At 42.8% G+C, this 144,179-nt stretch overlaps 7 protein-coding genes across 10 annotated transcripts; 2 read left to right on the top strand and 5 right to left on the bottom strand.

Annotated features, from left to right (window-relative positions):
* Positions 1-8,900: 8,900 nt before the first annotated feature.
* gata2b (GATA binding protein 2b) lies at positions 8,901-21,892 on the top strand. Of its 4 annotated transcripts, none has more exons than XM_071916524.2 (6): positions 8,901-8,918; positions 12,035-12,488; positions 13,356-13,943; positions 16,597-16,742; positions 19,398-19,523; positions 20,099-21,892. In XM_071916524.2, exons 2-6 carry the CDS (start codon positions 12,263-12,265, stop codon positions 20,381-20,383), a joined length of 1,371 nt encoding a protein of 456 aa, XP_071772625.1. In that variant the 5' UTR covers positions 8,901-8,918; positions 12,035-12,262; the 3' UTR covers positions 20,384-21,892. The 4 variants fall into 4 exon arrangements, with proteins under 4 accessions (XP_071772625.1, XP_078139579.1, XP_071772626.1 ...); XM_078283453.1 differs by lacking the exon at positions 8,901-8,918 and adding an exon at positions 11,489-11,672; XM_071916525.2 differs by lacking the exon at positions 8,901-8,918 and adding an exon at positions 11,816-11,835.
* A 49,142-nt stretch (positions 21,893-71,034) lies between these two features.
* Positions 71,035-80,855, bottom strand: eefsec (eukaryotic elongation factor, selenocysteine-tRNA-specific). The gene is made up of 7 exons (XM_071916551.2): positions 80,378-80,855; positions 78,894-79,101; positions 78,536-78,632; positions 77,584-77,748; positions 75,862-76,503; positions 74,014-74,170; positions 71,035-71,952 (listed from the first exon to the last, which is right to left on the bottom strand). The coding sequence occupies exons 1-7, from the start codon at positions 80,676-80,678 to the stop codon at positions 71,771-71,773; spliced, it is 1,752 nt and encodes a 583-aa protein (XP_071772652.2). The 5' UTR covers positions 80,679-80,855; the 3' UTR covers positions 71,035-71,770.
* Positions 80,856-81,329: 474 nt separating this feature from the next.
* Positions 81,330-87,014, top strand: ruvbl1 (RuvB-like AAA ATPase 1). The gene is made up of 11 exons (XM_071916552.2): positions 81,330-81,606; positions 82,507-82,593; positions 82,722-82,854; positions 83,644-83,795; positions 84,641-84,730; positions 85,463-85,612; positions 85,736-85,799; positions 85,900-86,098; positions 86,219-86,321; positions 86,411-86,502; positions 86,595-87,014. The coding sequence occupies exons 1-11, from the start codon at positions 81,466-81,468 to the stop codon at positions 86,752-86,754; spliced, it is 1,371 nt and encodes a 456-aa protein (XP_071772653.1). The 5' UTR covers positions 81,330-81,465; the 3' UTR covers positions 86,755-87,014.
* Positions 87,015-87,156: 142 nt separating this feature from the next.
* mustn1a (musculoskeletal, embryonic nuclear protein 1a) lies at positions 87,157-88,904 on the bottom strand. The gene is made up of 3 exons (XM_071916539.2): positions 88,462-88,904; positions 88,209-88,338; positions 87,157-87,842 (listed from the first exon to the last, which is right to left on the bottom strand). The coding sequence occupies exons 1-3, from the start codon at positions 88,468-88,470 to the stop codon at positions 87,745-87,747; spliced, it is 237 nt and encodes a 78-aa protein (XP_071772640.1). The 5' UTR covers positions 88,471-88,904; the 3' UTR covers positions 87,157-87,744.
* Positions 88,905-90,012: 1,108 nt separating this feature from the next.
* Positions 90,013-94,038, bottom strand: rft1 (RFT1 homolog). The gene is made up of 10 exons (XM_071916498.2): positions 93,883-94,038; positions 93,684-93,769; positions 93,410-93,532; positions 92,965-93,256; positions 92,743-92,877; positions 92,068-92,328; positions 91,792-91,936; positions 91,562-91,667; positions 91,191-91,440; positions 90,013-90,979 (listed from the first exon to the last, which is right to left on the bottom strand). Exons 1-10 carry the CDS (start codon positions 93,943-93,945, stop codon positions 90,815-90,817), a joined length of 1,626 nt encoding a protein of 541 aa, XP_071772599.1. The 5' UTR covers positions 93,946-94,038; the 3' UTR covers positions 90,013-90,814.
* Positions 94,039-94,499: 461 nt separating this feature from the next.
* prkcda (protein kinase C, delta a) lies at positions 94,500-108,988 on the bottom strand. Its single transcript, XM_071916497.2, has 18 exons — positions 108,863-108,988; positions 105,365-105,494; positions 104,997-105,196; positions 104,835-104,901; positions 104,132-104,288; positions 103,527-103,558; positions 103,199-103,284; positions 102,364-102,493; positions 102,177-102,277; positions 100,535-100,631; positions 100,246-100,376; positions 99,661-99,834; positions 99,445-99,536; positions 97,050-97,112; positions 96,292-96,430; positions 95,963-96,151; positions 95,706-95,834; positions 94,500-95,552 (listed from the first exon to the last, which is right to left on the bottom strand). The coding sequence occupies exons 2-18, from the start codon at positions 105,471-105,473 to the stop codon at positions 95,394-95,396; spliced, it is 2,055 nt and encodes a 684-aa protein (XP_071772598.1). The 5' UTR covers positions 105,474-105,494; positions 108,863-108,988; the 3' UTR covers positions 94,500-95,393.
* A 4,469-nt stretch (positions 108,989-113,457) lies between these two features.
* On the bottom strand, positions 113,458-135,147 carry fgd5b (FYVE, RhoGEF and PH domain containing 5b). The gene is made up of 22 exons (XM_078283450.1): positions 135,011-135,147; positions 133,057-133,694; positions 130,958-132,999; positions 127,381-127,534; positions 126,768-126,826; positions 126,608-126,638; positions 124,997-125,148; positions 124,595-124,751; positions 121,084-121,174; positions 120,900-120,950; positions 120,312-120,370; positions 120,107-120,178; positions 119,820-119,888; positions 117,785-117,868; positions 117,287-117,366; positions 116,659-116,755; positions 116,295-116,432; positions 116,045-116,147; positions 115,810-115,943; positions 115,543-115,668; positions 114,906-115,060; positions 113,458-114,505 (listed from the first exon to the last, which is right to left on the bottom strand). The coding sequence occupies exons 1-22, from the start codon at positions 135,018-135,020 to the stop codon at positions 114,469-114,471; spliced, it is 4,539 nt and encodes a 1,512-aa protein (XP_078139576.1). The 5' UTR covers positions 135,021-135,147; the 3' UTR covers positions 113,458-114,468.
* Between the last annotated feature and the right edge of the window lie 9,032 nt (positions 135,148-144,179).

Here is a 144,179-nt window from a genome sequence, read left to right as displayed (position 1 = left end):
TAGTAATCGACCAGAAAGACTGCAGTTCAATTGCAGAGGCACACAAAGAGGCACCAAGCACTCAATGTGCAGACGGACAAGAAATAGATATTGTGCTTTATAAGAAAATAAACAATAAAAGACAATAACAGGTTATAAACAAAGACTCACAATGTGAAGGCTGATTTAGGAAGATAACAGTGATGTTAGATATAAGTATACAGCTACTGAAATTATTCTTGTAAAATGTGACTCTGTTTTCTGAGATGGGTGAGTGCACTTCTCTTCAAGCTGCATCACAGAACCATGAGTGATTTTGCAAATATGAGAGAGCTTTGGTCTTCATAAAGTGAAAATATTGAACCTGATCACAAAACTTTGCAGATTGCAGTGCCCCTTCTCAACACTAGGGGCATCATATTTGGGGTTGGAGGTCAAAGGACAGATCCAGTGAGAGGAGAGTGAAAAAGATATTCACTTTGCTTATAACTGCACCATGCTGCTTTACTCTGAGACATCAAGAATAATAACCTGCTCAACGGCAGAGTGGTTTCAGTAGAGCAGATTTGATGATGGGACAGCATGAAAGAAGTGGGAGGACATAATGAACTTAATGATGTACGGTAGAAGGAGCACTAAATTCTTTCATCTGCTTTCTTGGTGATAAGGAGTGAGGCTTTCAGGGGTGAGGAGGGGAGGTGGCTGGGGGGAGGAAGCAGGACCGGGCGAGGTTTCAAAGGTGTGTGAGTAACAGGCCGTTAGAGGCTCTCCTCCCAGACCACAGGGCCACCGAAAGACAGTATGTGCTTGCTAATAATACTGGTCCTGCAGAAAACCAGAGCAAGGCAGCGTTCCGTTTGAAACCGGAATTCACCAGAACAAGTGTATCCTGATGTGGTGAGGAGATGGGGTGAGGAGGGGAGGGGAGAGGAGGGAGGGAGGGAGGGGTGGAGAACACAGGGGGCGCCATGTGGCAGGCCTCACTCCATCTCTCGTCATTTCTCTGTCTGCACAAGAACTGGAGGTGAAGGGCTTTGCAGGGAGAGGGAGTGAAGGGAGCGAGGTGGTGGAGGCACTGGAGGTTGTGTTGTGTAATTATTTTGTGTTTTTTTATGTTTTATAAAAAAACAAAACAAAACACGTCTGCGTGATGAACCCCCAGCATACAGCATCTGCTTGGTGCTTGCTTGATGCTGATAGATACTCAGGGTGTGTGACAGCTAGTGTTTGCAACCATAGAGACAAAGAGTGATTTGAGTGTTTTGTCAGGTCTATTCTATTTCCCTTGTGTGAATCTACTTGAATGATCAGTGCTCTGATACTGGGCTGATGAGAATTCGATAAACATGAAATGATCAGATCACAGCAGTACATTGTGAGTCCTCAGCCAGGAGCAGGTGAGGTTATGAACCAGACAATCTCAAAGGGCAGAGGGCACAAGAGGCCGTGTTGGAGGGATCATATCTGTTCTCTAGCTGGCCAGTCCCATGACTTTCCCTTTAGCCGCATGCCGTGAAGCTTTAAGATGTTATCAAGCTTTGAAAGAGTCAAGCCAAGACAACAAGATTTTAAACCATGAAACAACAAATCCTACAAAAACAGAGACACTCTGAATGGGTGGTGAGGCTCTCGATACTTTACTTAGCTTCTCGGTAAAACAGCTTTTCATTTTTTCCCCCCACTGTTTTGCAGTTTGCATTAGAAAGGGGGTCAGCGTTTCTTTGCAAATTTTCATCTATCACCATTGCAAACATGGATATTTTCCAGATTTTAATATACATATATTTCTTTTTTTAATTTTATTTTCAACAAGATACATTTTGATGTACTTTTGTCTGTCAGTGGGTTCTGGTTCACCATGATCACAAAACTCTGTTTGATTATTGGCTCAAAAATTATTTGAATGCACAAAGTCAATCTTCCATTCACTGTCAATGAAGCAGATTAAAGATCTCCATCTTGATGACATGGCATGTCACAGTTCACTAGCTTGTAGCCTTGAAACAGTATTGTGTGTGTTCAGAAATATTGATTAAACCTTCATGGCCATAGGAATGCCATATGATAATGCTTAAAAGCGGTATTCCCCTTGAATGCACTTCTGTGAAGTCTCTGGTGTTGCTAGTTTCCCCTATAATCCAGTGAACCGTCACTTGTCAGCATGACACGAGGGAAGAGGGAGAAAATAGGGGCAGGGCGGGGTGAAGAGATTGAGAATGTCGATCAGGCAGAATCTATTCCTCAAACCAAAGGGGTTTCTAATCTGATCTTTCTTAGTGTCGCCAAACCTTGTGACACAAACACACAAGGAAAAGGCTGTCTGTGAACCACTAGAGGTCAGGAGTAGCACATTGGAAGTTATAAATCCCTATAAAATACCAGGGAAGCATTTGACAATAAAACAGGCCATCCAACATACAATAGATTACACACTGCTTTTCGTATTCAGTGACACGCCCAGTAGACAAACAGAAATATGAAGAGGGGTGTATGTGTCTGTGTCTGTGAGTGTGTGCACATGTTTCTGTGGGTGCTGGGGAAGAATTGAGGTACAGTATGAAGGATGTGGTAAAGCGGCCCAATGGTCAGCTGTGTTTCTCTTCTTCTCTGCATCGCTTTGTCTCGCACCTGCAGGGAAGGATGGGTTGTGGCCAAAAAAAAAAAAAAAAAGCAGACAGACAGGCAGTGTCAGAGAGACACACACACTTTTACATTTACAGCATCTTACCATGACTTCACTGTCCTCACTTTGAACAGAAACCAGTGAGGGGCACGTACTGAAAGCCATTAAATGCCAAGAGATTATGTTGTTGTGTCTGTGTGTGTGTGTGTGTGTGTGTGTGTGTGTGTGTGTGTGTGTGTGTGTGTGTGTGTGTGTGTGTGTGTGAATGGGGGCAGGTGCTGGGGGTGCAAAGAATGATTGAGGTTGCGCTGAGATGTTTAAATTTATTTTCATTCCAGCACTAGAACCGACAGGCACCTTTTTATACAGAGGAGGAGAGCGAGAGAGAGAGGGAAAGAGAGAGAGAGAGAGAGAGAGAAAGAGCGAGAGATGGGAGAGGGAAAGAGATGGATCTGATCTTGTTTATTCCCTGTCTCTGTGTGTGTATGAAGTGTATGTGACAGGCAGGACGGGTTAGCTCTGCAGAATCAGCTTAGGCAAAGAAGCAGACATTTCTTCACAGGAGGAGGAAAGTCAAGGGATTTATACTCTCACCATCGCTGAGGATCAGAGACAGAATGAGCAGATAGATGCACACAAAAACATGAGCCGACACATGCATGAGTGTACGCATACACACACACACACACACACAAACACATGCAAATAAACACACACTCATGCGTGTGCACAGAAAATCAACCTTTATCACTCAGAAGATTATATAAAACACATTGGTGCCCTAAACTCTTTGTCCATCAGCTGGAGGCTCTTGTTGGGGCGGACAGTGCTCTTCCCATCAGCTGCAGGCTGTGGTCTGGGTCTTCCACGTCAGGCAGTTCCCTCCACTGAAATATGGATCGGGAAATAGAATTGTCTGACTGACTGATAGAAAACACGGAGAGAAAGAGAGAGAAGCAAGTGACAGCAGGGTTGAGGGAGAGAGAGAGAGAGAGAGAGACAGAGAGAGAGAGAGAGAAAGAGAGAAGAATCAAACAAGAAAACAGTCCACGTGAATCAATTTTCATTTTTCATTTTTCATCCCTAACCCTGCCTGATTATACTCCTTTACATTCCTTTTCTCTCTCTGTGAACACACATGCATGCACAGTCTCACACACACAGACACACACACACGTAGATATTCCCACTGCAACTGGATTTAAGAAAAGACATAATAAAGGCATGGTGTCCGAAGTTGATGAACAGACGCACTGAAAAAAAAATGGTGTTTGGAATTCTACAACTCCCCGGACAGTGCCAGTGAAAGACACTTTGACTGACAGGTTGAAAGTGACACGGTGTTGTAAACGTTAACTTCCTGCTGTACTCCAGGCAGGAAGTGAAGTAGTGAACTTCTGACCTCTAATGAATTAGAACGGGTCGTTCTCCAGACCATCGAGAGTGTGGTGAGCGGTTCATTAGGGATATGCAATATTCTAAATATTCTATTTTTGTCTTTTTAACTTTCAACAAGATTTCAACAACAACCCAGCTGTAGCAGTACAGTAGTCCAGTCGGGCTTTCTAATAATCTAAACATTCATAATGAGGAGCTGTGTTTGGAAAGTGGGCCATAATGACAGTGTAGGTCTTTATATAAAGATTAAGCGTAAAAAAGATCCTGGTCAGGCCTGTTCAAACCTTCTACAATAGCAAACAAGGCCCATTTTAACACTGACTGCGGACCAGTCTCCTCTCTCTGTCTCATCTGACTGGACTCAAAATGACTCCTGCTTATTTTCCTTACTCTTACAGGCTCTACACTGCCTTCGCTGTAGCTAGGGAACCCAGAGAAAAAAAAACAGGCGATATAGAGCATACTTTCTAGCCTCAAAGGCTCACTCTTGTAAGAGGATCATCTACATCAGTCAAATGAAAGGACTGTTCATGTGAAACTGCATGCTCGTTAAACAAAGCAGGCACCGCACTGGGAAGGCAGAAGATAGCACATTTTACATAAAGACTCCAGGATCCGTAAACTGAGAAGGTAGCCAACTGCCACATCAGTGTGGGAGGAGGAAGGGGGCCAACTCCTCTCCCCTAGGTGTCACTGTCCGCCTGATTATTTCAGCCTGGCATCAAGCTGTTCCCTATAACATGAAGGCACTCAGAGCTGCGGACCAAGAGCATGACCAGGGGTTAGGGAATAACACATCCTGCCTGCCACCGCTGAGTTATTGTAACGCTTGACCTTTGTTTTTGTCTTTAAGGGAAACAAATGCTTGGTTCACGGTATACCTTCACAGAAAAGAGCTAAAACTTTAGATGGATACTATTCAAGTATCACAGAAAAACTCTAATTTATATTTATAATATAGGAATATCATACACATTATAAGCTCCTGTGGGAATATTATAGGAAAATCTGTCCAAAGACCTGCAGGTCAGGTGAACTGAAGACTAAATTACGCATAGGCGTGAGTGTGCTTGTGTGTAGTAGCCTACGGTATATGATGTGTCTGATCTAGTATATGATGTATGTATATGATGTATAGTATGTAGTAAATGATGTATATGAAGTATGTATATGACGTAGTATAGAATGTACAGTATATGATGTGTATATGTATATGATGTAGTATGGCATATGATGGTATGTAAAGCCCTTTGAGAATTGCTTGTCATAAAGGGCTATAGATAAATAAGAGACTGAACAAGACTAAAATCTGTGTTTTTTTTCGCTGGGGGAGGCCTGCAGGCCCAGGTTTGCATCTATCAAAGGATGTCAGCAAAGGTCATCATACTGGTACAACAGGAGAGTATGGAGAAATGGGAAAAGCTCTGTCACTATAGGGGAAAGGAGGAGAAACACTCCTGGTTGCCTGACTTTGTATTTGACCTTTTCGGGAAGGAGAACTAATCCTTGAATATAATAGACTGTAAGATATGGAAAATGACTGCGCTGTTATCGCTGTTACCCTGGAGACCATCAGCAGCACCCAGGGCTGCTGGAGCTGCCAGGTTATTAAGCATCCAGTTTGTATATATATTGGAAAAATACCTTTTCTGCCGTGGATGGTCACTCACAGACACTCACAGCCTACATAATGGTTCAGCGCCGCAGTAAATAGGTTCCTCTTCATTCCCTGGACCCTCACAGGCCTCTCCTTTCGTTCGCATTTTCTTTTCTTTTTTTCAAATATTTGCCTGAAGAATGTAACTACAGTTCTTATGTCGGGATTAGTGGGTGAATTTTGAATTTTATTTTGGACTATTCTTGAAAAACAGAACTTGCGGGCCTTGTTGAACAATATAAGTGATCCTGCTGTGGGCCACATAGTAGGCTACCTGGTGTCATTCATATCGTGTTTTTAATTTCAATCCTTTAGGTCATATAATAGTTTGACATGACTTAATTCTAGTCAAGATAAACCAGAAATTACAAATAAATGTTTTTTTATTACTAGATAATGTCTATATATTTGCATGGACTTGTCACGTTTTATTTTTAATAAGGTTAGGTATCTATTTTTTTCTTAAAGGTGTTGCGAGGCCAATCAGTAAAGAGCGCAGACCCTGCTTCACAACAAATCACAACAAAAGAAATTGATCAAGGATATACACCATTATAAACAAAAAATTCAAACATAGAACACTATCAGTCTTCATCAAATAAAACTAACCACCATGGGCTTATTGTATCTGTGTGAGGCCAAACCGTTTTATAGTCGCTTATACATTATCCAGGACATTTGCTATTTCCAAATATCTTCATTGAAACGTTATTCAAAATAATTTTCTCCCTGGGTAGAACGGGCTGTGTCTGCTTAACCCTTATCCAGTAAAATCCAACATGAAAGAAATAAGCTGCGTGATACCACAACAAAGACCCGGAACCTCAGATGGCCCCACAGATAACCTCAAAATAATGGAATAGCGAGCTGTATTTATGCTGCCCAAATACACAGAATAAAGACTTTGCACATGCAGAACATTAAACTTGTAAATAATATTGCCATCCAGCCCCCCACCCCCCACCCCCGCCCTCCCCCCTCTCTATCTATCTATCATTCAGAGAGATCTCGTCCAGTAAATGATGCATTCCCTGCATTGGATGTATTTGTTGTGCGAGTTTGAAAAGGCGGCGATAATCTGGGAGAGTGAGATAAGAAATGCCATTTATTCCGCGGCACTTTGGAGCCTATTTCCCGGGCCGATCAGCCCCATTCTCCCCGACACCTCCAGCAGCTCGCTGATAACGATTAGGCTATTTATTATCTTCACAAAGAACAAAGATTAGCCAGCACCGATGAAAAATTACCCCGGGATGGGTTATAATCAGAGGGACCCAAGGATCCTACGAGCATTGGATTTCTCTCTCCCCCCCCCCTCCCTCCCTCCCTCCCTCCCTCCTCCTCTCTCTCTCTCTCTCTCAAACACACACGCACACACATACACCACGAACATAAACGCACAGGCTTCATGAGTGCTCAAAGAGTGCAACAAAATGAGTTAATTATTTTGATACGCATTGGCCACTGATAATGTGAGTGTATAATAATAATAACGATAATAATAATAAAAGAAAACAAGACTAGCAAACAATAACAACAATACAAATATCAGCAGCAGCAACAACAACAATAATAATAATAATAGCCCAATAATAGGCCTAATAATAATGACAATAACACAATAATAATCATGATAATAATCATAATAAAGGCAACCATTTTGCTTTTAATATATATCAATAACAAATACACGTCTATAGCCTAATATTTGGCTATTGTCATTTTTAGCAGCCTATATTATATATTATACTGAGTTTTATTATTTGTTATTATTATTAGCTAAAGCCACTTCCTTTTCAACATTAGGCCTATTGTGATTCTCTGAGCTAAATCAGGCTGCGACCTCTCTCTTTCTCCTGAGCCTGTGTGAGGAGCAGCAGCGGAGAAAAGCAGCAGTAAGGGCGGATTGAATTAATGTCAAATCCTAAAATGGAAGTGGATGTTTGCCGCTGATAAGGTTTTATCGCCACACCAGATCAAAAGGGCTCACACTCAAAGCATGTGTATTTCCACATTATCATGCTGATGAGCTCTAATATTGGCACACTTGTCCCCCCGCTATGTTCTGGTTTCTTTAGTCTACAGAGTGTATTTCGTTTCATATAATCCTGCTTGAAAAGGATTGTTTATCTCGGGAAAAATAAAGACAGCTAGTTGATAATGTTGTCCCCCCCGAAATGTCTGCCTACAAAATAAGTGTATAAATAAGTCTTATAACAAATAAAAAAAATAAAAATGATAGTAAAAATCCTGTTTTCGTCTTGGCCTTTCACATTGGCAGGTAAGGCAGTTAATAGTCAAATAGCCAAGATATCGTAGTTGCTGCTGCAAGTGATGAAAAAACAAAACAATGGACGTTACTGGCTAACATGAGATAGATAGATAGATAGATAGATAGATAGATAGATAGATAGATAGATAGATAGATAGATAGATCATTGGGGGGAAATCGTTGAACGCTCTAGTCAGTGAGGAAAATTAATATTTAGATAGATATTTAGAAAAGATAAAATAAAAGTCATGAAGTTGCTTTCCCTCTGAAGTCTTTTAAACTTTCCCACAGGCGAGTTGCACGGGGCTTTCGTCTAATCTGACGGGCAGCACCTGCGCGTGCAATCTCAGTCTGCGATAACCAATGCAGAGGCCAAGGTGCACGAAGAAGCAGTAACCTGAACTACAGCTGCTGTTTTTGTTTGTTCTCATTTTATTTGTCATCGTTTGACGAATAGCAGACTCTCTTTTTCACTTCACTCCTGCTTCTGTAGCTGCGGTTCCAGTGCGACGCGCGTCCTCGCAGTGGGAATGATGGATCTGATTGCGTTTTATTTTCATTTTTCTTCCTTGAAGTTGGCTATACTTTACATCTGCACCCAAAAGACAAAAGAGAGAGTGGGGTGATGTTTTAATCCGACGCATTGCCAGTAATTTGAAAGTAGCCTATATGGCACCTGCATGCGTGTGTGTGTGTGTGTGTGTGTGTGTGTGTGCTGCAGGAACCTCCCCCCTGCTGCCGGACCCGCTGCTGCACCGCAGACCTGCAGGCTGCACACCAGAAGCACTTTGCTGCTGCTGAAGAGGTGGCTGTGAACGACACTTCCACCACCCTCACATCTAAACACAGAATAGCCCACTATGCATTGCTTCTGAAAAATAAGATAATAATTGCATTTCGCATATAGCTGCCCGGTTCTTGCAGGAAGGAGCTGAGTTTTCTCGTGATCCAAGTCGTAGGGGAATGCAGGAGGATTTCAGATCAGATAGGTATGTGAGTCTCACGGCTGTTCAGTTGGCCTCATGGATCTTTTGTGTGTTTTTACATTGTTTTAATTCCGTTATTTTCGGACTATGTAGCTGAGCATACAGATAGTCAGAACTAGTCATTGTTAAGCATCATCACCATTATTATTATTATTACTATTGTTATTATTTTCGGCATATTATTAGAGTAGTAGTAATAATAGCAGTAGTAGTCTAGGCCTAGTTGTAGTGGAATTAGTAGTAGGCCTATCATTATTATCATTATTATTATTATTATGGGGGTGGTAAGAGAGTAAACGCAGTGGATTAATATCATGCTATATCATTTTGCAAACACATCAGCAATAAGACGACCAACAGAACCAAACCAACACAATCTATAACGAGCATTTTACAGTGTTGAAACGTCACAACCCAGTCAGGAAGGTCTGACTGGGTTGTGATGGTCTGTGGCTGAACAAACACTGGAAAAACTCAAATGACCAAGCAGCAAACTCACTGGTTTACCACACACGCACACACACACACACACACACACACACACACACACACACACACACACACACACACACTTACTTTGTTACTTTGTAACACACACTCAATTTTCTTTAGATTTTCCATGCGTCATAATTTAGCCTAAGGTCAATCCTTAAGAAGGATCCTTACTCAGAATAGGTTTCAAGTGAGGCAGTCCATTCCAATGATGTGACTGGAGACTTTTGATGCTCAGGTTTTAGACTGCGATGTGATTGAGTGATATTTTTTGCTGGTGTTTGTATTGTGCAGAATGAGCTGCCTCATTGAAGACATTAAAGTTTTCTGATCTAATTAATCTACTCTAATCTAATCCGTGTATTTGCGTTTAAATAAAAGTTCAGTCTGGATGGGCAAATCTCAGTGTTTCTCGCCGCTGTCAGTATTCTTCGAAATCACAGCAAGGGTCACCAGAATGTACTTTATATATTATTAATGCTGCCAGTGTAAATATCAGTTGCAGTCGTCTCCCAGTGTCCTTCCTCGAGTTCATCCACTGGGAGTGGAGCAGATCCCGGGCAACCCCGTCTCCCTCTCTCGGTCCCTCGGTGTTATAAAAAGTTCATTTCCTGATTAGATATTTTCTCCTCTAAGATGCACTGACGTCAGGAAACGGCGTCAAGCAGGCGGCAGTGTTGGCCGGTCAGGGCTGCGCGTTCCCTCTCCAATTATTGCCTGCCAATCATACAGAGAGAGAGAGAGAGAGAAAGAGAGAGAGAGAGAGAATATTTATATCTTTAGTTGATACACTGGGATGTGCTTGGAGTGAACTACCCTAATTTTTTAGATTCTTGAAACATTTTACACACAGGTAATGTGGACGCTCATCACTCACTGCAACTATGTCTTGAAGCCCAAGACAGTTACAGTTTTCCATTATTATGTACATAAACCTTTAGCCAATAAACAGCCAACCGTGCACGTGGAAGGGATTACTGCAAAAATGCCATATCACTCCTACACAAATACACAAACACATGGCTGCTCAGCCAAATGTTTTAGTCCGAGCCACTGATCGTTGATCTTCATTTACATGTAGCTACACTAGATGCGTGGCAAATTAATCCCCTCTTATCTGTCAAAACAAATCAAATCATAAATAAATAGGCTATAATCATGAATCAGTTGAATCAGACAATAGTGCATTTATTATTATACAAATTGATTCAAACTCAGTTTATTTGCTTTGTTTGCTTAAGTTTATCAAAGCACTTTCACAGACTCAGAGCAACCTAAGTAGGAAATAAGGCTATAGTACTGCATTTAATCAGTCTGAGATACTTTAGGGAACATTTAGTTACTTTTGCTACACATCAAAGCAAATGTTCCACTCTTGTTAGTCCACTACATTTAGCAAACAAACATTCCCTGGACAAAGTTTCCTTGCATACAGTATGTGATCCATCAGAGTCAGACTTTCGGAACAAGAGCAAGAATTATTAATGAACCATCATCCCCATTAGCCAGACCTACAGAGATTGATGCAATGACGATGGAGCACAGACTAAAGGATGAGGGCATAATATCCAACATGGCTTACTTTTACTGCTGGTGAGTTTATATAATGGCGAAACACTTTTAATCAAGTAAATTTTGCTTAAACGACGACTTTCACTTTACCAAATCTAATTTATCATCAGGCCTATCCATCATTTGTCCAGGGATGCCAAGGACCATTAGCTGCCGACTGGCCCTTACGAAAAACAACATTGGCCTAAAAATACATTTAATAAGGATACTATTCAAATATCACAGCAAAACTTTAAGTTCCTTTATGAATATTATCATATTATAGTGATAGTATACCACAGGGCATGAAAAACAAATACTACCATAAAATACACCAAATTCACTAAATAACCCCTCTACTGAATGGCACAGCCTATATGAATGTTATAGGAATATCATAGTGATTTTTTTGGTTGGGGGGTGTTGGCCTGGAGCCTGGAGGTTGGCAGGGGCGGTGTCCAATTGGCTGTGGCAGAGTCAGAGCTTTATTTAAGACTCCGCCCTACAAGCATGACAAGCCTGGCCCCGGCGCTGCAGCCACATTACAGTTACGTGTTGCTTTAGTCCCCGTGGACGGAGTTTACACAGACAACCACAAACCCAGCAACGAAAATTGGTGAGAACCTGCAGAATTTGGACTCTGAAAACTAGGAAGCAATCTTCCAAAGAGGCGTAAACCGAATCGGATGTTGTGGATAAAATAGCATTTGCAAGGTAGGGTATATTTCCCTTATTCTCACAGTGCGTAAAGCATCTTAAATTATTACTTGATGTTCGCGTTGAGGGGGGGGGGGGGGGGGGGGGGGGGGATGCGTGCGGGTTAATGCTTGCGTTCGTTGAGGAGGAGTAGTATGGATGGAGTGATTTCATTTAGGAGGTAAATATGGTGGGTGGGGATGATTAGTTCATTATCTTAAGTTGCATCACTTCATGCATCAGTTGCGCTTTGACACACCTAGAAAGGAGCAGCCTGCACTCAGCTCTGCGTTTAGAGGACTGAGTGGTTACAAAGAGATACCGAGCTGCGCAACACCTCTGCCTCTAAAATATTAACATCTGATGTTTGCTTGTTACAGGTTTCCAGTGTCAAACACGACTCAATGTCCAGGAGGAGACAGAGGAGATTAAGTCAGAGGAAAGAAAACAGTATTCCTCTTCAGTAGGCTAAGTGGGCTTTCCATTTGACAGTGCGGGAACCTCGTAAAAAAGGACACAGGGGTCAGGCTAATATTTTAGGCTATCCTGTATCGTTTCCCTGGATAGTTCCTGAATCTAATAAATCGTGCCAGGAGAGACGCGCAGAGATGGATGTGGCGGCTGATCAGCCCCGGTGGATGCATCACCACGCCGTGCTGAACGGACAACACCCGGACTCTCACCATCCCGGCCTGGGGCACAACTACATGGAGCCCACGGCCCAGCTGCTGCCTCCGGATGAAGTGGATGTTTTCTTTAATCACCTGGACTCGCAGGGAAACCCGTACTACCATAACTCCGCCAGGGCCAGAGTCTCCTACAGCCAAGCCCACGGTAAGACCATCTACTGTAGAGGAGAGCAAAGCCAGCTCCTCAGTCCGCAATCTTTTCATCTGCGGAATAGAGTTTGCACCTTTTTAGCCTGGCATAAATCTTTATGACAGAAATTAATAGTAGTAGGTTATACATCATTGGGTTAGTATCAAAATGATGTGAGTTACAGATGTGTTTTTATGTAAGAGCATGAATTAGGCTATTGCTTCCTAGCTAATTATGGTTTATATTAGCTTAGTGGTCGTTTGCCTTATGGTGATCTGCGACAGGTCATAGTTGATTTTTTATTTAGCCACCACTTCATCACTGTAGCCCTTATCAGCTGTGGATCTGACAGGTCTCTGCTGTTTGAAGCGTTGAAATGTGATTCTTTTCTCACAGCCTTGTGATAAATTATTTTGTTTATTATTAGTTAGTCGTCACATTTTTGCATTAGGATCTTATGATTTTATATTTGATTGTTGCGCAACGTTAAAAGACATTCAGCCAAGACAAACATGATATTGAACTCAAAACGGCTCCAGAAACCGCACCTTTGTTGTGCAAACAAGGACTGAGATGATTAAAAAATAAAGAAATGCATATTTTAGAGTAGAAAATAATTTCATTTAATAGACTATTTTCATTCATTTAGTTTATAGCCTACACACAAACTCATTTAAATCAGGCCCACTCTCCTTGCTTTGCATTTGACAGATTATTGTAGCTACTGGAATCAACAAGTCGCGTCTATTTTTACATCCAAACTTTTCCGTGTAAATACAGGCCACACAGAACACACAAAACAAAAACATGATATATTTAAGTAGAGTAAATGCTGAAGTGTACCCTCCATAATAAATAGGCTGCTATTGGATTATTTCACAGCTCGTCTGACGGGGACTCAGGTTTGCCGGCCTCATCTCATCCACAGCCCGGGAATTTCATGGTTAGACAGTGGGAAAGCGGCCCTGTCGGCCCACCATCACAACGCCTGGGCCGTCAGCCCCTTCAGCAAGCCCAGCCTGCACCCCGCCGGCTCCGGCTCCCCGGGCGGCCTCTCTGCCGTCTACCCGTGCAGCAGCAACTCCAACGCGGCCTCTGCCTCTTCGCTAACGCCGCCGTCCCACTCCAGTCCCCACCTGTACACTTTCCCGCCCACCCCACCCAAGGACGTATCACCAGACCCGGGGGCCGCGTCTCCCTCGTCCACCAGAATGGACGACAAGGAATCTATCAAATACCATGTGTCGTTATCAGAGGGGATGAAGATGGAGGGCTCCAGTCCGCTGAGAAGCAGCCTGGCCTCCATGAGCGCTCAAACCCCGTCCACCCACCATCCCATACCGACCTACCCCACCTACTCGCTTCCAGCGGCCCATGAGTACGGCGGCAGTCTCTTCCACCCAGGCAGCCTCCTAGGAGCGTCATCCAGCTTCACATCCAAGTGCAAAAGCAAAACACGATCCTGCTCCGGTGAGTCTCGTGGAAATACACACAGATTAGACTAACTAACAAAAAATATTGCTGCAATATTCCTACAGGGATTTACAGTCTGTCAGCGGTACTCAATAGTGAACTTATAGTGACCTTATTCTGCTTTGTGGTATTTTTAGTCTCCTAGTGACACTTTAATATTAATATTGCTATGTGGGGATGTCTGAGGTGAAATTATTTAATGGCTTTTATTTCCTATGGTGTCACTATAATATCCCTATATTCCTATAATCTTCCTGTGGTACCCTAAAGTGTGTGTGTGTGTGTGTGTGTGTGTGTGTGTGTGTGGGTGGGGGTGGGGGGGTGGGTGGGGGGTCTTATTGTAGCGTGCTTTCTTATCTGCAATGGCATCACCATATTGCTATGATTCCTATAGGGACTGTTACTGTGTCTGTGGTACTCAATATGAGTTCATAGTGACCTTATCGCATTTTGTATTTATTTATTTTTTTATCCTCTATGGCATCTCTATCATTCATCATAATATTCCAATAATATTTCTGTAGGGACTTATAGTTTTGTTGTGAAATTGGGATCCTTCTAAAAAAAAAATTTGAGGCTATAATAAATTATAGAAAAATATATATAGGCTAAGTTTTACCAGCCCAGTTCATCTCATTAAATATGAAAAACAAACAAACAAACAAACAAACAAACAAAAAATAACGGCCAATAACAAAGGTTATTTGTTGATGGGGATTTAGCAGAAATATCAGAATTCATTGTGATGCTGTTACTGAGCTAATAAAATAATGAAAGAAACGCGTTTCTGTAAATCTGAATTTCAAAAGAATAATAGGCCTACCGCTAAAAATAGCACAGTAATGAGAAATTGTTTTTGTTAAATGTAGCCGAGGTTAGGATGGTTAGTCTTAAATGTATTCCGTTAGCCTATTAACCCAATTACCTGCTCAAAATTATAACAGCCTCGTGTAATTGAAGTTACTCCAACTGAGTAACTCCAACTGACTACTTGTTAATTACTGTTGGATTACTTTGCCTCGAAAATCTACAGAATATGACGTTAAACGCACAAATCAGCCTGTTCCAGTTTGCAGGCTGTGATTTGTGTCATCAGCAGCCATTATTAACCATTATTTCAAATGGTGTAAATGCATTAATAAATGATGCGAGAATAAAAGAAAAAAAAACATTTAGCCTAATCAAAATGTTGTTTTTTCCATTAAATGGTTTCAGAGGCCTAAGCGTGCACTCGACTATTCTCCAACAGAGAGCGACTTTATAATCCTCTTTTGTTAACCGTGACTCAATTACGCCTGAGCTGGCTCGCGCAGAATAGTGAACTGGATCCAGCCCAAAGGTGTGAAAAGAAGATCCGCGGGCGCATACAGTCAAAACCTCAGTATTTAGGCTAGGAGTCGCTTCTCTGTTACATAATACATTAATACATTGTCCCGCCTGTTATTTGACGACTGTTGCAGACCAGGAGCCTCCTAACTTCAGCTGGCAGGCTCTGCAGAAAACAAGCCTCAGTGTGTTTAACCAGTTTATTAACTTATTTTCAGGGATGCAGTGAAGGGTGAACCCACCTAAACTCACTTGAAACAGCTTTTTAAAAAAAAAATTATTTGTAGAATAGAATTCACCCCTTTTTAGACTGTGACATAAATTTATGACTCTAATGGTCATTGTAAGTTGTGTCAAATTAATGCATGTTATCAAGTGTTAAAAACATTTATTAAGGATTTTCTGAAAATATAATTGATTTTTGTTTATAAGTGTTTGCCTTATGATAACTGGAGGCATATTTTGCTAATCTTTTTCATCACTACATTACTGCTTGTTGGGGGTTGGGGTAGAAGGCACTCAACTAAAATCTATTCATTTAATCAACAACATTTATTCAACAAAGTCGGAAATGTCTATGTTGATATAAAAAAAATCCATATTCTTCATCATCAGGCTAGTTCACGCAGGTGCAACACTGTCCAGGATAAAGGTCACATATTGTCCATCCATCCTCAGTGATGGATTGATGGTGTAGAAATTGGGGCTGACAGGCCGGAGCGGGCTACATTTTTACTGCTGGCCACTGGCACTGCTAACTCCACTCATGGTGGCTTGTAGTTCCTTCCAACTTTAGCCGTGCTTTTGTGGTTCTGCTCATCATCATGACTTTGAATCTCTCTGTGTTACACTAGTCCTTATATAGACATTGTTCCTTTCTCTCTGCTGTCACAAACAACCAAGAGTCAGTGAGCAAGAAAGTGAGAGAAGTGACTTGCTTTGCTTTATAAGTTAAAGTTTTGTTTGTGGAAATGCATTGTACAGGTTGCTGAACTTAAATTGGCAAAGAAGCTCAAACAGAAAAATCTTGGATATTCTGATGTTGCAGTCTACACACACGCACACACACACACACACACACACACACACACACACACGCACACATACAGAGTAAAAAATAATTCCTGTTTGAATGACAGATAAAACTACACCTTCTTTACACACAACACCAGGCAATACACAGTCACCTAAGTATAGTTAACAATAACTAAAATGCTTGGACATTAGATTACAAAAGTGTGAGCAATTTCTTATCCTGGCTAGACATCAAAGTTAATTTTACAAATGTGCTCATAACAAATGTGTCCTCCTCCATTCTGCTCAGAGGGCAGAGAGTGTGTGAACTGTGGAGCCACATCTACGCCCCTGTGGAGACGCGATGGCACCGGACACTACCTGTGCAACGCCTGCGGTCTGTACCACAAGATGAACGGCCAGAACAGACCGCTCATCAAACCCAAACGCAGGCTGGTGAGTCCCATATTACAGAGAGAGGGGGCGAGGGGACGGGGTGGTGAACGAGGGGGTGGGAGTGCGGGTGGGGGGTAAATAAAAAGAGTGCAAGGTGGAGGGAGAGGGGGAGGAGGCACAATTCCAGGAAAGTTATATTTTCCCAATCAGTTTCCTGGAATTGTGTTTCTGGCTCACCCCGTGCTCCTTCAGCACAGGCTGTTAGCAGAGTGGGGCTATCTCTGTTGTTTCTGTTATCATTATTACTGCTACTTCTGATACTGTCATTGATAGCGGGAACCAGCACACCATCCACACCATCCCTCAAAACAACACAGTGGCTCACTGACAGTTTGTAGGTCACAGGCTGCTGTGCACGGCACCACATCTTTCTAACTTGTAAAGCAGGCGGTGTAACTATGCTTGTTTTTATTCTGACATTTTCTGTGCAGTGGAGAGTGGAGTCTCTGTCTCACTGAGTGGAGAGAAGGGCAGAGTGTCTTTGGAGGTAGCTAATGTCAGAAAGTGTATTTCCCATCATGAACTCCTTTTAAACATCAGTGTTATGTCTTCCTGTGCTGGGCAGTAGGTCAGATGTAGATAGTCCAGTCAGACCCAGCTTGCCACAGATACAGTATATTGTGTTTGGCACTTTCAGCTTAAACATAGATGTTAAGTCATCATTCAGGAATTCAATAGCAGCGGCTTCAAAAAGGGGTTAAAATAGAGTCACAGTATGTCAAAGTTTTAGAGGGTTAAATCTGATTTTAGTTAAATACTTTGAGCCACTCAACTTAAATCTCATCAGTATAGAGTCTTTAAAACATTTAGAATTTAATCTTTAATTTCATTTACATTATCATTTCAACATTGTCATTTCAGCAACAACTTTGACTGCTCTAAATTAATAATTGAAGATATAAAATAATTACTTCTAATTGATAATTCATATAATAATAAGTAGGCCTATAGAAATGTTTACATAACACTAACATGAATACAACACAAAATGTTGTATTCCCGTAAGCCACCGCAGCAGTGGTGTTTGGTGCCTTTTATGTTGTAGCAGGAGGCAGCTGTGAAATTAAGACAGTATTTGAGTCAACAGAGGCTAAATCGGTAGTAGCCTAATTGGCGGGTGTTTGCCACTATAGGCTATTTGTGAAATGTTTTAATCGTATGACATCGTATGACAAAATGTCATGAGCAACTTTGAAGCTCATTGCCTTGACTGGATAAGCAGACCTGGTGAGAAGAGGCGACTCCAGCCATAGTAAGCCTATGGTGAGCAAATAAAAATTAATAGACGAAAGAAAAAAATAGACATTAACCGAACATTGCCGCTATAATACGCAACAGTTTCAACCATGGAGAGTAGGCTAATTTCACTAAAAGCGAAATTATCTTATGCAATCACCTGGCTTGAAGAATGATAGCCTTTACGTCAATTTGTCATGCACGTGCGGGCCTATCGATACCTATACTACTAGGCCTATACGTCTAGTCTACATCAGTAGATATGCCTTCATCCATTCGACATACGGACATAGAAATGTCATAGCCTACATGTCAATATACGTTACATAACTGGTTGTTTTATATCGTATATGTCTGCTTATACCCAAAGACATGAATATGTAGGCTAACGTATATTTCAGCCTCTTTCAGCTACAATAACATATATGACCATATATTAGGCTGGATTTCCGTATGGCTCGGCCGGGGCTCCGAGGCTCTTAGTGCGTCTTGTATTCAGTGGCAGCAGCCTTCCAGTTGTTTCCTATCCGGATATCTGACCAGTCCAGATAAAGGAGCGGGGCCAGCGCCTGTTTCCTCCCGTGGCCCGCTAACTATAGGCTCAGACCTCATTTTTCAGTGGTCAAGCCGTCCATCCCTGACATAGAAAGTACAGCATAGTGAAAATAAAAAACAAACAAAAAAAAAAAACGCGGGAGTGTGAGAAGGATGGGAATTGGGAGAGATAAGAAAGCTGATTTATGTCCTAACTGTGTAGGGTGAATGTCAGAAGCTTCTTGACTTCAAACTTAAAATGATTATGTAAAGTAATTTTCCACGTAGGCCTTCATGTTTCTTCAGATAATTCATAGTTCATATATTGAACCATTTTGACTGAGGGTGCAGATTAACATATTATTTTCCTGTAGTGGGAATACCTAACTTGCAAGCATGTGATATCAAGTGTGAAGAATCCATCAGTAATGACATGAGACTGTGGCTGTCCGGGCTCCTGAGGGTCTTGTCCTTTATGTAACTTTTATACTCATTAAAACAAACTAGCGAGGGACGACCTTTGTATGACCTATGTGGTCAGAGTGTCTGAAACAACAAATGGGTGTACTTTTATCCATGAGATGTTTTGTTTATTCATGTTTCATTTAAATCATCTTCTTTAATTATTGGTGAAGTAGAATGTATCTTTAGTGAAGAAAAACTCACAAATACAATATTTACTGTTTAAATCAACGAGACAGACATTTCAGCTAATAAATTGATACTTTGCACATAATCTACTGAAATAGAAATAGAAATAAAATTCTGTCTGTATCAAAGCTATACTATTTTTTACCCCAGCCTGGTCATCATCCACACTGTATTTTTCTGTGCCTGCTTGTGCTGCTGAATTCTCATAAAGGCCTGATTGATGTTTCTTTGCAGTCTGCCGCCAGACGAGCAGGCACCTGTTGTGCTAACTGTCAGACGACCACCACCACACTCTGGCGGCGCAATGCAAATGGAGACCCTGTGTGCAATGCCTGCGGCCTCTACTATAAACTGCATAATGTAAGTCTTTGACGGATGATCGCACGTTGGGCCCGTACAAAGCCGGCAGGGTCAAGTAGACGGGAAGTAGGCAGGCAGGTTACATCGATTGTTGGGGGATAAGCAAGGCAGAAAGGAGAGAGAGAGAGAGAGAGAGAGAGAGAGAGAGGGTTGGGTGGGGTGGGGGGGTGGGTGGGGGTGCATGCGCTTTGCTCTCAGACACTGTTGGACTCGTTGGTGTTTTCTTTCTTTGTGCTTTATTGTTTCCATGGTAGGCGTAATCCCCTTGAGAATCACAATGGTGGGACTGTTGTTGAGTGGAACTGCCTCTGTTTAAATGAGCTGCAGGGTCAGCCTCTGCATGAATAGCATTAGGATTGGAGGCATCAAAATAGAGTATAGGTACAAGGAATGCAGATTTTTAAGGATTTACTGCAACAAAAAGAACTCAGATGTGGAGTTTTCCGGTGTTTAGCAAATGTATTTGACTACATACTGATTAATTTTTAGCACTTATTATAGAGGCAATGAATAGAACTTTTCTCTCCAAACCCTAACCAGCTCACTCACCTCCTCACTTCTCCCTCTCTGAACAGGTGAACCGGCCTCTGACCATGAAAAAGGAAGGAATACAGACGCGCAACCGCAAAATGTCCAACAAGTCCAAAAAGAGCAAGCGGTGCAGCGATAGCTACGAGGAGTTTTCCAAGTGCATGCACGACAAGAGCTCTCCCTTCAGCGCCGCCTCTCTGGCTGGACACATGTCCATGGGCCACTTGCCCCCCTTCAGCCACGCGGGACACATGCTTCCTACCCCCACCCCGATACACCCCTCCTTCGGCCACCCACACCACTCTAACATGGTGACGGCCATGGGCTGAGAGAGGGAAGAGAGAGGTTAGGAGAGAAGCGTAGAGCTAGTAATGTTGGGGAACCTAAGATGGTTACGTAACCTACAGGGGGTTGAGGGTCTCACGTCTCACTAGAGGACAATGTGTACAATGTAAAGACATGCAGTTTGTGTGTCTATCTTGACTGTCTCACATTATACAGAGAATGCCAATGGTGTGTTGGAGAACAGAATGCATTGTGAGAGGAAAGGAGGACCTTTTTTTGCTCCTTTTCTTTAGGTACCTACTTTGATCGGTGAGGATAGAGAGATATTCTGCTTTCTTTCCCCAGGCACACACATTTAAACACAGAAATGTCATTGCACCTCGTAGTTTTGCTCCAACAATCCCCCTGGCAGTCTGACTCCCCCGTCTAGCTGCAGTGGTCTGTGCCGAACCGGTCTGTAGTAACTGTGAATATTGTAAATGTGTGAGACAAAAGGGGGGGGGGGGGGGGGGGGTCTCAGACAGAGCGATGCCCTTCACAACATTCAATGAAAAATATGCTGGATTTTTGCTCATGGACATTTTTAAAGGAATTTACAAAAAAGGAAACAAGCAAACAAAAAAGTTTATGAATCTTAATTTGAGACTGTTTATTATAATTATTGTTATTATAATTATTGTTATTATTGTTATTCAGATAATTTATTTTCACTGCCTTTTTCTTTTACTATATCACCTGAAACATAATATGGATACTGTTATCCCAATTATGAATATATTTTTAGCTGAAGCGCTTTCTCTGAGCTGTTCAACATTTATACTCATAAGAAATAAAGAGATCAAGTTCATTATCCCATCTGCTCCCTCTACTCAATATTCTCTCTGTGTATTAAAGTCTTCATCATGATAACAGAGACAGAGAGTGGCATTAAACATCACTTTCCTCCATGCCACACTGAGACAAGGTGACATGTAGAGTTTGGGAAACACAACAGGCAAAACACCCTCTTCTCTATACTACATACTGACATAAAGGCATCATGCCAAGTTCAATGAATACAACTCAAAGCTACAGTGTCAATAAAGCCACTGATTTGTTTCTTAGTTCCATTCTAATTATATATCTCAGGCCATTCTTCTCCCATCAGTTTTATCATGGTGACACACTGTGGCCTGTTCTGCACCCACGCCTCACTGTTCTCTCAAGAGCCATTGATTAACAGTTTGGTTATTGCAGTTTTAGGTGTCAGCCATTTTAGCTCCACTATCCTGCTTCATGGGCATTGCCAGTGTCACCGTAGCAATCTTATGGAGGATATTGTTACATATTTGCAGTCAACACAGCAAATGTCATCCACAGTACAACTTGGCCAACTCTTTTACCACTGCTGTCTCTCTCTGCCTCTGTGTCGTAGCTTTTCATGAACTCTTCTACTCTTCTACCGGAGACAGAGGACACAAGCCTGCTCTTTGCTACCTGTCCAAAACAATTCAAAGCTGACAATCTGGTGCCCATTGCATACTGTTGATAATAAAGAAACCATATAAACCTAACAGCGGTGGCTCTGAGAATTTATTCTCCTTCAGGGAGGACAGTACTGAACTAAACTTTGATAAGACATAAACATAACAACATTTGAAGGGGGTTATCTTCCCTGTCAAGCAAAAGTACCAACGCCATAAAACTACCAATGTAATAATATTCATTGTCAGCCCAGGGGCAGGAGGAAGAGATGGAGGACCTTGCGGTGCTTTCGTAACACATGCACTCAACGACCTCCTCTGCTGGATTATGAGTAAGGATACAAAAGACGTTCCTCTCCGCTCTCTTTAGGACAGCCTTTGCAGTAGATCACAACAGTACAGCATCACTGTATTCGAGTTACCCCTGCGTAGAAATACCCCAACCCCTGTTGACAAGAACTGCCACTTTCCAATAAACAAGTTACTACACCAAGCACTGGAGATTAGTTATGTTGACAGAATTTGAGCAGTTTGAGCCATATGTCATATTAATTCCCACAGTTACTTAACCAGCTGCATCTGCTCATTGGATAACACTCTTATGACAGAGGCCTTCTCCCTGACAGTCACTGTGATAGTAGGAATGCCAGCAGCAATAGTGGTGCCACGATTTTAATTGTGATTTTTTTGATAGAATAATTTTTGTGTAGATAGTTCTGGTTCAGGGGTGATTACTCGCAGGTCACTTACAGCGCCTTCCAGTGTGTTTCTCCTTCCAGTAAGCTCAGATATTTATTATCTTTCAGCTGGCAGTTTCTCAGTCTTGTCTATAATGCTGGTTCAAGGAATATTATGTCTGTATTTGTGAGAATAAGAGTTCCACTGAAAGCCAAAGGGCCGATGGATGGCTCTGCCTCAAGGCTGCAGCAGTGAGCTCTCAGATGGCACACAGCACGGGTCAACCCAAGTGCATCATCCACCCTCCTCTATCAACCTCCTTGACCTCTCACCCTGGAAGCACTTACTCTGTCCTTCTTCCAGGCCCTCCCGCACTGCACACAGACATATTTACAGACCCTTTTAAAATGTCACGTCCTCCTGGAAAATATGACACAGCAAAAGAAAGAGACGTTCCCCATAAAGAGGAGATGAAAGCAGCACCGAGTGGTGGAGGTGGACTGAGAGTCGATTTGGAAGGTGAACCTCTCTGAGGACCTGCAAAGAGGAGGGGTTTGGGGATTGGGTGGGCATCTTAAATCAGCCCACAAGGGAGGTTTATAGCCCCCCACCTTTGTCCATGGCCCTTCCTCAGACCATTTGTTTTTCCACCAAACTCAATTAATGGAATCAAAAACAAGGCCAGATTGGACTTCAGAGGAGCGAGTTCGAAGAGAGATGATGGTAAAGGAGATGAAAGGGGAAAGGAGCAGGGTTTCATCCAGTTCACAGTCCCTTATAATAATGATGAAGGGATGGGGTGTTTACCAAAAGAGGGAGAAAACAACCCCATCCACCATCTCCCTGGATCCTGGGATGCCAAATTTAGAAGGGTCATATAAATCAAAGAGCATCCACAGGACTCAAAGACAGGAAAACGTGGGCATGTTTTAAATGATTATTAATTATTATTATCAAATACACACTCAAATTAAGAAATTATGGTTTAGTACCAGGATGAATTCTGAACAAGAAAGTAGAAATAAAACATGCAATTATGTAAGACATAAATGATCCTTTACGTTGTTCACCATGCAATGACCCCTTGTTTCTTTTGACCCTGTGTTTTCATGAGCGCATCAAAGCAATGATGTTGGTGGAGAATTGCGTTAGAAACGTGTTTTGCTATCTCTGTGTTTTGTTTAACTAATCATTTCCGGTTGGAAGATATCTGATAATGGCTTCCATGACTGAAATGTCACATTCTTAAATTGAATCCAACAAATCAGTTATAATGGAGAGAGTGTTGTGCCAACCATCTCTAGTAGCTCTTTAAATTTTGATCTCACTTATAGCCTGCTGTTTGAGTACAACAATTCTTTTAAGTTGATGAAACAACCAATCTGCGTATTTTCCTGCATGGCTTTCTGATAATTACTGTAACACCAGCAATCTAAATACTTGTATCAGTGCTTGGCATCGGCAAGTACTCAAAATAAATTACCCTACTAGCTACTGCAGATGGGTCTTTTACGGCAGAGAACAACCTAGACCAGTGATTCTCAACCCTTTTCATAGCAAGGACCGCTAATTTAGTACACACTTGGGTTTTTGTCTCTCAAACTCAAATTTGAGAATATTTTTATTGTTAGATATAATTTTGTCCAGAAGGAAGAGAGATAACTATGATCAAAATAGTCTCTAACTGTGTTAACGTCTTTTAAATGAAAAAATGGTGAAGTTTAACAATTCATCAGTTTGCTGGGGTCCCCCTGGAACCCCCTCAAGGACCCCTGGTGGTCCCCGAACCCCACGTTGAGAACCACTGGCCTAGATGACTGCATGACTCTGATTACTAAAACGGAGTGCAGAGACCCTACACACTCCTACTCATCCCCTGGGTAACCAAGAGGCAGATGTACACAGAATTTAGTCATTGTACTTTCAACCACATAGCCTCGCGATACCCTTAGAGGACCAAGGGATGTGTGACGTGTCAGATCCCTTCCAGTGGGACTACTGCCTGTTGCAATCTGGGACATCAGCCCAGGCTTCAATGAGATCTGGGTTTGATACAAAAAGGTGTTGTCTCTGCTGGGATCTCAAGAGGACTGAAACATACAAAAAACAGTAAGAGGAAGAGAAAGAGAGAGGGCTCCTATCAGTGATCCTCAGAATATGTGATAGAATCTATTGTGTCCCAGAGGGGGTGTGAAAGCCACTGTCAGTGAAAACCCTGCACATCCATAGACACCCACTGACATACACTCTCTACATCCAAACATAGGTGTGGGTATTGAAATATGTTGCAGAGTTCTAGGTCCCCAAGGTCCCCAGACTCTTATGAAACACGGAAAAGAATAAGTTATCATAACATAGACACAACACTGCCAACTGCCATAATCCAAATGCATAAGGAGGTAAAGCTTCCACTGTGCCATTCAGGTAGCTTGTGTCCTCTGCACACAGAATTACAATCCCCAAACAGGAACAAAACAGGAAGAGAAAGACTTACAGGAAACACTTATGAGGATTTATTATGACAAAAGGGAGTAAATCTGGCAGATGTGTGCCCATGTAGGCATGCCAGACACACACATACACACACACACGCAAACACATTATTAACTGTGACGGTAGACTGGGCTCTGCAGAAGAGGTAGAACATGCTGACACACAGTGCATTCTCTCTGAAAAGTGGGACACCCTCCAACCACCCTATCCACAACCACAGACAAGTCCCTTTCAAACCTCTTTTCTTCTCCTGTCTGAGGCAGACAAATTCATCCCTCTTGTCTCCAAACAATCACCTCTTTTCTTCTGCCTGTTGCACCAATGAAAGAGGGAGGGAGGGTACGAGAGATAGAAAGGACAGAGAGAGAGAGGGAGAGAGAGAGAGAGAGAGAGAGAGAGAGAGGGATGGAGGGAGAGAGAGAGAGAGAGAGAGAGATACATCTGCCTCACAGAGCCAGGCACTAGGCTAATGTGCTGTGTGTTAAGGCCCTTGGGACTGGGCGTCTGGGCCCCACTATCTTATGACACAGCGGACAAAAGGCCCAGGGCTCAGCCCTCAGGAAATCTGAGAGGCGGGGTATCTAGGCCGGGAGCGCAGGAGAGAGGGAAGGAGGGACAAAACATACAGGTGGGTTGCACCTACACTGGCCTATATATGACGCAGATTTTGAGGAAGTGAGTGTGTTGGCTGGTGGAGAGTCAAAGGAAGGAGAGAGAGCAGGAAACCTTGAATCCTCGAGGCAATAATAATAATGTGACACTCTAGTGATCGCTGTAGGGCAATTCTCTGTTGGGTCGCCCCGTCCCCTCCACAGGGAGGTCAGAGGTCAGGGTCAGCTGCAGATCAGCGCCTCAGGTGCTGCTAGGCATTCAGTGTCTTGCTCAAGGACACTTCAGCAGAGAAGGTGTTTGCCAACAAAGGGCTTAAAGTGATATTGAACTTTGGTAGTACCTTGGGTTGTGTAGATTCCTGCCCATGATATAACCCCAAAATTGGCGATTCTCTGTTATCTATTGCTCTGGTGCTCCGGTAGAGGCGAGAATTTAATTTTAGCAAAACAGATCTCAAAATCACACTTCCATAAACAAACGTGAACATAGCAGATTCTGACAATATATAAAAAAAACGAGTCTTCGCTTTCTTTATGTTTATTAAATATTTCAGTTTGAACAAGTGTAACACAGAAATCCAGTCGGAAGAAAATTATGCCAATGGAATGAAGAAAATAATATGCTTACCAATAATTGTAAATAGGCAAATAAAAGTGAGACTTTTTATATATTGACAGAATCTCCTTTGTCCTGTCTCCCATCCTTTTTCTCCTATTTACAATTATTGACAAACATACTATTTTCTTTGTTCCATCAGCATAACTTTCCTCCGACTGGATTTCAGAACAGATACCAGAGCATTGCCAATTCTGGGGTTATATCAAGGCCAGGAAGCTACACAACCCAAGGTACTACCAAAGTTCAACATCACTTTAAAACCAGGCCCTCCAGTTAAAGGACAGTCTCCCTACTCACTGCACCACCCATGTGCCCAAAAATGTGGTAACTACTGCCCTCCACTGCGCATGCTCCTCATGCTGAGGACCTAAAATAACCTGGTTCAGACCCAGGCACCACTTCTCTGCCCACACACACACACACACACACACACACACACACACACACACTCTTACACCAACATAGCACTCACTGCACACTTTGGTAGTCTCCCTCATTGTGCTTTATGTTTGAGGAGATTTGACAGATAGCAACAATCTGACACTGGTCCTGAAGGCCTCTGTCTGCCGTTGCTTCTCGTCGGGGGAATTAACTGTTTTATTCAAATAAAACAAGTTATCACACCATCTGTCAGTGGAGAGTTCTCTCTTGTCTACACCCTTTCACTATTACTCCCATACAGAACAATGCCACATATCCAGTAGGCAGCAGATACACTGTACCCTCCGGCAGAAATGTTTTCCTGTGTGTTGTTTTCCTTTATTTGCTATTAACATTGGCTTCAGGTAAACTTTTTGGTACTTTCACCAAATCACAATGTTCTGTGATGGCAGTGGGCATGAGTCTTTGGAGCGAGCGGCGATATTCATTTCTAGGGATTTATTCTGGAGGCAGAGGGGATCTGCTCTAGTATCACCGCTCAACTGACCTCCCAATGACCTGGAGAGCATACAACAGCTCAGAGCAGAGGCCCCTTTGGCTGGAGACCAAACACTGGAGAGAAACAAACGCAGAATGAGAGAACAAGATGAAAAGAGAAACATCTACTATCAAGAGAGTTGCTGTGGTGGAAAATAACAGAAAAACAGACAGAGAAAGGAAGACATGGTGAAAGACGAATGAGGGAAGCTGTGATTGGAGAATAACAGAGAAGAGTGTTTTGGGTACCGCTTCTGTTGTTTTAAGTGATCGGGTTGTCTTGTGCAGTTTAGGCATTGCTGTGCTGTGCTGAATGTGTAGTCCTGTTGGCGACAGCTCAGTGTTGGACACTGCTACAGCATACAGCTCATATGTTGCAACTCCAGCGATTTTTGCAGCGCTCATCTCCCCGAAGCAGATCACAGGTCTGATATCTCACTCACTGCACTGGAAATGGCTGCCATCAAAACTTCATAATGAGCAAAATATTCAAACAGGCACATGCACACATGCACACATGCACACACACACAAATCCATAAAGCATTGCCTCTTCCTCATAGATCCTCAAGGTGTTGATTGCAACCATATCTTTTTTTTTGACATGACATGCCCTGAATATGTGCCTCTATCGCTTTCTTGTTTCTCACATCTCTCTTTTTTGTCACTCCTCCTCTTCCCTTTTTTAATTTGAGCTGATTGCCTTTTTGACGAGTGCACCTCTTATCACCCTCCACCATCAAGCTGCTTTTCATTTCCTCTCCTTTTTATTGCTTTTCTTTTTTCTAATTTGTGCGGTGTGTCTCTTTAACCCTTCCGCCACCCTCCTGAGCCCCGGCGGTGTCTCTGACATCACCCTGCTGCAGACTCCTGCTGACACGGATCAACACTATTATCCTGATTATCCTCCAATATCTTTAATACAGAATCATCACAGTCATAACACAAAACTAGCACTCACAGCACAAAACTCATCTATCTCACATGAGTCATTATCGGCAGCATATCCCATATTGCTATGCAAAAACGGTGGAAGTTCTGAAAGCAGAGGAGATGCACACACACACACAGACACACACACACAAATACAGCATAGAGAGATACACACCACACATGCACAAACTGAGGCATAATTTTCACACACATAGGTGGGGCGAGGGATGGAAATCGGGCCAAGAGAAACTGGAGACATGGATGTGAGTGCTGAGAGAAAAAGAGGGAGTGAAAGAAGAAAAGAGAGCGATAGACATGGATCCACCTAAACCTGTAGCTGCTGCCGCTGCTGGTGCACCGTACATGACACAGCAGACCCCCCCCTCACTATCCCACCCCAGCCCTCTGTGACTGTTTCCACTGGGCCTCCACCACCGTCCTCACATCTTTAATTTCACTGCTATTGTTGTGGTGGCCACAACACCCTGTTGTATTGTCCTTTATAAAAAGCCCATATAATGAGCCTGTTTTGCCACCCGCAGAAAAGCCATTTTGTGTGGACAAAAATCACTGCAGGCATTTGCAGCTGCTACAACTCAATGAGCCTTTAGACAATGTTTGTTTCCCAAACAGTTTAACCCCGTTAACCACCCTCTCTCTCTCAGTCTCTCACTCATATGCAAGTGCACACCCACACACACACACACACACACACACACACACACACACACACACACACACACACACACATACACCCACATACACACACATTTAAGACGCTGTAAGAGTAAAAGTTCACAAGCTCAGAGAGATAAGGATGGATCATCATACCAGAATTCCACTCAGATCTAATAAAATCTTTTCTGTTTAGACTTCATCTCTATAGATGAGAGAAGAAAGCCTCTCATGTCTTTCTTCCAATCCTTTAACACCGTGATGACACCATGCATCGCAGGGTGAACAGAGGATGTGCAGAGGTAGGAAAGTTGGACAGTTAGGGAAATGCAGGGCAAAGGCAGTAAAAGAGAGGATGGAAAGGAAACTGTGAAAGAGAAGAGAAGTCTTTTTTGATTAGATGTTTTGGTAGAAACACTGGAATATTGGTGAGAAGGTGAGAGAGGGAAGGACAGCTATATTTGGAGGATAGCAGCAACTGAAACATAAAAATCTCAGTAATTTTTCCCTCTCTTTCTCATTCTATCATACTCTCCCTACAACTGAAGCCTTTTCAGATTCCTCTCCATTCAGCTCCTTTTTCGGGTTTGTTCTCCTGACCTGCTGATGAGTGAGTAAGATAGCGTCCGAGCGGCCTCCGACTGCGCCGCGCCGCTACACCATGAGCAGAGAGGGGCAAGAGGGGCGGGGGTTAGGAAGCGGGTTTGAGCACAATGTTTTTACTGTGTAGCTGTCAGACCTCGGCCACTGCGAGGGTCCCGGAGTCAATGCGAGCCCAAGCTTAGCCAATTACATCAGCCTGAACTGGGACAGTCTGACCTTTACAATTACACGACAGCACACACACACACACACACACACACACACACACACACACACACACACAAATGCAACGTCAAATAGTGATTGGACAAGAGCTACCAGTAAGAACAGAGCATTTTTCAAAATTCCTCCATCTCTATGTATGAACTTACCATCAAAAACACACAAATACAAACAGAGGCACACGTGTATATGCATTACAACTACACATTTCTCACAGTCAAATCTGAACACAGAGATTCATTGTGACATTTTCACACAGTCTCTTGCATGCACTCAAGTGCACAGAGTGTAAGGAAATCCATCCGTCTCCCCTAAACTGGATCTTTTGTGGAACAAACATGATCAAACTGCTCGTTTACACCCTCTTATTGTGCTTTTTATTGTCATTTAAGAAAATGCTTCCTTCAGGATCCTCTGCCTCGGGGCACATATGGATAGAATAGCGTTCAGATTGCCGTGACAACGCGGCCCAGAGCTCAGGCACAATCGCTGTGGATTGAGTGACGCCGTGGGGTTATTAGTCCATGTTCTGAAACCTCACCCTCCTCACCTTCTCCTCCACTCCACCTCTAAATAACACCTTGTAATATACTCTAGTTACACCTTGATGACGATAAACTTAGTTTGTCACCACAACATCCCTTCTGTTTTCCATTAAAACCCGCTCCTCGGTCAAAAGCATCAAACTTTTCTAGGATTTATTGATTCTTCTTTTAATCCACTTGCATTTAGTACCTGGCAAATACGTGATGCACAACAAGCGTGTTGTAAACTCGTCCTAAACCGCCGTTATGGTGATATGGATCAAATGCCGATCATACTTTAATTCACATTGTCACAGAGCTTTAGACTGATTGTTCTCTACAGGATATTTGACATTTATATAGAATTGTTGAGCTTCACAGCTTTGTTTATAAAGCTGTAGGAGAGTTGCCAGAGAATTTTTTAGTATTTGCGGTGTGGTAGATTACAATACTCTTTCCGTTATGGCAATATCTGGGACGTGATATGGTTGGGAACCTTGAGGACTCTGTGTGTGTGTGTGTGTGCGTGTGTGTCTTGAAATTACAGCACCCATTCACCTTTCGTGCTCCATTTTGGCTGGTCATATTCTTTTTTGCGTGTGGACTCCATTGTGTGAGCAAGCAACACACATACTCACATGCACAGAGACACACACACTCACCTACAGATGGCTCTAGGGCTGGTGTGGGGCGTGTGGGGGGGGGGACATGGTTCCGCCAATTTCTATAACAGGAAGCTGGGCTGGAGTCAGCCCACACACCAAGGATGCTGGGACGCTGGAGGCCCGGGGCCCCAACCGTGGGAGAGACGGGAGAGGTAAGAAGAAGTCAGTTTCATTCTCAGCCTGCTGAACTGACTGTATATTAACTTATACAGCTAGTCAGGGAAATGACTATTTCAGGTCTGGAGTTGACATGAAAAACTCTGCAGAGGGCTTTAACTCTTGAGGGGTGAAAAGAAGGAGTGACATGACTGACAGAAGGCACACGTCCTCTATTTACACAAAACTCAACTCCACCTCAGGCCGCCCCATCCTTCTCTCACTCCACTAATCCCTTAATGACCAACCAGTGAGAGGGAGAGTCAACAGAGACACAGAGAGAGGGAGAAGAGAGTGGAGATGAAAAGATCTAAGTGATAAAAATGCCCCAGTCCGATGGGGCCAGTAGTACAACGAAGCTCCCCAGAGAGTAGAGATGAGGACAAGGTGGTGCTGGCAGCAGCAGCGCATCAGGACACTTGCCTCAACCTGGATTAGGAGCAGATCAGGCTGATGACAAGACAGAGGAACAGCAGAATGAAGCAGATACAGAGGATAATGGTGACTGTAGACGCTGCCCAGTGATTGCGTGTCAAATCAAAATGTTGATTATGCTCTATGTTGTTACAGCTGACCAGTGTTCACAAAGTGTTGCACTTGGAGACAAAGAAAGTGTTTATTTTTGTGTGTTTTGTGTGTTTTTGTGCAACGTGCATGCAAGTGTGTGACCGTTTTTGTGTTGTGTGTGTGTGTGTGTGTGTGTTGTTCAGATTAATACTCCATTGTGAATGGAGAGGGAGTGCGGCGGGGGATCATGTGACAAGAGTCAGACTGAATCCGGCGCCTACACGCTTCTCAGGGGTCATCCAGGGGTCGTCATGTGGCTACTGTGCCCACTGCCAAATATACAAACATACACACACACACACACACACACACACACAAGCGCAAGCGTGCACACAGACACAAACTCATGCACATACGTTCACAGATGAATAGACATACATGGACATGGATGCACACACTAAGAACACACATGCAAGGAAACCCAGGGCTAATTTTCACATGACCACAAGCTCATAATTCATATGACACATGTCCTTTTATTAGAATAACCCGCATGACCCCTATTCACCTCACTAGTCTCTATTCAATACATTAATGTTCATTTACTTATTTCCTTTAACCCCCACCCCCACTCCTCTCTTGTCCCTCTCCATTCCTTCTACTACTCCTTCCCTTCTCCCTTCTTTCCTCTTTCTCCCAGGTCATGAAACCTGAGATTCCCATGTTCTGTTCTTTCTGCATAATATGCCCGGCCATTAGTGACATCAAATCAGTCCAGAGGCAGGGAGTAGGAGATCAGGGGAAGGGGACATTGGGGGAAGGGTTGGGGAAATGATGGAGAAAGAGTGAGACGGAGACAAATATTTTCTAAAGGGAGGGTAGAGGGACATTATTAAGACGGAGAGCGAGAGAGAGAGAGAGAGAGAGAGAGAGAGAGAGAGAGAGAGAGAGAGAGAGAGAGAGGTAGTAGATCAGGTTTCACTGTGTTTTCATGTTCCATTACTATAATGTGCCAGGGCCACTTAACTAATGCATAAAAGCACTATGATACCTGCAATAAACAGCATTACACAATGAATTAGGGTAAGAGAGTCAGAGAGGGCCACTGAAATATGTAAACTGTGCATACTCTCTCTCTCTCTCTCTTCTCTCTCTCTCTCTCTCTCTCTCTCTCTCTCACACACACACACACACACACACACCGTAAGATGACTAACTTCATTACCCTCCCCATTCCTCTTAGTGAGCGGAGCGAATTGAAACCTAATTACCACACCAGAGCCAAATTAAAAGCTTTTCCTCTCAATGGCTGCAATCCGTCTCCTGACAAATGAACAGTGCTGCTTCCTCTGTGTTAATGCTAGCTTTCTCCCTCCCCGCATTCAAACATCTTCATTCATGCCAGCACGTTCCCTTTCAAACAACATTTAAGCAACAGCTTTGATACCAGCAGCACATTATCTCCACTTGCATTAATATCAATCAAAATGTTAAGACATAAGATTATGAATAAAACTCAAATCTGCCAAATTCCATTTGTTATTCAATAGACTTGATGTAATCATTTGTAAAAAAACTTCTTCTTTCCAACACCTTAATGAGTAATTCCAGTCACCCATTCTAAAGACAACCTTTATAAGGAGGGCTGCTCTTTCCCTTTCCTTTTCGATCATCCTCTGTCCTCTCTTTGTGCTCGCTCCTGCCCTTCTCCGGCCCTACATACTAATCTGGCTCTAATACAGCTAACTCAAGTTTTTATTCATGATTAACAGCCACAGTATAAAAGCTAATGGGTTCTGTGCTGGCCTGTGCTAGTGAGGCTCCTGAGAGGTCGGAGTTGGGCAAGAGCTTGGCATAGTGGGCCAGCAAAGATACGTTAAAACAGCCATGGGGCTGTGAAATGACTCTAACATGAATTGAATATAGAAAGGCAAAAGTTTCACACACAGACACACACACACACACACACACACACACACACACACACACACTCCCCTGTCCCCCAAGTGTTGGTGTGTCCATAGCATTATGATAACACCACGTAAACATAAAAACTAGGAGAAGGGTACAGTAACAGCAGAGGTTACTGTAAGCCTGCAAGACATGTCTGTAATTGAGTCTAATCACCATGTTACCATCTGTCAAACTGTAATTGCACTTAGTAATTAATAATGCGGTGTATCAGTTGGAGATCAGATGTTTTGGGTTGTGGGAGGGTATGGTTAATCTAATGATGTCGTCCTTTAACTGATAGCGCAGGCTCTCAGACAGCAAGGTTATCAGACTGGCTCTCTGCTCACTGCCACTTAATGGAGATCGCAGGCGATTGCAGCGCACAAATTCACTATTACCGTTACATTCCCCTATCTTTTCTTGTCTCCTGTATTTCTACCTTTTACAGGGGATTTCTGACTGACTTATTGGAAGCAGCCACCATGAGCCATAATGATCAGTGATTATTCTGGGAACAAAGATACAAAGCACACTCCCAAACTCAGTCAACTTGCTCAAGACATTCCAGTCAGTCAGTCACTTCTCATTGCACTACTACTAAAACAGAGACGGTCAATGACAAGTTGGTTTACCATGAGATTCCATCTGCTTTGGCTGATTGATTTACAATGACCGAAACCATTAAAAACAACCAATGCTAATACATGTAAAGTGTACTCCCTCCCTATAGATTGTGAATGGTCCATCCTAAAATGTACGGTTATCACATGGAGGCCATAGGGCAAAGTGCACATCATTTGAAAGTCTTTATCACCAGTCAATCATGGCTGAGTGGGTTTAGATTGACAATGGATCACTAGTGCTCAGACTGCAGGTACTAATGCCATTATTCTCCATGGGGCCCATCTCTATCTGTCCATCCTAATCCAGTTACACACAATGAAACAGACCCAGAGGGGCAGAGAAAGGGGACCCATCCAAAACACATTATTACAGCTGCCCTATTCTGTATCACCATCACAGTAGTTGTCTTCCTCATTCTCTATGGTATGTGCTAAGCGGCCATTTTAATGTTCAAATGAAAAAACTGATATGGCTTCACTGACAACCAACAAGTGATATTTTCTGCATGGCTTGTGATTGATTGACATGGAAATTGTATCTTCTGCGCATCCCATTACTCCCTCCTGAGTCTCACTCCCTCCTCTGTTCGCTCCCCTGGGATCTGTCTTGTAACGGCACTCTGTGGCATCTGTCACATAGTGAATGAGTGATGGTGGGTGCATTGAAATTACCCCCAAGATCTCAGCTAGTCCCCAAAATGTGTTTACATGTAATACCAGCAAATCCGAAGGACTTCCGTCACATAACTCCAGCGAATAACAAATGACTTTGTATACTGAATAACAACTGAAGACAATCTTGGGTAATGCGATATCGTGCAAGGAATACAGTCCAGCAACCTACTAATGCACAGAGCCAAGATTTATACCACACAGAGCCAAGTACACCCGGATGACATCTGAGTCTTCTGCCTAACCTACAACAGCAAGAGGATGCAGGATGAAGAGGACGATGATGAACAGAGTTGGTGGATCGGGGGTGGGGGGGCGTATGAAGACGAAAACAATGGAGTAGAGCAAAACAGCACGCCCAGAACAAAAAGAAAGATACAGTGGGTGCGTTACATGACTGCCTGTCTTTGTGCTTGCATATAGGGGAGGTGGTTGTTTTATGCAACTCCATGGTGTGTCATTTGAGTGCTCGCTCCTGTCTTTGTCATGCCAACAAAGCTGTTGGGTTTTAGTGGGTAATCTTAGACCGGGCTGCTTGTTAGAGAGAGTAGAGGTGGGGAGTAATGCGGGGGGACAGGTTGGTACAGAGTGATTGAACCCATTTCATCGCAAAGAGGACTGTTTTCAGTGTTACACCATATGTTCTGTTTCTGTGTGAATGCAATAAGGGTAAAGGAAATAGGTGATAGGACACAGCTTTAACGATCATAAAAAAACTCAACTCAGTACTTCTGAACCCCCAAAAATGTGTTCATAAAGGTGCTTTTGTTCTACTATATGACATTAAACCAGGAATTATCACAGTGATAATGGAATATAATAGATACAGGATGAATGCAGGGTGGGTGATCTCTACAACAGCCACTGTATAAGGACACACATGTGCACACACAGTTGTATCAGCCATATGAAGGGGTGAGGGCTGTGTACTCTACTGTAACTTACAGCCACCTCTCCAGGAGGGCTGAATGGATGGAGGAGGAGAGGAGAATTGATGGTGCCTGGACAGAGAGGAGGGGAGAGATGAAAGGCAGTTATATTTCATCTCCATGTAGAGTCACTGCACAGGGAGATCAGAGACCAGCAGAGGTCCAGGTCTTATATGGAGCTGCAGCCATCTCCGCTGCCTTGACACCCCTCTCTCTCTCCCCCCCACCCCCCACCCCCCCCCTCCACCCACCATTCTCCTTCTCTTTCTCGTCACCCTTACCTTCCTCCGCTTTGAGATAAGCACTTTGAGTAATCTCCTGCTTTCTTCCCCCGTATTCCACTCTCTCACTCGGCTCTCTCCATCTCTCAATTTCTACTTTTATCTCTGTCATTCTCTTATTCCATCCATCCTCGTCCCCCACTGAGACCTGCACCTCCGCCAACTCCACCACCTTTTACCCTCCATCTTTCCCTGCAACAGAAAACAATCCAAGATGCCTGTGTGCATGTCAAATGCTGAAAGTCAGACCATAAATAATAAGTCTTTTTTCCTAGACTGGTCACAACTGTAGCGGCGTTTCCTACAGCGTCTTCCACCATCCAGCTTGGTGCCAACCTATCTGAGACCACCCTGACTCCGACTGTAGCCGTGGCTGTGCCGCTGGTAAACAGTAGCCACTCAAAGAGGAGGAAGTGTGTATAGAGGGTGTGTGAGTCAGGTCTTTGTCCTCGGCTATAGACAGAGGTGTAAACGGAGGAGAGATCTGCATGGCTTTGTCCTGGCAACATGATACAGCCAGTCGAGAAAATAGAAAGAGGCCTCACTTCAGAATTTTATCCTGTGTAGGCTATGCCGAGGCCATGATGGAGGATTCTGTGGCTAAAATCGTTTAATTTGAAACTATCGGCTATTGTATTTTAAGCTGTGTAGATGTTAGCCAATATGCAATGCCAAGGCTGAAACTGTAGACCTGGGTTTGTGTTTATCCACAGAGCGTCTCTGATCAGCTGATGTTAAAAGCCCAGGTGGAGGTCTGAAGTTTCCCCTGAAATCCCACCAGAGATGCCTGATAGAGGAGCTTTCACACTGTAAAAAAATTTTCTCCAAAACCTATCCAATTTGGTTCGTTCAATTAACTGGTTATTTGAATTCACAAATTCTCTAGTTTCCCCTCAGAGTATCATTGACACAAATAAAAACATTGAAACAGTTTACTCAATTCCTTACATCCCAGATTAAGCAAATACACTAGCAATATGTGTAGATGTGTAGTTTTTTTCTGATTAACTCAAAAGATGTTAAAGAATATATTTGTTAAATGATTTTTTTTTGCAATAGTATATTTTTTTATTACAAAAACTGATGCCACCAGATTAAATTGACATTCATTTCAACCTGGCCTACTCTCTCCTGTAATAGTTGGGCCAGTTAGCTTGATTAGCTTGATGCTACTCAAACAGTGAAACTTCTTTTTACACATGATATAATTAATCATAATTTTCTGAACCATGTATTTGCTAGAGAACTCATCGAAATATACCTTTTGACTTTACTTAAACTGTCGAATGCAGCTGGATTACCTGTGATTACGAGTTAAGATATTTTTTTTACAGTGTAGCTCACCTCGTCTCGGTTAACCACACACGATCTGGAACAAATCCTCACCACCCATGCAACACTTAACACTTGACCTCTAACTCAGCGAGGAGTACCACACACTAGGAGTCATAGGCTATGAGAGAGGGATATAAATAGTGAGAGGCAAAAAGAGAGACAGAGGAAAAGAAAGAGGGGAAGGACAAGAGACATGGGAATAGCATAGATATCCCCCCTCTTAATTCCTCTGACATTCAATCAGAATTCTGTCTCCATTATCGCACTATGGTAATTATGACGACGATTATCTGCCAAGGATCATACCTTTCTTTGTGTTCTCCATTCACACGTACCAACCTCCCGCATATTACCTATTAGAGACGTTCTGAATCAAATCATAAATTGGCCTTAGTGTTGGAGAAGCCGCACTAGGGGAGAGATGAAAGCTCCTTCCACTCTCACTCGTCCTCTCTCTTGTTCTCCGTCTTTGTCAAGTGTCGGCCCAACCCTATTCATCGAGCTGCGACCTCTCCGCGCTCTCGGCTGCGTGACAGAGGAGTAACAAGTTGTCAATACAAATGAACTGAGAGAGGGGAAAAGCAATTACAATCTCCTTTAATCCCTTGCAGTTCCAAAAGTCAAAGATTTAGCCTCTCTTTGCTCACCTTACCTTTTCAGTGCATGTGTGTGTGTGTGTGTGTGTGTGCGTGTGTGTGTGTGTGTGCGTGCGTCCTAGTCCTAATCAGGATATAGTGAACAGGGAATCAAGTCTCTCTTTCAGTGATCAGGATAACATGTCTAATTAATCCAATCTCTCTCTCCTAAATCTCCATTCAAACTGAAGGAGAGAAAGATGAAGCTATGAAAGGCCCCAATGCATTTAAGGAAAAGTATAAAGAGGACAAAATGGAGAGAGTGACTGAGCTAGAGAGAGAGAGAGAAAGAGAGAGAGAGAGAGAGACAGAGATGAGTGGATGTGGGGAGTGACAGGATGGGAAAGTGGAGGTGGTGGGGAAGGGTATGGTCTGGATTAGTTTCTACCTATTCCCCGCCTTCATCCAGAGGAATTAGACAGGGGGAAGGGGAAGGAGGCTGATAGTTTTAACTGTCTGAAAGGAGCCCAGATAAGGAGCGCAGAGAGGCTGGGCGTGGAGGGGATCGAGATGGGAGGGAGAAGTTAATTACCTGAGCAGAGGGCATGGAGAGAGAGGTGATTGGAATGAGGGAGAGAGAGATATCTCACACGGCTACCCTCCAGAGTCCCTGATGCATACTGAAGCAGATTTGGGGGAGTGGGGGGGGGGGGGGGGGGGGGGTGCTCTGGTAATGTTTAAGTGGCCTCATGGTTCTTGCAAGACCACAGACAACACTGGAATATTAAACAGGAATCAAACAGGAGACACTCATCTTCAGGCTATCTCCCACCGCAGAGCTACAGACCTGCAGCCCACAGCAACAAAAAGAGTGAAGCAATGTTTGGAGTAAAGGTTGTTAAGGCTTGCTATGATGTGTTAATGTAAAGTAGATGCACTTTATGCACTTACATAGAATATATTGTTCCTATATATTATATACAATACATATTATGTGTACATAATATATTTATAATACATTAATTATGATTAATGTATACCTGAATATAAACAGTGTGATCCCTTGAAGACTGTGCCTGGAAGAACAAAGGAGTCTCACCAGACACAAAGAGCAATGGAGGAATGGAAGGATGGAGAGAATTAAAGGATATGAGAGGAAAAAGGAAAAGCACAGTCCCATTAATAGGGCAAACTTCAGAGCCAAATTACTGAGGCGCCGCTGAGATAGTGATCAGAGCGCGGCCGTGCACCCCGGGTCTGTTAACACAGCACTCAGTGCATTTACATCAACATCATTACTGTCCTTATCATTATCATCATTCAAAGCTGCACATGAAGTCCATATAAACCCTATAATGGGCTGCATTAGTTCACATTGTGAGAGGTGAGCTCTCGGCCTGGTCCAAAGCCTTCTCACAAAAAGCATATTTAAACTATCACTACCACTCTCCTCCTTCTTAAGGAGGAAGTGGTAGAGCCCTGGCCCTCTGTGATTGGTCCCTGCAGACCAGCCCCGCGGCTCATTCGCTGACTGGACCCTAATTTTGTTAAGGGCGCGGGTTGCTTCCTGTGCTGGCTAAACATATCTGTGTAAATGAGGTTTGGGATGCCTGAGGGAAGCGGGTTGGGGGGTTTGGAAAGCGGTCGGGGAGGGGGGGGGGGTCCTTGTAATGGAGCCGGTCGAACAGAGCACCACAGGGAGACAGACGGGGGGTGGAGGAAGTTGAGGAGGGAGGACAGGGACATGGAATGGGAAAGCAAGGCCAAAGTAATGGAGGTTAAATGAAGGGGAGATAGAGGGAGAAATACAGCGGCATCAAACACGCATTAGCTTTGATTAACAGGCCTGGTTTGAGTTACTGCTCTTACATTTCCAGACGTCAAACAAAGTTGACCCAGTGAGCTGAGAGCCGTGTTCTTACTGACCTCTTGGGTCACTACCAGCCTAATGTCTCTCACAAAGCAGAACAAAAACAAACACGCCACAGACCTCACCCGCTAACACCGCTCTGACTCAAAGGGGTGTTACAGCAGATCATGTCCTCATACTTACAAGTGATCAATTAAACCTTCAATCATCTTAAGCTCTTCATTTAAAAAACAATACCTTTTTTGCTCTTTTAATATCGCGATACTGAGAACAATGCTGGAGAAGCGCTCTTGGGTAGTTAACAGGTTAAGAGAGACAAAGGAAGACAAATTGAGAGACGGAGAGGAAATGAGAGACAGTGTTCAGCCCTGACCTGTTTTGTGTTTGCTAATAAAGAGTGATCAGATCACATCCACTGCTTGAGTCTGGATGGCAAGGGCAACTCTACCCCATGGTCCACTCCAAATCCAATTACAGCCAAACAGTGACAGTTAGCGGCCGGAGAGCCAGGTACCCACCACTCCACTGCCCCCTGCCCCTCTCCCCCACCGTCCGTCCCTCCCCAGGCTCCACCAGCCCCTTGCAGGCCTGTAATTGGATTGGTCAGCAGCTAATGCCATTATAGCTGAGCAGTCAGGCACTTGATATTTCCAAGTTGTTGGCAGTAATTTGCTCCTATTAGCAGCTTTTACTGAGAATAAGGGTCACTGTGTAAACAATCAACTAAGTAGGGTTTCACTGCCCAGTTTGTGTATGTGTGTGTGTTTGTGTGTGTGTGCGTGTGCATAAAAGGGTGTTTGTTTCAGAGGGAGATTCAATTTGAGGAGTCAAATCTAATCAGAGCACACTGGAGTCTTACAGGACTGCGTGTGTTTAAGTGGGTGTCAGGGGGGCTGGATGGCTCTGGTTACCCCAGGAGTGTTCCAGTAATGGGACTGGGAGGCTGATGGCCAGTGCGCTGCAGTGTAGTCAGGCTGAGGAAGGAGAGGAGGATGTGGGCACAGAGGGGAGGTTACAGCATACTGACACGGGGGGGTTGGATGGTGTGTGACTGTGCGTATACCACCATTTTCAGAATAAGGTGATAATGAAAATCACAACGCAGGCAATCCCAAAGGAAACTTTACTGCAATATTTATTACTCCCTGCTAGTGTTTCTGTTACCACAATAAAAAGTTAAATGACTTATATGATTTAGGTTGGAACCAAACAAATTGTGACATATGTATTAGTATGAAATCTAGGGAATGCCAGAGCGATTTCGTTCATAATTTCTAAAAAAAAAAATGGTTATTGTATTCTGCAAGCAATAAGGAGATATTTAACTTTCACTATTGCAATCTGCTATGGAGTAGTCAAATCTCAAAAAGTAATCATTACTACTTGTGTTCACTAGACTGGGCGGACCTGTTTTCAGTGTTTGGCTCTGTGAAAATAAATCTTAGTGCTTCTTTAAGATCTATCTGTTTAAGTGTAAGGACCAGATAATTGCTTGAATTGGGACTTTGTGAAGTTTATTGCATGTGGATAGTAATACTTTGGCCTTGACTTTTTTCAGGAACATGAAGAACATAAAACTGAGAGCAGAGACAGCTCCAGGTCTCTACAGGAAGCAATAATCTAACTGACGATAACAATCTGAGTGAGGGGAGGAGGGTGGTGGGTGAGTGGAGGACGAGGAGGAGAGACTGACGGTAGAGTTTTTTTAATCCTGCTGCACTGGAGGCAGGTGATTTCCCCAGTTCAACTCAACTTAATACCAGTACAACTTCTTGCTGTGGTGGATTGGAGTTAGACATCACAGGGAATGAGAGGCTAGGAGTGCCGGCGATGCCCCGACAGTCCATCTGCAGCAGAATGGGAATATCTCTGCAAATATAACAGTGGTGACAATGGAGTCCAAACCCAGTCAATCAGACAGAGGAAGGAAATTGCCAAGAGGAAAAAAATAAAAGGGAATGCCTGAGCTCTTGTTCTCATGTTAAATCAACCTTTTCTCTCCAGTTCGTACCCCCCATCTCTCCCTTGCTCACCATGTGCAGTGAGAAAAGAGGAGAACGGTTTCCTGACATTCATTCTCAAGACAGAGAGTGAGGGGAAACTTGAAAGAGAGGAGCAGGACAGGGTGCAGGGTGGGGGCAGACAGACAAGTTGAGGAAGAAAGAGAGAGAGCGAGTGATAGAAAATAGAGGGGGAAGGGGTTTGGGGTTCTGTCTGGGTGTCTGTCTTTGAGGAGGACCTCTCCACCTGTCTTAGGCCACATTCCGGCACATTCCAGTGGTCCCACAGACAAAGCCTGGTGAGAGGGCCAGGAACTGGCCTCGGTCCACCTGTCAACAGCAGATCTCTCTGATAGAAATTGCAAGGAACCCATACGCACATGTGCATGCACAGAAGGCACACACAAACACACTCTTTTCCTAGTGTACACACACACACACACACACACACACACACGCACACCACATAAACACAAACACACATGTGCACCCAGACTATGCTCCACATTTTGTATCAGTGTGATTTGTGGAATCTAATCACAGATGTAATACTAGGAGACTGTGCTGAGTTGTGGACACCTTTGTCCAATATGTGTCCTGTAGCTATATACTTAAATCTAATTTCAATTTTCCTATATGCACATTGTGGCAGGATTGCGTCCGGACGATGGACAATTCCAATCGCAATGTAAGCCTGACCACTGCCAAATTAGGCCTGGAAGATCCTTAAATGATGTGAGCAAAACTTGACTTTTGGTTGTTTACACTATTTACTTTATAACATCCTGGGATGATCGGCTGACAGATGCCCACATCTATACGTGTATTCCAACAACAAGAGGACGAGACTGAGGCCACAACTGACTGCAGCTCCCTATACATGGAGTATATCCTAGGGCTATCTATCATATTGCTGTCTGTCTGCCTCAGTCCCATACCACTATGAGCAGTGTAGCATTTCAGTTGTTAACAGAGTGGAGGGATCAGTAGTGAGAGGTGGGGCTGGGAGTGTGGAGGGTGCAGGGGCTTATGAATGGAGCTCATTCTCCCTGGGAAGACTTCAAACAGGCCTGCATCAATCAGCCAGGTGGAGCACCGGTGGCTACCCATGCCCGCCGGGCGTCAGCCCAAAGGTTTCAGATGCACTGAGCATGCCCTCTCACACGACAGACTGACTGACACGCTGACCAGGAATGAGCCAACTGAACTGCAACACACACAAACACATGAGAGCTCCCCCTCCCCCGGGTCCTCTGGGACCCTGGCACCCACCACCAGCTTGGAATGCCAGGGCCAAGGTTGGATCACAGTCAACTCCACTGCAGGGCACACACACAGATACACATACACACACATATACTACATTAACACACACACACACACACACACACACACACACCCACACACACACACACACACACACACACACACACACACACAGTATATGAATGGAGAAGCTTTGTTTCATCTCATCTCCCTCTCTTGTCTCTTACTTTGTCTTTTCTGCAGACTATTATTATCACTACCACTATCAGTGAATTTATATTCGGGAGACTGCTCTGTTGAAACCAGGCCAAAATATGATAAGGTCAATTTAAACACACACACACACACACACACACACACACACATACACACTGTGCTTAACGTTCTAGCCTCCATTCCTCATATAAAACTCATCATGTCCTCCCATGCTCTTGCCTCCTCCAGGCGCCTGCATGAACCACAATGATCCATCAACTCTGTGTCTCTGGGTGCCTTTAAGCCATGCGGGCATCATAATCCAGCCATCAAACACACATGGAAAGAGAAACCAACAATTTGCTTTTACTTGTTAGAAATATGTCCCCCGTCTTTCTCATTCAAACTACATAACGTGACAAGCTCTCCTACAAAAACCCTGAAAGCTCTCCCCTTGTAGGCTAAGTTAAGCTCTGTATTTGTGTAAGACTAATTTTGCATGAATAAACATCACTGGATAAGAGGGACATGACCATCAGTAGTCCAGTAGTATGAACAATGAATGACTGGACTTTTCTTCTGCCCCCCCCCACCAGAAAGAGTTGGCAACCTGTTGTTTCAGAAGCAGTTGTTGTTGTTTTTTTGTTTTTTTTACAGTTAGCCAATTCAGTTCTATTTTACATTAGTTAGATTATTTGCATTTGATAGAGAGTAAGCTGCAGCTGCTACAACACAATGCAAGATGGATGCATTACAGGAAACATATACTGTATATTATAACAACCTCTGTTCAATGTCGACGCACATACAAGATGAATCTATCTATCTATCTATCTATCTATCTATCTATCTATCTATCTATCTATCTATCTATCTATCTATCTACCTACCTACATATCTACAGGTATCTCTGCATCCCTCTTCCTCTATGGAAAACAAGGCTACAACTTCCTTTACCTGCTGGGCTAAAGCAATCGTCATTAGATAAGAGATTAAGGAAATGTCCAACTGGAACCATTCCCATGACAGAGTGGGCAGACATCATAAGGATACTATATTCAAAGCTCTGGAAGTGTATGCAATAGTCTGCTCAGCACTGGCTGGCAGGCTGGCGAGGTTGCGCTGGCACAATGGCAGGGCCTCTCAGTGGGCCCGGCTTTGTGTTTGTGCTGCAATTATGCACTCTCTCATCCACCCTGCTCCCCTTGTGAACTCTGGGTGAGGGTCAAAACCCAAGACGTCCCCTCCGACACACACAATGGCGCCCCATTCACAGGCCTGGAGAGGAGAGGAGGAGAGAGGGAGAGGAGAAGAAGAACGTTCTCTCAGAAACAGGAGCAGAGGCCTCGGGACAGCGGCTCCCTATCGCTTCATCTCTCCATCACTTCCCCCGCCTGTCTGAGCAGCGCAGGCCGCCCAGCGCCTGCCCACATCCGTCTAGCTCTAGACCCCCTGTCTGCCGCCCTGCTCTCAAACAAACCCACTCAGCCCACATCCCCCTGCTTTACATGACCAGGTTGTATATTGTGTGAACCCTTGCCAAAGCACACTGGGAAAGGCCTGCCGAACATGCTGCAGCACGTGCTCTTGCATCACAAAACATTCACTCCATCCCCGAATTGCGACTGATTCCAAAGCAGCCGTGTGTCACCTGCCATCCTGTGTGAATTCTGCCTGATGCCACTGTCACAGTCAGACTGGAGGTTGTGGAGGGGGGGGCGGGGAGGAGGAGAGAGCTAACCCTCAGGGCGGGGGCGGAGAGGGGAGTGGAGGACGGCACTGGAGGGCGGTGGGTGTACAGGGCTGGTGTTGATGGGTGGGCGGGGAGGCAGAGAGGATTTAAATGGAGATTGACCCCCCAGGGGTAACCTGGCAACAGGCAGGAGCTGCTGTCAGATTAGGATCTGAAAGAGAGAGATAACCACTTTACTGCCCCCTGGACTGAGGAGAGCTGGAGGGCTGCAGTATTTGTGTGTGTGTGTGTGTGTGTGTGTGTGTGTTTTGTGTCTGTGTGCTTAACCCGCAATGCCATGTAGCAGGAGGCAGCTGCAGAGTTGTTTCTAAAGGAGCAGCAGGACTGTTAAAACAACCTGGTTAAAATGCCGCACATCAAACCGTATCCATCCATCCATCCATCACTGACTGGACCACTTAATACTCGAAGATATAATGTATAAAATAGACACAGACACACCGGCACAATATAGAGACATGGAAATACTGTATGTACAACTGACACAAAACACAAATTGTCATGTGGATGAGGGTGTTTATATACTTATAAACATATGCATGCATGCATGTGGAGATATACACAGATACATCTTTGTCTGTCTAGGCTTCGGACGTCGTTATAGACAATAGGCCACCAGTGGTCTGCATTTGCATGACAATAGGTTGCAGCATCCTAACAACAGCAAAGACAAACAGCAACCGCTTCCGTCATCTCTTTATCTAGCCTGAAAGGGGAAAGGTCACACATAAAAAGACCTCTACAAAGGCTAATTTACTAATATGGGAAGGGTCTCCGAGCAAGATGACATCTAATTGTATTTTGACAATGACATCATAACAATTGTGCAGGGATGTGATGTCATTTGTGTTTCCAGTTAACTGTTTGGCCCTGTTACAGTATATTGAATTTTACACGGGAGTTTCAAAGGGATTGTTGAGGAGTATTTTAGCCTAATTTACTAAGGGAGCCCAATAGTCTGCCGAGAAACATTTTAAACAAGTATTGAAGTCAGCCCAGATAGATTTATAGAGGGATTGATCTACCTGATAGACACATCGATTGATGAAGAGTGACAGACTGACCAGACAGAGGATTGATGGATGCAACAAGCAACAAGTTTAAAACAAACTTGTATCTGATGTCCAATACACTGACTGGCTCTCATGATCAATTGAATCTACAGTGACTCTGCTTTGCTGGGTTGCTTTTTGAAAGAAGTTATCGATAGATGCTCTTGTCGATCCAGAGGACAAACAGCACTGAAATAATCACAAATAAGCACTCGAAAACCTACAAAGAAAGACAAAATTAGATGCAACATACAGGTAGCGAGACAGACGGACCCACATGCACACACTCACAAACTATAGACAGTTTCAAAGACACACACAAGCCCACTCAGGGCCTGCTGGCTAGCGGATTGAGAGGGATTTGTTGGGTGGCACGCGACTGTGTCACGGCAGCGCCTCCACCCCCTGTCAGCTGTGTTTGTGCAGTGACAGGACGGGGGGATACTGAGACGGAAGGGGAGGGGGTCTACAGAGGAGGAGAGGCTCTGCATAAAAGAGCCACAAAAAAAAGGGCAAGTAAATCTTCTCAACAGGGAAGAGGGCTGGAAAGAGAAAGAGGGGGCACGGGTGAAAGTTGAAACAATGACTTTTTCTTTTGTGCAGGTGTTTTTGTGTGCGCACGTGTGTAAAAGAGACAGCAATGGAGCAGGGGAGTGTGTGCAGGGGGGGTGAACGACACAGACAGACTTAATGGCATTAACCAAATAAGCCGAGTTCAGATCTGCTTTCTTCCCTTGTTTAACTTTCTGATCATTTGCATGTGCCCTTTAGCGGCTGCAGACCCTGCATGTGTGCGTGTGTGTGGGAGGGATAGAAAGAGAGACAGACAGACAGAGAGAGAGAGAGAGAGAGAGAGAGAGAGAGAGATGCATCATTCACATCAGCATTGTCTCTTCTTCAATAAAAAGCCTTAATTCTCACAGCATTAAATTATATTATTGTACTGACCACAGCTTAGACCTAGCTTGATGATAGCATTTGGATTCCATTTAATACATAGCATGGCGGGTGTTTTGTACTGTATGTCAAACATGATCAAATAAGGCTGTAATTCATGTCTCTGATCTCCATAAACCTGTAGACACACAAGTGGGAGCAGAGAAGAAACTGAACCAAAATTAAAACTAAAACAAGACAAATAAACCAGCAGAGAGGATCCTCAGAACATCTAAATGAAGATTAGTGTTTTATTGTAGAGCTATAAAACCTAATTTATGTACAGGCTATAAACTTAATCCACCATGAGTGTGGTCTGAGGATCTTCAAAGCAAATTCACCAGTAGTTAATGACTGTTTTATTTTAGTGTGTGTGTGTGTGTGTGTGTGTGTGTGTGTGTGTGTTTGAGTGTGTAACTTGTGTGCACTTTCGTTAGGGCGTGTGTGTGTATGTAATCAAGCATACAGTCATTCACAGGGGTATATTTGTGTATAAATCTGTATTATACAACAGGTAGTTCCAGCCACACAATGTTACGGGTCCGAGATGCGTTCCAGTCATGCTGATTATTCTCCAAACGCACGGATAGCTGTACGTAATTGGTTGCTATGCCAGCTCTTGTGGTATGCATGCTAGAGCAAGTTAGCATCTTAGTTGTTTTGCCATGTTTTGTATTCTTGTGTATGTATGTCTCTTTGATGAAAACGTACGTATGCCTCTTTGATGATTATGGATGCATTGTACCCATAATCACAGTAAAGAGCAAACTCCCTCTGTGGTGTTATGGCTGTAATCAAACATTGTTAGAACTTACTGTAAAAACGAACACGTAAAGAAGACTAGCTCTGCCCATTCACCGGCCTCATACTGAGCCACTGAGGCTGATTTGCCTCTAACAGATGTGGTCTTATCCAAGGACAGATTTGCATTGACAAATTATCTGGAAATAACGCTTCGTCATATGAGACCTCTTTGTTTCAAGAGGCTGGGTGCAGAATCAACACAAAAAAACACTTAACTCCTAAATGAAAGCAACTACAAAAACAACCACTACAGTAAAGGTGATATAATCGCTATAGAAATGTAAAAATATATGTGGATACACGTGACATCACCTATTTAAAACAAGATCCCACTTTCTGTCTTTTTTCTCTTTTCTTATAATTATTTTGGTGGTATTTCTGCCTTTTGAGACAATATAGTAAAAAGAAATAAAATAAAGAAGGGAGAAATATGACATTCAACTCCTTTGCATCATCGCCTGCATAGTCCACAAAGTGTCCTCAAAATTCAACCTTCAAATGAATTAAAACCCAGGGAGTGTAAAAACAAATTGGTGACAAATACGGTATGTAATGGGAGCAACATGCGATGATTTGACGATCAATGCTCAGCACAAAGCAGGGATGGAGGAAGAGGGCAGTGAAGATGAGGGGATAAAAGAATAGGAGACGGATCTCTGGTTCTCATTTCCAGTCCACAGACATTAACGCTTCATTAGCAGGCAGCATGTGCTAAATATTATTCTGACTCTGATGGCTATCACACTCCTATGTAATGAGATACAGACGCTCTGAACACACACTTCTTAGACGTTTGCTCTTCCCCACTGACACCTCCTGACCCTCCATTTACCCCTGAGCAAGCGTGTGTGTGCGTGTGTGTTTATGTGTTTGTGTGTGTGTGTGTGTGCACGCAGGCATACACAGTACATGTGTCATACAAACATGAGAGAAGTAGAAGTAGAGATAGAGAGGGAGAGAGAAGAAAAAAGAGGGAAAGAGGGGGAGAGAAAGATACCAATCCCTAAACTCTAATCCATATCATAGGCTACTACCTCTCCCTCCCTCCCATACCCAGATCTCATTTCAGTTCCAGGACTTTAGGACCTCACTCTTCACTCCCATATCTCCCTCTGGCCGATTTAGAGAATTATTCAAATTAAGGAGAAACTTTCTCCGATAAAGACCCTCAGATGTTCTTTTAAGGACCTTTGAAGGTTGCAGATGGAAAAGGGATTCCTCTAGAGTCGTTCCCTCATTAAGAATGATAATTGAGATCTGGATGTGTTTGATATACTCCATTAAACTAAAGGTCTGAAATGGTTACGGAGGGAGAGAATAGTCAAGTTCAGGGCAAAGGAAATTTTCCACTGTGCAACACTGGAAAACCTCATGAGTATTTTAAATGATTTGCCATAGAGTTTAGTTCAACTCTGCAACATTAGCCAATATGCTAAACAAGAATACAAGATAGGCTCGCAATATTTAAATAAAAGTAGGCTTTCTGTAAAGATGTAGTGCATGTGCGCAAAAAGCCAGAAGTGATTGGTCTGGTGTGTAGGTCCTGAATTACTCTATTACTTATAATGTAACTAACAGCTAGCTGTCCTATGGACAGTGAGAAAATTGGTACTTACATTTGAAGTTTAATTTTGAATTCTGTACAAATGCCCTAATATTTTGGAACACTTGAAAGTTTATGATTTTTAATTAGAGCTCGACTGATAGAGATGTGAATATGCAAATCAACTCACTTTTTAGTGGTGAAGATTTTTCAAACAATATTTAGTATACATAGGTCTAGTGGACCAAGGAAGAATAATTTTGAGCTACAGTTACTTGAACAACTTGCATCCACTTTGTCCCCAGTAAACTACTATCACGTTACATATTGATGATTTGTGATTTTGACTGTATTGCCCCACAGGCAAAAACTTCATTGAAAAAACATTTGAAAATAATCTAACCTGACCAATTTGAGGAAAAAACTATACACCTATATTATTTTTTTTAAGATTAACAACTTTTATGTACCCATTCCCCTATGCTCAGCTAGACAGCTATTATTACAGGCAATTGTATAGTGATCATACCATAAATTTGCACTGTAATATACCATCACCAAACATGTCATCAAAAAGCCTGCTGGAATCCAAATAATAAATGTAATGTTGCATATTCTTTAGGCCAGTTCAGTTATTTTGAATATGCTGTAAATTGGCCACACAATTAGAAATAACTTTCAATTCAATATTAGTTTACAGTTGCAGAACATTGAGGTCAGGCCACACATACATGTGGTGTAACTTTCAGGGTATGGAGACTCGTAAAGAAAGAAACCACAAAACCCAAGATGAGATCGGGGAAGAAAGAGAAAGACTGACTGGAGACAACCAGAGAATCACTGATAATTGATTAAACACACTGCAGTGCTGAATGTAAGACTTTTTGACAGCGGCAGCAGCAAAATAGAGAATTTGCAGGAGTGAGAGAGAAATAACTCTATGAGATCCTCTGAAACAATTCATCTTGTCTCTTTTCCTCATTTCCCTCTCTTCTGTCTCCTTTTTCTCTGTTCAGAGAAGGGAAGGCGTAAAATAGCTGATGCACTGTTAAAAATCTATTACAAGCCTCTGTGTCTGTGTCTTTACTGCAACACACACACACACACACACACACACACACACACACACACACACACACACACACACACACACACTAATCATTCGCTAGGCTAACCATTCTAGATTACTACTACCCCCTAGAGGTTTACAGTTTACTACAGGCAAGGATACCATGAACCCAAAAGGGAAGAACTGCTGAATTTAACTTTCACTAGGCTGTGACAAACAAGAGCAATCTTTCATTAAAAAAAAAAAAGAAATTGTTGTGATTTCAAGTTATAAATCTGTGTTTCATTTGGCTCTGCTATTATAAGGTTAAGTAATTCATGCAAGACTCATGCAGTTATGATGAAAGCAAATTAATTCAGCCAGTATAACTCTGGTCGATTGGAAACCAGGATGTATATCATTACATCCTACTTAACCCCACCCAAAATCCAGTGACTGATTTTGGTTACTGTTAGGATTAATGTAGTTCAAACGTCAAATGTAACACTTTCAGAATGTATAATGGACCCAGTAGAGAACAAAATTATTTATTAAAAGTCATATTCAGTTTCCAGTGCCTTTAAAAAGAGGGCTAATGCAGTCCCACACCATAACTCACCGACTGACCATCACACTACATTACATTCAAATAGACTGAATGAAATCCTATAAGTGGGCAGGAATATGGATGGAGAGGACAGCAGAGAGGCTGGAAAAACCGTGAGGGTCAGGATACAACGTTGAGTATTATCAGTGGTTTGGGGGTGAACCCTGGTATCAGAGTGTTATCAGGCTATTATGGTCTATTACAGTACCGCGTTGTGACCTCCCAATCAGAGCTGGGCTCGGAGATAAAGGCCAATCAGAGCTCAGAGGGCTGATAAAAGCCAATCAGAGAGGTACAAAGTGATAAGGAGCAGACCTGGCCCTGCAGGTGATGAGGTCTGGCCCTGGACCCACGCAAACCACATGCAAATACACACACACACACGCACACACACACACACACACACACACACACACACACACGCACACCAAGAGATTACCGTAGCATACAAATGTACAGACAGTTTTGTTGCTGTGTACAGTAGCTGAAGTTTGGAATTACTATCTTAAAATCTATCCAGGTGTTTTTTTTAATTAAAAGTAATAGGGTTGGGGGGGGGGTATAATTGATGAAAAAAGCTGACTAAATTATTCTTAAAATGGAAAAAATGTCTTTCATTATGTTTACACCAGTAGAACTGGTGAAAATAAAATGTATAGAATACAAATTTTAAAATTCTTTACCAAAGATTATTCAAATGATCAAACATACAAGCATGCATTTTGAAATGTTCTTTACAGTCTAATTTCAGTTACATTTATCAACAAGGAAATTGCAACAATTCCCACTAATGTTACTTTTTTGCTCTATTCTATTTATTATTTTTAAGCGTGAAATGATTGCACTTACTACTGTCAGTCTAGTCCATCCTATTTATTATCACCTATTACCTTTTTCAAATCTTGCACCAGTCATAATTAGACTTAGTACACTCCGCCACCTCTGTGCTCCACAATGCACGATTTCTGAAGTTGTTTTTTTATTCAGTGTGTTTATAGCATTGTCCATCAACTCTTCAACAAACCCTGCACCCCCTCACCCCTACACTCACACACATGCACACGAATACACACTCACCCAGCGCTAAATGAGTTGTGCTGTGTTATCCCAGCCTTATCAAGCTCTGATCAATATAAAATAACACTTCAGGCCACATTCTCCAAACTACTGCCTTCTGCCAGAGGGAGTGAGCAGGACTTTTGTGCTCTGGCAGAGTAGATGCTAAGTGTGTTTTGAACGCATTTTATTCTTTTTCATTTTATGATTAGAGGTCATACGATCTGATAGCTTCTAAACTCTTGATGCAATTGACTTCAAACAGATGTGTAATTGGTAGCAGAGAATGTTGAATACGAAATTCTAATAATGGAACGCATCAGGTTTTCTGTTTCAAATGAGATTCAACAGAGGTTGGTGAAGGTTGTTTTATCCTTTTGGGCAGAGTGGGGACAAAACATATAGCTACCACTTTATAACATGATTTTGCTGCATTTATCGTATCTCATACATATTGCATGCCACTGCCTCATGCCAGTACAAACTTATGGTGAAGCGTGTTTTCCTTGGAAAGCTGCTAGACTAACTTTTCAGAGTATCTCATACCACCACCCCCCAAAATCCACATCATTCCAAACTTAGACCAGCGTCACTCATTCACGGAATTAACCTTAAATAGGTAGCTAAAAGTAAGTGAAGACATCAAACCATTATCATGTTTGATCTGCTGCCAGGTCGGTTATTAATATCATGGCCCAGAGAGATGTGCGCGTTATACAATAATTCACGCAGCCGTTAATAGACTAACCACAGACCTACAGTAAAAATGCACAGTAAGCCCTCCTTCACCAAAGAACCTGATTGTCTTTTTGAATATTAGAAGAAGAGGAGGGAGAGGTTGAAGGGTAACAACAGGGTGGGGGTGGATGGAGGACTGAGTTTGGAAGAACTTCAAAATGTCCTTTGAGGAAAATGAGCGCTTGGCCAGAGAGAGATCACAGGCTGCAATTACAGCAGTGTGCTGCAGCGATGGAGGCGATAGCACTTGCACTGAGGCTAACAGAACGCTGGCACTCTGAACCTCAGCTCACCCCGTCTTCCTCCTCCTCGAGCCCAAACCGGCACAGCAGAAGTCCTTCACTTCTTTCAAAGGGGTCTTCCACAGGTCAACCAAAGGTCATGTGCAGGAAGGAGCTGGGAAGTGCACGACACAATCAGAGCTTCTCATCGAGTAGTACGCCTTTTACAGTTTTTGGACTTTTTTTTTCTTTTCCATTTTAGTTGATATTTCTGTATTTTTTGTGGCAGAGACTAGTTGGAAGAGGTTTTTCATGCAGGCATGTACTGTAAGTCACCCCTGGTAAAAGAAAACTGCAGAACGTGGTCTACATCTGGGTTGCTTTAAAACACAGTCAAAGTGGAGATCAGTAAAGTCAGTTACTGCAGACAGCAAATTTTCTTCAACCCTGCAAAACTTTGCTCTTGAAAAAGTGTGTAGCCTACATTAAAGGGGCTCTAATGTTGTGTGTGTGTGTGTAAATCAAAAACTAACAGCTCTCAATCACTGTTCATGACAGGATGAGAGGAGCGGACACTCTGTCAACTCCACTCTGCTGCCATAGCAACATCTACCTTCTTTGATTGGAGTATGGATCTGTATTCTGGCAACAAAATGCAAACCCCCATCACTGAACGTGCAGAAAATACTGTATGTTGCAGTACTGGTAACTGAACGCATACTGTGTACGCCTGCATGTGCATACACACATAGACACATGCAAACACACACATACATGCACACACACTCACAATTCACCTCCCACTCACCCCTCTTCCCTGGGTGGGAGTCCATTTCCGTCTCCTGATACATAAATAAATAAAGGGGTATAGTGCCCCAGGACTGGGATGGAAGAGAGAGAGAAGAGAGAGTGTTAAAGCAAGAGAAAGAATAGAACGGTGGTGGACAGAGGGAGGAGAGGAGGGGAGGGGGGGCAGTAATTGTTTCCCAGCCCAGGGAAGTTCAGTCCCGATGCGGCCGAGCCGTCTCTCCCTGCGGAGCCCACCGCCCCTCTCCCAGACATGAGAGGGAGGCCTCAATCAAACACACGAACCACAGAACATGACCTGGCAAGTTCAGCAGGAAAAGAGGGGAGGAGGAGAGAGTTAGTGTGAATTGATTGAATTATACTTGGCTAAAAACACCATGTGTGGGACTGCAACTGCAGAGCGACAGGGCTGACAGGCTGTGGTTAATAGTCATTCTATTCACTGATTAAGATTCTAGTAACTACGTTGTACATTGTCCATTTACCACCCATTCCATACCATTACCATTACAGTACCTCTATCAAGTCATGTGCGTATGTGCGTGTGTTTATGTGTGAGGGCTGCGTGTCTGTGTTTGTGTTTGTGTTGGTAATAGAGAATTTAGGAGGAGAAATAAGGTTAATTGAGTTTGTTTTGTTTGGAGCCAATCTATGACGGGTGAGAGAAATAAACTTATGCCTACCAGGGAGGTGAAGGAGAGAGAAGAGAGAGAGAAGAAATGAAAGAAAGAGGGAAGGATGATGAGATTTTGAGTAAATATGTGTGCATTTGTCTTCTAGGGATCATATATCCCTTCTCTCGCTCTCATCTCCTCCCCTCCCTTTTCCATAGAGGAGAATAATAGCTCAAAGCACCCAAAATAATTAAGCTTCCAAATTTATTCATCTAATTTAAAATAGCCATCCGCAGAGAAGCATTGTAAATGGGAGAAAGGGGTTTCATTACGCTAATTCTTGCTGTAAGTGTTGTTTACTGTAGTATCTCTGGCACAGTCATATCAGCCTGGGCAACAGAAACAAACTTCACCTGCCAATCATAAATAATCCATCAGCGACACTAATATCTCAGAGGACACAGGGGAAACAGAGAACTACTGTAGAAAAACATTGGCATCCATGTCAACACAAAGAATATAGATGTGCTACATGTACAGTTTGTCACAATGTAGGAAAAACATATGAACTTCTTCCAAAATGTAGAATAGATAGAATAGAATGTTCATTGTTCATTGTTCATTGTTCACCATCTAAAATGTCACATTGAAAACTGTAATTGTAAGTTAGTATTGGTTGTTTTCTGGGTGCGGCCTAAAAAAGCGACATGGGTTGGTTCGTTTGGGGTCATGATGTGAGTCCACCAGTCAGACCGGTTCTGATCCCACAAGAACACAAGAGGCCTATAGATAACACAGTGACTTGCACATGGTACATTTGCTTACATTTGCATGGGCTGTTTTTAGACTGGGACATCCAGACTGCCCGAGGCCTCCATTGTCCTTCATAACTGCTGCATTTCTAGACAGAAACACCCCTTACAGTGTCCTCTACAGGACACAGGTAACATCACAATATAAGAGATATTTTAGGAACAGGTGCAGAATCCAAGCTCCTATAGTCTGTTGACTGACCAATCAAAGAAATAACGTAACCACAGAGTGTGAGATCTACAGTGCAGAGCAGCATTAATGACAGAGTGCATTAGCCTTGTCAGAAAGTGGGCCATACATAGAATTCGTGTCCTGTGAGCTTCTACAAAATCCAGTGCGGCAGTCATCTCCAAATCTTTAGCATCTGTGGGGTATTGGGGTTTGAATGTAATTACTCTGTGACCACTTAGTTCAGGCTGTCACAGCTAAGGTCACATGAATAAGACTCCATATTTGTCTCTAATCGAGCCACTAATCTGAAAGATCTAAGAGCCTGAATCAATCCTCCATTCTGCTGCTATTGATCTCATCTCCTCCGTCTACCAGTTTCACTCCCTCTTTTCGTCTCTGTCTCCTCCCCAACATGCTCTTTGCAGTAATGGATACTGAAGATGTCAGGCAGATTTAACATTTATTGCTTATTTAAAATGGCCTCTGACCCACACACAATACCCTCCAGCACATCCCTCCAGACACGCAGAAGAAAGAAGGCAAGGAAGGGGCTATGCCTCTCCGTAAATTCAAAGGGTGCGGGTAACGTCGAGGAGCTGTCGTTCTTATTGTTGCAGTAGCCATGAAATGATCAAGCTTGGCTAATGGCTGCCTTATCTCTCCGGCAGGCTTAATCACGGCTGTTCAAAGCCTGCTTCTCCAGGTGGGAGTTATCTCATTACGCCTAGACATTGCAGTTAGACTACCGACAATAATGATATGGTCTGGGCTAAGAGTGAGATACTAAGGCAGACTAAGGGCTTTCAGGGCCTGGAGGACTGGACAAATGGATCAAAGTACGAAAACGTGATTGTAAATGTCTACATGTGTCCGTTCCTCCTGTGTTAGCAATTATGTGTATGTGTATTTATGTGTGTACAGTCAGTGTCGCACACACTGCGCTCCATACCTCGCCCGCGGTGTTTTCATAGGCAGATGAATTGAGTGAAATGAGCTTTCTTTATTCAACATGTTCTAATTAATGAAATTGCACTCGGCTGAACTGTGGCGCTTCATTCATATTTATACAAAGGGAACAGGAAAGTAGAACCCTAGGGGGGAGAACCAGTCACGCTACACAGCAACAGAACACAGCAGTGGGACTCCGAAGCAAGACTCCAGCCACAGCATCACTAACAGCTCAAAAGACCAGGAGAAAACGATAGAGCAAGGGATGCAGAGAAGATAAAAGGGTAAGAAACTTTGTGACAGGCGGTTTGAGCAGGAGAGTGGAATGGACAGAGAGTGACAGAGTGAGAGAGTAAAGTGGGACAGTAGATGGATAAAGATGGAGGATAAAGGAGAGATCTGTTTCATATTCAGAGCTTTATCTGCTGACTTGAGTCAACAGCACGCATCTTTCTTTCATCCCTGCATCCTGATTGGAGTAGCAAGGCAGGAGGAGAATCCAGACGGAACTTGTGTTGTGTGTGTGTGTGTGTGTGTGTGTGTGGGGGGGGGGGGGGTGTAATCTATACTCATTCAGCATTAGAATACTAAAACATGTTCATGCAGAGGGCAGACTAAGTCTCAGCAGTGCTTTAATCATGCAGCACACATGCACATACACACACACACACTCACACACATGTATGCACACACACACACACACAGTCACTGACAGTATGGTCCACAAATCTCCCTGGACACCAATGCAAACAAACAAACATGCACAGAGAGTAGTGCTGCAAAGGAACAGCTGATGGAGCTCAGGAGGAGAGGAGGTGACTAAAAAGTAGAAAACGGGTATAAACAGACACCAGAGTTGGTTTATTAATAATATGAGGCAGTAGGTGGAAAAAAATGTGAAGAAAAAGAGGAGAATGGGAGGAGGGAAGGTAGAGGAATGGCACCAAATAGCCACTGGCAGCGCGAGGACTGCAGATGAGAGGCACAGTGCAGCCGTGTTCGTGTTTGAAAACAGTTTTGCTTCATTAGGATGAAGAGGAAAGAAAAGATTAGCAAGGGAAGAAAATGAATGAGTGAACCAAAATGTGTATTCCATAAGTCAAAACTACATCCAGATGAGCGGGCCGGTCAGCTAACCCTTTCCATATGAAATGATCCTGATGTCTATTCCGCCCTCTGAGTTCACCGAGGCCTTAAATCAACCACACATTCTATTAAATAAACACTGGGATTATGGAGATTAATACACAGAGAGCCGGAGATGGAGACTGTTCAGACCTGAGTCAGACAACGGCCGTCTTGGTCACAGTGGGTATGGTATTAACATGAACTCTGGGGTATCTAAATCATACAGAACAGCCACACTAAATAGAAATGTATCAAGTTCCGATGAGTAACATACTTTACTGTTACATTGCTGGTGTTTACAGAAAACAGGCAGTCCCAAAACCCTCCTCAGTGGGTGTTTTGAGATATATAAATGCCACATTGAGTCACTCATTATAAATAAATAAATAAAAAAGAAAGATTTGATTTTGTGTTTTGGAGCATTAACAAATGGAATGCTTTGAAACACCAAACTGAGCATCTTGAGAAACCTGTCAGAGATTTAGATTGATCAGATGTTACTCTGTTTCCAGTTAGAGAGATAGGATGGGATTCTGGTCTGTTGGAGGGTTTTTTCCCCTTCATTATGTTGAATCGCATACTCAATATTTGTTTTATTTAGATGGACCGGTGACTGAAAAGCTTTTTCTTTTTCTGGGTATCTATGTACAAAATTGTATGCAGTATAACTTTAAGGTACCTGACCCCTTGCTTGTTGCTTTGATTTATTTCTCAGCAGAGAGGCTGTTTAATGGGCTTTACTGAAACATAGCCAGGAGAGCCAAAAGAATGAGGTTGCAGCAGGTGACAAAAATGGGAAAAACTCTGTGGAACCACAGAAGAAGGTGATTTTTTGTCACCTGCTGCAACCTCATTCCACAACAAGCAAATCCACCACACAACACAGGTATAAAAATGGGAAAAACTCTGTGGAACCACAGAAGAAGGTAATTTTTTATACCTGTGTTGTGTGGTGGATTTGCTTGTTGTGGATAGTTTATGTTTTGGTGTTTCTGTGCTGCCAGTCTGTATTTAAACAAGGCCTTTCTCTTCATCACCCCTCATCATTGCTGTGTGATTGCTCACCTTGTTGCTGTCTGGATCACAACTTACATCAACGGTCTGCTCAGCCCACCAATCTTGGCCCAGTTCTGCTTGATAAAGCAACACCTCATCCATGACTTCAACCGTGTCCCTCCACTCTCTGTGCTATCTTCCTATCTGCCTGAAACCAGACTGTACTTGTGTTTCTGGGACTGGTGCTCAGCATCACCAAACAAAGCTGTCAAAAAGTGCTAGAAGGTGGAAAAGTACAGCAGAGGAGGGAAGGTAAAGCGTGTGTGAGAGAGTCTAGAGTGTGCACACTTCACTTTAATGCAATGCCTTGACAAGGAGAGATCCAGTTACACCCTTGAACTACTGTCTGGGCAAATCGGAAATGTTCAAGACACCCAACCCCCTCCCAGATATTGCTGATTGAATAATAAAGCCACGGTAATCGAAACAGCATTTCCATTTATAAAATCCCACTGACAGGCCGGGCTACCATGGGGGCTGCCCTGTCTCCCAAATCATTCCCAAACTTCAGTCTGCCTGCCTTTTGCATCCCATGCCAAATGCAGAGAAGGAAAAGGGGAAGAAGAAAAATAAATAAATCCTCAATTTTAATGGCTCATTTCCGTGGGACACTACCCTTAAGCCTTGGGCCTGACATCAGTAAAGAGACAGCTCCGCAGCCCCCATCCTGCATTAAATCCTCCCATCTACACACACACTGTGCCTCACTGAACAGGAATAAGAGTCAGGAGTATGTCTAATCTGATTTTTTCAGCTTGGTCTTTCTTGCCAGAGAGCAGACAAGCAGTCAGACTTGGCAAGTGAAACTATGAGCCCAAACAACCCCAATCCATGATTAGTTATTCGGGTAGTTATGTATGTTTGTTGTTTGTTTGGGCAAATTAACAATTGTTAAATACAAACAGAAATTCTTGAAATATATAAGACTTGCAGATAGTGAGTAATTCATAGTAATATTAACAGTAGTATTAGTAATGGTAGTATTCATTTTTTTTTACTTTTAAATCTTACTGTAACTCAAAATGCACATTCTTTACTCTTTACTGAACTCCATCAATTAATTATATGATGAAAATGTTTTCTAATCCTATGTTTTGACCATTTGTGCTCGGCCTTCTCTGTTGTTCAACTTAATTACAAAGTGAAACTCAGCAGCTAAGAGCAAAAACTGGGACCCTGAAAATGATATACTGCAATAGATGAGCCAGTACGCAAAATAAAATTGTAGTACACATTCCTGATTGGCTACAAAGTCAAATGGATTTTAAACTTGCATGTCTGTCAGCTGAATCACCCATCCACTCAACGGCTGAAACTTACAAGGCCTTAAGCTGAAATAAAATGGCACTCAAAGTTTTAAGCTGCCTCAGGATTCGGCGTAGAAATCCATCTAAAATGTCCAGCAACATGTTAGTTTGTCAGTCTACTGCAGTTGGTGTTATACATTTTAATTCAGCCCCAACTGAAGAATCAGCTCGTTGTTTGAAAAGATGAATCTGTAGGGAAGAAAAGGAAAGCAGACATGGGATGTAAAGTGGAAGAGACTGATGGACAAGGGAAGGAAGAGAGAAAAAGAACAGAGAGGCTTTTGAGAGAAAACAAGTGAGTCTATGCTTTGTTTCCATATTTAATGTGAGCAGATTGCACTTGGAATAGCTTTTAACACATATTTATGTTATTTAGATTTATCTCTTTGCATGCAACACTGTGTCAGTCATCTCATTTGTGACTCAAGTGAGAGTGTAAACACAGTTGCGTGAGAAATTAATGATACAGATTTCTCCAAACTAATCATCACTATGGCAACTACAGCTGGAATGCAAAACAAATACACATGGTAATAAGATGAGAATTTCTGAAAATTTACTAGTAACCATGATTCATTTCTAGATACAATTTTATCATAAAAAAAATAAAGGATCTTGATTTGCAAAAACCTTTAAATATTGGTAATAAAAGTAATTTTTCACAGAAAAGTGATCAGGTAAACATGACTGAAATTGCACTCAATGTAATCTCTCCCAATTTGTTATATTAACAATATTGTTGCATCCCCTGAAGCCAGCACTCTCTGTAATGGGTTAATTGGTCCTATAGAGATAGTTAGTGGTACAATAAATGTGCCATTTGATGACTCAAATGAGGAAGCAGGTGGAGATCTTAGCCTATGAAAAGAAAAGAATGGGATATTTTGTCCTGCACTATCAGTCACTGTATCTGCTGTTCAATGTCACCCTCGAATGGTCTCTCCTCCGCTGTTGTCTCCATACTTCTATGTGCCTCCATGCAATGATGCTATGTACACACACCTGATGATTAATATGCAGTGATGGAGCAGAGGGAAAAAAAGAAAAGGGGCGAAAAGAGGAGAGAAAGGCCTGATGGGAATCTTTTCAGGACAGTAAACACTGCATGAATTAACCTATCAGAGCATTGACAAGACGAGACGTGCTCAGGAAACAAATGAGGAAAGGATAAGAGCAGAAAGAGTGAAAAAAGACAGACAGAGAACCTATAGAGCTGCTCAGGGTTGTAGATTTCCAGTTTTACTGAGCTCTCTGAAAAATGTCTTATGTGTAACTTTAACTTCAGGTGACACATTACCAGCATTACTAACATTATGCAAATCAGAGTTCGTTTATATTGTTTTATAGAATGTGTATGCATATATGCGCGTGGCATGTGTGTACGTGTGTGTGTGTGTGTGTACATATGTGTAGAGCAAGCTCAATGTCAATCAAGCAGGTTTCTAATTAAGAGTTGCTGTGCGAGGTGAGTGATTGTTGCTAGGGAAGGAAATCACTATCAGTCTCCCATTTTCATATGAATGAGCTCTTTTAATTAAACCGAACAGCTAATGAGAGCCTATATCAAAAATGATAGAATGTTTTACCACACAAAGCGCTATGTAAGAAATAAAAAAAAAACAAGATGATGACATATAGAACGAAAAAGAACTGAAGAGAGCGACAAACGGCGAGAGAGACAGAGGGAGTGAAAGGCAGGGAGATTAACTGGTTCTGAGCAGAAAACAGATATCTGTTGTCTTTGAACCTGTAATGGTGTTTTTGCACCAACAGAAGTTCAAAGATTGAGTTAGACTTTTGTGCACAAAAGCAATGAGGAGGAGAAAGAGGATAAATGTAGACTTGCATGTTGTAAATCTGGTATGTGTGTATGTATGTATGTGTGTGTATGTGTGTGTGTGTGTGTGTGTGAGAGAGAGAGAGAGAGAGACAGAGAGAGAGAGAGAGAGAGAGAGAAGAGTAGGTTTGGAATGAACTAAGTTCAGAGAAAAAATATATATACAGCAGAGAGGGATATCGCAGATGAAAAACACTTCCATTGTTGGAATATGTGTGTGTGTGTGTGTGTGTGTGTGTGTAGCAGGCATACTTGTATGCCTGCTATAATTTCTCCAATTGAAGGTTAATTAACGCTTGGAGTAAAAGCCACAGGATTGCAAATCAAAGACAGTAAACAGTCTTTCAGTGACAGAGTCGCCTCAGGGGATTATTAGAGAAATAAACGAAAGCTGCATAAAACAATTAAAATATTTGAAATGTGAACTTTGAGAAACAGACTTTTTTTTCCTCCAGTTCCCTTTGATAACATTAAAAATGATCACGGACAAGCGAAATAAACTGAGAGTAAAGTGTTGCGCTTCCAGCAAGTTTGTGAGAACACCGTTGCACAAAACCACACATCATGTGGAGGCTGTCACTGCACTACATGGAACAAATAGCAACAACAGCAACAATATCATGTACAGTGTTAGGACAAAGTGTTTTCAGTAAGTCAGTAAAATGGAGAACCCACCCATATAATACAGACTGAAAAATGAATGTAAACTACATAAACATAACAAACAACAGTCACTTTAAATGAGAATATAATGCTCATAAACTGTCTGTGTGGTGAGAAGGACAGAGAGGGCGACAGGCAGAGGTTCTTCATTATGAATCTGACACTTAAAAGAGAAAACAACACAGAACTACAGCAGCCAGTGGGCAAGAGCAATACAATTTGGGCTCCTGGAGAGGCTGAGACTCTTGGAAAGTGTGTGTGTGTGTGTGTGTGTGTGTGTGTATGTGTGTGTGTGTGTGTGTGATGGCAGTGGTTGGAAGGGCTATTGAGAAGATATATATATTTGATTTGGGGCTGTGCCGTGTGCATGTCAACACCCTCAATCTGGCGAAGCAGATGGATATGAGCTAATTAAGGAGGAAGACAACCGAAGGGGCAAAACAGAGGGAAGAAATCAAATTAAAGGCAGGGGAGGATTAGTGAGAGAGAGAGGCAAAGTACTTTTCTACTGTTGTGAGAGTTTAGCTCACAAAAAGGAGAAAAGGGGAAAAAAAAAAAAGAGGATGAGACAAACTGTACAGAGAAGGTAGGCAAAGAATAACAGATGGATAGAGAAGAAACATTGATTGGTGACGTATTTCCGACCACATTTACATCAAATGAACATTGTATGTTCCCCTTTGTTGTTTAGTCTCCCCCTTTTTGTCATCTTCACTTTCTGTTCGTCTCACTGTCCTTTATTCTGTACTTTTCTCTCTGTCTTTGCCTGTCTTCCCCTCTCCTTTTATTTCTCTCAGAAGAGCTGTCCTCATCCCAGCTCCAGCGCCCGTATCTGATGGGCAGCGGGCCACTGTTTTCATAAACACAGTTTTTGGAGGGCTAGCATACATACATAAACAGCAGCACTACAGGCTGCAGTGTCAGATCTCCTCTAAACCTCCGTCACTCACTCTGCTCTTCTAAAAGCCCCATCAGGCTGTGTTTGGGCCTGCCTGACAGTGCTGGCCTTTCAGACGGGTCCCAGACAGAACCAGAGCCATGTTTGGGTCCCCCTGCAGACACACAGCCCCCCGGCCCGTCACAACCCCACTGTCCCCGCCTGTCAGTCCAGGATTAACTCTGTATACAGACCGGCCCATTACAGTACACACATGCATGGGCCTCGGGGCACAATAAATATCTTTTAATCTGATAACCTTATGTTTCCTTAAAAAAAAAAAAAGTTATTCAGAGGTTTCTGTGGGTTTAAAATGGAACGTTACAGCACTATTACTCTGTGAAAAACCTCTGGATCTGTAAACACTTTTTCACTGCTAGTTAAAGAACCATTTGTGGTTTCCTAAAGCTGAGATTCTGAGGTTCATGAGTGTTTTTTTTTTGGTTTTCTGTTGCATCAAAATCTTCTGCATGGTACTGTAATAGTCCTGTAGAAAACCATTACTGGCTCTGTGATATTAGGTTGGTTGATCAGTCCAGCAGTAGAAGGCCTACAGACACAGCTGCTGTCAGAGTGCTCAGTGGGCGCCAACAGTGTTTGACATAAGATTATAAACATCCTCATTTAGATTGTTTGAGTAACTATTTTATTATGGTGTGGGAAGTTTTCTAATTGTCTTGAAGTTAGTTAGCTAGTTTTATGCTGCTTAGTATTGGTATTTTTTGGAAACCAAGTTACTACCCAGGCTAACTTTCTACCTGCAGGTTTTCACGAAAATAAAGTAATTCTTAGTAAATGAGGCAGCTCTGTTTTGGTGTGCGGTCCAGTTTCCAGGCACGCTCAATTCCTGATACATTCAACCTTTTAGAGGCAGAGTAAATGTTGATAAATACTTTGACAAAATTCCCCTGCATCCTGTGGTGAAGCATTTCTATTCCGACGGGAGTTAAGTGTCTGTTTTTGCATCATTTTCCCTCAGGTTTTTACACTGTATAAGTCAATGACAAAAAAGACTTTTTGCCTTTTGCACCCAAAAGCCCCAAAAAACAAAACACATTCTGGTACTGTTAATTACCCTTTTTACTATTTACAGAAACTTTTCCTTCAGATAAACTGACATTAACATGATACAACTCAATAAATAAAAAAGCTACTGCTCTAAATATGTTAGGCCTAATGAATTCAGAAACCTACATGTGATGATTAGTTATGAATGCTGGCTAATGGAGAGACAGACAATGTGTACACAGGCCATGTGACACATAAGGAGTGAGTTAGGACTAGTTTCTTTGTTTAGGACTATCATGTTTGGCGAGTAATCTAAACACAAGATCTACTTCTAGGCTGCAGCAGGCCAAATGGATTCCTCTAGGCTCCCTAATGACATTTCTTCAGATTGTAAAACAAGCATGAAAATCCAAGAATAGTTGACATCTCTTTGACGTCTTTTACAAGGTTATCCAGAGTGGAAGTGACTTTTCACATGACCCTACACATCACATGACCCCACCAGCAGCTATTTTACCAAAACTGAACCCCCAAACTTAAACCCTCCTCCCTGCAGCCATCGGTCCCCTCTCCAGTAACACAACGCTCGAAAGGGAATGGCTTTAGGCCTTTCCTTCCAACTCACTATACAATGTTGTTTTGAGATAATTAGTAGAAGGTTTTTTGTTCCTACACAGGACCTCTAACCAAAATCCTGCAGTTTAAAAATAGTTAAATCTCCACAAGGCATGCACAGTGAGCTCATGACGATAGTGGCCAGCATGATATTCAATGAAAGCCAGCTTGGCAACAACCCAGATTAAGAGAAAAAATGGAATAAAATGACCCTGGATGATCATTTCTCTCATTCTGAGTAGATCTGTTCAGGAATCCTGGATACAACCAGTACCAATATAAGTGACATTACATTTATTTCTGTGTTACATTGCAAAGAATACCAAGTCCACTTGATTTAAAATAAAATATGTTTTCACTCTTTTCGTAAAAGTTGAAAAATAGAATTATGCTTTGTAGAATTATGCAGAATTATGTTTTGTCTGCATGAACACTTCTGACTTCTCAACCTTTGTCATCATTAATACTCATTAATACTTCCAGTCCAATCAACTTTTATCGTCTAAATTAGATGTCCTCAACTCTCTCACTAACCTACTGTTCCTCCTCTGTACTTGTGCTTTCGTGCATTTAGCTGAGGCATAATCAACCAAGAAAATGTAATGGTACAAGTAACTTATCTGTCATCTAAAGATACAGCATCTGAAGACGCACATATATAGCAATTATAATGGTATTTTTGTACGACATGAATGCTTGTATGCTCTAGTGGAGCAGTAGTACTGCGTCATGCAATCAACAGCTATTTGTTCTGTTGTGTGGGATGAAATATACTTGGAGTGAGCAAGAGACAAAGAGGAGGATGGCAGTATAATAATGAGGGGTATGAGGAGGATAAAAAATGAAGGGAGGCTATCAGAGGAAAGAGTCTGACAAAGTAACAGCCGTGTCCTCCATCCTTTTCGCTCACAGCTGCATCACTCCGGACCATCCTGGCAGCCACACTGCGCCTCCTTGTCACAGAAACCTCAATCTCTGTCACAGCTGCAGGTCCGGAGATACTGTATTATGTCAATATGTATCTGTGCCCCCCTGTGTATGTGAAGGTGAGCGAGAGAGGCATATAGAAAACTGGTTGGCATTTCTCAAGGTGACGCTGCACATGACCTCTGCCCTCGGCGGCTGGGCTCTGCTGAGCTCGGCTGTAATGATTGGCCGTTATTCTTCGGCCATCAGCCTCTGCCTTTCACTGGCCGTCCTCATCGTGAGGTGATGAGGGGGAGATGAGAGGGTGACAGGGCCAGTAAACACAAAGACAGCAGTCATACAATACTGGACCTTTGGGTGAGAGAGGTTGTGTGTGTGTGCGTGTGTGTGTGTGTGTGTGTGTGTGTGTGTGTGTGGGTGTCAGGGATATGGAAACCGCATATCAATACATTGCTTTATTGAGGTGCCAGCACTAATTTGCATGAATGTTTTTTCTGTCTGAGTAATGAGACAGGAATAGATATGCAAACAACTCAGTGGTGATGGGAGAACAATGCTGGTCTTAAAGGGTCAATTGCTTTTCTTTCATCAGGGTGTACTGCTTATGCCTTGCAACAATTTTGTGGAGGGATCAGCTAATGAGCCTCTTTAATATGCAAAGTAAACAAAGAACTTGGCTTTGGTAGCTGATCTTAGGATTTCCCATCTTTTCTAAAACTGATTGGCACACTTAAAGACTCAATATCACTAGCAATCTTGCAAAATATGATGCAAGATGCAATTTTTTCTGCTAACTAGTGAGCAAGACTACAGGCTATTTAATGGTTGTAGGACATCACAGCACATTGATTGATCTAACAAGAGTTTCACTGAGTGTGAAGAGATGACTATCATCTTTAATTATTTACTAAAGTAGTATCTGGTTTACCTGAGTCCAAAGGAATAGAGGTTATCCAGGACAACAAAATAAAATGTTAAAAACTGCAATCTGTACAATCTAATTTGCAGTTAACATTTTTTAAGGTACCTCTTGCACCAACAAGAACATTCCAACAAGATTGATCAATGCATATTTGCATAGCCATGTGTTTTGTTCATTATGGCAAGTTGGTTCAGAAATCAATGGGTAAGATAAATAAGATTGTGTCAAAACTTTCTTTTCTCATGCCTTCTTAAAAGTTCTGTCTGATTCTGTTTCTGATTCTGATTCTGAATGGACCAGGATCATAAAGATGGCAACTGGTCGCCTTGTTTGTTATTATTCATTTTGTCAAACACATCCCATCATGTAAAGCAGTCAAATGTCAAAATCCATCTGTCCAGTTTAGACTGTTAGGAAAGGGTTAACGCCGGGTGCACAATGCACTGTGGGATGGACCAGGAGGAAATGATGTGAAGCAAGGAGGATGTCACCTTGATGCACCTTTGCTGTCAGCGTAAATGATGCCCGATGTTGAAGGCTGCAGACTGCGGATGTTTGCCTCCTTTTTGGCCATATTCATGCTACACATGCTCCTAACAGTGACAAAAAAAACACTTTTGTTTGCATGCATGTTGTGGGAAAGTGAATTCATTATCATATGTATCCAACTGTCATGTGTCGGTCAGCCTAAGCATAGGCCATATAAAAACGTTGAAGTAAGACAAAGAGCACAAGTCTAGCCGAATGATGCACACTGCAACACTAAAGCACAGAAAAAACACCATGAACATTTAATTACTGATTTTCTGCCTGAATGTATTCTGAATATATTTTCTGATCGACTGACTGTATTCTCTGGTCCATTTGTTATTTCATAGCAGGTTACAATAATTAGGCTATAGGTCATAGTCAAAATGATTTGAGCGAGATCCTATCCAAGCTTTTCATTTGCACTTTCCAATAATGAAGGAAATTGTCACCATATAGCATGTAGCTTAATCATGTAAGCAGGCCAGTGTTTACACTCACGTTTCACACAGGCATAAGTTAGTCAAAGGCAAAACAAGTGAAAGACTTCCACGGCTGATGGGGGGATGGGAGATAAGGAGCACCGGAAATGGAGAAGTCGACTGAAAGAGGCTGTGGTGGTATTAATTAAAGAATGCCCATTTTAATCACAGCTAATTACATTTGTAGGCGAGGGACAAGGGGAGCGAGGGGGCTGAAGACGATTCTATCTGTGCCCACGCTCATCGGCACAATGGAGCTGTTTGATAGGAACAGACAGCATTTCTGTCATCAAATAATCAGCGATAAACATTGTCTCTGTCACTGGGAGGTGACAGGTCATTTATCATGCAGCTGGCATAGCAATGAGCAGCACCAACACCTGCACCGAGCTGTTCAGGGATCATCCCAAGACCCAAGAGAAATGTGAAATATAGTATTTCTGGAGCTGCTATTGAGCAAAGTAAATACGCCATCAGACAATGGAGAGAATTTAATAGTGTGGAGAATAGCGTAAGCCAGGAATATATTATTTGAGCAAAGGATAGTACATTGGTAGCCTAACCACATCCCCACCGGTTAAATTGTTAATTAGTGATGTGCCCGTTTATCAGTCAAATGGCTGCTAATTAGTCTTTTTAATCTCTTCTGCCTTGCACCACTTTTTAAACTCCTTTTTGCCCTCCTCCTTCGCCTTGTCAATTATCCATCCACCGCCCCCTTCCCTTCTTTTCTTTCTTTTACGTGGCTGTTCATTATCTCTGCACATCTATGACCATTTCCCATCTATAAACATTCGGGAGCTCAGAAGTTGACCCTGGACTCTGGGCTGACCTGGAGGTTAAAGGCAAAAGGGGCAGCTAGGGTTATTGAAGGGAAAACATCAATGGCCTTCTCTTATCTCTGTGAAGGAAGAGGAGAAATTGGGAAGAGAAAATTATAGGGAAATGATATCGGAAATTATAGTTACTAGTTATTGATACGTCAAAGAATATGAGCCCTGGCCGCAATTACAGGCCAAAATATATTAATCAAAGCATTCTCAGGAAATAGGTGTGATCCCTCTCCCTTGTCTGGTATCTGTCTCTTCTTCTCCTGGTTCGGTGACAGTGTGTGTGTGTGTGTGTGTGTGTGTGTGTGAGGGGTCGGGGGGTGGGGTGGGGGGGTTTTGAGCTGAGGTGAGAACGCACTCCCAGCTGCAGTCCCATAGCCTCCCTGTCTGTCTCCTCCTGCCACAATCAGCTAGGGCTCTGAAAGCGGATTATACAGTCCACCCAAACCTCCTCACCTAAGCTCAGAAGGGACTCTAGTGCCACACACACACACACACATACACACACACACATACACACACACACTCACACACACACAAGCCAACAGGATTAGCATGCATGTTAAAACATACTGGGGGAAAAGCAGTGTACCCACACTCCCGTGTCCGCATTAATGAAACGCAGGAGGATCTTTATCAAGACAAGGAGGGAGTTGAAACATAATCATCTTCTCTCCACCTCGGCTTGTTCATCTTCTTATAAGATGCACTTGCAAACTGATTTAGTGTTTACTCGTATATTGAGGCATAAGGTCTATTCTATTTTCAATTAACTTATGATGCAAAAAGGCAATGGCTTATATATTAGTGTGTATAAAGACAGACAAGATCCAAATGAAAATACACAATATCTATAGAGCTAAATAAATCCATACATACTTATTTTCAGAAGGTATTTATGTACGGATGTACGTTGTTTTTTATTATTATTTAAAACATAACCCTCTCATATACTCTAAGCTGTCCTTAAACCTTACAGTTCTTCACCATTACTGAAAATAATTAAATCAAGGATAGTTTCATACAAAGATGTGCACAGTCATGGTCTGCCTGTGTAATTCAGAGAGAAAATCTGAGAGTGAGGGAAATAGGAGTCTAAAACATGATGTCCATTACTGCCTCATGATAAGGCATGAGACAGTAATGGACAGAGAAAAAAGGTTTACAATTAAAAAAAAAAAAAATAGAATGAAGAACGAAAGAGGGGGTGGAGCGAGAAGAGAAATTGGAGAGAGACAGAAGGAAAAAGAGAGACAGAGATTTTTTTTTTTTTTTTTTTGCCTGTCTGGTTTTCTATAAGAGGAACGAGAGGAGATAAGACTAAAAGGACTGTCACTCAGAGGAACAATCCTACCAGTGTCCCCTCTTGCTCCTGCTCCTCCCTCTCCCTCTCTCTCCAATTTCCACAGATTCCTGCTGAGATACAGTCGCTGTCCACAGGGACGGTTTGCTGACATCACCCACTACATACTGAGTGTCCTGCACTCTCGCTGCCCTGCCCCGCAACACTTCAGCACCGTGTGTACGGATGGACACACACACACAAGCACACATGCTCACCCACACACAGATTTTAACAGTATTTACCATGTGCTTCAGTATACTACCCAAATACAGTTTGCGTAACATGATAATTTCAATACCAATCAAAAATTAGAATGCTGTTCTCAGTAACTGGCTAATTAATAGCACCATCAATCACTGCTGTACAGCATTATGGGTAACAACAGTACGTTTTATCCTGTATAACATTTTCCTACTTTCTACTCAAAATGTATCGAGTAAAATCCTGACCTGCTGATCAGTGGATGATAAATAACGTTGTAGGAAAATATGGATCTAATTGAATATATAGCAGATATATGGAGGTAGTATACAGAATGTTGAATGGCTACACAGTAGATGGCATCTATGTCCAAATACTCCACTATATGATCCATGTATCTCCTGATTGTTTCTTCAATATACCAATGATGATATACCAGTGATACCAGTGATAAGTCAAGAGATGCCATGTCTGAACCGTACATCATGTACCGATCGTGCTCTTCCAGTTCACTGTAATACAGTATGAAAATGGTTTAGTGGGCAATTTCAAACGGTATGCTACCGTAACAGGTACAGTTAGCATGAATAGTATTTAATGCTATGATACGTATATGTTTCGAATGGATTCTGGACACAGCGAGACATCAGGAAAACTGTCAAGTAAAAAACTACCCATAATGCTATTGCATTATTCTGCAATTTGAATGACAGCAGCATAAACCAACACAGAAATCCTAAACATGCATCAGCGTTTGAGCTTCAGTATGGTTTCCATTTTAGCGTGTTGAAATTGTAATGTAATATGTTGATATCTCTCACATATTGCATGCACCTAACACCAGGTACTAAACATATACAGTATATCGTGGCTACCGTGGATAGTGATTCCTATTGGGGTTGTGTAAACACGGACGTTTTCGGACTTTTGAATCGGGCTTATTCTACGAGTAGTTTTTGGACACAACTATTTTGTCCATTGCTATTATATTTTCATTTGTTCCACAAAGATCATACAGAAAATAACAGTCAGAGCTGGAATTTCAGCTTGGGTTTGCTTTATTTGCCTTTCTGAGAAGATCAGTATTCATTTAAACTCAGAGCAACTAAAATGCGTCTACAATATTACCAGAAAATATTTTTTTTGTTTAAAAGAGAAATCATGAAATAATGAGAAATGATTTTGGAATCACTGGCAGGAACCAGTAAATCCACACCTGAAAAGCATGACCTTTAAACCCTGCGAAGGAGCAAGAGGCAGGGAGCGGGTAAGGAGAGCCGAGCTAAATTTGTGGAACCTATGGGCATTTTGGCAACACCAGCCAATGTGATCAAGCCAATTAAGGCACAGCTGAATTAAAGACACAGATAGAGAGGAAGAATAATAATTTCAATAGAGGTTCACTATTTTTTACAGTTTGCTACAACTCAAAAGAACTGGTATTCAGAGTTCATCAACAAAGAAGAACCAAAACGTTGATTCTGTAGATAACTGAAATGTATGAGGGAAAAAAGAGCAGCCTCCACCCTTGTGATGGGGCAAACTGGATTAACCCTACATAAAAGCAGACCCCCATATGCAGATCCACAACCATCGCATTTCACTACGTTTGATGTCTCCATCACCAGCAAAAAAGAAGGCAATGAAAGTTAATGTACCCCTGATGCAGAGGCGAGCCTTCCTATCACCTCCACAAGACATCTGAACCCGCCCTCTCCCCCTCTCTGGCGCTGCGGCACAGTCTCGCTCTGAAGCGTGCACAGCAAAGGTCAGGACTGAACCATCTTCTTATGGGGATCAAAGACATATCGCTTGAAATGCAAGTGAATGCCGACTGGCTGAGAATCGGCTTTGGGCTCGTCTTCGTTTGCTGGTTCACCTTTGGCTCCGCCTTTTCCTTTCTTCTTAGAGGTAGAGGATAACAACTGCTTGGTTTCCGGGCGGAGGCCCTCTGCAGAAAGGAGAGCAAGGGGAATATTTAGGTCAAGAAAAAAGATTGGCATCTATAATAAAACTAAAACAATAATGAAACATCATATAAACACAATACCATATCGACATAGTAGATCACAAGTTTCATTTTACAACTGCCCTCATATAATAAACCTATATCACACTGTATATAGTCCTACACCACGTACAGTACAGTTAGGTCGACGCAATAATCTCAGAGTGAGTGGATATGAGACATGATAGTGATCTCTTTTCTGCCCAGTTATGTGTGCAGCAGGTATCAGCGCTGGAGCCAGTATGGTGTGCCGACCCCGAGATGAACTGATGCCCTCATCGTCCTGACGCTGCTGATGATAGTTGATGACATTTACACTCCGGTCTCCCTGTGTCCTCCATCTGCTTAGTCCCAACACTCATCACAAGTTTCTTCTAAGTTTCTGTTAGACGCTCCTCATCTCATGCATGCACTGCAGATTCCTCTCTGGCACTGGCAGCATATCTCCTCCTTGTCTTTCTGTATGTGTGTGTGTGTGTGTGTGTGTATGTGTGTGCATGTGTAAAACAGAGAGAGTGTTTGTTTGTTTGCTTGCTGTTTTGCACACGTGGAGGTAAGAAATGTTCTGGGTTCACTGCTTTACACTCTGGCTGTCTGACCCAGCTCACAACGGCGCCAGCATTCTAGTTGTTATGGTTATGCCAATGTGAGGGTTGTTATGGTTGCAGGGCAGCCAGAAATCTCTTTATCTATGATCTGCTGAGCACGGCCGTAACCCCCTCCAACACACACACACGCACACAAGCCCACTGATATACTATACTATACTATACTATAATACTGATTTGTCTTCAAATACAAGTGATACACAAATGCACAGACATTTATAAAATAGCAGACTTTCAGGATTACCTTCTTACATCTTTGCCATCTTTCTTTATTTCTAGCTTCTTCTCTGCATACAACCAAAATTAACATTCTACATCTATCCAATCAATTAAGTTACTGCACAGACCCAAATTGTAGAATTTGAAATTTCACTTTAAAAGGGAAATGGGAGTTAAATGGTCATCACTGACTGTCTCAGAATTAAAGTCAAGTAAATGGGAAGTATGAGGCATTTGACTACTGCATGCAAACAGTACGGTTTATAACAATTAGGACTGAGGCATATGCATACAGACAAAAAAATGATACATTTTCTATCATTTTTGTGGCCTGAGCCTCTGCTTTGAAAAAAAAAAAAAAAAGTCCGGTGCCAGGCTTCTAGCCCTCAGGGGTTTGTGGGGATGAGTTTGGGGTCAGAAGCAGCGGGGAGGAGGGACAGAGAGGGATTTGACACAGTGAGAGCCTACGCTTCATGCAACTGTCATTCTCGCTTAAAATGTTTCATTGATTCTCTTTACTTTGCTCATGTGCCCTTACGGAAAGTGACTGATGAAGAATGAAAAGAGAAAGAGCAAACCCAAACACGCACGGAGCAACAGGACGAGGGCAAGATGGCAACCGAATACACATCTTCTCCCAAATACCCAGTGGAGTCTCAAAGAGCTCTACTGAATGTCTGTATTATGTTCATGTGGGAAGATATGTGTGTTAGTGTGTTGGAGTATGTGAGTGTGAGTGAGTTAAGAGGATGTAGGTAAGGTTCTCTCTCTCTAAATGTTTTTGTTTTCTCTTCCCTCCCGGTGTGGAGCCGTGGGTCGGAGCAACAGAAGGTAAAATAAACAGAGAGCAGACTTCCCCCGGAACACAGGCAATCCCCAGAGGAATCCTGGGAATGTGGCTCGGGATGTCAGGCCTACCACTCTCACCACATCCTGAAAACGGTCCGCAGAGCCCCAAAATCCAAGGAGAGAAAGAGAAAGTGCTCGGGGGGTGTGTGCAGCGATCGAGAGAGAGCCTTGCCTATGGTTTCCTTTGTCAAACTACATAACATCACTGTAAGCCCCTAATATATAAGTTTGTGCTGCCCAGCATCCGTTGAACAGTATCAGTAGTTTTAGACATTAGATAGATGTTTTCTAGAGAAAACAATCAATCCCAATTTCATCAAATCCTCACCTGATACTCGAATCTTGAACTTCCCGCTCTGTCCAAACCCGCCCTCGATAATCCCCGTCTCGCCTGTCGACAGCGTGACCTTCAACCCCACAAAGAGCTGCAGGTTGGTCTCTTTCTTGAACAGGTTTCGGCCAATCACAGTGTAATCGTCAGTCACCTGGGCAGAAGAGAGCGGGAAGAAGACTTATGAGCTGCAGCACTAATGATACAGTAGATATAATGAAAGCACAGAACCTGGAAAACACGATTAGAACAAATAATCGTTAAACAGTATGCGAGCGTGTCATCTAATTACATTAACTGTGCAAATTTCAGTGTGAGTTTGAGTTTGATCTCCCAGTTCCTTCCTTTGATGTCTAGACCTCGTGGGCCACCATGACTCCACTCTGTCATCGCGGCAGGGTGAGGAAGAAGAGCTCACCCTCTGTTCTGTACCCTCATCAACCACACCGCTTCTCCTGGGCTCGTCGTCTAGCTGCCTCGCGCTCTCTCTCTTGCATCCCTCCGCACATTTTTGCTATATTTGTTTGTATTTCTCGCTTATCACCCATCACTAAGCCGCTCTCACCCGCCGCTGATCTGATAACGGGAGGGCACCGCTCTGTCTCAAACTCACCCCCCACCGCCACCTCTTCCTTTCCCTTTTACCTAACCCTCATTCAATCTTGAACATTTGACCCTGATGTCCGTCAAGCGTGACTGATGCGCTGATAAAGATACAGTTGCTCTACGTGTCTGACAGACTGTACAAAGTGTGACTGGATGAAGCCGTCATATCTCAACAATGTCAGTTATGTGTCCCCTACGAAGGGAAATTCTTAAGTCTTGAAACATGACTGCCTCATTCTGGGTGAAAGACAAATGCTACGTCACATGGCCGTGGTCTGACCTCTCACACGCGCCGTTCAACTCCAGAGTCAGTGACTGGAGCTGTCAACAGCCTGAGGTGCTAACAGCAGGAAAACCTGTTCGCATGCTTGACCCCTGGCCTGCATCTGACCCTGCAGGAGGGTGACTGTGCACAGAGAAACTTAACTGTAGGCGGACTGAAAGAACAGTCAGACATTAGGAGAACGACATAGACGAAAAAACAAACTCAGCGGGTGTTGGCAAATAAAAGACTGATGTCATTAAGACAACAACACAGTTAGCTAAGATCAGATATAGATCAGCGTATGAATCAAAACTCGGGATTAAAAGGCAGAGCGTACAACAATCTAAGAGCAAGAAAGGAGAGAGAAAAGCAAAGCAAGCAAGTGAGAGAGAGGGAGAGAAAGAGAGAGAGAGATGCTGAGACAGAGAAGTGAGGAAAGGGTCAGGTTAATGTACAGAGCCATGTGGGTATTCCTGTGCCACTCAGGTGTGTCCAAACAGCGCCGGCATCTGACAGCCAGACAGAGCCAGTGGCGTCAGGCGGCCACCCACACACACCCGTGTCACAGCACACGCTAAGGCACGCATACCCACCCATGCCTCCGACGCTGCTCGCCAGGGCTGCGTATGCATGCTTGTTTGTGTGTGCGTGCCTGTTTTTGAACATACAATAGGGGCTCAGTCTCAGCGGCATGCTCCAGTGCCACCAGCGATGAGAAACATCCAAAAAAGAACAAAGAGAGCAAGAAGAGGGAATATAGGGTGACAGAGAGGGCAGAGAAGCAAGGGCAATATCAAGGGCAAGGAGGAAGTTTGACAGTCAGAGAAAGACAGTTTTGAACAGATAAAGTCAAAATATAAAGTGAAGAAAAATATGTTTTGATGAATTAACGACAAATTAAACTGTACAGTTACTCAATCAGTGGAAACACAAATATTAACGGGGTGATTTCTGTAGCCCGAGGGTCCACTCACCCTTTCCACCTGGCCCTCCTTGTGTTTGGTCTTGTAGATGCGCAGGCGAGGCAGGCCAGACTCAGCATAGCCCTTGTCTTCAAAGCCCTTTAGCAGACGCCCTTGGAAGGCCAAGCGGCATGCATTGGCGTGGATGTCTGTATCCAGCTTGGAGCCAATCACCAGGCAGAGTGAGGGACACGTGACCGGCCGCTCAAACTCCAACAGCGCCCACTGTTCCGGGTCAGGCCCCGAACCTGCCTCTCCCTGACCGGCGACATACTCCTCCTGGTAGAAGTACTCCCTGTCGAAGGAGAAGGGCGTGTCCAGCTGCGGCTCTGAGGGGGGTGGGTTAGCGTCTGAGGGGGGCTGGGGGGTTTCCACAGGTGGCAGGCCAAAGAAGGCCACCCTCGCCATGACTGTCTCATGACCCACCGTGATGTGGAACTTGGCACGGGTGGAGAGAGAGCCCTTGAAGTAGCCGATCTTCCTGACGGAGATGAGAGCTGCGTAGAGGGTCCGCAGGGACCCCGGGGTGCACACCACACCCCGTTCTAACAGTTTAGGGTCGAACTGTGTCACGCACACGCCCACACGGTCCCCCTGCAGGGCCCCCGACACTGGCTTCCGAAACATCTGCACCGACTTCACCTTCTTGGTCACCTGATGTCAGAGAGCATAGAGGTACGATGATTAGCACACTTAGACCTGTTAACACCTATAATTTACACTCATAAAGTTCTACAATTCACATATAGAATGCAAAAAATGACACAAGTGTATAGTATATTGTGAATGTACTGCTAAAAGCCCACACCTCACAAAGTAATCTTGTGTCTTTCCATCTTTTTACAATACAATTTCAATGATGTGGTCAGGTCCCAGATTAATCTAACATTTAAGACTTTACATCTAAACATGGAAGACAGTGTGAGCTGTCAATTACAGTAAAAAAAATAATCAGATATGATGTTTCTGCTTGTTCAATTTAATTCAACATATTTAAGGGGAGGAATCCAATTACCAACAGGTACAAGTATACAAAGACAACTAAATGACAAAAAGCCTCAAAAAATTAAAAACTATTACATATCATATTTAAGAAGCATGGACTTTTTGTTGGGAAAACGGGAATCATGTTTTGGGATAAAAATCTGATCATTTTATCAACAAGTATTGATAAAGATGGTAATTAATCATCCGAATTAACCCTTATAACCTATTGTGGTTTTTTTTTAAATTTAATCTATCTATCTACCTATCTATCTATCTATCTATCTATTTGTTTATTTAGGCTTGTGGTACACGGCATTCAATACTCTAAATACTGGATTTTAGTTGTGTGTCTGTACTCATACTGTAACAAATAAACAGCAGTCACACAGATGAAGGCGCTGTAACAACTGACTGTTAATTTAGCCATTTGCTGCCACCAAGAGGTGAACATGATAATTGCAGACAAAACTGCTGAGCCTGGCTGGAAGTATGAGTGACTGCATCTGGTCTAAATTACCCAACTCCTACGCTGCCAATCCACCCCCAGTCTCCTCATCCTTCCTTCGCCATAAACTGACACATCCTCTCGCCCCACTTTGCCATCCCTCCCTCCTTCTCCCCTCGTCCCGTCAACTTCTGAACTTCCGAAACATTCTCCAAAAGCCTTTCCAGCGTCGGGGATGTCGCTTGCTTGTCAATATCAGCAATATCATCATTCTGATTTCAGGTCTATTGATCGGAGCGCACCTTGAGGGCTGGGATTTCCACGGTGTCGTTGATGGCCAGCGACCCCTGCAGGATGGTTCCGGTCATGACTGTTCCCTGACCACGGATGGAGAAGCAATGGTCCACCGCCATCAGGAGGTCACCCTCGGGGTCTCTGTGAGGGAGGTACGTCTGTTTCTTCAACAGCTGAGACAGACAACGAGACCGGCAGAGAGAAAGGCACACGTATACACACACACATAAAAAGTTAACTGCTGTCATAACACTGCAAGGTCAGTGGTGACTGCAGGCATGTGTGACTCTGAAGCACACAAACACACATGCACAAATACGCACACACATAAAAGAGAGGCACTGCCCCTAATTAGAACCATATCTAGCTGGTGTTGAGTCTGTCTGTGCTGTGGCTTCACACACACACTGCCTGACACAGTGTCTCCTGTGTTTTACGTGCTGGTCTGAGGGACCCCTGATGTGTAAGTCATACCGCTGTTCTTCACACCCCAGGGAGAGGAATATTCACTCCCTAATACTGTAGCATTCTCTGTAAACTGAGTGATGTAAGCTACCACTTTTTCTTTTCCATAAAATTTACTCATTCTGGCCTCTGCTTCCTGCATTTTTCCCTGACGAGTAAATACTTGTATAATTTCTTAAAAAAGTACTCTCCGGATCAATTTGGATCATTAACTGTTAGCATATCAAAAATGTAACATGATCAGCCCTGAACACCATCTTGCTTTTCAGTCAGCCAGTAACCCAATTTTCAGGTACATACCAAGTTGAACGAAGCTAAACTTTTTGCCATTCAACTTTATTTAAATACAAACACTTGATGACTATCTCAACTCTACTTGACTACAATTTCAACCAAGTAACAGCACTTGCTTTTAGTAAAAAAAAAACGTCCTTCCCACCTCTATGAGCTACATCACTAACAATGGAGGGGCACTGGTGTGTTTCCTGACTTTACCTCTATTAGCTCTGGCACTCCATGTGGCTCCTCTGTGTCGGGGGCCTCCGGACCCCCAGGCTTCGCTGCCACAGCAATCACAGGACATTCCTTAAATCTGGCCAACAGAGAAATACCCATGTTGGAATTACTATATGTTTTGATATTAAACTAATGATTAAAATTACTTAAAAAAACATTTTAGAACCACTTTTTTATCAAAAGGATATAGGGCATTTTTTAATTTATACAGACAGTTGACAGTCCTGGGCCACTGCAGGCATATGTGTGGCTCCACAGGGGGAGGCCTTACCCACTCACACATCTCATACCCACTTACTCCTCACCTATGCAGGCCTTTGCTTGTCTATTTGCATACCTGGTGCCCTCCAGCGTTTTGTGCAGTCTCTTGGTCATTTTCTCAATGGCGCTCTGTCTCTTGTTGGGTGGCAGCAGGTCGATCTTGTTCAGGATAACCACCATGCGAGGGCAGGTCAGCTCTCCTATCAGCAGACACTCAGCGGTCTGAGTCTGCACCCCCTTCACCACATCCACCACCAGCATCATCAGGTCGATGATCTGAGCCCCTAGAGCGCACAAAACATGACACATCATCAACTGGCTGCCAGATTTGAGTGACATGCGAGGAAAGTCATTACAGTAGAATGACACTGAAATCTGCTGTAAAAGCCATTCCTGCATTCTTCTTCTTCATCCATACAAATTGAGCCGTTACGTAAACCCCTCTGAGTAAGTGTTTGGGTCTAGGATAAGTTTACCTATGAGATACTCATGCTGCATAATGGTTAGGGAGACTTGCAACAGTTATGCAGCCACCTGAGGGTGATGTAGACTCTGAGGTTGACAATAGCAATAAAAACAGGAACAGACACAGACGAATAACAAGAATACCAAGAATAACAGACTAACAAGAGGAGAAATTAAGGGAAGGGTGTACAAAAGGAGAGAGGGGGAGAGAGAAAAAAGGGCTAGAGGGCTGAAATTAGAGCTCAAGCTCACTTGGTTGTCTTTCCTCTCCCTCTTTTCTTTTCCTGACTTTGGCAGTCTCTCTTTCCTGTGCTCCCCTCTTTTCTCTCCTTCTATTTGGCTCTCTCTCTTTCCTGTGCTCTCCCCACTAGGGACAGGAGGGGAAGTTTAATACATACCCCAATCCCCACACTTTCCTTCCTCCCTAATCTACAGCATGTGCCATCCACTGGCTCACAGGCTTCATTTAATATTTAGGTTACAAGACACAGCCACATTCAACGTTGATCGAATGAGTGGCTCTATCCTGCTTTCTTAAGCCCTCATACCAAAACCTTTACTCCTACCACGATGTGCTTCTATTAACTCTCTGTTCAGCTCTACCAGGTTACAAAAGTGGCAGCTTGGTTGTTCAGTTGTGTCAGAGGGATGAAGGAAGAAAAAACAGGTAATACAGGCAGGCAGCGCCCCTGTGTGTAAGTAAGTCTCCTCATAGTCTCTTGTGGACTGCACCGCTGTAGTCACTTCTCCTCCCAACATCCTCTCAAGTGGAGACATTTACCTAAACTACTTGCAGATTGAAGGCGCCCTCTGCTGGATACGTCATTTTTTTAAACACAGCACAAAAGACATGATGCTCTTCCTGAGTGGAATATCAGTGAGCATGTAGTATAAAAATCCCATGGCATGGCTGAGTGTGCCAACATGTAGTTACCACTGACTGTCTATTAAAAAATGCACGTCAAGCACTGTCACCAGAGTAAATAACAACACCTGGCATGGACTGACAGACACCTGATACACAATCTTGTTTGACAAGGAGGCTTTTCACAATTTGTTTCACCAACAACTGCATGACATTAAAAGAGAGCTCACCCCCAATGATGGTGCGAATAAGAGAGGCGTGTCCCGGACAGTCCACCAGGGTGAACTGCAGGCTGTCGTACCGGTGCCCTGCACTCTCCCGCAGGTGGTCCGGGAGGTCCACCGTGAAGGAGGAGAAGCCGAGGTCCAGCGTGATGCCTCTTTCGCGGGACTGCGGGTTCTTGTCGAAGGCGGCGGTGGAGGCGGTGCTGCTCAACGCCCTGGCAAGCGACGTCTTCCCGCTGTCGACATGCCCAAGCACCCCCACGTTGAAATTCAACGTTTTAGTACGACTGTCACCTGAGTCTGCCATTTATTTCACTTGTTTGCCCTAACCAGCGTGTGTGTTTTTGCTGGACCTTGGACTGAACTCCAACGGCAACGTTAGCGGTTTGCTGTCCAACTTTAACTTCGCTGACATCCGATAAACGTCTTCTCAATCGACAAGTTGTCTTGAGTTTTTGGGCTGAATACCATTAAAGTACATATAAATAAGACATGAAACCAGTTGACACTTCTTCTTCCTGGGTGTCAATGCTTTCCATCCCGGAGATAACATCATAAAGCGGAACGTATGTTTTAATAAGACAAGTAAAAAAAAAGAAGAAGAAGAAAGCAAACACTTGTCAAAATAGCTCTTTGATTAAAAAATCATTATGAAATCTCGGCGGGACGATTAAACAACTCTACATTTGGTTGGTTTGTTGGTTTCACATCCGTTAGAAATTATTACTTAGATATTGACAAGTTTCTACTGGTTTCTACTACGTCGAATAAACTGAAACACAAACGGAAATGAAGACGCGAAGAGGCGTGGTTTGCCTGAAGGAAATAACTGACACGAGCTTTAGCCAATGACTTGGTTATATTTGACGACAAGGTCCAATCATTTTATTATCTTGACCAAAATGGGCGGTACTTCATGCTGTCCACTTCCTCCAATTTCCCTAGTAACCCACATGGAAACACATTTCTCTGTGTTTTGAGTTTCCGCGCCGATTGTGGCGGTGAGAATCAACTAGAGGCATAGGAGGCATTTTCGTTGCCTTTATTGTGCCTTTGTCGCTTTCAGGTCATATATTAGTAAACATAACACAACCATGAAGATCGAGGAGGTGAAAAGCACCACCAAAACTCAGCGGATCGCATCTCATAGTCATGTGAAAGGACTCGGGCTAGACGAGGCCGGGAATGCTAAGCAAACAGCATCTGGTCTAGTCGGACAGGAGACTGCTAGAGAGGTAATGTTCATGTTGCACTGAAGTTACTCTTGTATTAACTGGATAATTAATGACTTTGAGGTCTAAGGCTTTTTGCAAGGAAGCTCTGCCCATTGTAAGCAGTACATACAATCTCAATAGCTCCAGCAGGCTAGTCCTGAACAGACTGTGGTGTCGCTGTTTCGCACTCACTTCAGAGGTGGAGGTGAACTTGTAATGAATATGGGACAGGAGAGGCTAAATGAGACAATGTTACACAATGTTACTTCCAACAGTTCCAGCAGTGGCTTGTGTGTTCATTTGATAGATGTAACCAAGTTAAAATAAAGGAGAATACATTTTTAATTCTCGCTATGTACAATTAATGCATGAAAAAAAAGTCCCGTCACCGTTAATTGTTATTACTGCACATAAAGGCGAAAAACTGAAATGCATGTCAGATTTTAAGCGGTTTTCCAACAAGCTCCTGCAATAAAAGATAATTCTAATCAGTAGTCTGCACCGCTTCATTACAGATTGTAGTCAAATAAACGATACAATTTGCATATGGTGAACACCTGTCTGTTATACTCTGATGAAGATGTTGAGAGGATCTATACCATAATATAATAATAAGTCCATACCAAATAAAGGCCCAATGAACATTGTACTCTCCAATGAAAGTAATGCTGACAATTCAAAATTATGTATTTTTTTTGTTATTTTCACAATGTCTGCTATTAGCACTTAGTAGAGGTCCATTTGTGGCACAGAGCTCATCTCAGGAGGCCGTCCCACTACTCTGATCCACTGTCCTATTCCAACTTTTGTCCCAACACACTCCCCTACTGGAATCAAGTCCTCCTGGCATTTTATCCTTACATGGCAATAACTGAAACCAGTGAAATCAGTGGCACTTCATGTTTCTTTTTCTCTCTGTAGGCTTGTGGCATCATTGTTGAGTTGATCCGCTCAAAGAAGATGGCAGGGAGGGCAGTTCTACTGGCTGGGCCCCCCGGCACAGGAAAGGTACTGTGCACTGTTCATTCATTAGCAGTGAGGAAGCAGCACCGCTCTTGTTGAGTGTGTCTGCTGTTGTTGTTGCTGCAGATTGTGAGTATTTGAATTTTATTGACTCTCACCTCCCCTGTCTTCAGACTGCCCTAGCCTTGGCGATGGCACAGGAGTTGGGCAACAAAGTACCGTTCTGCCCCATGGTAGGCAGTGAGGTCTACTCATCTGAGATTAAGAAAACAGAAGTACTGATGGAGAATTTCAGGAGGGCCATCGGTGAGTGTTGTTTGAATACATTAACCCCCTCTATCATCTATCTCTTTCTCTCTCTTTTTCTCTGTCTCTCTCTGTCTTAAACACACAAATACAAAAGTCTAATACAATTGAATCAAAGCTAACTCCCCCGTCACAAGATACTCAACCCAACCCCTCACTGAGGAGTCCCGGGACACAGGAAGAGCAAGGTGCCCCGCTCCACGCCCTTCCCGCCGAGCTGAAAGGCAGGACTGGCAGAGGGGATTTGTGAGAGCGGCGTTGACAAGGGAGGAAGGCTCGAGAGGGGGGAAGGGGCTTGTCTGCCTGTTGATGGCACCTGTCACAGGGAAGGAAATGGAGCTTGGGTTGACAGAAAGGTGGTCATCAGCACCTTCGCTCCACCCCTGGAAGAGAACATGCAGAGAGGAGAGAGAGAGAGGGTGGGAGTGGGTTACATTCTGAGGTTGTCGTCACCCTCTCGATAAGCGCGCCGTGACAGACAGTCCCTGCCTTAAGCCTTGCTCCCTGACCCACACCAGACGAGATCAGCCACCTGTGTGCTAGTCATAACTCGGGGCACAGGCCATATGAAAGAGGAACAAGGATTACAGTGTGATCACGTTACATAGAATGATGCCCAGACGTTACGCGGGTACACACACACATGTTCTCTCTCTATCCGTAATAATATGCGCCGTTAGGTAGACTGAAGGATGTGGCGGCTTAGTTGATATAAGAATATAAAGGCCCGATTGAGTTCTCATTCTGTACTGTATGCCTGTGTGTCCCCCCCCCCCCCCCCACCTTTAGGATTGCGTATCAAGGAGACAAAGGAGGTGTATGAAGGAGAGGTGACAGAGCTGACCCCCTGTGAGACGGAGAATCCCATGGGTGGCTATGGAAAAACCATCAGCCACGTCATCATCGGCCTGAAGACCGGAAAAGGCACTAAGCAACTCAAGGTCAGATTGGGAGTTATAATGCGGATGGGATTCTCTCTGTGTTCTCTCTGTCTTTACATTTGTATCTGTCCCAGTGCTGCTTGTAAAGCACCTTGAGCTGCATTGTATGTATGAAAGGTGCTATATAAGTCAAGTTTTGTTATCATTATTAGTAGTAGTAGTATTTTTAGGTATTTTTCCTGATCTAGAGGATTGGTTTATCAGCCTGGAAACTATATTAATTATCAAGAATCAACACGTCAGGGTCCTAGGCATTTTGTTAAAACATTTCCCCCTTCACACCTGAACAGCACCATGAACATGTGTCTCATGTCCTGATTGTGTCTGGATATGTATTTCTAGATTATATTTACACCTTACATAAAATCAAATGCATCTCCAAGTACACATGGGAATCTGATCTCTCTCTTTCCATCTCAAAATTATTTATGCCCTTGAAAATTGGTAGAAAAACACCTCTTCTCACTTCATTCCCCATCCACGAGTATCCTGAAATCAATTTTTGGTACCGTCAGAGTTGTCTGCCACCTGTTTTATTTTCATGCACTTTGCGGTTGGATCAGTACGCAAAAGTTTATTTCTGTTTATCTAGTTGTTAACATGTGGATTGGTGATGTGCTGTGTTTTTATTAATCTGGCCAAGTGCGTCTCTGTCCACATCTGGAGGTGTTTTGTTAATCAGATCAGTGCTGCTTGGGTTCAGTTATGTCTGGATTGTATGCGTTTCTTTTCTCAAAACACAATCCAGTCACTCAGAATGTATGCCAGGTGTGAAGAGGATCTATGAAGCAGATGATCACAGTAGAGCCAGCATCTTATTAAAAGTCTCTATCTTGTTTCCTAAGTTGGATCCCAGTATTTATGAGAGTCTTCAGAAGGAGCGTGTGGAAGTGGGAGACGTCATCTACATTGAAGCCAACAGTGGAGCTGTCAAGGTATATCCCCACTTTACTGCCTCACAACCTGCACACATTCACTTCCGTCAAATAAACTTAAATGGTGCAAAAAGTTGTACATACTATAATGCACTAAATTGTGTCTGGAAATGTCATTGATAGTTGTAAAACATAAGTAAAAGCTGTAACAGTAGGCTTGAAGAATTAACTCATAAGAACAAAGTCAGGTGTTTTTTTTTGTTTTGCCCGTCCTCTCCAGTCCTTCACGCTGGTTTTCTGTCATCTCTCTCAGCCCTGCATGAAAGCTCTGTTGCATCTCTACTGTACTCTACTCTGGAATGAACCTCTCTCATTCCTGCAGTGCTTCATAGGGCCGGCTCCCTCTATCTCTCCATCTCCCCCGTTGCCTCTGTTCCAGCAGTGGGCCTTGTGGCCTGTTGACAGGCTGCGTTGACGGGTCCTTTAATCGGCGCAGGTGGGCCGGGGGCGCAGGCCGCCTCTAGTCAGAGGCCAAAGGAGGAGGGGTGGACACCACATTTGTTACTGTTGACAGCCATCTCACGAGCCTTCTTCTCTGACTCTTTCATCCCTCCCTTCTGCATTGGGCTGGCACTGGGTTCAATCATACACCTGCTCTCCCTCCTCCCATATCCTCTTTTGTTTCACTCCAGAGCAGCATAAGACAACCTTCTATTCTTTTCTCTTTAGCCATCGGTAGTTTTTAATTTTTTTTATTTTTATTAACCCTCTCTTTATCCTGCGTCTTTGCAGAGACAAGGTCGCTGTGACACTTTTGCCACAGAGTTTGACCTGGAGGCAGAGGAGTATGTGCCGCTGCCCAAAGGCGACGTCCACAAGAAGAAAGAGATCATCCAAGATGTCACACTGCATGATCTGGATGTTGCAAACGCCAGACCCCAGGTACACACCTGCAATAGCACAGTAACAGTGAAATGAGCGGTACATTTCACATATTACCAAATAGATTGCTAGTTTGCAGATTTATCTCTCATTCTTCGATATTTGCTTGTTATTTTCTCTCAGGGAGGCCAGGACATCCTCTCCATGATGGGACAGTTGATGAAGCCCAAGAAGACAGAGATCACAGGTTTGGAAAAACTTAAAACAACCTCCTGCAGACATCACCAGCCGGCTCAGTTGACTTTTCTTGTTCACTCATGGTCTTCCTCGCCTCTTTCCCGTTCCAGACAAGCTGCGTGCCGAGATCAACAAGGTGGTGAACCGGTACATCGACATGGGCGTCGCCGAGCTCGTTCCCGGTGTGTTGTTTGTGGACGAGGTGCACATGCTGGACATCGAGTGCTTCACCTACCTCCATCGAGCCCTGGAGAGCACCATCGCCCCCATCGTTGTGTTCGCCTCCAACAGGGGAAACTGCCTCATCAGGTGGGCCTGTGAATGTTTAGCAGTTCCAAAATGTATTTTATTGGGAGATATATGACTTTACTGTCATTAAAACTAAACTATCAAGATTTGTGTTGTTAACCGTCCTCTGTCGTTCACCAGGGGAACGGAGGACATCAGCTCTCCCCATGGGATTCCTTTGGACTTGCTGGACAGAGTCATGATCATCCGCACCATGCTGTACACACCACAGGAGATGAAGCAGGTGAGTGTGACCGCCGCAGTATCGGCATGTGTGATGCATGATGTCTCTGTCTGTGCATTCGCCGTTGCTAATGACGCTGCGGTTTGTAGATCATCAAGATCCGCGCTCAGACTGAGGGGATCAATATCAGCGAGGAAGCACTTACTCACCTGGGAGAGATTGGCACCAAGACCACCCTCAGGTAAAGATGCACATCATGTCACTTAATTAGTCGTAGTGTGTGTGTGTGAGTTTGTGTATACTGAGTGGCTCTCTCTTCCCGTTTCCTCTCAGGTATGCCGTACAGTTGCTGACCCCCGCCAGTCTGCTGGGGCGCGTCCAGGGAAAAGAGGGTGTGGAGAGAGAGCAGGTAGAGGAGATAAACGAGCTGTTCTATGACGCCAAGTCCTCCGCCAAGATCCTCCAAGACCAGCATCACAAATTCATGAAATGAGACTCTGAATGTCCACCTGTTCGTTTTCTTTCGTTTAACTCTCTTACACAGGGTTAGCATTTTCAGTCTGTTGTTGCCCGGTTCACTTTATTTCCTCCATCCTTGTACCAAGCTTCATTCCTTTGCGTTCTTCCATACTTTACTCCCCTCTTCATCGCTGGAGTCTCCCTGGCTGTGCCTCATTTACTGTAGTAGATTTGTTCTAATAAATGTTTTATTCATTCTGTTTGTTGATGAAAATAGATTTTTTTGAATAAAAAGAAAAAGATAAATTTGAGTTTTCTTTAGTATTTTTAGATTGCTGTATTACAAACAGCCAAGCATACACATTTACTAACACAGACAGAGTCTCGGCACCTAACACATGATGGATTAGACAGAAGGTTCTGAAACACATTTATGTAGTGTCCAAGCTTTTTATTGATTATCTTACAGAAATTACTTTTAGATTGTTGTTGTTTGACAGACCATCACAGTCCAGGCATACAGTTGTGCAGACCAGAGTATAATGTTTAGATTTTGACATGATGAAGAAAAGCATCTAAAGCTCACAGATGTTTTGCTCTTGTTGGTACAGTATTCAGCATTGTCATACATTGTGGTTTTCTACTCCTGCACCCTAAAACTATGGGTGAAAAGTGAAACAGCAGTTACATTAGCAAAAGATATGTATTTAGAAATGTCAAATACAAAATGTCAAATTATAGAAATGTGTGCATATAGAATAGTGGGGGTAAAGTTATTCATCAACACAATAGAAGTTTAAAAAAAAAAAAAAAAAGAGTGCCACAACCACACAGTATTGAGTGCAAAAAAACGTGTCACCCTTTCACAAAGAACATGAATCCACAGAAAAAGAGGCTTTAAGCAGAGTTTTTCCCTCTGTATGAAAGGTGCAGAAGTACAGCAGGAAAAAAATAATAATAATAAACCCTAATGGCATAACTTCAGACTGAAACCAGCTGTCCAATGGATGGCAGAGAAAGACTTCTACTTCCTTATTGGTCGAGCTGAGGGCTTGTTGAAAGCGGTCTCTGCTCCTGACCTCACTCCACTGAACACAGAAGGGGCGGCTTTACCCACTTTCTCTGTGAATAAAGTGACAGACAAGGATCTATGAATATTTCACTCTGTTAATGAGGCAGTAAGAAGGATTATATAAGACAGTGGATATGCTCTGTATAAATACACACACACTTCGTCCCATTGGGTGAGGGAGAACACTGTTTGACAGGAGTCTCCCCTTCATCTGAACCCTCCTTAAATTGCCCCTCTGTATATGGAGTGGAAACTTCTGCATCATAAGAAACGCCCCTCACACAAAGTCTCTGCCATTGTTTAGCTCTAGAAATGTGACTTCATCTTAACCAGATGCAGACTGCAAGAGATTGTTTCCTCACACACTTTCACCTGCAAGACTAATCACTTTGCCATGAGAAGTGTTTGGCGCTCACCACACTCTTCCATTACTTCGAACGTCTTGCTCTTCGCCGCCCCGCTTGTCCCCAGTTTATCCTTTGCTCCAAGCAGGTCCTCTTCTCTCACTTCGGGACGCTGCACTTGTTCATCTTCTCCCTCACCTGGCTGAAGAGCGGTAAGCAGGAAAACAGACGACAGGAGACATCTGAGATTTCTAGCACTCCATAACTCCATTCAACAACATGATGAGATAATGAATCTGTTTTAGAACTCAAATAGTGTCCTTACTTGAGACATGTTGCTTGAGTAGATAAGGAAATTCTCCTCCCTCTGTCAGCCTTCCCTCCTTTTCTCTTGTGTGTCCAGCCCAACAAACATGCACATATATACACAAGTGATTCTCCAGTGGACTATAAATCTGCTCGAAAGGCTAGTGAGAGACTCAGTGTGGACTCCTCCTCTTTTCTGTCTTTCTCCCTGGTTCTGTTTTTTCTCATGGTGTGCAGTCTTCCCTGCTGCTTCATTAGGGAATGATGAGATCACTGCTACAAACTGGCTCAGTTAAAGCTACATTCCTCCAACTAAATTCCAGAGGGGCAAAAGTATGACAAATACAGTCCATCCCTCTGTGTTGCACTCTCTTGAACCTTCTCTTTCTACCAGCATTGGTAATGTAGCCGAACAAATCTGACTCCAAAGTCCTTGATATGTAGCTGTCTCAAGACATCAAGCTTACTGACAAACTTTACACCATGCCAGAGTTAGTTACATATACAGTAGGTTCAAAGTAACAGAACAAGAGAGAAAGAAATGCATTGCACTCCATCAAAAGAATGTCGTTCCCACCCCTTCCTGCCTCTTTTCCATAATTACATCATTATTTTGCCCTTAGGGACCCTAATTTCAGCAGCACTGTGTACAGAGGAAGGACCAACAAATAACCAGAGACTATTTCCCCAGATGCCAATGAATTACTGAGAAATCTGGGAAAGCAGAGCTACATCTCTCTTTTTAGGACAGAGCAAAAAGCATAACAAGTGTACATAATGTGCAAACTCATGCTAAAGGATACATTCTGGAGTTAGTCTAGAAAATATATTTTGTTGCAATAAAAAAATGTAACAGCAGCAGTAACTGAACATTTCCTTCATGAGCAATAAAGATAAGCATATGTTTGAGAGGCAGATGAAAGGAGTTATCCATTTTACATAGAAAATGTTACCAAACATTTGTAATCTTAAAATATAATTAGGCAAACTGTAAAAAAATAGACTCAATCCCAACTTTGTTACCATGTCAAAAAGAAAAATCATGCAAACAGACTTATGGGCATCACATTTTATGAGATGAATGAATTCCTAAAAGACAGTATTGGTATGGAGGATACATAAACAATCACATCTGGTTTTCATAAACAAACTACAACACAGAGGCTTGGTGGCTCACTGATATCAACTCAAATCTAAACTGATCAACAGGAAATAATTTGATTAATAATTTCATAATATAGACCCTGAGTAAGGGGCCATGGTTACTGTAGGCACTACATCTATCAGAAACCGTATTTCATCTCATCTTTTGTAATGTTCATACTAGAGATAACTCTCTATACTATACATTCAACTATACATTAATTTTTTTCTGAAATGTGTTCGGCAGCTAGAACTCCTCCAAAATGGTAAAAAGCATTTATGAAAAACCTGGATTTCTGCTCCTTCTACATGTCAATATTTAGGCAAGAAATTATCACTATTTTGTCTGTATGTTTTTACAATCATTTGTATTGAAGTCTCCATGAGCTTTGGTCTTCTCTCTCTCTCTCTATTCAATTAAATGAAATTCAAATCAGTGTGCTTTATTGGCATGACAGTTTACAAACAAACAGTATTGCCAAAGCATGTAACAAAAAAATAAATCATCAATTAACCATTTCAGAAAATGAATCCCATCCCCTCCCATGTGTCATTTTGTGTATGTGTGTGTGTGTGTGTTGCTGTGACTCCACTGTCCACTGACTATCAGTGTTTCTGTGTTTATGTAACTTATAAAATATAATATTTAGCCATTAAAAACAGAGCTTTTCACATACATCTCTCTCTATCGCTCTCTCTCTCTCACACACGCACACAGTTCTAGTTTAGTGTGGCAGTTCTTTTGGGCTAATTAAACATAGCCAACTTTTTTTTTTTTTTTAAATCATTCATTTCAATCTAACACTTACAGCAAATGTCAATCATATTGCCTTAGTTTATTTGTTTATCCAGGATAGATTGGGTTAGACTCAGTAACAAGAACAACTGTTGTGACCAAGGTCCATATTGCTTCACCCAGGATTGGATCCCAAAACATTCATGACATGTCTTCTTCATACTTGCATGTACCAACACAGGAATGATCCAGTGTGACATATCCACATCATGCCCTCACAACGCAGTGTGCACGTACACACACACACACACACACACACACACACACACACACACACACACACACACACACACACACTGAAGATCTCGCAGGAGTTGCTGTCTCGTTGCTTTGAGCACAGCCGGCAACTGTCAGCCCAGTGGGTGTCATCTCTCCTGCTTGAGGTGGAAGTGAAGGGGTGCTTCCAGTCCAACACACCCATTTCCAGAGAGATTTAAGTGTGTTTCTTTCTGTACTGAGGTAAGAGCTGAGTCCTCACAAACCGAATAAGTTGAGTCTCCGTAAGAAGAACAGTTACGAGCACACTCAGTAGACACACTGCTCCCACGGCGATATGGGCCAGTCTTAGCAACCAGCCGCTGTCACAGCAGAAAACACCCTGAAACCACAGAATACAGCAGCTCAAGTTACATTGATTTGTACAGGAGACAACATATAGATTACAAAGATAATCTACAGCAATTCATGACAATCTCTGGATCGCTGTTCTTCAGGAAAATGGACTTAAATGACTTAAAATGAATAAAATAACAACATGATAGTTCATATTCAGAAAATAAGTGGCCAATAAGCAGACGTTTTTCTGGTACCTCAGAGAGCGCAGTGACAATTGCACTGAGGGCAAGTGCGAGTAGCAGGACTGGGGAGGGCAACAGGCCTCGCAGGGGCTTCCATGGACTCGACTGGAAGTAGCGGTGTATGTAGAGAAGGCTGTGAAGGATGCGGAGGCCCATGTTCAGACAGTTAGCCATGATGAAACCAACAGCTCCAGCCCACCATGTCAGCATGTAGGACAGGAACAGGAAAGACACAGAAAGAGCCAGCATCACCAGGTTATACCTAAAGACAAGACAAAAAAAAAAAACAGGTCAACTGACAGGTTTCATGTTGTATAATCATTGAAACTGTGTGCGTGTGTGTGTGTGTGTGTGTGTGTGTGTGTGTATTTGTATGTTCTCACTTGTCAACCTCCTCTTGGCTCATAGCAGCAAATACAAAGCACTCTGTCACGCCATTGACAGCCAGCAGGAGGACATAAGAGCTGTAGCATCGCAGCAGAGTGGGCCCTTCAACAAAATTTAAATATACCATGACTAACAACACCAAACAGAACAGAACTTTTCAGATATACATCAAAGAACCAGATTAATATTTCTGTGCTTCCTATGATTTGGGTTGTAGCGGACCGACCTGCCCCACTGCTCAGCAGAGAGCCGCCGTAAATGTCCAGAGCCAGGTGAGAGTAGGCGTAACCAAACACTGTGATAATCAGACCAATCACAAGCACCAGTTTCAGCAGGCTCTCCAGGACTTCTGCTACAATAGCGACTTCCTCCTGTGGACAAATCCACACGGAGAATCAATACCACAACATAAAATGTCAGAACCAACAAAGATTCCATGCCGAGCCATTCACAAGGAAGGTCTAAAATTTCAAGTGTTTGGTTCAATTTCCAAGATTCAGACCTGTTTCTGACTTTTGACATCGCGCCCTCTCTCCAGCACTTTGGCAAAGAAGACATAGAAGCTTTCCTCGATGGGCAGGAAGATGAAGCGTGCCACCATGGAGCCCAGGTTATTGACGATGTCATAAACGCCCTGGTCTCCGAAGCTGAGGACATTCAGGAAGGTCATGACGTAACGCTCACCCTCCGTCAGGATCTGCTTCAGGAAGGACTGCTTGAAGAAGCTCCATGTCAGCCGGGCCAGTGTCCAGTCAATCAAGGGCTACAAACACAACAATAGAGTGGGGGGGGGGGGGGGGGGGGGGACAATAGACTTAGTAGTTAAACTGTACATCTTGTAACTGAAGGTCATCGGTTTGATCCCACAGGCTGATTTAGTGCTATTCCTTGCCAAAACTACCTTGCATACCTGCTCCAGAGGCATGAAGCCTGGCTCTAACCCCTCTGGTGAAACACATAATTACAGATGTTACAGCTGTGTGTCACAAAAATCCAATACATCAGATCAGATGAAGCTTGAATGATCCCTGTGGGGAAATTGGGTTATGTATTTCACTGTAAAATAAGACATCTGCAACATCCAAACATTATCCCACTAATATCCGGTATAGGACTGAATAGACAGTGGTGAGAGTGTAGTGTTGAGTTGAGGTGCAGCTTTAGTTGTAAGTGCTACCTTTCCATCAGCTCTGCAGATCAGCAGTTCTCCAACATGTTGCAGAGGAAAAGACGTCTTGGCGGCTTCTTCAGAGCCCAGGAAACGAAGGAAGTAGGCAGCATAGCACAGCACCAGGAATCCTGTGTACACCAGCTAAGAAAAGACATACCTTAAAAAAAAATGCTTAAAATCAACAGTACAAAAGAAGTATTTAAAGCAATAATGAACCACAGTTCTTACCTGAGCAGCAGAAAAGATGTACAGGCCCCATTCAGGAGCAGACACCACCAGCACCACAGTTATTAAGCACTTAGCGATCATTGCTAAGCTCTCAGCGACCACCTTCAGCCTGACAAACATGTGGGCTTGAGCCAGGACCCAGAGGGGTTCGGCCAGCAGCTCCTGCACTGCGGCCAAGGCAAACATCCCCACAGCGGGGCCATAGTGAGGGATAGTCTGGGGATCTGGGACCTCCAAGAGCCACAGCCACACACAGACCAGCAGGGACGCCCATACTACACCGAGCGGCAAGCTGAGAGGTGGGAAAGGGATGGAGAGACACACACAGACTCATTACAGACACACAGGAAAACACCATGTGTAATCACCATGTGTATCATGTGTAAAGTCTGGTCTTTCTTGGCCAGTGGAAGCCGCTGCGATCCTTGTTGTAAATCCAACTCACGTCAGCCACAGCAGGTTGATCACTTGTCTCCAATTGTGGCCTGTCCCAGATCCCCCGCTCAGACAGGCTCTCCGGAAAGCCTCTCTGGACAAGAAGACTAATGTGGAGTACAGTAGTGTAAGTCTGCATGAAACACACACACACACACACACACACACACACACACACACACACACACACAAAGGTTACATCTACAGTCCTGTCAGGATGCATTGTGCTCTTTCTCCTCTGGCTTCTGGTACTCTGCTCCCATCACAGCACCTGTCAGACTTACCTGACATTGACTACCCCAATCAGCTCTTTGGACACAAACCGTAGTGTGAATGCATTCAGCAAGAAGGTGAGCACACGGAACATCACCTGAGATATGATCAAGACAGCCGTATTAATCATTTATCACCCAAGACAAATGTAGGTAGAAGTAGGTAGAAGACTTTAGCTCAGACTGGACCTACAGTATTGTGTCCATTTACCTGCAGCAATACATTATATGATGCAAGAGTGGAAGCATTCTTCAGTACATCTTGAGAGCTCATCTTGAAGTCCCACCGACTCGCTGGCAGCTTTTTTTTTGTCCAGCGAGAATTTCACTATCCACCTCGTTCCGCAGGCAGGGGAAATAAAATCATTTCAACGCCAACGTGGTCGCTACGAAACCGCCATACTGTATAACCGTCACTAAAACTGTAGCTCCTAATTCTTCCTGAACAAATGTGAGGTCCTTTCACAGCAGCAGGTCCCTGTTCCACTTCCGTACACACTGTACGGATGGACACGTCACCACGTCAGGTACGTCCGAAGCTTCATGCTGGCGTTTGTGCCGCTAGGGGGCGTATGAATCTTTCTGATAATCTACTGCATGGTGGAATACTGGATTGATTTTACTTTGCATGACCCCATACAAAAGTACATTATACAGAGAATTAAAATATCCTACAGGCAAATATTTAATAGTTTCTCAGTAAAGGTGTGTGTGCACAGCTGCCTTCTGAGGGCTTTGTTTATCAAAAGCTATCTTATGCTTTAAAGTGTATGTTGATGTCATTATTGAGCACAGCAGCAATTCAAAAGGAGCACAGCAGACTTGGGAGTTGATGGTTTTTTAATTAGATGTAAAAGATGGAGACAGTAAAAAAAAGTACATCCTTAGCGAACCAATATACATGTTACAACAATATACATATACATTATCTATATACAGCATTTCAGCGAGTCCCACTCATGTTTACCCAGTCACACAACATTACTGCACTTTTCCACCCAATCTGCCCCCATCTACAGACAGGACCTTGTGATATAGCAGAAAGACCTGCTATTGCTCTGTTTAACTTTGTTCTTTACATGGCACAGTTTAGTCAACCACACAAACCACAAGTTCTTCTTCTCTGCCAGTAAGACATGATTTAACCAGTCAAAGGCAGGAGTTCAGTCAGGTCTTTCAAAATTAGTTAACATTCATTGATAAGCTATACTGAGAGATGGATGGGTTTGTTGGTGTGAGATTTCTGAACATGCAGTCGGCTCATTCGCACACACAATCTACACTTAGAGTATACAATGTATGCCTATAGGTTTCTTTACCTCTCATCATTTTGCATCCCCAGTTGGGTTGAATCGACTTACCAAAAGGGGCACAAAATGGCTGCGGATGGTAGCTGTGACGTCAAGTGGAATGTAAGGATTTTCAACCTCCCGCCCTAATAGTTATTATTCATACAGGCCTTAACATCTAGACAAGATAGCATGCACACAAACACAATAATACCAATATGTACAGTTTTACTAATTTCTACACGTACCCAAGGAGGACTGTTTGTGCTTAAAAACGGTCACACAAATACTGAACGTGGAGCAGCTCACTCATTTGAAAGTTTGATCATGTGACAGAAAGCACATCTAAGTGAACTGTCCCATAAACAGTAGTGATGTAACCCTGGTTTACTGTCATGAGAGCAGTTTGGGGAGCTGCCAAAGGGCCTGCTCGTCACTTCTCCAGGAGGTGCTCCATCTTGGGGTTGATGAATGAAAAGCCAGCGAAAGCCGACTGGTCCATGGAGTCTATGAAGTTCTTATCACTGTGGGAGAGTCGGGGCTTCTCGCTGAGAAATTCCCGGTCAAAGTTGCTGCAATCGTTGGGTGCTTTCTGTAATTGACCAGAAACACACGGTATCTCAGCAACATGATAAAACACAAGAGGTGATCATCAGATTATAGATGGACGTAAACACAGCAACCAATCCATATCTTACATTTATCACAGTCTAATCCTGATTGAATCAACATGTGTGGAACATACCACTTTGGGTTTGAAGGGGGGGTCCATATCTCTCCTCTCCAAGGCTGACCAGTTAATGGTCTTGAAGAAAGGGTGTGAACGAATATTACCCACAATTCCTAGCCTGCGAGTGGGGTCTCTCTCAAACGTCTGTGGGGAGACAAACAATATAAGTAAGGGTAAGTAAGGGATTTGCTCCCTCTTGTGCAGGCAGTGACAGAAATCCTGTGACCCAGACGGAGGGATACTAAGGCATATTAAAAGGCCATGGTACAGACCCTCTCCAGCAGGTCCTTGGCCTCCTTGGTGATCCAGCGAGGGTAGTGGGGTGTATCCATGCGGATGGACTCAAACAACTCATCCTCATCATCGCCATGGAACGGCGACTGCCCGATCAGCATCTCGTACAGCAACACCCCAAATGACCACCAGTCAACTGAGAATGAGTATTTCTGTCCCAGCAGGATCTGAGGGGCAACGTCATCGCATTATAAATTAGCATGACATGTCAGACACTCATCTTCGGGCAGACTGATATGATAAAACACAGATCATGGTTGCAAATTCAAATACTGCTCAAGAACAAGACAGTGTATCTGCACTGTACCTCTGGAGCGATATAGTCAGGAGTGCCACAGAAGGTAGTGGCCCGGTTCTCTCCAAACACATTCTCCTTGCACATGCCAAAGTCGGCTATCTTTATGTGTCCCTCATGATCCAGCATCACATTGTCTAACTTAAGATCTCTGGAAACAACAATCAAAGCAGAATTGGGGAAAAAGTAGTGCTGAGTATGATGATAAATTGTGAGCTTGGAAGCATAAAGTTCTATCTGATTCGATCTGCTTTTATACAACCGCTCTATAAACAAAGCTGTTTATCAAGTAATGGTAACTTGAGACAACAGATTATGATTTTTGTCTTTTATTCATCTCTGCCAACAAAAACAGTTCCCGCAGGATTCCACTACCAAGCGTTGCCAAGCGACACGTAAACTGTTTTAGAACAGCTGTAAAGCGGAGTGATACGTGTAGTAAAACGTGCCAGCGCTGTTATACCTACTGTATATCAGCACTCATCGAATGCCTCCTGTCCAATCAAATTACTCGACCGGAACTAACTGCTGTATAATGATCTTGGAATATTACTTTATGATTTTATAGTGTTTTTTGGGGGTTAAATAGTTAATAAATGAGAGAATGTACATAAGAGTTTTTCCAGCTGAGATGCCAAATCTTTGAAGCTCAATATCTCAGAACGGCACTCCACCCAGAGAGAACCGTATAATTTCAAGCTCACAAAAATGTCTTTGTTGAAGTGTATCTACTGTAACATCCAGACGTAATATGCAATTTTGGCTCTGACCTGTAGATGATCCCTTTGGAATGTAAGAACTGAAGACCACAAATGATCTCAGCTGAGTAGAACCTGGAAAGAAGGAAACAAAGGGGGTCAGGGAGGGACACACGTCAACCACTCGCCCCAAAAAAAAACGGGCTGGGTGGAAAGCTACAGCCACCACACTGCAGCTATCTCACTACCGAGTTGGCAGCCGAGCACTGGTGTCGCCGCAGACTCTGTTCAGCGTGGAGCTGAATTATTGAGCAGGACATTTGTATGGAGTGGGAGACAGGTGAATAATGCTCTCATAATGTGAAACCCGAGAGCCGCTGTCGGACGAAGGATTAGCCTATCTCTGACCCGCTTCCCTTGTCATCTGTGTCAGGTGAAACAGATTGAGCCCTGAGAGCAGATAGAGTAGCCGCCACTCTAACCCAGGCATTCATTGTGAGTGACCAATAGACGAGGAATAAATAGGCTATGTCGAGTTATATCTACTCAGTACCTCTCACTCGAGGCAATTGATTTTTAATATAGCTCTCATAAAACGAGTTAATACATACACACACACTTACACCTGCTCTACAAACAACACTATTAGAACAAGGGACATTTCAAAGGAGGTCTAGATATTGCACTTGAGATGTAAGTAAGGGTTTGTAAATGGGCTGTGCTGTGTAGAGACTAGAGGAGATGGACCAGTCTATCTATGGCACTGGGTCAACAGGTCAGTGGTAGGCCTTTGGAGCTGATAAAGACGTCACTGGAAACTCAGTTCAGTCACTGCCTAAGGAAAAATATTGCATAACTGAACCCAGGAGATACTTTCCATTCCACTATGACAGTTTTGGATAATGATTAACGCAGTGGGAGAAGATGAAATAGTCATTATTCTCTCTTTCTACCTCGCTCCCTCAGGGTAACTTATCCATCCAGGCTGTACACAGTCGCTGAGTGAGGAGGATTTTAGCGGATGCCAACATAGGGTCGGGTGTCCACAGTGTGTGTAAAGAAGAGAATTACTCTTGTCATCTCCATGGGCCCAAGACGCAGCTTAACAACCGCCAGTTTAACTACAGAAGACCTCATGTCAGACTACAATATTAGGAGAGTGTCTTTAAACACCACAACTGAGTTTTGAAACCGAGAAATCAGTACAAACAAGCAGTGTACTGGGGTTTATGGGAAAATAATGGTAAATGTATTTATAGGTGTGTTGATACTGAAACATGAAGCCAGCCCGCTTATTTCAAATTTTTGTATTTGCAAAGCAGAGTTTCAGTTTCTATTGTTTAGGTTCTACACCAGGATGAAGTTATAATTTGGCAAGAAAGGTGGGCAGTGAAGGGCAACACAAATCACAAATCTACTATACATCTCTTTTGTCTCTTTCCTCTACTATCTGATATCAAACCAAACTAACTTTCCTGCAATTGTTTCCTGCTTCAAATCACTACTACTAAACTAACTTGTAACAGTTTATGCAATTTCTGTCTTTATTTCTCCCTGTGTACAAATGTAATTTAGTTGACTAGTGCTTATAATAGCTTGTTCACTGTCAATGCAGGTACATTTCTGCCATGAATTTGTGAATTTTGATTCCCAAAGTTCAGCACATAACATCCTAAAACCCTTCAACATATTACTGCCCTGTTTCGGGGTGGATAAAGCATAATTTAGTGCAAAGATGCTTCATGAAGAAAATTATTTCCAATTTTATGAATCAGCTGCAAAGCATAGATTTTGATTGTGTTCCAAAACACCACATCACATCTTGAACCTTTTTTTGTTTAGCGGCTCAAAGCACAATTTGTGTGTCTCAGAGCACCTGCTAAGAAAATTGCTTCATGATACTCTGTGAGGTCTGTAAACACCGGCAATGTGACAATTTTGATTCCTTTCAGCTGGTGGTAGCACAGCTGAAATGTGTTGGACGTCACAACGCTTTCTTTTACCAATATAACAGATTAGCACTCTCAAATAAAGAGAGAGGAAAAAATAGTTTCATCTGGAAGGATTCCCAGTGAGTAATGAATAGAGATGTGGGTGGTATACCCCCCCTTCCCTCTCCATACACACACAAACACACACACACACAAAGGGCTTCTCACTCCTTACAAGGCCAGTCTACTTGTGAGCAGCAGTTAATGGACACCGCAATCCATCAGGGTACAGTATATTGTGTAAAACAAAAAAAAAACATAACAGGGAGAGAGACAATGAGAGAGAGAGAGAGAGAGAGAGAGAGAGAGAGAGAATAAACACAGGCTATTCTTTATGAGTATCTGGTTTCCATCACGGCATTGATTGTGTGTGTGTGTCTGCGTCGCTACATGAGCATGTGAGCGGAGTAATGATACCAGTCTGTGTGTGTTTTTATCTGCCATGTGTGTGTATCTGTATGACAGGTGGTCCTCACGTGGCTCTGTAGAGCTCAAAGCGTCCTTTCTCTTGAATATGAAACATCAGGTCTCCTCCGTTCAGATACTCCATCACAAAGAACAGATGCTCCTGTGGACAAGTTTCACAGTTAGTGTTGAGGACACAGTCTCAAGGAACGGTGTAGAGCAGAGGTGTAACCAATTAGGAATAAGGAAGACTGACAACGATCGGTATCAAAGAGGAGAAGGGCTACCTTGGTCTGGAAGGTGGAGTAAAGGTGTGTAAGGAAGGGGTTGTCCCAGGCCAGGGCCAAGACTCTCTTCTCTACCATGGTGCACTCCACATCGTCATCCATCAGCACCACGTCTTTCTTCAGAGCCTTCACTGCAAAGTATTCTCCACGACCCTTCAACTCTGCCAGGAGAACCTGGGAGAAGAGAAGAGAAGAGAGGAGAAGAGAAAAGAAGAGGAGAGGAGAGGAGAGGAGAGGAGAATGATTTGCATTCATTTGCAGGTAATACATGATTAATATCCGTACTTCACTTGGCTTCTGTCTGATTAAGGATGCAGAGCTTTGAAACATATATAGGTGTTAATAAATTCATCTGCAGACTCTAGTTTCCAGTGTTTTCAGTGACAATTATTTGGAGTTGACAAGTGTTGATTGGAGTGTTATTTGTTCACTGACAGATCTGACATGGCTCTGGGGCAGCTGTTCAAAACTATCTAACAGTGTTAAGTTAACTCTGATAGGTGTGTGGACTTACACGAACACTGCCATAACGTTGATATTTAACACTCTCAAGAGTAAAATTAACACTGACATTTTGCTGTGTACCTTGCCAAAGCTGCCCTTTCCCAGGACCTTGTGGAAGACGAAGTTGTCCACGTTGATGCGGGTCAGATGGGTAAGACGGGACACGGGCCGCGGGCTGGGCCCCTCCCATAGTCTGCCGTAGGGACCACCGTCTAATGGACAAACAATTACGACCAATAATCATCTAAAACATGACATTTTCACATCTTTTTCTGCAGACATAATTAACAGTATAGAACCCATGATGCACGCACATGCACCTAAGTACACATACACACAGAAAAATACACTGACACACACACACACTGACCATTGGCATCCAGACCAGCGTTCTTGTTAACCTCATCATAGATTCCAATATCAGGCAGATTAGGCAGGTTTGGGTCTGAGCGGCGAGTGGATGATTTCTGATGGACAGAAGAGAAAGAAAAAGAAAAAAATAAACACACAAGAGCAAGACGGGAAGCTAGTATGAAAAGATTTAACACAGAAAACAGCTATAGTATCATCTAGGTGAGGTGTAACCAATGCCAATACATATTTTTTTGTCTCATTCTGTAATTTCAATAAAACATGACTGTAGTTACAATGGTCCAAGATAACGAGGTGAGTGTCCCTCACACTACACACTGCAGGTTTTGAACCAGAAGTCTGTAAAAAGGAGAACAAGGGGAACTGGGAGCGCCACAACAGGCCAGTTTCTTGTCCTTAAACACACCAGGATAGCAAGCTCAGGTTCCCATTGCCATACAACTACATCTGGGTCAGGTGTCACACTGAACAATTCTTCTGTCAAGGTGTGTACATGCGTACGCGCACACACACACACACACACACACACACACACACACACACACCAGGGATTGGGACTTGAGTTTGCAACACCCACTCAAGTGGCATTTAAGTAGCATGCAAACTGACTTCAGACAGGACTTGGACTCTAGATTAGTGACTCCTGAATGAATGTCTGTAAAATAATGGCACTGTTGCATTGTCTAAAATGTTTGAGGTGTTTTTGTCCCCACAATGAAATCGGGGGAAGGGTCGGCCCCGGTCCGTCCATTCATTCATCCATACGTCGCGCACAATATCTTGGACGCCACTGATCAGATTTTGATGCAAAGAATGATGCATGCCATTGCTCCTTTCTAGCATTTTCAAAATGGCACTGATTGGCCTAAGGGGGACACTACAAAACTACATTTGATTACTTGTTGGATTTTGCTGGAACTTGGGGGAATGATGCATCTCACCACTGGTTTCTCACATTTTCAAAATTAAACTGATCAGCCTAAAGGGTGGGCACTACATCATTTGTTCGCTCATCCATGTGTCACGCACAATATCTCAGACACCACTGATCCAATTTTGACAAAACCCAGAAATGATGCATCTCACCGCTGCATTCCAGCATTTAAAATTACACTGACTGGCCAAAGGGGGAACTACAATTACAGCTCTAAACAACGTATTTGTTACTGACTGGCCTGGATGGGGACTTCATCACTTGTGTGGGACGACACGTTTACTATTGCCTTAATCTGTTTAGATTGCACATGACTATGACATAAATAATGTTCTGGCATTTGTAATAGTATTTGGTTACAAAGACTTTAAAACTTTAAAACTCCTATTTTCTGCAGGACAGTATCGACCTTAGCATAAGGTACTGAGTGCTTATCTACACTTGTTGTTCCTATCTATACCTTCATTTAGGTTATATTATCATTTTATTTAACCAATGCCTGATATACTAACAGCTAAATAAAACAAAAGAATAAACTGGCTGTTAATGTCTTTGAAATAGGTGTGATTTAATCAGACTGTATGAGACTTGACTCAAACTTGTCCTTCAAATACTTGACTTGGACTTGAGCTCACTCTCTGACACTAATGCAAATCCACACACACACACACACACACACACACACTTACAGCTTACAGTAACTCACCTGGCTGACTTGTGTAAGTGCTTCAGCTAGTAGTTTCTGGTTGATCCCACATAGGTTGGCTACTTTGTCCTGACACTTGTGATGGACATTCATGGCACAATCTGCAACAAAACAACAAACTCTGTTACAGACACAAGAACCCTCTCACTCATACACCACTCCAACATTAACTCCAGCACATCCTTACCTTCACACTTGAGGCCTTGTTTGACCAGACCCCACAGCAGACTTCCACAGTGGTCACAGAAGGTGGGGCTCATGTAGTTGTTGGTCTTGAAGCGGTGCGGCATGTCGATTTTAAAGCGCTCCTTCTGGAACTGCGGGGACAAATGGGACTCATCACCTCCAAGAATGACCGGTGGCAGAGGGATCACAATAAGTGGCCTGCGCCACTTCACAGCCCTGCGCACCTGTCTCATCTTTCTTTTTTGCTGTCTTCCTCTCTCTTTCCTCTCCTCTCTTCCCTCTCACAGCTGATACTGTCCCAGAAGAGGCCAAGCTGATGGATCCAAAGTTCCTTGTTTCTTCCCAGGTCTGCCTCTAGTGATTTAAGATGCCTCTCTGAGACCACACCCCACCCATTTCACACCCACTAAGCTCCCCACTCAATCCACCATTCAGGTGTGTGTGTGTGTGTGTGTGTGTGTGTGTGTGTGTGTGTGTGTGTGTGTGTGTGCGTGTGCTTGAACATACACTGTAATCATTATCTGGATGATCTGGCCTTTGATCGTCATTATCGATGAATATTGATGGTCACTGAGAGCAACTACATCTTATTGGCTGCTGAACCTGAATGGTGTCTGCCTTTCCATTAGACTCTTACTCAGCAACATTGGTAAGTCTGCTACGTCAATGATGTCACCACCATAGTTCGCAATGTTAGAGAGAGATACCCTATCAATTTAATCACTGCAATAGAAAAAGCCAGAGTGAAAGAAGCCCAAATCGATGTGACATTTGGAGACATATGGAGAGCGCTCATAGCAGATGTATGGAAGAAAAAGTAAACTAGTGCTACGTACCACAGTGTCCCGACTGTTGGCAGCTGTACCGGTACATCTGCCAATGATTTTGTCAATGCACTTCTTATGGATGGCTGCATTGCATTCTGAGAAAGAGTAAAGATGAAAGAAAACTGTAACTTTGATCCAGTAGGTGAGCACATGGTGTGCATTGCCCCAGGTAATAAAACAGTACAGTGAAAAGAAATATTTCAATTCGTGGTTGAATACACTTTCTTTAATATATATTATGTATATATTATATACTATGTATACTGTATATTATGCACAGTATTTTAAGCTATTGTACAAAGCACAGTGTGATTTTACAATGTTATTGTACACTTACGTCTGCATTTATAGCCTTGCTTGTTGAGGCCCCTGTGGGAGACAAAGCAACGTGAGTGAGTCACTTAGTATCATTCATTGATCAGCTAATTATTGACGGCTGTTAATAATGATGACTTGAAACAAAGTGTGAATGGTTCGCTGATTAATCATTTGTCAGTGATAATGTGCATCCGCAGTAGAGCCATGGAGATGTGTGTATCAAGGTTTCCTTTTTGTTTGAACTTTCTCTCCCCTGAGACCAGAGTGGGCTTCAAAGTAGAAGTAGGACTAGTGTTTAGCCATCAAAGGATGAGGAACATAATCGTTGTCATAGATAAAAGTTACAATTTAAATGGACAGTTGGCTTTGTGGGTAGTGCTAGAATAATGGTGTCAATGACATCACACACAAACAGGGCCTCTAACTCACTCGGACAAACACCAACTCAGACTCGGACAGTGAGTCTAAATGCTGCCAGATAGCAGCAAGTGTCTAAATATGATTTATTTAATCTCTCTTTGGAGTCCTCTCTAGTGCTCTAGTGCATTAGATTAATGGTTTATGAGTTTCCCATTTGCTGCTGCAGAGTTTTGTTTACAGAGCTGAGGGGCCGGCTGGACTGACCAGACAAACTCCCTGCACACAGAGCAGAAGGTGGGCTGTCTGAAGAACGTGGCGATGAACTCGTGGTTCTTTATGAAGTGGATCTTGGCCTGCTTGATGGCCCCTCGTCTGCGGTTTATGGTTGGGGCCTCTTCCTCCTTCACAGCCTGCTTACTCTCTACCAGATACACAGAGAAAGACAGATCGGTCATCCCACAACGCTGGAGGGTGAAATCAAAGGTCATTTGGTATAAGTCACAAATTGATAACCCTAATGATAATCTACAGGGACTCCGTTGGAATCGCTCATGTGAATGCCTCTAAGTGATGAGATTAGATTAAGAAGAAACAACACTGACTAAGTGGCAGGAGAGGTTAGTTATGTGTTTTCAGGGTGGGGGTGAGAGATAAAAGAAAAGAATGAAAATCAGACAAATTGGACATTGGCTGTCAAGCTAAAGATAAGATTTAGTGACGTGGTTTTTGATAAGTGCTAAAGTAGAAGTGGCGAGAACGCTCCCCATGTTCATACTTTTCACCCATTCTCTCAACAATATGTCTACTCTTGCCCTGTCACTGTCTTTTGACTACACAACCAGTGTTAAGCAGAGGAAAACAGAGCAGACAGATATCTGTTGAAAAGGATCTAGATTACGGAAAAAGTTCACAAAATAAAGGCAGAGAACAGAAGAAAGTAGAGAATGTTTCCATTATTTCCTTTTACCTGTATCAGCTCCCTCCAGGAAGTATTGCACTGCCATCATCACTTTGCCAGAAGGCTGGAGATCCACCTGAACACACAGACAAATACACACACACACACAGTTACTCACTGGCGCCTGAGATATGGCTCTGCATGAACATAGACCGAGCTCTGATGTCCTACCCAGAATTCAGCGCGCCCATTGGCTTTCTTGCAGCGTTCGGCAAGGACGGACACACCAACAGTGACCTCAGCTAGAGGCTCCTCCGCTGTCTTCATCAGCATTACCTGGAGCACACGGCCCTCATAGATGTGGGCATCAAAACTGGCCTTCCAGGCCGGGTACATGGTGGGTTTACGCTGCACCAGGGTCTTACCCCGCTCTAGGAAGAGAGAGAGAGGGGGGGGGAGGGAGAAAGGTTTTTAATGTTTCGAGCAATGGGAAATGGGAAGGAAATGACAGACTTGTTAATATACCATGACAAGGCTGCCTATGTGGTAAAGCACAACTTCTGTTCCAAATTGGTGTAGGCTGTCATTGAGTTTCTCACCAGTAGTCAGAGCCTCCTTCATCTTGATGGCACAGAAGGGGGAGTCGGCCAAGGGGGGCAGGACGCCCAGGTCGTAGGAGTTGAAGGCGATCCTCAAGAAAGGAGCCATGGGGACGAGTACCAGGGTCACCTGCTCTCAGACACGGACAAACAGAGGGTTACCTTGCTACACTTATCTCTACTGACATGTCAGTTACACACACAGCCTTCTGGCCATATGCATGCTAGATCATGAATCAGAATTTCAGTCAGCTACATTTATGTTAGCGTAAACTTATTATACTGCATACAGACACACACACACAAACACTTGCAAACACGCATGCACCGCCACCATCAATACTGCTGGTTGACGTTTAGGCACAAAGAGAAGTACTGTAGGTCTACGTGATATGTACTCTCTTTATGCACTGAGAGACCAAGAGAGAGGAGATAAGATAATGCTCCTTCAATTGACAGTACAACAGATTTGTAGAAACAATGTATGTGTACATATTCCAGACATCCCACCCGTCAGACACCTACACTTCACAAAAACAGCCGTGTGCAGTGACATCCAACAACAACAGATGGTTATATTGGCAGAGACAAAATAGCTACTGTTGAACCACAGTAAAATTCCCAACAGGGACAAACGTCTGGCACGGGCTGCACTGAGACTTTGTGCTTACTCTTGTACTTTGGAATCTCACCTTGAGACATTTCAATAGAGCCACACCCACTTACAGGAAGGACGCAGCACATTTTAGCACCTCCCTCAAGAACACCTGTTTGTGTCAAACAGTCAGGGAGAGCAGTGTGAGACAGCAATGCGCATATTTTTGAGTCTCATTCCAATGCTGGTCGTTGGTAGGTTAATAATGCCCAACTGTGCCCAGCAGTTTCAGTTTTTCTTTTGTGGATGGACTGAAGACAGACTCTCCTTAGAAAACCTATGCTCCCAATATGCCTCTTATAGAATAATTATAACAAAACATTGGAGCCTATTTGACCAAAAACAATTGGTAGCACCTGCATCATCATCATCATCTTCAAAACCACTATGATCGATTCTACTGGGTTTTTGCATTTTAAGCTGATCTTAAAATGGAATTCCAGTTCTGTGCTAAAATCTCATTTTTGGGCAAATTATATTGGTGCATTATATGCTGATAGTGATATATAGGTGAAAGGTCAATATCTGCTGGGCCCTAGTTTGCACGGCGGGCATGATCAAGTGCTTGTGTAGACATATTGTCACTGAAAATGTGCTGTTGACAAAGCCTTGACATTCTCTGTGAGAGCCAGTTTCTGTGTGCACAACACTGATGCAGAGCTGACACCTATTTACCTCATCTGTTGGCCAAACCCTACAAACCTTTTCCCTGTGCTGTTTTAAATGCATTTTTGGTTATTTCCAAGCCCTATATCTAATAGTACAGCTACAGTGTCACCTGTGCCGGTAACGTACTTCAGCCTTCTGCCACACATGAGCTTCCCTGTCATTGTTTTTCTCCAGTGTGTGGTTTCTGAATGGTTGTAGCTGCAATAATGGAGGTATTTCTCTACACTGCTGAGCCAGAGCGAGCCTCAACATGTCCCTAATCCAAATACAAGCATGCACAGCTCCACAGTAAGCCTAGATGGTATTCACACTCCTGAAACCATAACCGCCCACACCAAGACCAGAAAAGTAAGAAACAGAGCAAATAAAATCAAGGAAGAAAGAGTGTGTGCACTAAGGGGCATGTTCACTCCTACTGCTGTGAGCCGTGATGTCAGAGTTTTGGGTGCTAATCAATAGTAAGCTCACTGTGCGATTGAGGGCAGTAGTGATTGATTATCCAGCAAACTGTACATGTGCAGTTTCGATTAGTCCTGTTTGTTAAATTCAGTACTTATGTCCCATACTCCTCCAAAATTTTACAGCATTATTTCCACTTGACTAATATATATCCTCACATACTTCCTCATACCTGCATGCATGACCAACTCAAACAAGAAAAGTGTGTTTGTTGTTTGTTGCCACGCGTAGCAAATAGTGTTATTAAGCCTAAATAAAATTATTATAACACCTAGAATCTGAACCTAAAAGCTATGTAATCGGTACAACAGAAAACATGGAATTTAACACACTGGATTCTTAGGGGATGAAAGTGTTTGCGTGTCTGTGTGTGTGTGTGTGTGTGTAGATAATCATAATAAAGTGTACAGATATTATTATACGCATAGTGTATAATGCAGTAGTCAAGTCTCTCTCAAGCATGTAGGTTGGACACTATATAAGATTTACACTCACATTACCAAGTTAATTGAAATAAAGTGAAAGCGAGAGAGAGAGAGAGAGAGAGAGAGAGAGAGAGAGAGAGAGAGAGAGAGATATCGCTGAGCCATGCAACCAAAGATACCCCCCAGTGAACATCGCCTCAACACCCCCATATCTTTCTCTATCGGTCACTCCCTCTCTCTCTCTCTCACACACACACACACACACACACACACACACACACATATACACACACACACACACACACACACACACACACACACACACACACATATACACACACACACACACACACACACACACACACACACAGCTAGAATCCAGGTAGTGAAAGTGTAGCGGATATGGACAGACTGTAACTAGTTTTGAACCTTCACGTCAGATGATAACGACCACACACTGTGACACGGAGGGCAACACAATGCCCCGGGCGGCTGTTACAAATTGGTTCACACGGTGCAACTGATCCCCGCACATGTTGTGTGCGCGCGCGCGCGTGCGGACTGTTGGGACAAATCAGCATCAACCTGAGGACAGTGCATCTGTCTTGTGCTGCATCTGTCTCAATAGGATGTGGTTGAACTTCAGTTGGTTGAACGCAGATGTCACAAACTTTCTGACTCAAAAACATTTGCAACCGAGTTCCCTTTATGGTCAAGAAATGCCAAGTATTCTTCTAAAAAAAAAAAAAAGAATACTAGCCTTATGATCAATTTGTCCTCTAAAACTAACATTTTGTCTAGAATGAGACTCCCACTACTTGCTGTCCTGACCTGCCTACATTCCTCGCGCAGGACTGCTAGACGATTTCAGTTGACTTGCGTGAGAAGCGAGGCTTCACTACTTAAACAAGTTGATAGGAAATGCTATTTAAATCAGAACAGATACTTGGTGACACTGAATGTAGCCTATAATAACCACAGAAAAACTATCTAAAGCATAACCTCTTTCTAGAGTCTAAACTGTAGCTATTGCTCTATATATGTTACAGCTGCGAGAGATGTAGCATAAAACGATGTGTATAATAGTGAAATTATTGAACACAGCCTACATTATGGCCACGCTTTACGCTTTCCGACAGAGAGGCTGTAAGAGAATCAGCAGCCAGAGTTTCCCTCCCCATAGATGAAGGGGGTCCGTTTGCTCTTTAGACAAGTTTATGCAAACTCCAGATGGAAGGATCCAAAGTGTGTGAAAAGATCGTAGAAAAGTAACAGAAATGGCAATCTCACCTCGTCTTGCAAACTCGGCTATAGTGTTGTATCTGCAGTACGGTGAAAGTTGCTCTTTCTCTTCCTCTCGTTTTTTCGTTCTGTGATTCCGTCGATTGAGGAAGTGGCGCGCGCTCGCAGTCTTCTCGGTAGACTGTGACGTTTTCCAGGTACACACACGAACAGAGACACACACACACACACACACACACACACACACACACACACACACACACACACACACACACAGAGAGAGAGAGAGAGGGTAGTTGCTGGGTACTCAGGTGTCCTATTTTGAATAAGGTTTTGTCAGTGGTTACCTTTTTTTTTAAGATGTGTCACTTGAGGTTTGGACTATTCACTTGTTCTACACGCAAAGCATCTTTCAGACACGCATGGCATTTTGCATATTCAGTCCTCTGGGTAATTAAGTGATGTGGCTTCCTCACTGCAGACCAGACTTGATCAGCTGTGCTGGAAAACCTTTTCCAGGCAACTGGCTGAATATATAGATCTGCACTGCTGGTGAGTGTGTCCTAGATTACTGTAGCATATGTGGGGGAAGAGACTTGGACTTTTTACATGAAGTGTGTGTGTGTGTGTGTGTGTGTGTGTGTGTGTGTGTGTGTGTGTGTGCGTGCATGCATGGGGGGGGGGGGGGGGGGGGTGAATCACATGGTTGGCAGGCTGCGGGGGTTGCTAGTTTTTAGGTTTGAGCAAGGTTTTGCTGGTGAGGAGGAGGCAGAATTGGCTCCTGCAGCTGCTGCTACTTTCCTTGCGCTAAACTAACATAAGCACTCCAAGATCACTCTTTTTTAGATCTTTGAGCATCACGCCTGCCATGAACCACCCACCCCTTGCCCCTGTACATGTACAAATGAGCTGGGGCATAAACTCATTTGCTGTAGGCTATGCCAACTGAGCAGCTCTCATCATGATGACATTCATGAAATGGCATGTGGCTTATGAGGAGAGAGTCATGAGTATTTAAGTGCAGTTTAATAGTAACCCTTATGTGCAGGTTGGAGGTATTAAACGGGTGTGTGTGTGTGTGTGTGTGTGTGTGTGTGTGTGTGTGTGTGTGTGTGTTTGCACGCAAAGTTAAACACTGTTGTAAGGTGAAACCTGCCAGCAACAGGCTGACAAGGTACAGGTGTGTCAGCGTTCCTCTCACTCCAGCAGGACTTACATAAGAGGGAGACTCTGAGTCATGACAGAGCAGGAAGTCTAGGTGTGTGTGAACTCCATGCCTCTAGGATTCTTCTTTCCTATACCATAACTTGCACACACAACAGACACACACACACAAGCACATACCCAATGTCAGGATTCACCCGTGGGACGTATATAGGCTCCAACACAGGCGGATGTTAAATTTAGCATGCAGAGCTTAAAGTGAGCAGCAGTGGTGAAAGCCTGATGTAGTTCCACATAGATGAGTCTCCCAGCTCTGTGTTGACATATACGGCTCTGATGGGTCATGGTTGGGTGGAAGTTGCATCACTCAGTGGTAACTTGGTTTGTCATTGTAGTGTAACTGAACTGTGATAATATGAAGTTAAAAAAGGTAGGATTTAATTGGGAGTTTTATAATTTAAATAGGTCGATGAGAATATATATTTGGATCTTGAAGTAATGTTAAGGACAAATGAGAGTATTTAGAGTGGTCTGATAATTGTTGAGTTACATTAGGTGATTGCTTTGAAGAATGGACAGGATCTGAAAAGTCTGAAGAGTCAAGGGTAAAAAAAAGAAAAGCTATGCAGTCTCAGAGTCACTGATAGAAGCATGAACCCACTATTCAAGTATGCAACAGCCGTGCAGGGAGGTGACACTCACCTGTCCATGATGCTACTACAACAAACATGAATCTACTGATACTCACTCCTGCCTGTGCTCGTCTCAGCCCTACTGTCCCTGGATGAGAACAGCACAGCCTCTTGACGTGTAATGTTATTTTAGGTGATTCATTGCCAGATTACTAGATGACTGGAGAAAATGCCCTGTCATGCCACAGGGAAAACAGCCCCTTATAATGTAATGAAAACCCTGATGACTACTCCTGTCCTGGCTCAAAGACTTCAGACAGTTTTTAGACTGTGAAAACCGTCGGACTTCTGCTTTAGTGACAGCTGCCTGCCCAGCTGACGCGTGTTTATGCTTCTCTCTCCGTAGATAGTTGCAGACGACAGAGAGGTCACAAGAGAGTGCAAACCGTGACACAGACTTTGTGTTTAGATAACACGGATGCTAAATGTTCAGTCGGAGGTGAGGAGTGCGCTGAAGGCTGTGTGTGTTTTTCTCTATATGTCCTGTTGAGAGAGAGAGTGGGCTATTTAAAGCTGTAAAAGGAGGTGGAATAGGTGTAACATTGGCTTGTCAGTGTAGGCTGCAAAGAGTTTGTAAAGTGGGACATACGAGCGTGTCCCTCTATTCTTCCAGCCCCTCCACACCTCTTTTCTCCTCCCTCTGGTCTCTGGAGGGTGATTGCAGAGAAACACAAGACAAGGTGCAAACCCAGAAATGTCAAGCCAAAGTCAAGTGGACACATAGTTATTTTTTCCTCTTCCTCCTCTCTCTTACTCTTTTTTTTGTAAACATACGTAAATCAAACCATCTCCAGCAATTATGCAATAAAATCTTTCCCTTTTTGCGTGTGATCCACTACCCACATAGCACTATGAAAGATGAGAAGGCCTGCTGTTGTAACTCGTGACAACAACACAGATACTGCATTGCCTTCTCTGACTAAAGCTGAAACTGGCCATAAGTATGTCAGTGAGAGTTTGTCAGTGGCAATGAAGTAGAATTCACACAACATAGAGCATCATGGGTAAGAAGCCATAGATGAGGAAGTTCAGCTCGGAAAATATTTTGCAGCTTTTTGGCTTCAGTAGTTAATGATTCTTTGATGAGTACCAGAAGCAGAGTATATACAATGGAGCTGAAAGCATCTGACCTTATTGAGTAGGCTGTGTGTGTGTATGATTGATTGGTTATTTGTTTCTCTCTCTGCATCGCTGCTGCCTGGGGCAGTATGGAGGTATGTGTGGGTTATGACACTGTAAAAAGCCTATCTTTCCACCATCAACTGCAGAACAAGCTCTCATCGCTTGTTTATAATCAATTATTTGGCACACAGAGCATTGCTAAAAGAGTAATGCAGAATTGGACATCCCTGCTTTATTCCTGTCTCCCCTTCAGGCAGCTCAAATCACCAATTTAATGTCTGTTTCTGTCCTCTGTTATGACTTGTAAAATCATAATAAGCATGTAAAAGTGAACTATGAACATGAAACCTCTGTATCCCTTACAGAGGAGGGTTTGACAGACACACACTAAACAGAGCCCTCCTCTATATTCAGGTAAACTGGGGTCGCCTTTGAGTACTTTGAGGGTTGTGTACTTATAGCACTTGACAACTACTCAGAACTAATTATCGGTGTTGTATAACGAGGAAATGAAGTACTTTTGCTGGAGCAGTGATAGTTCACCCAGCATCTCTAGCTAATAAAGAGAGTTTATTCCAGCAGAGACATCAGTGAGAAGGAACAGGTGTGGTGGTTATTAGGGGAGGGATTTGTTTTTTATGTGTGGGATGATGGGAACTAAGAGAAACTGTCAATAGTAAGGAATTTATATTGAAGAAGTCTAACCAACAGCAATATGATACAGCATCAGAGACAGAGAGAATATGACTAAAATGTTGAGAGAAGGGTGAAGCAACAGAGGAGGTAGAAAAATGGAGTTGGGGATGGAGAGGGAGAACAGATTGATGAATGATCCATCCTCTATATAGGACGGCGTCTGCAACTTTTCAGGAGCCCCAGAAAGCAAACTTTCTCCCTGATATCATTCTGGGTCAGGACGCCTCGGGGGAAGACGAGAAGCAGAGCAGGCCTGGCCTTTCCTCCTGCCCAGCACACTGTTCTGTGTATCGCTCAGTCCCCAGCGCCGGCCCTAGCAGCTCTAACTGTGATCTGAAATAACAGATAACTTATTAATATATCTCACTTCTCCTTTGGCAACAGATCATCATTCGGAACAAAATATGGCTCTGTGTTTCATCAGAATAGGCCACCATGGTACTACGGTCATCACAGACATGACATGCTACTTTGATATACTCGCATAGCAGGTGCTACAAGTGATGTGCAAACAGTTGGACAGCATAGCAGCACTAATGTTACCATTTCTACTGTCGTACTACTACTGTACTGGACTCCATTACTAGGACAGGGTGACAGAAAGTCAGTCCCTGCCTGCTGGACCTCAAAGCTTAGTCCATCTGCCATCTAGAGGACATGAGGAGGATAACGAGAAAACACCGACAGCAGTTCCATCCTTACCCTTTTACTTGGTTCTGAAATAACAGTGTTAGAAATAAGCTTAATAACTTGTCAAGTACAGTACAAAGTCCATGACACTGATTATGTAGATCAGTGAAATCAGTGATTCACGGTAAACTCCAGGGCACCAAATCTGTGCACAACTGGCTGTAAAAATTAAAGGTTACGGCTGAGTCCTTATACAAATAAGAATTTACATATTACATAGGTACTTAAAACAATAATGGTACATTTGGCCATGTTTTTTACAAAAACAAAAAAAAAAGTAAATAAAGTACAGTAGGTGAAAGCTTTCGCCGCTCTGGCCTCCAAGGAGACATGATAAGGGATAACATAAAAATGAAAGGTACACTTATATTCCTCTTTCAGGTTCATTCTCTTTTATATCAGTGCAAATAAAGTAACCAGTTCTACCAAGTCTCTACATGTATGTATTTACATTTAGCCTACTTGCAGGACCATCTCCGACAATACAGTACATGGCAAAGCTACAGACACTTTTATACATATAAAAAGACATTATTCATACTTTAATACGGCCTGTGCTTCAAAATATTAGGCATAGAGAGGAATTTACTCTTGTTTTTTTCCAGTGGAATAATACCTGTTGAGATGAAGGCATGAGGAAATAATTCTTTATCTGAAGATCAGGCAGTAATCTTTCCAGAGTGGCATGTGAGCAACGTACTTTGGCCACATTGAGATCCATTACTTATATTTTTGGCACCCTTGAAAACAACAGGAAGATTGTATTGTAGTGAAAGTCTATGTTTTTTCAGTGGTTGAGATAATTTGTTTACGCCATTTTAAAATATCTGACATATTTAGACTGAATTATCAATGTTAAAAACACACAGTTAAAATAATTGAACATGTTCTTCCTCCTACACACTGTGAAAATATTCCACCACATTTCCCATGACTTAGAAGTCCAACTACGCTGCTCAGCTGCTGGGATATACGGGTCACGTTAATGTGCTGTTCCAGACTGGCAGATATCTGGGCCAACACCTCTCCTGGCTCCCAGCATCACACCTGCTGTAGCAGCAGGTTGGGGACACTGGAGGTTGACAAAGTAGGTGATCGTGTCCCCTCTCAAAGAACACAGTGTCTTCTTTTCTTCAGTTTGGTGAGTTACTGCTCTCACAGATAACTGAATATATTCATCATTCTTCATTTTCCCTTTTTGTTTTCACAGTCAGGCATTTTCCGGGACAGAAGAGGAACGACAGTTGATACTGAGTTCCATTTTCGGCAACCCAGCCAGGGTGGCCAGTCCTATAAAACTGTGGCTTCCTCCATGGCATTTACCCACCTGTGTGAGGAGCAGATATATTAGGAAAACAGCGTACATTTTTGAATTGATTATACCAGTGTGACTTGCACTTGTGCTAATTCATGCTAGTAAGGACCATCGCCTCTTCTCATGAGTTTCTCCCAGTTCTGGAAAGTACAAATTCTGTGCCTGTCAACATGATAGATGGCCACATTATCAGCGGAGCTAATTTTAAAGCGTGTTCCTGAATTAGAAAAATGAGAGTATTTTTCCTGGAGGAGTGAGTTTAACCAACTTCTCTGTTTCCCACACACACCCCTCTAAACTCACTCCACACATATCAATAGCCCCAGGTGAGTTAAACTAATTTTTTTGAATCCATTATACATTAAAACTGGCTATCAGATAAGTGTTTATAAGTGTATAGCGTCCTTCTCACCTCTGGGCTGTGTAGTTGTCCTCAGCTTTAAAGGTGTAATACAAAGTCTTTTTGTGATAAAGCTGGAAGACGCTGGCTTCCTCTGCCCCCTCTTGTCTGTCAGGCAGCTTCACTGTGAAGCCCAACAGAGGCAGAGTCTCTGACGCTACTTTTTCCTGGACACAGAAGAATAGGGAGGGAGAGAGATATGAATTATACATTATGACGATTTAACTGTAGGCTTTTCTGTACTGCTAGTTATTTTATTGAACTGAAGATTAGGCTAGGCTAAAACTCATGTCTCACTATGTAAGGTGTCTGTGAGTGTATGGATGTGTCAGGGTTCCCACACTTACTTTACAATTCAATTCCAAAAAATAAACTTTTACAAACGCTATGATATTGAAAATTTGTTTTGTCTGAGACTCACAGCAACCGCTTTGCAGAACGATTGCATTTTAGCCTACTAATTTCTCTTGCATTTTTCCAAATTACTCTTGACTTATCATTATTGAAAATTTCAGGACTTTTCCAAAAGTTTAACGATATTATAACATTTTCCAGTCCTGGAAAACAAATTTTGATTGAAGATTTTCATGACTGTGGGAACCCTGGTGTGTGCGGTTCAGGTTCAAGGGGAGTGCACATTTCCCCTCACCTCTTGGGCCCGGTAGGTGTAAAGCACCTTGTCTTTGAGGAGGAACCACAGTCTCTTCCAGTTCCTCTTGCTCCTCTTGCTGCGCTGCAGACTGCCGCTTATGGAACCTTCCTCTGACACGGTCACCTAGGCAACACAGGAACAGGAAGAGGCCTCTCATTAGTGACATCACATTGACATTCCACATCATCAACAATCCATTTATCTGCACTGTGCGGTGGATACAGCTCCTCTGGAAAGGGAGAGATGCGTGTGTCCTGGGTGTACCTGGGTCAGGGAGGCGCCGCCTTTCCGGTGTCTCCAAATGTTGGGAGGGTGAATGTTTTGGAACACAGCGGAGAGCGGGCGGCTGGAGCGGTTTGGCCGAGGGCTGCTCTTACCTGCCAGCGCAGACACATCTCCTGCAGAGAGAGGCATCATCATTTTAATCATTGTACAGGAGGGAGAGAGGGAGAGAGACAGACAGACAGAGAAAGAGACTAGGAAATGTGAAGTTGTGCACCTCTCTTCTTGAGTTCGCTGTAGCAGTGGTCGCACACTTTGGCCATGCGGTCTTTCATGTATTTCAGGGGATATCTGTTCCTGGAGCAGCTCCGGCAAACAATCTGTGTCCAAAAGCAGAAAGGCACCTCAGGCACTTTATGTTTAGCTCAGGAAACCAGAACTGATGCAATTCCTTACATCTTGACTTGTATTATATATATCTATATGTATATGCATTTTTGTATGTGCATTTTGTTTGTGTGACTCACCCTCCCGCAGGCATGGCAGTGGTGTCTACGAAGCGTGAGGCTGAAATCGGAGGTGCAGTTCATACACATCATCACATGGGACACCGGCACAAGTGTGGGAGCTTTCTCTCCTAGAGACAGCCGCAGACGCTCTCTGGCCTGGTACACACACACACACACACACACACACACACACACATAAACACACACACACACAGCTTTATCACACTGAGGAGACTGATGACCACAAAGTGTATCGACAATCTCATTCTGGTTTGGTGAGGGAAAGCATGATTTTTCAGCATGTTTGAAGTAACACATATAATACAAAGTAATAATAATAATACTGTGTCTAAACAGAGGCAGACAATACAGTTTTGCTCACCTCTCCTGGGCAGCTGTTGAATGCTACGGCTCCTCTGGTATGCTCAGTCACAGTGCGACTCAGAGTGTAAAACCAGTCATCTCTTTCACTGCAGGAGCTGCACAAAAATGCACAGTCTCACAACTTCACTACACTATTATTACTAAAATATAATTCAATACTGTAATATTAGATTGCCATCCTCCACGGCAATACAAAAAAAGATAAAGCATATGAAAACCTTATATGCATATCAACTGCAATAGTGAAGGCTTTAAAATGGTTCGTTCATAAACTATAACTTCTATAGTTAACTATAGTTATCACTTCTACAGTTCTGTGAACCGTAGACCTTATCTATCCTAAACTATCTTTAATATTCATTTAACTCTTTAATAATAGCTGCACTGACAGCATAGAATGAGAATTTAAAACATGTCAGTAAACCTTTAGATATACAGGATCCTGTGTCCAGTTTGTACAGTATATTAAAACATCATGATGCTTATGGCAATTTTAGTTACTCTACTTGGTTCTGAGCTATTCTGTTGTTATAAATGTGTTATTTTTCATGACTGCCATTTTCAGATAATATCAATCATAATTCAAATAGGACGTGTAACAGTTTCAAGGCAACGGTGTGACCCACCTTGCAGACAAAGTGATGGAGATGTCTGTTCCTTCAATCTTCAATACATTCTGGACATTTTCTATGATGGGTTTACTGACCTGGAAAATCAAGCAGTAATACCACATATCAAACATCAAACCAAGTAAAAGAGAGACAGAGAGAGTGAAACAAAATTTGACAGTCTGAGGGTTGGGGAGCAGCTAGAATCCAAAGTCACCACTAGCATTCAGGCTATTTTTCCAAATGTAGATCATCGATGATTGCAAACAGATAAATGATTTCTTGAAAAGTAAGAAATACTATTATCTAATATTATCATGACTGTAGTTTGTATATGTGTTGGAAGTACAACATTTTGTCAATGTTTTCAAAATGAAAATAAGCAACTATGGATACGCAGGGCAGCAAATATTGGTGGTTGAAACTCATGGGGGTATGCATGCTAAAGAGAAAACTATCTCCACTAAAGTTTAAGGAAAAAGTGAGAAATTAGAGAGAGACTTGATGGCCTCTGACCTTCATCCCTGTGAGTGGCAGAGTGTTCTTCAGTCTGTATTTCCCATCCTGTTGAGGGTAGGTGTACAGCAGCACATCGTTCATCTGACAACAGAGACAACAGGTGTCAGTTATCTGTGTTATGAAGGTCAGAGGACAGGTTAAATGGATTGACTTTTTAAAATAATGACAAGGTTGATTCATAGAAACAGTCCGGCTGCCCTGACGGGACCAAGTCCTTTGTGTAAGTGCAGTTAGTCTCCATTTGGTGGCGCTCTAAGCTAATAGGAAACTTGACTTCAATGAGCTCATGTTTCATACTTTTTCACAGTTCACACAGTTTCCATTCCTATGTGTAACGCCTCACCAAAAAACACAGTTTGTGATTTCATATGTACTAAACTAGATTATTGGTGATGATGAAGGCGATGGTGAGGAAGATGATGCCATCTAGTTGGATAGCTTACTTTACTGGCCTGTTGGTTTTTTGAGGACTTTTAGGATGGTTGTTATGATGGCATTGATGTTGTTTATGTTGTGATCTAGCTGTGTATGCCATTGTGGAGGACTGTGTTGTGTACATTATGATTTGCATATTTATTTACTTTTGATTTGTTTTGATTCACCATTTTGTGTGTTTGTTGTTGCTTTGTATTTTTTATCTGCTGTCTGTTGCCCCTTCAAGGATATTAAAGATATAATGTGCTTGACTGTACTGTACTGTACTATACTATACTATACTATACTATACTATACTATACTATGCTGCTGTGGCACCTGAATTCCCCAAGGGGATTAATAATGTGCTATCTTATCTTATCTATATTATACTATACTATACTATACTATACATTTTTTGTAAAAAATTATATCAAAGCATTTGGGTGAACCTTCAAACTCAGTTTACTTAGACAACAGTAATTTAACAGGACATTCAGGGTATTTAAAACACTGTACCCTACTGTATAATTACCCTCTGTACTTAAATTGTTTTCAATGGGTCATCTTATTCCCTGCTAAAGATGCTGTTTGTACGTTTTCAGGAAAACGCCACCTCCAGCGGACATTTGTTTTGTTGTGTCGTCTCCAACACTGGTAATAACTAGCAAGCGATCATCTATTGGCTTGATAAATTAGCAAGATAAAAGTTATGCAGCAATGATTACCAGCATTCCTCCAGAAGAGACATTTATGAGCTTTTTAAGTGTCTAGTGTAGGCCACAAATAAAAAAAAAACGGCATGGGAGGGAAAAGCAATGCTCTGTGATGATGCTCTATGGACTTTTCGTGAAGGAGCTTAATTTACTGATCTCTCTTGATTCATCTTACAAACTGCATATACAGTACAGTGTGTCATCTCTCTCTTTGACTCTCTCTCCTACTCATATCCACCCTCTCTCTCATGAAGTGGCACAAACAAAACGCCTTCTGTTGGCCCGGCCACAGAGCCGGCCGCTCCGACAGGCGGTGAAGAATGACCTGTCTAAAGTTGTTACTCCGTTTAGACTTATGGCTTTATAAATTACATCCCTCTCCCTCCTCTCCCCTCCCGCTACGTCCTTCAATCTCCCTGTTTACGCTTACTCTTACATGTGGGGCTGCATTCGGTAGATAAGTCATGTGCGACGGTGCTGGTCAGAGGAATGCAGGCTGTCTATATTCAATGAAGACACAGACTAACATTTGGCTGAGAGAATAAAAGCACTAAAAGTTCACAGGTCTACGCTGGTCGTTCAGGGTATAAGGAGCTGCTCTTGACCTTCCCTGTGCTGTCAGTAAAGGACTGGCTCAGGAAGTCGGCATTCAGAAACATCCTGCCAGGAAACCCTGCTCTTAATAGCATAGTCTGGGCATAGAAATAGACCGGGCAGAAAATGCCTGACTCTACATTTTACACTGACATATTAGAGAAAGATAATAAGACTAACTTAGTTGTAAGAAGCTGAAGCAAGTATTGAGATTGTGAAAAAAAAATAGCATAATATGACCACTGGCAATTGTGTTTATTCAATACCTTTAGGTGAGCATTATACTACAAGCAGGACGTGACATTTACCAGAAACAGATGGCGAGGCTGTCTACTCTTCCTGCTGACCTTCATCAGGGTTCCCTCCTTCACAAAAACCTGAGAAAAGAGCATATACACAGGGTAAAATGGAGCTAAAAACTTGAGAACAAACTTGAGACACACGGGGCATCTGCAATACTTTGTCGTTCTTTAAACCAGGACTCCCGGGGATTCCCAGCTGAACGACTGTATAAAGGGCAACAGAGGGGCGGTGGAGGGCAGACGGGGTGGAATGGCAAGGTTTGGACAGAAACAATGCTGTTATCAGAGCGTACCCTGCCAGGCTGCAGCAGGTCCCTCTGGCCACGGACACTGTACTCTATATTGACCAGACGCAGCAAGTTCTCCTGAGACAGAGACAGAGAGAGAAAGAAAGAAAGAAAGAAAAGGAGAGAGAAATTGAGAAGACAAAAGGAAAGTGTTGAAATAGTGTTACGAGGTAATGCATTAAAGTGCTGCATATGCCTACTCGACACTTACCCCGTGTTTCAAACTGTCATTAGCTTGATCTGCAATATCAGACACTATCACCACAGCAGCTAAATGAGACAAAGAGAGAGAGAGAGAGAGGGAGGGCAACCAAGTGAATATAAACAGTATTCATTAGTGATGAGATGTTCCTTATTTCCTTGTCTCCTTGTCACCTAACATATGACACCCCACCCTCAGTTCTCCCTGTGCAGTGTGAGTCAGCAGGGTGTCAGAGGGCAGGAGCCTGGAAGTGGCTACACGTCTGGCCTGGGGTTGGCTCCCTCATCGGAGATAAGAGATAGTGCTGCTGCAACTAGGCTCCTCATGAATTACACATACAGGGTTCACACAGCAGACAGCCACAATGACTACCTGGTGGGTTGCCACCACACAGAAATAGATCAAAACTGGCTCTCTTGTGGCCATCTCTCCATGCCAAATGAGCACAAATAAATTCCCTGTAAACACACTGCAGCACACAGAGGCCAGTAAGGCTCTCCTGTGGGTAACAGAGTGCAGAGTGGGCAGTCTTTGTCCGTGGCAGTCAGAGATGTAAGTCTCCTGGTATTGTATGTTCTTGCTACATTTTTGCTGTACCTTGGGTGTCTTCATATTCCTTGGAATCTGGGGAAAGGTTGTTCAGGTAATCTGTAAGAGCAGGGAAAGAAATTAATTAATAAAAATAGTCAACAATGCTAACACTAGGAGCTAACCCTTTTCTGTCTTCAGAGAGGATACACTGTGTTCATTTACTGTATATCGTTCACACTCAGAGACTCACCAGTGAGGAGCATGCGGTACTGAGCCACACGCACAACGACCTGCAGGAGCTGATGTTTGAGAGAAACGCTCTCCCCAGCTGGACTCTGCTGCTGAGACAAGAAGAAATACAAAGACTTCAACATCATTGCTGTCATTGTTGTTCATTACCAAATGTATCAAAACAACATGTGAAGACAGTCGAGGGCACCTCACTCAGTGTGGAAAAATATTGGCAAAGATAAAAGTTACACTGACAAGCAAATTTTACAACTGTGAGCCTTTCAGCAGAATCACAAGTCAGTTATAAAGTGTGAGCAAGGGCCAATAACACAGAGTGCTGGTCAGCACAGTTCCTTACAGAACAGCAACTGTGTGTGTGTGTGTGTGTGTGTGTGCGTGCGTGTGTGTGTGTGTGTGTGTGTGTGTGTGTGTGTGTGCGTGTGTGTGCGTGTGTGTGTGTGCGTGTACGCAGTAATGTTGTGTGCATGTATGTATCAACACCTTTCTCTCTCTCAATAAACACCTCTCTCTCTCGCTCTCTCTATCTCTCTCTCTCTCTCTCTCTCTCTCTCACACACACACACACATACACACATACACAGATCCTGGGATCACAAATCAATGCCACACTCCTGGCAAAGCAATATGTTGATAGGTCCAGTATAAAGACTGTGCGTTGCCTAATTAGCTTCTGTGAGCTTCTCTCTCGGGATGAAATTGAAAAACATGCAGCTGGACACTCCTCCATGCTCCCATTATGGAATATAAACCAACATTTTGACACATAATGCTTTCCCCGGGGTTAACTAACAGTAACAAAGTCATTCATCCTCCCAAATGGATCATCAGTGCAATGATTCACTTGATGTGATTAATGTGATAAAAGTTTTCAAGTAACCATAAATGAGAACCCATCCCATATTCTCACAGGACTTCATTGATATATTGTAGTACTTTATGAATTGCAAGTATAGACCATGGTATAAAAAACACATTTTCCATTAGAGACTTCGAACAACAAATGTATCACAGAAAACACCTCAGATCAGATTAATGTTCTACTTACTAGGAGCAAATGTATTATATGGAATCCAGAAGATAAGCACTGGGTTTCCACATGCCCCGCTCTACTCGACAAGGCAATGTGTCAGCAGGGAGGAGATTCACATTCACACCCAGACAGCGCTGCTAAAGAGCTGACTTTGGGTCTGTTGTCAGAGACAAGATGTGAAGCCAAACACGGTGGCCTACATGATTGGTGGTCTAGGAGTGTTAGCAGCAGTAACCAGTCCACAATAGATGCATGCAATTCAAATTAATATTTCATCCAGTATTTCATGTAGTTGTTTGGTGTTAAGCAGTGGATTTTGAGAAAATGCAGTCAAGGGTTTAAAATCTGCAGCTACTGAAGGATAAACCAAAGAAAAAAGCTTACTGCATTGCACTAAAGACACAAAGTGCTCAAAGGAATTTTAAACATTTTTGCTCTTAAATCAGACAAATAAAAATTGTCCATCTCTGCCAAGACTCCCCCTTTGTGGTCCATAAAAGCGGGGGGGAAATATTGGAAATTATTTTGCCCAGTTTGATTTACCTCTGCCACTTAAACAGATACAGGCAACTATAAATGAGATACACGCACATAGTGCCACAGAAATTAACAAAATGAACCATAATATTTTCAGACATCCACAGTCCACCAAGATTATTAGAAAAAGGGTGTTATTTTCTGTGCAATTATGACCAATTTACCTAAATACACATACCTGTATAGAAAATAGGAGATAACTAAAGCAACAGATTACTAAACTGCTCTTATAGAAGCAAAAACTGGAGCTATCATGTGACTGCTCAGTTCATTTAGGCCAATTATATCTCCTCACTGAGGTGCACTGGAACTGAATATGTTGTCTAGCTGAAAAAAAGCTTTTGAAAAATGCATCTTACATTCCTGAATATTAAGTTTTCCCTGAGTTCTTGCACAAGAGCTGTTCATTATGTATTTGTTGTTCTGAATTTCTAATGCCAAATGTGTGTATTATATTCCTATTGTCTGTACTTTTAATTCAAAATAACTTCATATCACAGTTGTCACAGAAAAAAAAAACCACATCACTGCATTTTTGGTGACTTTCCCTTGGGTTTCAGAAGACTTACTTTTAACGGTGTAGTTGTCCCTTTAAATTTAATTTGTACATTTATCCACTTAGCCAGCCACTTGCATGAACATTTTAAGGGTTTGCATCAAAGTCACACACACACACACACACACACACCATTACCATCTGACTCTGCCATCACCATCTCCTTTACCACACACACACACACACACACACACACACACACACACACACACACACACATACACAGCATTCTGCTGATAAGAAGTAATGGGCAGAGATGTGAAAGGAAAGGTCCTTGATAGTTATCAAAGATGTGAGGTAGGCAGTCATTTGTCATATTGTTTACACACCACACTGGAACTGGAGACACAGTGACCAAAACCTGACACTAATACGTAACAACTATTAACTAACAAACTCTTAAACCAATTCTGCAAAAAATACAAGATTACATTTGGTACAGTCTTCATAATTAAAATATTGTATTCATGAGGAAAGCAGTGCCATTCAAAATGCTAATTTACAGAAATTACCACTTGGCCACCTTGACTACTCACAGGTACAAACACTAGGTGCTAAATTGTTCAATTGCAAATCAGAGCCGAAGGTGAACTCTCCTGTTTTGGAACAATCAGTAGCAACTTTGCAGAGAGGCAGAGAAAGAGGAAGGGTGAGAGGAGGAGGAGCAGGAGCAGGAGCAGGAGCAGGAGGAGGATGAGGAGGAGGAGGAGGACGAGGAGGAGGAGCAGGAGCGGGAGGAGGAGGAGGAGAAGGAGGAGGAGCAGGAGGAGCAGGAGGGGCAGGAGGAGGAGCAGGAGGATGAGCAGGAGGGGGAGGAAGAGCAGGAGGAGCAGGAGGAGGAGCAGGAGGGGGAGGAGGGGCAGGAGGAGGAGCAGGAGGATGAGCAGGAGGGGGAGGAAGAGCAGGAGGAGCAGGAGGAGGAGCAGCAGGAGCAGGAGCAGGAGCATGCGTCCTGAAAATAGTCCTATTTTCTATATTTCTTCCACTGTGTGTTCTGTATGTAGAACACTTTACTGTATGTACCCAACTGGAATGTATACAGTGAGTAGGCTATCAACATGATAATAGTTTACAACAGGTTACTGTAAGTAGTAACAGAAAATGAAGATTGTGTAAGCCTAGTGATAAGTAAAGTTATTCATAAAAGTGTTTTTCATCGACCACATCAGTGTGCAATTGGTTCATAGAAAGATCTATTATGATGCCATGTGTGTATCATTTGGTCATTTTGGCGTAACATGATTTTGAGTGTAATGTTTGCTTTCACCAGAGTTATGAAGTTTTGCATTTGGTGTCTGCTTTGTTGCTTTGTGTTTAGTGTTTGAGAAAATGAGGTATAGTTCCGGTAAACGTGTGTAAACAACTGAGAAAAATTGTAGGTCTGACCTCAAACTGGTGAACAATGGCTGCAAAGCTGGGTGAGGTTCGGCAGCTGTCCTCCAGTAGGCTCATGCTGCGGTCGTAGTGGCCGATGTAAGTAGTGAAAACCAAGAACTCTGCCTTCCTGGACAGGATGACATCTGCAATCCTCTGGCTGTCCTCCCTGAAGGGAGAAGTAGTGGTGAGAGGATGGGGGAGAGTCATGCACCAACACAAGCTTCATGGACAGGATGAACGCTTGCTGAGCTGCATTAGCGTGTGCATTCTGTGGAAAAATGTGACTGTGGAGAGTAATGACTTTTATTTATGGCATGTGATGAGTGTGTGCGTGTGTGTGTGTGTGTGTGTGTGTGTGTGTGCGTGTGTCAGCGCTTGCGACTGTAGCGCGGGATAGTCTACACTCCTCACCAATGTCGGATTCGATTCTCCAACTCGGTGAGGATTCTGCGATGCAAGGTGTAAACATCAGGTAGCTCATTGAGAATCTCCCTGAGCCTCTCTTCATCCAGCACAGGATCCCCCTCATCCCCCACCGCCGCTCCCACCGCTTCCCGGAAGTCCTGGCACACAGGGAGGAGCGTGGAGAAATTATGATGTTTTGATATTGTGTTTGTATTTAGAATCCAACATACAATTTCAATGAGGTCCACAGTTCTTTCCCCGTTCTTCCCTCCCCCCTCTGCAATGGGACCATAAGATAATATCTGAGAGTATGGAGGACATGAGCTATTATATCAAGTAATCTTTTAATCTCTTACACACACACACACACACACACAAACACATGCACACTCTCACTCTCTCGCTCTCTCACACACACAAGAGAGCAGCAGTTAGGATAAGTTACTTCATATGAATAGAATAAAGTAATTCATATACACCTGCTAAATACTTCCAGAATCATTTCTCATGTCAACACCAATTTTAAACTGCAATAATAACAACATAATCGATGTACCAGTACATACAATTTACTGCTTGCTCATAATGGTACTGAAATATGTGTACGCATATCTTCCTGAACATCTAAACAATATAGCCAAGGCATGTATCTACTCTGTCAGGAATATCTATACGATGGACACAAAACATATACATAACACAAAGGCTTTCTTGGGAAATTGATTTTGTGTATATTTTTGTACTACATTTATGCTTATTGTTCCACTCATACACACAGACATTTGCCACTCAGCTTGTGCTCACAAAAATGTTTGACCTCCTACCACCATCACATCCCCCCCACCCCACGCTGATAGATACTACACCCATTTTATTCTATGTATCCATCACCTTATTGTGATGGTGTCAGACAGCACAGTCTGTTTCAACACATTTAGTTTTAGATTGACTGTAAATAGCAGCATGAAGCAACCAGTTAGATCAGATAAATGTACAGCGCACAGTCTATTAGATTACTCCATCCACACACAACAAAGACGCGATCTGTCAATGGGACGCCATTGTGTTCATGCTGCATCAATGGAAGAGTATGGTGCTTTGAGTACTTAGAGTATTTCACTTTGATGTAGTTTTCAAAACACTGAGACAGTATGTACTTTATTGTCTAATCTTTTTCTCTCTGAAGAGGAAATTTACAGGAGAAATACCGTTACATAATTCTCAGAAGAAGTGAGAAAAAACACAACTTGTAGCGGATGTTTTCATCACAGGATTGAAAAAATAAAGGATGGCAAACTGATCCTTTATCTACTGGCAGACAAACAGACAGAAATGTTTACATGTCAGGGGAATTATGTAATATAAATCCTCCCTTATTGTATAATTCAATGTCATAACAAATTTCCAGGTCTCCACATAGTTCAGATTCCACTTCACAACTGAGCAGATGAAATGAACTACCGATCTGAATATGGCGTCATGACTCTAGTTTACCTACAGAGACACACAGCCACCACACTTAGCACATATCACACAACTCTGTCCCTGTCTACAGTCATACTGTAAATCCCATAGAGAATATCTGTGTGCGTACATGAGAATTGATATAACACTTACTTCCTGGAGAAGCTTGAGGGCTTTTACATGTCTGTGGACAGAGAAACATATAAACAATTCAACATGACAATGGATGGAACGTAATAACACTGAAAGACTCTGTTAATTGATTGGCAAAGGTGTTCGAAGTGATAGGAGAATGAGTTCATATGTAACTTACAATCTCTCTGTGTCCACCAGTTCTTTGGCAATGTAAAAGGCTCTGGATCGACCATCAGGCTGTAAATAATGATATTATTTATTTGTAATATGCTCAGCGATGGAACTAAAGGAATTTGGCACTGGCCCAGCAATTATATTTGGCTGGCCCCTCCACACCTTCTCCAACCAGCAATTAAAGTCTAAATAATGAGGACAATTTTGTACTAGCCCATTAACCTCCATTACCCTATATTAAAATTCTGGCTTGTGAGGGCATTTGTGCAATTTCACCCAAGGTGAACAATATTAAATATGTTTATTTAAAGTGTTTCATTCCAAAATGAGACATCTACCATCCGAAAAAAGATAACACCTACTCACAAAATTATTGATAAAACAAATTATAGTATTTTTTTTAAGGAATAGTACCTTAGGTCCTTGGTTGACAAAATGATAGCAATTGTACAGTCTAGATTCTCTGTATTTTAGAAATACTGAATGATTACGTTTTTTTTTCCAAAATGGACACATAGTGTTCTTCTATTATAATGGAACACACACCATATCTTTTCAACATATAAATATTTTTTTCCAGCACCATGCAAACTCAAAGCACAATTCTCAGGACTAACCTGCCTGTCATAATTGCTGTCTGCCGCTCCCTCCTCTTCCTCAGAGGTGCGTCCTTGGTCTTCCTCACCTGCCGTCTCTCCCCCTTCATCACCCGTTGACCCGCTGAGCGGACCAACAGCTAAGGAGCAAACGTTGTAGGCTTCTGTGTAGGCACTGAGGAGAAAGGCAGATCAGGTTAGTAAAATTTAGCATACACATAAACATATGGACACACAGGCACATGCAGACAAACACACACACACACACACACACACACACACAAACTGCACTACACTGACAGCTTGTATGCAGTCACACTTATAAGTCAACAATGAAAAGACATTGACAAATCACTAAAAAGTAAAGATGAATATTTCTGATTGTTAAGCAGTAATCAATTCCAAGGAGCTTGCTCACATATCACTGCAGCCAGTTCAGCCTATACAGTCTGCTAATTTCTAATAAATTTCAAAGGCTGCCTGTATATTAGATTAAAAATCATTGGTTATGGAGAAGATCAATGTAAGTTTGACACTGATCCAACACTGTCTACTAACAAACAAATGCAGTTTCAATAACATCACTGCATTCCAACATGTGGTCTAGTCTGTGAAGTAACATTTCAGTTGTCACCACAAATGTGACTTAATGGCTTTATAATATGAACTCTCTCCATAAACCTTCATCTGTGAGAGAATAAATCAAACAGATGAATCTCATTCAGCCTTCTCAGCTGCCTTTATGTTCCTCTATGTTGAAATATCACTATAATAATTAAACGTATTCAGTGTTAGAAGCAAATGTGAATAGATAAAACATTGTGGGTCTAGGGAAACCAATAAACTGATACTGTAAGGCCTGCAGTGACAACCGTACCTAACCCAGGGACACATATCTGTATTTCATGCTACAAGATACACTTCTGCAGGGAGCCCAAATGAATATGCTAATGGTTGCGGCTCAGTGGGGAGTGTAAGCTATGCTAATAACAACACATCCTTGAGTTACAGTAGCAATGCAGTAGTCCTCTATGTGACCAATTGCCTTGCCAGTGTTACTGCTATGTTTCACTCTAAGCACCAATGGATTTAGCCCCACTGAGATGTAAATTAGCTACACATGATCAACATATGTGGGCAATTCAAATCTCTGCATCTCACATATTACAGCTACATGGCCCATTACTGCTCATGGAATCAAGCTTTGGATGGGATACCGGGGGGTGCTTGAACCACAAGCACCAAATGATATGCACAGTTTCTACTTTAGGCTTTTAGATCACTCTCAAATAAGAGCAACTCCTTCATCCGAGGACATTCCCTGCTTTAGCTCTCAGGGACGGCTGGTGAATCACTGCCTCTGTCACTTTTCTCTCTGGTGTCATGTTTTATGAAGGCCCAAGGCAAAATCTACAATGATAAATTGCAAAAGGAGATAAAAAAAAATATTCATTCTCTTTTTTCCTTAGGCTCTTAGTGAGCCAATTTGTTCCAGTGATAGCAGTGGTGGGGCAAAGAGGCCAATGATCTCTAAACTATGTGTTAATATTGCCCCTTAGGCTGTTGCAAACCTGCCAGCACCAACCACCAGCGTTGCTGTCCATCCTGATATTGCTTTAATGTGATTACAATCAATGTATTCCCAGGCAGTTCAAATAGAGTGAAGAGAATAACAGTCACACCAGTGTTCAGCTGGTCCTTGTTTAGCATAAGCATAGAAATCTCAGGCTCTTGCAAAGAGAAATGTAACACGTAGCATTTTTATTATCTAGTGAAACAGCACCAACATACAACTGATGGCTTATTGCTGCGTTGCCAGAAAGGGTATTCACCCCTGAAACTTTTACACTTTTACACTTAAACCTGATGTGAACTGAGCTATCTCCTTTCATTCAGCCAACTCTCTCTTGCCCTAATTTTTCCTGAAAACAGTCAGTACAGAGAGACTGGTGGCTTCTTCCCTAGGAATGACCTGGCAGTAACCACACAGTCCCAACACCCCAATCTTAATTTAGACAACACCTGAAGTCATAGCCACCCAATCCCATTATCCAACCTACTGCTGTCCAGACAGACCCACAGTCTAAACCTTCTAAACACTAGTCCACTACAAACAGTTGCCTAGGTAAATCCTGTGATTTAAAGCCTACCAGCTCAACTATATGCCCAACACAACCCCTAAGACTGTGCAGGTTGGCATTGACGTGTGGATATTCAAAAGAACACAAGTGTATTGTGTTAGTTGAAGCAGCCTGCACCCGGCCTCTGTGTCCCTGTGTCTATGCCAAACCTTTGTGGTACTATTTCTAAAGAAAAACAGTCTACCCTGCCCATGTTCACACTGATGAGAAAACCAGGCAGTGTGTATGAGGATTGATTCTAACATTATCTTTTAACACTGGAGCAAGAGCTGACACTGTCACAAACAAATAGATACTTTAATTTTTAGACTAGATAGACTGAATGAAGAAACACTTTACTACTTTACAAAAAACAATACTTGTTTCCTCTGAAGGGAGAGTATGAAAAGAAATATTGTCTCCATGTAATGCAATCTCTACAAACAAAAACACACCAAAACAAACTCATCTGAGAAGAAGATTAATAGGGAAGTAAGTCGTTGTATGCCCAAACCCTATGGATGCACAGCACCAGCAGAGTTAAGTACAGGGTGAGTTGGAGTGTGTGTAGTTCATAGAAAATGTACTATTTCTATTGAGTACTTCAAGGAAATATGAAACGTGATACTTGTTTTAAACTGAAACCATCGTTTTGTCATCCATTTTGCCAAAATCAGTATTTTAGTCCCCTTATTGTACAGCTTTGCTTGCGCACAACACCAAAATGGTAAACATGGTAAGAGGCAAGCACTGCAGTAAGCAACTGCTGACTACAGAACATACAGACACTGAGATTGTATCTCGCCCCGTTGTTTCTGATTGGCTAGAGAGAAGAGCAATGACTCCAAAATGCTCTGACTATTAATCATCCTGAGCGGCCTGTATGATAGGGGCACAGTGAGCAGGAATGCAGGGGGGATGGGTTAATGTCAATGTAGCATGGCTGATCACACCAACAAATAGCATCACAACAGGGAAGGTAGCACTAAGAAGAGAGGCAGGAGTAAAATGGCTCTATGTACAAAGGCAAAGCCTACTTCTGCATTGTTCTTCTAAACAGATGATTTATGAATGAAACCAAGACAGACCCTTTTAACTGGGATCTGAAGAGTACCCCCCACCCAAACACACACACACACACACACACACACACATCACAGCTGGGGCTCGGTATGTCTTAGTACAATGCAAGAGGGAAGCTACTGCACTTCCCTCCTTTTCCTCCCTGCTTCCTATCTCCCCCACTGTCCATGTCTGGTGTGATCACAGCAGCAAGGGACCCACCATAATAAATAGTTATAAATCCTCTACCCCAGGGGCGTAGTAAACCCACACAGTGGCCAAGCAGCAATAAAAAAACAGACTAGCGCTCGGTATGAAAGGTGGCAGGGATCACTAATATTACTTCCAGGTGCATCCATCTATGTCAGTATACACACACATACACACACACACACACACACACACTTTTTCCATACCTTTCTGTTTCCTGTTCAGTTGACTGAGTTTTGCATTCAAACCCGGGGAAGCTGCTCATGTCCACATAACCATCCGTCTCACTGGCAGAGGCCAGGGCCCGACTGGGATGGTCAAAGAACTCTGTGAACGCCCCAAGCCGAACGGGCCTCTGGTGCGGGACCTGGACATTCTCATAGTCAGAGCTAATGGCAGGAACGTTCTCGTAGTCTGAGGTATCTGCATTAGGGAAGGAGATGGAGCGAGGCTTGGTGAGAGGAAGAGGTGTGAAAGGCACCCGGGAGCGGTCCTCAAATGACTCCACCCGGACAACGCTGCGATTGAGAAAGGCAACAGAGCCCCCTTTTCTTTTGCTGTCTTTGTAGAACAAGAAGGCGGAGGGGGACTGCGATGAACCCTGGGGCTTACTGGCAGAGCAGGAGTTGAGAAGCGGAGAACTACTTCTGCTGTGCCTGCCTAAATCTAGCAGTCTGCTGGGCGCGTGGTGGCTGGACTCTGATGAGGACCTGGAGGAGGACGGGTTGACATCCGCCGCAGGCTTACTCTCTGTTTTTCGCCTGAACTTGAGCATCAGGAAGCGCTTAATGGAGGATTTCTTTTTCTTGTTCTTTTGTGGTGAGTCTGCCTCAGTGAGAAGGGAGGGGGAGCTCTTAGTGATGGGCTTCTTGGTAATATAGGCCAGCTCGAATGGAGGAGGGATGTCCACCACAGATGTAGGTGTGGACAGGCCGCTGGACGACAGAGGTGAGCACCGGGAAAAGCTTCCGGACGAACAAATGACATAGGGCAAAGAGAGACTGTCCTCGCCTCTCTCCCTTGGGGATCCCTCCCTCCCCCTGTATACACACAGAGGAATGTCCCGTCCCTCCATGGAGAAGGAGCGCGAGTACAGAGATAAATGATGGGGTTTGGAGTAGCTCTTGCTCCGGACAGTGTTTAACATGGGACTGCTGCTCAGTGCAGGTCTTGTTTGGTCAAATCCCCCCACGCAGGGCTTCTGACCGTTAAACTGTACTCCCATCTCAGCCACGTTATTAGCCATGCGCTGCGACAGCGAGCGGGAGCGCATCACCATGGACTTCTTGTCGAAAGGGAGGACATTTTCACCCTCCGAATCATGCCCGGCCTCCTCGTAGACATGCTCATCACTGACATCCTGCTCCGTATCAGTGGTGTCGTCCAGAAACGGCACTATGTGGCCCTCCAGGTCCTCCTCGTCTCTGAAGACATCGGAGTCATTAGGGGAGAGCAGCTGGCTTTCCGAGAGAGAAGAGGTCAGCGAGGTGTCAGTGTCCGTCGGTACTGAGATAGATACTAGCCTGAACCTTGAATGACAGTCAGAGTGATTCAACAAGGCCTCCGCTATCTGAGCTTTGTGTTCTTCGGCTTTGACGGACATCCTTTTCTGACACAGTCTTACCCTGTCCTCGTCATTGTTGTCACTGCTATCCTCATCGCTGTTGCCTATCTCCACGTAATCCTCAGAGGACACACACTCTATCTGGCCATTGACTACAGATTCCTCACATAGCGAGTCGTCATCATAAATCGACTCATATGTACTGGGTGGTATTACACTGTTGTTTACCAGTGAATGCTTCTGTGGCGTGAGTCGACTCTCTGGTAGTCCATGAGCTTTGTCGTTCATTGGGCTCAGCTCTCTCTCAATAATGTCCTCAGAGGAGATGTAATAGGGCTCAAGGTTTGGATCGACCTCTGAGGCGATGTGTCTGTCAACTGTGTCAAACAGCTGGTGTTCAGGGATAATTTCATAAATATTCATGTGCTCTTCATCAATAAAGTTTTCATCCCTTTCCTTAATTTTATGACCACACTGCACCTTCAGGGTGTCACAAGTGATGCCACGGTCAGGAGCTGATTCCTCTTCTCTCTCCTCTCCCTCCATCAAGGATATCTGCTGGGTAACAATCGGCTCCATGTTTTCATTGATGAGGAGACCAGGTTCTTCTGTCAGAGACTCGGTTACTTCATCTGCTGTGCAGTCAGCGGCTTCATCCTCTTCGCTTTGGAGCTTCTCCTCCCTCTCATTCACGTCTCTATTCTCCAGCCCAGGCACTTTTTCACCAGAACAGCAGGCTGCCTCCTCGTCGATGCTGGTAACGGAAATGTCTCCCACTGAGAGGCCGTCTGTGTCGGCCAGCGCCTCGCCTGCGTCACAACCATCAGCATCCATGTGCTCGGTCATGTCTGTGTCAATCATTTCCACGGCGTCCTCGGAGTCAGCGGTGAGTCCAGCATCACTGACCCAAAGCGTTTCCAGAGAGTCCACCTCCTCTGTTAGGGCACTGTCAGTTAACCTCCAGTCCTCCTCCATCTCCTGAATCATATCTTCTTCCTCTTTTTCTCCCTCTTCCGTCACCTCTCCTTCGCTCTGCGAGTCATTCTGCAATTCTTTTCGCGCTGAGCCAAGGATGTAGAAGCCAAATTGTCGCTCCACTGGTCCCTTGTCTGCAACCTCTTTGCTTAGAGAATCCTCTGCCTCATTTTCCTGATGAAGCTCGTCATCTGAAGGCAATAAGCCCCCGTTAATGCATCCCTCATGGGTGCCTGAGAAGAGGGGGTCCCTCCCATTAAGATCATGTGGGACTTTAGGTTTAGGGGCTACAGGAGGTTTGGGACCCCGAGCTGTACAGCAGGCTCTAGACATGAGAGGGGAGGGCAGCTTCAGGCTGGCGTGACAAAGTTTTGGCTTTGGAGCGAGAGGAGGCTTGGTGCAGTCTAAGAGAACAACAGGAAAAGGAAACTGTAAGATTATGCTATTAAAAATAACTTACAGTTCGCTGTATCTATAACTGTTCAAAGATGATTTAAATACTGCACAAATAATATTTGCTTAATATTGTTACTACTAAATGTGTAATAATGACATCTATTTGTGATGAGACTATCATTGTCATGTTGCTAAAGTTTGAACATTTTGTTAGTAAAATGCTATGATTAACAAGATGAAGTCATATCTTGGCAATCTACTGCACAAAACCAACGCAGGTATTGTGTAAGCTAAATTATTTTCCCTATTTTCCTTAAAGTTCTGTGCTATAAGGATATGATAAAAGATTTAAAATGGATAATGTACCTGGGGAGGGTTTTAACTGTACACCCTTTGAGAACAAAACCTAAAAATCTAAGGGATTTCCCTGACTCACTTCCTGCGATTCAGGGGAGAGAAACCCTCTCAGACTCTCTTTACTGCTTTGAGGACAATATGGGAGCGCAGCAAATGCCAATGACAAAAAACAAAGGGCAATAAATGTAACATATGTAGATTTAATAAAGGTAATATATATTCCATCTATAAACACTTTTAGAAAAGGACCTGAAATCAGTGCAGACAACAAGGTTGTCAAGCACAACCTTAACACGAGCAAAGGGCAAGGCGTCTCACTTTAAGAATTTATATGCAGCATACTATTCCTCTGGCATGTAACAATGCTATCAACATTTATGAACATGAGTATCTACCCCCAAAGGCTAGAAAACACATAATCTAGACTCTATGTTGTTATCAAGATGTGCAACTTGGACTGATCTGTTGATGATAAAGCAAGGCTGGCTGACTTTGAGGATTTTGAAGGTTTGTCTACGTTTTCACACCCAGATGAGATTGGATTGTGCCACATTACAGGTTATGGGGAAATCCTCATTTCATTTTTCTATCAATAGGGCATAAAAGTGAATGTTCACCAATACAAATTGAACTGCCCCCTGGCATCAGAAAACACACTTTAGTACTGAAATTAAGTGGGATTCCCCGTTTAAGACACCACACATTATGGTTTGCTTGGCATTTGTGTTGGCAGCTGGATTTATAATCCATCAACAGGGAATGTAACATAGATCATTATGTATAATTGGTCAATTATAAGCCATATGCCACATAAAACTCTCTATGAGAACTCTCTCTCTCTCTCTCTCTCTCTCTCTCTCTATTGTAATTCGCTTGCTAAAAATATATAAAATATCTAACAAACACTGAATATATTAAGACTCAGTTTAATAGTTTAATAATCATCGTTTAAAGTAAGTTATCTCACCTGTGTTCATTTTCGGGCAGCAACCATCTCCAGCATCAGGGCAGTTCGTCTTCAAAAGCAGCAATACTCTGAAAATAGTGACAAAGAGCCTGTCCCAAAGTTAAAGTGTTGAGACAGAGGGTGAACGTGTCGGGACACAGCCTCGCTCTTCCTCTGACAGTGAACCGCTCCTCAGCTGCTCGGCTGTGCATCGTACAGTGCGGAGGACGCGACTGGCAACTGAATGGAGAGGCTCAGTCCCCCAGTTCACCCACTTCAGGCTTCCTCCTCGGTAGCAGCACCAGCAGGTCCAGGTTCAAGTGTTGAAAGAAGAAGAAAAAACTCAACCTACTGAATTTTCTACCTTATTTTACTGATGAGCAATTACCGCGCATTACCTTCACGAAGCATCTGGATAGTTCAGGTGTTAATGAAGTGAGCTGAGGTCAAATCATTTACTTTATAGTGTCAGTGCTTATTGCAGACATTACCCCAGGTTTAAGTTGAATCACTCTGCGAATAACACACGCGCACAATGCACACACGCGCGTGCACGCCCAAAGCAAATTTTTGTAACAAAGCAATTTTTAAGTTTTATGTATTTATTTGTTTATTGGGGGAAAAAAACAGAGGATGTGTTCTTTTCTCCAATTTATTACATCTCTCAATTATTTTCTATTTTTATTTCAAAATAGTCTTAATTTGTCTGGCTGATTATTATCAAGATGATTATGATTATTATCAAGCCTCAGTATTGATCAGTATTACTAACCATGTCTCATTCATAATCTTAATGATCCTAAATCAGTCCTATACACTGACACACAAACCTTGTTTTCCTGCCCACTCATCTGACTCTCTGATTGGTGCAGAGCAGCCCCTTCTCTACATAACAGGAAATTGCTCTCCCTGTTTCCTGCACAACCCAACTTCACATCCTTAGCAACTTATGGACTTCATGCTCACGTTTAACCCCTTGGAGTGTTGTGACTCATTCATGATGAAGTAAGGGAATCTAATTTTACTTCTAGATTGTGGTCAGCAGATAAAAATTTACACCAAACATATTTTTGATGCGGAGTCATGGGTGGATCACTTGAGTGGGTGGTACAAGGTTAACACTTTAATCCTATTTCTATTATATGTCATTTGCATGGTAAATTGACCGGCCTCACACCTCAAATTTCTGATTCTCATGTTACTCACCGTTCAAAGTGAGGCTAAGCTGAAGCATACTGACTCTTCCTGGGGAACGCACCAGAGGCTTTCTGTCTTGATGTGACAGTGAAGGCAGCCATGTCAAGACAATGAAGCCATGATGTGGAATCTGTAATGCTTTAAACTCAAAAATCAAGTCACAGCTACGGGAGGGGTTACTCCAGACATAATTCAACATGCACACAGACACATTAGTCCATAGCCACTGGCACAACAAACACACTGCCCATGATGGGTTCCCTGATATTTTACTGCATTAAATCAGCCAGGCAGTCTTGCTCTGTCCCACATGGCCCATCGCAAAAACCTGAAAGAATGCTTGGAAAAAGTGGGAAACACAAACCTGTTACTGCTATGTTCAAACAATCAAAATGCACTTCAAATGCACATCAAAATATTTCTTCCAGTGTGCTACTCTTGCTGAGGTTACAAACAACATCAGTCAGAGTGTTTGGCTCATTGAAAAACATTATGTGGCTGCACCTTTGACCCCATTTTGTTGGTGCAATAATTGTGTTTTCATATTGAGTCAATAAAGGGGAGGAAGCTGAGCTCTGCGGCCCACAGCATGAGAGAATAATGACGGATCTCCTGACAAACAGGGCAGCAAAGCAGGAACGGCAAACATGAAATCATGTTTTCGGTTCCACACGCACACACACGCACACGCACACACACACACACACACACACACACACACAATTAATTTTAGAGATGGTCATTGGACCAGTGTTGATTTTAGTCTAATGAGTATTTCCTTCTTGCTGTAAGTGTTGTGGCTGTGGAGTAGAAGACCCTGATAGCTCTTGGGTGATTATGGGAGTCTGTTGACTAATGGTCAATCCCATTCATTCTACCTGCTACTCTACAATGCAATGATCGTCTCCCTCCTCAAATCAACATCATGTGTGTCTGTATTGGAGAAAGAGGCATTCACTGAGAGTTCAAAGCCTAATCAATAAAGTGTTCTTTCTCCAAATGGATCTCCATCATGGCTTGAGATGTCAGAGATCCAGGTGAGACATTCATACAATCATTACAATCATAATATACTAAGTGTACAGAAAGACTGTTGGACAATGTCAGTATGGTTTTGGTAACAGATTACACAAACTGTGTGATGTACAGTAGTGGGATGCAGTGAACAGTGAGGTCCATCTCTGGCTGCCTGTCTCCTGTTTGCGTCAGGCGAGGAAAGAGTGCTTCTCCTCCTCTCTCCTGCTCTGAGGTAAAACAATGAGACTGTGGCTTAAAAAAGGAACTCCATCTTGATATACTCCTTCCTGTGACTGTTTTCAAGTCTTTCAGCAAAACTAGAGCAGGGAGGGAGCAGTGACCAAACTTAAAAAAAACATTTTCTGTGTCATTCTTTGTGTCCTTTTACTAGCTTTACTTTCACTTGGATTATTGGCAAAGAATAATAATAATGTGAATGATTTCAAATGAGCTGTGATATCAACTATAAGCAAACAACGTGTGAATGTTTTTCCTACTGTAGCTTGTCAAGGGTTTGAAGTGTGTAATTGAATTATTAATGTGACTGTGTGACTATTACTGTAAGTCAACATCCATTTGCACTTGTACAGAACACATAAACAAACATATAAACAACCACTATTATGGGCACCGACTCACAAACACATGTGCAGACAGGTACATACACACACACACACACACAGACACACACATTTCTGTTCTGTTTGGAAAGTATTGTTGACCTGTGCTGTCTTTGGCAACTGTGCAACTGTGAATCCTGTAAACATAGTGAACCAATAGGGTGCAGGAACAAACTCCTGTGTCATGGCTGTCTAAGTATAGCTTCACTTCACATCGTGGAAAGGAAGAAAACACAGCTGGGGGTTGTTTTTGTTCTTCTGTGAGACCTTTCTGACAAGTGTACAATGGTTTTATTTTTCACAAAGGAAAGTTGTAAATATCAGATTTATGATGTACAGACAAAAATGTCTTTTTTGTTTGTTTGTGTCTTTGTTCATCTATCTATCTATCTATCTATCTATCTATCTATCTATCTATCTAACTTACACAACTAACTATCACATCTATATCTATTTTTCTTCTCTTGCCTCAATGCGTTTATCTCTAAGACTCATAAAACACTTGAGAAGCGTGGACTGTTCACTCTCCAGTCTCTTCATCCAACATTGTTGAAGTTATTTTCTAAAGATTTAACGCATTCCTTCACTAACGTAATGGGACACATGAAGTAGTGTAGGAGAGCTATTTACTTAAATAGGAACCAATAATAGCATACAGCTTTGACTGACTACAATAAACAATGGACAATGGGAATAGAGCAGTTTGTGTAGTATGGGAATATTTCAGCCAGAGCATAAGGCAACAGTGTCTGTGTTAGCATAAAAACATAGACTGACCAGATGAAAGCTTTGATCCGTTATTCAATTAACTTTTTAAACTCATTTTTTTTTTTTTTCACTCATGAAGAGAAGGTGTAGATGTAGAGGAGACTTAAAGAAGGATTTGTTTTGTTTCTAATGTTTTGTACACAGAGCATCAGTACACTGGCCTTCAGCACTGAACATTTCATATGCTAACGGAGAGCAACAGCATAATGCACAATAAAACCCCTGGTGAGATTTACTCATTGGCCTTGACGTTTAGCAAATGAATCACTGTTGATTTACGTGACGGCTATTAATTGAAATTGAACAATACCTCTGTCTGGATCTTGTCATGGGAAGCAATAAGTATAATGACCATATTTATGTGCGCACCGATCACGCATCTCCATAAAACCACACTGGATTAACCTGAATTGACCCTCTGTCATGGGTGTTATGTGTGTCTTCAATAATGTGTCAGTGTGCTTGTGCATATGCAACGGACAGGACAGGTTTAAACACTCAGGTGATGGACGTCCATTTAACACCAGAATGCAAAATCAAAACAGCTCAATAAAGACTTCAGGATTCAGTCAGAGCCAACAAACCTGACAGAAAGGTTGGACCGATCTTGTCATATGGAGTAAGTTTTACACCCCAGACAGGATAATGAATACAAATTCTTTAGGCAAAGATAAATCAGGGTGTCGCTAGTTTTCTAAATACTTTACCATGAGAGAGGGACAACAAAACATGTTTAATTTGTCTGACTTCATCACACTCTTCATCACTTAACAAGATAATCCTACTATTGTATGCACCAGAGAAGTGGTTGAGCCTTCCTAGTTTAACTGAATCAGCGGTGCTTTGATTATCAATAAGATAATCAGAACATTTGTTCTTTTGAAGATCATTTCTAAACCTTTACTGTACTAACCTTTACTGTAAAAATATTTCTAAGGGAAATGTCTCAAAAAATATCATACAAAATAAATTGGTTACTGATGCCAGTGATGGAATGAAACAATTACGTATTGTTGATGTTGTTGTTTGTTTTTTGTGGTTGTTTTTGTTGTTAGTGATGAAGCTGCTGTATGCTTTACTTCAAATATTTACTTTGGTTTGGCAAACTGCCATTCAAGTTACATTACATTAATAATGAAGAGGAAGGCAGAGGGACAGAGAAGTCTAAATGTCCTCTGTTTTTTTAGAGGCAACATTAATCTCACACTGAAGGACACATTGAGATGCAAGTAGCCCCTTAACAGCTCCTGGAATCTAACAATCAATACCGGCCATGTGATACCGGAGCGAGGGAGAGTGACATCCGTGCTGCCAAGAAATGTTGCTCCCTTACTCTCTTTACAGCATCTAATTTAGGCAAAGTCACTGACTGTCACGTATCACTATCAAATTCACATCATTTACCTGACTTGGCAACACTGAGCACATTTTAAACTCTAAGTTATTATTCAACTGTCGCCCCACGCTCTCTGCTACAAATCGAGTGGAATGCAAGAGGTCAAATCATTTGTTTTATAGTTTAATCAAGATGTTGAAACTACAGTAATCTCAGTAGGCTGTAAGGGAGGGATACATCAAACGTATCAAATGCAAATTGGGGAGTCAACACTTGTTAGACACTTAGTATTTCATCTTCAGAGGTGACACCTCTGAAGATGAAAACCTAGTAGCACTTGGTACACTGACATCCAACTCAGTGTGATCAAGGTCTGTCCATAGAGAGAGTGGTTTTAATACAGTTTAAATGACACAAGCAGGCCACTGGTTCAGAGATACTAGGACGGCACATTCAACAAGCTCAGTAACTAGCTAGAAAAGCTAATTGTTGACTCTCCTGCATTGAGCAGGGGAGGGGGGTACTAGGGATACTCCTTGCTCTGTAGTATTGGTGGTTTTATGGTCTCCCATGCAAAAAAATAAAAAATGAAATACATTTCACAAATACTGCACAGTATAATATTCAAAATGTAAATGAAAATGTATGTATTTTATGTAGATGATATTCATTAAAAATATATTTTGAGTGGCTTGGATACACTTACACATATCTGTCAACAGCAATATATTTTAAATCAATGTCATCTACATGTACAAATATATTTTTGGCAAATATTTGTATATTTTGAAACATATCTTTAAACATATTCTAAAGTATATGTGAAATGGATTTCTTTTTTTTTTATTATCGTGGCTTTAAAACTCAATTTTCTCCCTGAGAAACAGTGCCAAAAGAGGCTATCACCTTACTAAATAAAACAGCCACAGAGTTCTGAAGTGTAGCGTGAACAGGAATTTGAAATGCTTATTACTAGCAGGCCTATCTGTTGTGTCTGTTGACACCAGGCAGAGAGCATGCTGGGTGGTTTTCACAGTGGAGATAGGGCCAGGGAGAGAGTGAGAGTGGACTGCCAATGACTCTACATTCCCTTTCCTCCCTTTTTCTCTCCTTTTTTCCCTTTCACCCAGGCAGAATTTATGAGGCCATTACCAGTGTGCATGCAGTGTCAACAGCGCTCAGCACTCGGCTAATATCTTTATCCGCCACCGTGAGGAGCGGGACCTGTCAGACGACACACAGGCTGCCCAGGAGACAAATTGCCCTCCCAGCTCACAGTTCAGCTGAACACACACGTATACAAACACCACTTAGGCAAGTTAAAATGTCTCAGCATTTTAAACACATTAATTGGCTTCTTTAAGATAGCCAACAACTTAAATAATGAATGTAAACTAAGCCTACTCTTATTATGAACAGATCTATTCATTAAGGAAGGAAACTGAAACCTGGTCAAACGCCCAGAGGATTAAAATCAATGCAATGCACTTTGTAAAGCACCAAGGTACAGAAATACCTTGACTTGGGATGAAGTAAACACAAACAATATGTGTTTAACAGAGAGCGAAGGTGTTATTTACAACATAAATTCAGCCGCCCCATGTTGGGAGTTGTACCGTAGCCAAATGCAGTCATTAGAGAATCCGCAGGGTCTTTGTCCCTCTTTCTCCGATCCATCTGCTACTGGGGAGACACTGCAGCAGGCCTGCCATCAGCGCGCTAGCACCAGTCTGTTTTACATGTGGCTGTTTGACACAACACAGCAGGAGCAGCATTATGGCCCGGTGGCGAGAGGGGCTCAATAGCTGTGGCAGCATTAGCTCTCATTACGCACACTAACTCATTACAGCTCACCGTGGGGTGATGCTGAGAGGGGACCTGGGCCTCCATCTGAAGCACATCATCTCACAATGTGGAGGTGGCGATACACACCAGCGGCAGACGCTATTCACTGATGAACCATTACAGAACCCTACAGCAGCAAAACAGCGCTCTCCTTGAGCAGTGTGGGATGTGAAGGCAATAATGCATTTTAATTGTTTGCCCCATGGTCACAGCTCTGTTTGAAAGAACGTGGGCATAAAACTCTGTCTCTGTTTCTCTGTGTTTTTCTCTCTCTCTCTGGCAGCTGAGTGTTTGTGTTTTATCATGTTGTAGTTGCTTGCAGAAAAATGTGTCTGATCAATTGGTGTGAGTGGCGGGTCATGTGTGAGCATGTGTAGCCTACATGTAGGGATGGGCCATGCACAGATTTTGGCCCCATTATGAAGAAAGTACATTCCCAAAGTCCTTTTTTGGTGGGAGTGTTAGGTTATATTACTATTATTATTATTATTATTATTATTATTATTATTATTATTATTATTATTATTATAAGATAGTAGTAGTAGTAGTAGCAGTAGTAGTAGTAGTAGTAGCAGTATTAACAGTAGTAGTGATAGTAGTAATTGTACTTTTAGTCGTGATAGTAGTGGACAGGCTCTGAAACCCTGATTCCAATCCCCCTCTCTATACTTGACATATCAGTCTCAATTTGCCCATTGCTTGTCTAATGTATGATGACTCTAGCAACAGATAACAACTTAAACTTCTCCGGTGCTCTATAGCTGAGATAAGACCAACTTGCATCCCAAAGCGAGGCTCATGTCATGTTTGTCTTTCCATGTTGAAAGGAAAGGAAATGAAATCAAAGCTGCCCACCTTTGGAGATTCAGTTCAGAATGTGAAATTAATTTAGATGGATAAATATGCCAACGTATCAAAAAGGAAATGTAATAAACTTTAATGGATCTTGCATTGTCCTTGCAAAAAGACCCCCTATTGTTTTATGACTCCACTGAAGAGCTCAACTTGAAGTTACATTATTAGTTATAATTGCAGTTTATTAGTGTTGTTTTATACTAGTTTATGTGCATCTTTCTGTTTTACAAATAATTTCTTGTATGTTATTTTTTATTATTTTCTTGTTTTCTGATCACAACATCCTATTTTAAAGGCTGAGTAAGTCAAACCTTCATGAAAAATAATTTGATTATTTAGGGCTTAAAGTCCTCTCTAAATTATATCCATGCCTTCTATTCTGAACATATGCTTATTAAAAACCTGATTATGCATTTCAATGATTATTTATTTTCTTATATATTTGGGTGTTTCTTACATGTAGCCCATCCACTGCTTCATTTGCTCTTTGCTTGCATCACCCCACAGGTTTTCCTCAGGACCGGTGCAGCTTGCTGCTGGCTCAAGTGCAGCGAGCTCTGACAGGACACTCGTCTGTAAGAGGTTTTAACCCTGAGGGCAATTTTATGATGCTGAGTTTCAATGACCCAACTGGGGACTGAACCCACAAACTGGGCGTGGGAATCAAACTCATAAATTGTCAATCCCAGGGCAGATGCTGTAACTACAAGTTCACTGAGCTGAATTAATTCTTGATATTAGAAGTGTTAGTCAACAAAAGAACAGGACAGTTTTACACATAGAGACACAAGTTGCATACAGAGTTGTTCAACACAGAAGGGTGAAGATATAAACTTTATCTGTGTAGCATTCTTCTTAAAATTACCAACATTAACAAACAATCAGCTAGAATAAAGGGAAGACTACTGGCTCCATTAAGGGCCACATGTCATTAAGACCCACTCAGCAAAAATCTGTATTGGACCAACAAACAAATTACAAAACTATTACAGGGTAATGAGAGCAATAAGTGATCAGTAAATGCAAGTTTATAAAAGAAGAAAACGCAAGAAAACACTTCATGGTTGAGGCAGGGATACAGACAGTTACGGTAGTCAGTATGAGATGAAAGCATGAACAGCTCTCTCCAAGTTAGAAAAGCATGGAAACCTAATTTTAGAGCTATTGAAAGAGAGGAGAGAATAGGAGCATGTCAACAAGTCTATTAAAAATAACACATTCCACACATGAAGTCCACCTTGGAGATCAACACGCACAAAACCATCAAGGATAACACAGTATCAGCTTAATTCCCTTGTGTTTCTTAATTCAGCTATAAGCTCAGAGTCCACTTCACCACCCTGTTAACTCACACAGCGCCTCTCTAGCCAAAACACACTCTATCATTCTACTTATATGCTGCATTTCAAGAGGACACTACAACTTATGAAAAATATGAAAATTCAAGTAATGTAAATTAAGTACCAGTGATTTTATTTTATTGAAGACCTTTTGAAGACTTGTTTTGAGTTTCACTGTGGATTCGCAGGTGTGCCATGAAACCTTATATATT

Source organism: Centroberyx gerrardi, chromosome 5 (genome assembly GCF_048128805.1).
Source record: "Centroberyx gerrardi isolate f3 chromosome 5, fCenGer3.hap1.cur.20231027, whole genome shotgun sequence".
In the NCBI taxonomy this organism is placed as follows: Eukaryota; Metazoa; Chordata; class Actinopteri; order Beryciformes; family Berycidae; genus Centroberyx; species Centroberyx gerrardi.
This window is presented reverse-complemented; position numbering and strand designations above follow the sequence as displayed.

Bases quoted from the DNA above. Each gene is read 5' to 3' on its own strand.
- gata2b (XM_071916524.2), top strand. From the start codon at position 12,263: ATGGATGTGGCGGCTGATCAGCCCCGGTGGATGCATCACCACGCCGTG. The intron at 12,489-13,355 runs GTAAGACCATCT...ATTATTTCACAG, and splicing joins CTCCTACAGCCAAGCCCACG to CTCGTCTGACGGGGACTCAG. The intron at 16,743-19,397 runs GTGAGTCCCATA...GTTTCTTTGCAG, and splicing joins TCAAACCCAAACGCAGGCTG to TCTGCCGCCAGACGAGCAGG.
- eefsec (XM_071916551.2), bottom strand. From the start codon at position 80,678: ATGGCAGACTCAGGTGACAGTCGTACTAAAACGTTGAATTTCAACGTG. The intron at 79,102-80,377 runs GTGAGCTCTCTT...TGTGCGCTCTAG, and splicing joins TATTCGCACCATCATTGGGG to GGGCTCAGATCATCGACCTG. The intron at 71,953-74,013 runs GTGAGGATTTGA...TCCTTTCTGCAG, and splicing joins GTTCAAGATTCGAGTATCAG to AGGGCCTCCGCCCGGAAACC.
- ruvbl1 (XM_071916552.2), top strand. From the start codon at position 81,466: ATGAAGATCGAGGAGGTGAAAAGCACCACCAAAACTCAGCGGATCGCA. The intron at 83,796-84,640 runs GTCAGATTGGGA...TTGTTTCCTAAG, and splicing joins AAGGCACTAAGCAACTCAAG to TTGGATCCCAGTATTTATGA. The intron at 86,503-86,594 runs GTAAAGATGCAC...GTTTCCTCTCAG, and splicing joins GGCACCAAGACCACCCTCAG to GTATGCCGTACAGTTGCTGA.
- mustn1a (XM_071916539.2), bottom strand. The intron at 87,843-88,208 runs GTGAGCGCCAAA...CTTTATTCACAG, and splicing joins CGAAGTAATGGAAGAGTGTG to AGAAAGTGGGTAAAGCCGCC.
- rft1 (XM_071916498.2), bottom strand. From the start codon at position 93,945: ATGAGCTCTCAAGATGTACTGAAGAATGCTTCCACTCTTGCATCATAT. The intron at 93,257-93,409 runs GTGAGTTGGATT...CCCACCTCTCAG, and splicing joins ATCAACCTGCTGTGGCTGAC to CTTGCCGCTCGGTGTAGTAT. The intron at 91,668-91,791 runs GTCGGTCCGCTA...ATTTTGTTGAAG, and splicing joins TCTGCTGAGCAGTGGGGCAG to GGCCCACTCTGCTGCGATGC.
- prkcda (XM_071916497.2), bottom strand. From the start codon at position 105,473: ATGGCTCCTTTCTTGAGGATCGCCTTCAACTCCTACGACCTGGGCGTC. The intron at 99,537-99,660 runs GTAGCCCTTCTC...ACTTGTCCACAG, and splicing joins ACTCCACCTTCCAGACCAAG to GAGCATCTGTTCTTTGTGAT. The intron at 95,553-95,705 runs GTATGTTCCACA...GGTCAATTACAG, and splicing joins CCCCCTTCAAACCCAAAGTG to AAAGCACCCAACGATTGCAG.
- fgd5b (XM_078283450.1), bottom strand. The intron at 126,827-127,380 runs GTTAGTCCTGAG...CATTATTTACAG, and splicing joins ACAGCAATTATGACAGGCAG to CCTGATGGTCGATCCAGAGC. The intron at 116,433-116,658 runs GTGAGCAAAACT...TGTGTGTACCAG, and splicing joins TCAACAGCTGCCCAGGAGAG to GCCAGAGAGCGTCTGCGGCT.